At 37.5% G+C, this 144,179-nt stretch overlaps 1 protein-coding gene across 1 annotated transcript; it reads left to right on the top strand.

The window, feature by feature from the left end:
• The first annotated feature begins 7,144 nt into the window (after positions 1 to 7,144).
• On the top strand, positions 7,145 to 94,038 carry IBTK (inhibitor of Bruton tyrosine kinase). The gene is made up of 29 exons (XM_037143777.2): positions 7,145 to 7,351; positions 15,361 to 16,052; positions 21,528 to 21,624; positions 22,819 to 22,943; positions 25,419 to 25,529; positions 26,468 to 26,638; positions 27,827 to 27,944; positions 28,030 to 28,213; positions 28,599 to 28,722; positions 30,482 to 30,659; positions 33,846 to 34,020; positions 35,229 to 35,828; positions 36,638 to 36,724; positions 37,526 to 37,608; positions 37,689 to 37,726; positions 38,433 to 38,529; positions 46,764 to 46,865; positions 50,565 to 50,682; positions 53,180 to 53,240; positions 53,757 to 53,881; positions 58,230 to 58,342; positions 61,860 to 62,011; positions 65,596 to 65,759; positions 67,150 to 67,242; positions 67,770 to 67,913; positions 81,068 to 81,217; positions 90,851 to 90,922; positions 91,362 to 91,494; positions 92,769 to 94,038. The coding sequence occupies exons 2-29, from the start codon at positions 15,732 to 15,734 to the stop codon at positions 92,898 to 92,900; spliced, it is 4,068 nt and encodes a 1,355-aa protein (XP_036999672.2). The 5' UTR covers positions 7,145 to 7,351; positions 15,361 to 15,731; the 3' UTR covers positions 92,901 to 94,038.
• The last annotated feature ends 50,141 nt before the right edge of the window (positions 94,039 to 144,179 follow it).

Raw genomic sequence — 144,179 nt, forward strand, 5'->3', positions numbered from 1 at the left:
ATTACAGATTCCCAGGAAAACTAACTTAAAGCGGTCTCTTGTGCCCGCCACCCAGTTTCTCCTCATAGTTACATTTCACATCACCATAACTCAAATTCAAAACAAATTGGCATTGGTACAATCCATAGGCCCTACTGCAGATCCAGATTTTACCATTTCTATATGCAGTCATTTGTGTGTGTGTATTTGTGTACAGGTTTATGCAAATGTATAGATTCACATAACCACCACTCTAACTCAGATACAAAAATGGTTCATCACCACAAAGATCTTTGTTTTGCTACCATTTCATAGCTGTACCTGCTTCCTCCTGTCCCTGAACCCTCAGGACCATTACTCTCTCCCCACCTCCCTGCTTTTGTCATTTCAAGAATAGTATGTAAATAGAATAATAGATGATCTTTGAGGGTTTTTTTTTCACTCAGCATATTGTCCTTCAAATCAATATGGATAATTGTGTGAAACAACAGTTAGTTCTTTTTTTATTTATTGTGTAATAGTATTCCACAGTAAGACTATACCATGGCTTGTTTAACTGTTAGCCCATTGAAGGACGTTCTGGTTGTTTTTACTTTGGGTCTATTACAGATAAGGTTACTATGAATAATCATGCGCAGGTTCTCTGGTCAACTTTTGAACCAATGTCTTCCTCAAGCAAGTCTGCTTGCCTGAGGAGCAGAGCCCAGGCCAGGGTTTATGCTTAAGATCTGTTATCTTCATTGGCTCCTACCAGTCATTTTCAGTATAATTTTGAACATCTACAAAGTAGACAGAAGTGTATAATGAACACCCGTGTCCATCACTCAGCTTTAACAATTATCATTCTGTCATTTTTTTTTCATTTGTACCTGTACCTACTCTCCCACTAACACTTGATTATTTTGAAGCAGATCCCATACAGTACAGTTTTATCTGTGAATATTTCATTGTGTATCTCTGAAAATTAAGAACTCTTAAAAAAATAACTAAAATGCTAGTATCCCAACATCACCCTTATGGTTCCTCTAGAACCCGACCCTGAAAACAAACACTTGAATGCAAATAGTCTATTTGAGAGGAGGATGGGGGAATTGAGACAGAAAAGGAAAGGCTGTAAGTTAGACACTGGCAGAAAACTGCTGTAGCAAGCCTTAACTCCCAGCACTTGCAGGCAGCCACGGGAGCAGGCAGAGGATTTTGGCAGGCAGAGAAAGCCCTCTGGCAAAGAAATGCAGGTGCTGCCAACTGAGTTCTGGGTAACACGCAATGAAGTGGGAAGGGCAGCGACTATGGGCCCTGGGTAGTCAGTGATCCAATTTCCCCTAGTATATTCCCCCTAGTATATAATAATCTTTTTTTTACAGATTACATGTCCTAATCATGACCCAAATGAAATTCATGCATTATCGTTGATTTACATGCTTTTGAAATCTCTTTTCCTTCAACTTTCCATTTTGAAATTGTTAAACATACAACAAACATGGAAGAATTTTACTGTGAGCAACTATATGTCCGCTACGATTATACCATTACCATTTTTAATGTACATGCTTTATCACATGTCTATTATCTATCGATCCCTTTATTCAAATTTTATTTCTTGATGCATTTTATGGTATGCCAGCACCGTGAAACAATAGCAGGCTAATTCGTTAGCTTTGCAAGTACAATATAGTCTCAAACCCTGGAAATGATTCACAGTTCTCAATTTTTTTCCTGATAACTAATTATAGCAACGGGTTTATCAAATTTGATATTTTCAAAGAACGAACTTTGGCTTTGCTATAGTTCTCTATTGGTTTTCTATATTCAATTTAATTGACTTCTGCTCTCCTGAATATTATTTTCTTCTACCTACTTTGGACTTACTTTTCTTTTTCTAGCTTCTAAATGTAGAAAGATTAGATCAGCAATTTGACTACAGTGTTTCTTGGCATAGTTATCTTTGCATTTAGCATGCCTAAGTTTTGCTGAGCTTCTTGGATCTGTCATTTTATATCTCTCAGGATGTTGGCTTTTCTAAAACACTCGTTGATTCTCAGTTCTGTGATCATCTATCTGTGTTTTAGAGGTTCACTTTTTAAAAGAACTCATAGAGGGGGCTGTGGTGGCTGTATATTCTCCCCGAGAGGAGGGATAAGATCTGGGGCCACCCCCTGAAAAGCTGTCCCAAATAGAGGTATGGGGAAGGCTGGGCTGTGCTGCTGAACAGGAGGAGCTGGTGGCTAGGATTCTAAGTATCCTGTGTTTCCTGGTTATTCCAGGTGTCACCAGCCCCATGAGCACTGTCCTATATGCTACCTAGAGATACATTACAGGTATCTCTGTTGCTATCAAGGAATGGGGGATGAGGAAGCTTCAGCTGGCCCACTGCTTCTGCTATGATACTTCACTAAACTTCTTTGTGGTTTAGTGTACACTCCTTGCTTCTGATAGCCACCTGTAGATGTGAAACTTTTTTGGTGCTGCTACTACATTTCATAGTAGTCTTGTTTTCTTTTTGTTCAGAGCTGTCAATCTTTTCTTCTGTCCAATGAAGTCTTCTAGCCACCTCACAGGGAATCCCCATAGGTTCTGGACCACCAGTGGCTAACTTTCTTGTTTTCTGATGCACTTGTGAATTTATTTTTAATATGTCTGTTCTGCCAGGTCCAGGGATTTGTGGCATAAAGAAAAAGCTACAGTAGGTGTTTAGTCTGCCATTTTTAAATCAAACTTGTTTTTATTTTTTGTTTTTTTTAACCAAGCAGTGGTAATATTTTTGTTAAAGCCTGTTTATGCAGTTAGGAATAGGAGTTCAGAACTAGTCACCCTGAGATGTGTGTCTGTGGTATGTGGATTGTTTTGAGCTAAAGGCAACTTTAATTGCAGGCTCAAGAGAAACATCTTCCCCTCCTTTAACTATCTAGAAGAACTTGAATTAGGGGCGTTGCCCATAATAAGAGATTATCATCCATGATCTGCTTTGACCTATCTGTAGGGCAGGACAATCTTCTATGTACTAAACATCTGCTCTTCTTCGAAACCCCCAAGGTACCTGACCTCACCCCTAGCTCAGAATGTCTTATATATCCACTTTCCCTTTCTGTCTTTTAACCTTTTAATCTTCCCTGCAGGTGGGATCTCTGACTGTCATGTATTTGGGGTTCCCATACATATGTGTACATTAAACATGGTTATTTTCTTTTGCTACTTTGTCTCGTGTCTATTTGATTATTAGACAAGCCAAAAGAACCTTGAGGAGAGAGGAAAGTTTCTTTCTCCCCACACAGATAAAGAGGAACACAAGCAATTCTGGGTAAGATGGGATGAGAAAGCAATATTGTAAATTCCTAGTCATAGCAAAGGGGAAATTTTTTGTGTGTTCATATTGCTCTGATTATAAAAGAATACTAAGCTTACTGAATTCACTGGTTTGATTTCTCACAAGTTTTACTTGTTTCATGTAGGCTTTGAATTTGCCTTGAATTTCTCCAGTACTTGCCATGAGTTTTCAGCTTTGTTGAGGCTTTTAAGCTGATACAGTCCTAAAGCTATGTTCAGGTGCTGCCATCTTGTGGGCCACTTCTTGTAGAAGCATCCCACCTCTCAGTTGCTCTCGGGGAAAATACATCTGTCCAAAAGAGTTAAGGTGTGTCAACTTTTATTAAGTGCAAAGTATTCTATTAAGAGAGCTTTACAATTAATCATCTCACTTAAATCTCATAAGAACTTTATGAAGGAAGTACGATTAATCCCATGTGAGAGATGAAGAAACCAAGTTGAAGAGAGGTTATGTAACTTCCCTGGTTACATGAGGTTTCGCAGCTAGTAAGAAGAGAAGTAAATTTTATATCTAGGCAGTCTGCCTCCACAGCCCTTGCTTTTCCTGCATCCACATGTAAAAACCAATAAATCTAAAAACAATATAGTGTGCTATAATATGGGTAAGTTATAGATGAAGTAGAGAGGAGGGGACAACTATTAGGAAAGGGCATCAGGGAAAGCTTTACAGTTGGTGAGGAGGTGGTCTCCTATAAATGGGGATTTGAAGGATAATCATTACATAGGAAGAATGTGGCTGGGACCATATCTCTCAGATCTAATAATAAACCCAATAGTTGCCTGTCATTTCATCTGCCCAAACCCTGCCTTCTGTGGAGGAACTACTCTTTGCTCTGCTTCAGCCATATGACTCTAATAGAGGTTGTCAATCAGGATATTCTTGACTCCTTGCCTAATCTGAGCCAGTATGAGCTCATCAGGAGACCCTGGAATTGTGCCTGAGGTAGAGGGTTCAGTGCTCTCTTCTCTAGTGGAAAAGTTGAGGTGTGTGTCTAAAAGCTTGAACCAGCCACGGATTTTTATATGGAAAACAGTCTGGAATAGAAGAGAATAAAGCCAAACAATAAGGCTTTAGTCATCTCTGGGCCAGCTCTTTTGCTGAGCTTCCTGTAGTGATAACCATTCTTGCAGAACCTAATCAGGCTTGGGTTTTGATATATTGAAACCATACAAATTCTAATATTCTTTCTTCTGTCACCAGCTGAAGTAGGTGCTACCCTGGCATTTCTTTCCTCTATACAGCTTAAACGACAGCAAAATACACTTTGATTATAGACAGCCCTATTCATTTATTTTGAAAAAAATGTGTTTAGGGAGTTTATTACAAATGCCATGTGGCTTAAAAACATTTCTGCAGTGCTCTACGCTGGCCTCATCTCCAATTCCATTCCTGCTATCTGGACTATTCTTTTTCCGTTTCTACCTATCTAAATCACTGCAATCTTTTAAAGCCATCTCTAGATTTCTTTCTTTCTTTCTTTAGGTCTGCTTTAGTGTGCTGAAGGCCAGGGGAACAGGGAAGTGGGAGCTGGGTGGAGGTGGGCAAAGGGTGAGAAAATGGGGGACATCTGTAATAGTGTCAATAATTAAACATTTTTAAAAGAAAGAAATTTCTTCCCTGGCTGGTGTGGTTCAGTGGATTGAGTATCAGTCTATGAACCAGATGGTTGCTGGTTCAATTCTCAGTCAGGGAACATGCCTGGGTTGCAGGCCAGGTCCACAGTGGGCGGTATGTGAGAGGCAAGTGATGGATGTTTCTCTCATACATCAATGTTTCTCTCCCTCTCTTGCTCCCTTCCCCCCTCTCTAAAAATAAATATTAAAATCGAAAAAAAAATTAAAAAGAAAATTTAGTCAACTATTTTCCAAATTCTGATTGTTTAAAATCAATCAACATTTAATTATTGCAAATAAAAATAAATTACAAAATTCAAAATGATAGAAAATAAGAATTATTGGCAATTTCACAGAGATAATCATTGTGATTGGTCAATTTCTTTTTCTTCTATGTGTAAACTCAAAAAAAGTTTTAAAAGTCAAGCAAAAATGACTAATTTTGATCTCTTCCTTCTCTAACCACAACTACAATGCATTTTTCATTTAATTGTATTTTGTTTATACTATTTCTTAATCATTTCAATATTCTATCCTAAAAATAACCAGTATCTTCGAAGGCACCTAACTTTCCAGGGAAATGGAGAGTAATTACACACCCATTAGTCCATAAAGTTATTTTCTTTTTTGCTTCATCTGGATATCTCCTACTCATTCTTCAGATCTTAGTTCAAGTGTCACTTCTTTGGGAAGTCAGATTAAATTTATCATAATATTCTTTGCGGTACTTGTAAAAGTTACAATCAATTTTTACATTTGGGATTATCTGGGTCTGTACATATTTTTGTTCACTATGGGATCCCCGGTGTTTACCACAGGTGCCTGGCATTTGGCAATTGTTAAAATGAATGAATGACTGTTTTGAATAACTCCACTGCTAAGGAAATACTTTTTTACTTATAAAAAGTAACATTTGCTATTTATGATGTGTCATTGTGTGGTAGGCATTCTACTACATGCTATACATCTCTATCCATATAATTGCCTTTTCATGGACCTAAAACTCATTATTGCCCCTATTTTACAAATGAGGAAACTGAGGCTTCACAAAACCAAATTACCTTGCCCGGATCCAAATAGGAGACAGATAAAAGATGTAAACTTAGGTCAATGCATTTATCTACCTTATTAGATTTACTTGACACTACTGGCTTCTTTGTTCATGAATATACTAGTCATCATATATATAGCTTATTTTCAAAATCACTCATTAAAGTAGGAAGTAAGGCACTTACTCAGAATAAGGGGCAAAGAGACAGAATATTGTATTGAAAAGGGTAAAAGGAGAGTTAGTTATTCTCCCTAACCAGCCCTATGACTTTGGGATTCCACAAGGAATAGAGAGTAAAGCCTTCGTTTTATACATGAGAACTACAGGTTTTGCGTCATTGACAGCGTGGCAGAGCTGTATGCTCAACCCCTAACTTGTAGTGTTCTTTGTTCTTGGTCACACTGCCCTCTTTGAACAAATACTGAGTGCATACTGTATGAGGCATTCTGCAGGTATTACGTTTCCCATTTGGCAATACCGACTATGGACTATCTTTCCTTCCAGCCCCCTGCTTTTTTTTTTATATGATCACTTATAAAACGCTCCATTGGATGCAGAGTTAAAGAGGAATGCAAGCCTTAGCATCAGCGCTGAGTCGCGTGTCCTGGTGGGTGGCTTGACCCAGGTCTGCTGCTGGTCACAGCAGACCTAAGGAGACAGTGACACATTCTGACCAAGGGAGTACCTCCCAGATAATCTAGGTGTATGTGCAAGCCATGGAGGGTCAAGGCTGTGTCCCTTCTGGACAGCGCCTTTGGCATTCCGTTGACCCCCCTAATTGGGCAACAGGAGGAAACAATTCTGTGCCAGATCCCTAGCTTTTGGCTTCTGCTGTGTGGCGACCGGCTGCCAGAGCTCTGTCTCTCTACCCAAGTTTATCTGAATTCTGAGTCTCTAGCTTGTCGAGAGCACAACGTTCCTGCTTCTACTACAACAGATTCCAAAAGGGTTATTTCCAGCGGAGCTGTTGGCCCCACGTCCCTAGCCACTTCCTTTCCTGCCCCCTGGCGGCTCACACGGCCCCAGGTCCCGTGGGGTCGTGCTCCCTCCCAGCTCTAGGGAAAAGCCACAGTTTAGCAGCTGCCACGCGTTGCCTCCTGGACAGACAGCAACCAATCTTCATGAGGCATATACGAGCCCCAGCCAATCAACGCCCGTCTTATTGCTGAGCACAGCCCTCCCCGGCCTTTCCTCCCTGGGCCCCATCCTGGTACCTGTAGGTTTGGCTGTAGCTGCAACCAGCAGCAGATCCCCTCCGGGTCTGGGGTCCAGTTCCCCGCTGGCGCCCTTCGGTTGTTCCCGTTCGCTTCACTGAGAATGAGTCCTTGCGTGGCCGTGTGCCCAACCCACGGAGACTGCCAGCGCACTTTCATCTAGCGACTGGTAGGGAGGGCTTGGCACTGCCCGACGGTGTGGGAGGGGCCGAGGGGAAGGTGCCCCTTCACCCAGGGGGCAGCGGGACAGTATTCCCTTTCCAGAGGGTGCAGGTGGGCAGCGGTGAGGGGACCGAGCATCACTGATACCCGGCCTCTCGCCAGACAACCGGGGCGGGCGCTGTGTCCGGGATCTGCAGCCTGAATCCCACCTACTCCCTCAGCTAAGGAATGGTCTTCAGGCCACGAGCTAGTTGTGAACCTGCCTGACACGCCCTCCAACGCTGTGACTTTGCTAGTTTCAGAGAGTTTTCCTCAATCACCTCCCTTAGAGCCCTGAGCCTTAAATGTGAAGCCATCCCTCGAGACGTTTTCCCCTGCGTGGGGTCACACAATTTTAGTCCACTCTGTGAATTCTACTCTTAAATTTAGCGTGAATTGACTGTGTGGAAAGGGACTGGTTCTTTGGGGAAGGATAGGGGACAGAGGATAGAGGACTGTTGGATCACGTTGTCGGGTTCTAAAGAAGTTTTAAGTAGTAGAAACCCAATTCTGTGACTATAAATAAGGGTGATTTTTTTTTCAACAATATTCTACTTATTGAAGGTTTTATACCTGCATTTTAAGGGAGTATTTTGGATAGAGTAGAATAGGTAATCGAGAGCCTTCCTTTCTATCTGTGATTTTGAATGGGCTACTTAAACTTCTACACCAATTTCCTCATTGTAAAATGGAGCCAATCATATATATACAGGAGCAATAATGAGGCTGAAAAGAGCATTGAGTTAGTTAATTTATGTAAAACAATCTGCTTGTACATACAAAGTTTGAAAGGTGGTCGATGTTTGTAAGCCGTGGTCAGATTTGCAGCCCTGTAAAGGTTTGGGTGAAAAACATTCCAAGCAGAATGCTTATAGTTTTCCGTATAGTTTGTCATACAGTTTTGCCATTTTCTAACCTGCATACCAATATGTCTCCTTTTCCCTCTTTTTTTTTTTTTTAATATTTGTTAGGTGCTTATGTATCAATGAATTGTCTCATTATTTTTTTCAGAACAACTCAGAAGATAAGTAGTTGTTACCAGCTTTTCACAAGTGAGGGATGTGAAGCTTAGGAAATTGCGCCCAGGGTCATTTAGCTAGTTAGTTGTGTACCTGGGTTACTAGCCTAGGTGTTCAGTGCTCAGAGTCTGAATGTTGTGTGCTACAGTGGTCACCAGACCTAATTGGCATCCTCTTCCTGAAGTCACAAGACTATTTTTAGTACATGAAATACAAGTCATACTTTGTTTTATTGCACTTTACACATGTTGTGATTTTTACTAACAAAAAGATTACAACTCATTTTATTGTGGTCTTGGAAAATAGCATAATCAGGTTGGTGCTTTAAGAAGAACTGAACTCTTAACCAAGCATTAGTAGGATTGTTAGCCATTGTCGAGGGCTCAGCCTCCACTGGCTAACACCTTTGTGGTAGACCAGCCTTCAAGGTTGAGTAATTGCCTGTAGTTAGCTATACTCCTCCAACTCAGTTTCTCAGAAACACTTCATCTTCATATAAAGCACATATAAAGCACATTTTTAAAAAGATTTTATTTATTTATTTTTAGAGAGAGAAGGGAGTGAGAAAGAGAGGGAGAGAAACAATGACGTGTGAGAGATACTTCAAATCGGTTGCCTCTTGCACGCACCAGCCAAGGACCTGGCCCAAAACCCAGGCATGTGCTGTGACTGGAGATTGAACTGGTGACCTTTCAGTTTGTAGGCTAACACTCAGTCCACTGAGCCACACCAGCCAGGACTAAAGCACATTTTTAACTTTAATTTTTATTTGTTCCTTTGTTTAAGTTTGTTTTTCTAATTTCCAAGGTATATACTTCTTACTTTCCTTCCTGGTTGCTTAATCTGTAATCAGCCAGAAACCTGGGAGTTATCACATCTTTGAAGGTCCTAAATTTGTTTCAGAATTGCTTATTTTCTTTATCCCTAAAAAAGGCAGATAAGGCTGTCCATAATCTTGTCCATCTTTGTGTATATATTAGGCCTCACTCATTTCTGTCTTCTGAATTACTTGTAATTTTCAGAATGGACCAGGGTGATCCTAGAGCTTTTTATATTTACTGTCTTCTCTGCCTGAATTTACCCAGCAAATGTTCTCATTTTAAGTCTTAGTTTAAATATCTCCTGTGGTACATGCTTCCCAGACACCTTTTGTCCACTCCCTATTTCTACAAGTCTTGTTTTATCTTAAACATACTATGTTTGTAATCATGATATATTTTAAGTACTTGCTTAAATAAAATCAGTCTCCTCTACCAAACTGCTACCCTTTGATGGTAGAGAATGGGTAATAGATAATAAATTGTATTGAATCACTGCAGTTGTTAAATGAGCTAAACGTCTGCCCTGACTGGTGTGGCTCAGTTGGTTGGGCATCATCCCGCAAAATAAAAGGTTTGATTCCTGATCAGGGCACATACCTGGCCTGAAGGCTTTGTGTGCGGTTGGGGAGTTTACAAGAGGCAACTGATCAATTCTCTCTTCCTCTCTCTCTCCCTCCCCCTCCCTAAAAGTAAATAAAATTTTAAAAAGACTTGTTGTCATATTTAAAAATAAAAATAAATGAGCTATACTTTCACCCAAGTATTATTTATGAACCTGTATTTATCATCTTACTTTTATATTCCCAGTACTTGGTGCCCTACTATGTGGATGCACCGTGAAACAGTGTCATGTAGAAATAGCTGGACTTTACTGTTAAACAGACTAACTCCTCTTTTACTGGTGGGATGATTTGGATGGTTTGCTTAACTTCTCTGTGATGTAAAATATGGTGGGGGGCTCTGCCCACAGGGCCCTCCCCCCGCCCCATCCCATCCACCATGGATGAGAATAAGTCTACCAAGACATGATCTGCTTGGGGAGGAAAGGTGGACCATCTCTCAAAGGAGGGCCAAGACCCTTTTCCTCAATGGGCTTTTATTGGGTTCAGTTTGCACAGGAAAACAGGTAAAGCTCATCAATCATTGTCAGGCAGTGAGGATCAAACAATAGAGAACATACAAAAAAAACTACGGGGCTTATTCTGAGTCAGGGTCTGTTAGCTAAAGGACTATAAAACTTTGGGAACCAAACTCATTTCCTGCTTGAACCTTATTCAGAAAATTGAGAGCATTCTTAGCAAAGCAGGTTCCACAGGATTTTATGCATTCTTTCTTAGGCCCCTGGGGAACCTGCCCTTTCCAGCACAGAGCTACACCCACCTCCAGCATAGTTTTAGGCCTAAATTAGGCAGGGGAAGTAAGGCAGTCAAGAGATTAGGAGACTTCTTGCAGACAGAATGAGGACTCAGGCTACATCAAAGCTGAAGAGTGAGAGTCCATCACCCCTTTTTTCTAACGCCCCCCCAAAGTCCTTCCCTGAGGGCCTCCCATGACCATACCTGTCTTAGGTTGCTCCTCCCTTGAGGAATCTTACCTGTCATTGGCTAACTGGTCATGCACTGGGGGCCAGGCGGGGTGAAGAAAAGTGGGCAGAGGTGGTGCTCCTGCCAGGGAGATAAGCTTTGTCTCCTTAGTGGCTTAAGGTCTCTCCACTCAGCCTTAGCCATGGAGAGGTACAGCTTCTGAAACCAGGCAGGGTGATTCCCAACAAAATATGCAGTATGTATTAGATGTTTCATATGTGTTTCTTTTATTTTATTTGTTCTCAATAACCATTTGTTGAATGCATAAATAAGATTTACACTAGGTATTGGAAATGTACAAGCCTGGAATTTAGGAGAGACATGAGGGCAGGAAACAGATTTGGGGATTATGAACGTGTAGGTTAAAGTTAATATGAGAGATTGAAATTATCCAGGGGGAATATCAAATAGAGAGGAAAAGAAGACTGAAGATGGAACATTGAGAGAATCCCAGCATTTAAAGATCAGGGGAAGGGGTAATAATGCCTTTGTAAGAAGTGATAGGAGAGAAAGATCTCTTGCTTAAATGCTTCACTGGTTCCCTGTGCTTTCAGCATCCCTTTAGATTTCTTTAGGAGAGTGTGCTGTTGATGAATCAACAGGACAGTCAAGTAAGATAAGAACTGAAAATACCCAAAAGTATTTGGCAGTTTTGAGGTCATCGGTTTCATGGTTTCATTGGAGAAGTGTACAAGAAAACTAGGTAGTGGAGGTGGTGAAGCTCAGCTGCGAACTTTGGAATTAAAAAAGGTGTTACCTTTTCATTGCTGAAGAAATAATAGTAATAAAAACTACTATTGTCTTGAATCCATATTTGGTGCCAGGCACCATGCTTAGCAGTTTTATTTATCATTATAGTGACTCTGAGGTTGGTGGTATTGTCTCTATTTTCAGATGAGGACATGAGGGCTTGGAGAGATTATGTAATTTTTATAGTTACATAATTGATAACAGCTGGCGTTGCTATCTTTGAATAGAAATATGTAGGACTCTAATAAATGCTAGTTCTTAGTCACTTCTATATTAATGTATTAATGTTCATAGTATTTGTTCTCTGTGTTCTCTCTATATGTAGATACATACTTTAGATGACACTACTTTTATATTTAATATATTTTATTTTCCCTTTAAATGTTTAAATTGCATATAGTAATAAATTAGGAATTCTTTTCTGCTGTATCTTAAATTCTTTTATGCAGGGTTTGAGTGGTTCACCAGTAAGTAGTTTGTTTCAGGTACTTCGAAGACACATAAAACACAATGATGGCAAAATTTTGGAGCCTCAACAGAATAAAATTAACTAAATTGAATTTTGCCATAAACCATGTTCCATGTTTATCATGTTCCATGTTTAACATTTTAAACTGTTCAAGACTGTGGTACCATTTTCTTTATGTCACTTTGTGGTTCAAATTAGTATTCTAAGGGGGAATGTTTTTTTATAATACTATATTAAATTATAAAACTTACAGAATTGAAATGGAACTGGAGCTATAAAGATGAGGGATCTTCTAGTTCTGTGCTGTCATTTCCCAATGGGGAATCAGAATAGTTAACTAGTTAAATTTAGGCGTTCTGACTCTTAGTGTAGTTTGAAATCAAGGAGTGGACATCGCAGATTTGGTTTCATATTTGTCTGGGAAAAAATTTTCCCTATACATATAGAAAACTCATGTATGTCCCTCCACATAGTCTTTTAATAACTTTTTCCTTGTCATTCAAAGTGTGTGTGTATTTTAAGATTTTGTTTACTTATAGAGAGGGTGAGGGGAGGGAGAAAAAGGGAGAGAAACATCAATGTGTGAGAGATACATCAATGATCAGTGGCCTTTCACACTTCTCAACTAGGGACCTGGGCTGCAATCCAGGCATGGGCCCTGACTGGGAATCAAACCAGTGACCTTTTTGGTTTGTAGGCTGGCGCTCAATCCACTGAGCCATACCAGCCAGGGCCAAGGTATATATTTTAAAAACAAAATTAATAAAGCATTTTGAAGAATATAAGTATTTATAATAGTTTGATACCTTGTAGAAGAGAAGTAACGTACAATTTCTACTATAAAAGCTTAAAATATCTAGGCAGTATGAATGAATTGACTACTCATTTAAAATCCAGAGGACAAAAATACCTTCTGGAGAAGACAGATAATTAGAAGACACTAAATAAAAAGATGATGAGAGATACTTAGGATAAAGTAGTACACTCTAGACATATAAAATAATATATTGGTGGTAAGATTTCTAACAGGAAGTGAAGAAACTGAAAAATAGTAGGTTATCAAATAGTTGACAAGTGATATTGTATTTTTCCATATCTGAATAAAGCAAAACAGGGTAGCATATTGGAAAAAAGGAAGCTAGAGGCTCATATATGTTGATTGAGTTTTCTGTACTTCCCTGTGACCTCTCCAATCAATATATTAGCATATATTTCTATTTTTTAGACATTTGTTTTTGGATAGGTATATATGCACATGGTAAAGCATTGACAAGGGGTTCATAGTAAAGAGTAAATCTGCCTTCCATATTTGTTACCAACCATTGGTGCCTTTCCTCAGAGCAACCACTATTAACCATTTTCTTGTGTATTCTTCTGGATATCTTTGATAGGTATGTACCAATGATGTTACAAATGCATCTCATCTTAAAAGACATTTTACAATATATCCTTTAGATTATTTGATAGAAATTATAAAATTGGTTCATTCTTTTTGATACATGAATAATATTCTATTGCATGGACAAACCATAATTTCTTTTAACTATTTAGGTTTTTTTCTATGCTTTACTGTTCTAAACAATGATACAATGAATGTCCTTATACTTATGCCATTTCACACACAGGTATATTTTTATGGGATAAATTCCTAGGAGTAAAATTGTCTGGGTCAGAAGGAATGTATATTTTACATCTTGATAAATAATGGGTTGACCAGAAAGTTTGTTTTTGTCTGTACAGTGGCTGTAGTAGTGGTTAGTTGTCTTTAACTTCATTTGAAACAATTTTGTTAGATTGTATTGTGACAGCTGTCATATCAGTGTACATTTAAAAAACTTACAGAATTGGTGAGATTTTGTGCAGCTGTTTTAATATTAGAGGGAAGGCAATACACAACATTACTGGCACATTATGCTTTATTATTTCAAGAAGGTAAAGATGCAACTGAAATGCAAAAAAAAAGATTTGTTCAGTGTGTGGAAAAGGTGCTGTGACAAGATTGAACGTGTCAAAGTAGTTTGTGAAGTTTCTTGGTACTGTTGACATTTGGTCAAACAATTCTTTGCTATGGGGCTGTGTTATGCCTGGAAGATGTTTTAGCAGCACTTCTGGCCTCTATCCGCTAGAAGCCAATCATGGGAGGTAGCTGATACACTCTAAATACCCAAATCAATAAAGTTATTAGTGAAAATGAAAAGTGTATCTTTTATTTTACAGAAAAAACTAAGTGGACTTTTGGCCAACCCAATACTACTAAATTGCTCTCCATAGAAGTGTTTCTAATTTATACTCTCACCAACCATGGTGTAGAGTTCATATTTCTCCACAGCTTTATCAATACATAGTAGTATCAACCTTTTTAATTTTTGCCATTCTGATAGGTGAAAAGTGCACTTATCATAGTTTTAATTTGCATTTCTTATGTATGAAGTAATCCTCTTTTCTTTTTAAAAGTCCATTTAAATTTCTTTTTTTTTTTTTTTTTGTGAGAATGTGGTTATGTTCTTTGATTTTTATTCTTTTGGCTTCCCAATGATTCGTAGAGAATATAAAGGATGATTTTTCTTCTTTTTTGTCTTTAAAATTTTTTTCATCTACGTTTTTAAGTAATTGAATTTGTTAATTTTTTGCTTTTAACTTTTGGATTTTGGGTCATTCTAAGGAAGTCCTTTTTTTGCTTTGAGATTGTAAAAAAAAAAGGTTGTATTTTCATCTAGTGCTTTTATGTCATTTTTTTATGTTTGTCTCTGAGCCATCTAGAATTTATATGGGTTGAAGGTATAAAGTAAGTATTTAAAGTTATTTTTCCCATGTAGCTCTCTAGTTGTTTTGATACTTGTTCTTTAATTATCATCTCCTATGATGAAGGACTTTCTAGGTAGAACTCAGTTAGCACAATATCTGGGACTTAGTAAAAACTAAATGATGAGAGTGTTGGTTATTGTGGTGGTGGTGTTTTTAGTTTTAAGGGGTAAAGTTTTGAGATGAGAGTCCTATAAAGATGGTGGAATCAAGTGTGTTTATAACTTGTGGGGACATAGCCAGAAGAGTAAAAAATACAGGAGAGAGAAGTGAAAGTTTTGAAAGAAGAGAGTTGAACTCCAGAGTATAGACTGGCGGTTGCCTTAAACATGAGACTGGAGAAAAGCAGGTGAGGATGACTGATATTGACATATCAGTAGAATACACTAGATGTGAAGGTGAAAGTTGTTAGACTTCTTTTCGAAATAGGAATTAAAGGCAGTTAAATATAGAGGTAGTTTTATTGTGAAGTACTTAAAGAGAGTGAGAGATTTTGAATTTTTACTTTCTCTTTGTTTCCTCTTCTCTTACAGGTCACCCTTGCAATTATGGATATTTAAAAGGGTCAGACAGTGTGGAGGGGGACCTCCCCTCCTCACTCCCCCTTGGTGCTTGACTCCAGGAATAATTTATAAACTGTGGAAAACTTTTTTAAAAAAAGAACTTGTATTTGATATAAACTTTATAGTGCTATTTATAATTTTTGACTTAAGTGCCAAAATCAATTATACAAAGATTTGTAGTTTTATACTCTTGCTATGAGGGTTTAAATTATAATCCCAAGTGGGTCATTTATTCTCTATACATTTTTCTGAAAAGCACCTTTGTGTCCTGGCTTTTTCATTTTGTAAAATTAGTCTCATCTGACTATTCTGAAGAAGTAAGCAGTATAAAAACAATTAGGATGAGTTCTTCCATCCCTGACTGCACATCAAAGTGTCGATCCCTGAAGCATGCTTTGGATGTCCTTTCTGTGGTAACCAAGGGGAGTGAAAGCCAGATTAAGGCCTTTCTCTCCAGTCACTGTTACAATGCTGCAACTATCACAGATGCCTTTGGCAGAAATGTCCTCCACCTTGTTTCCTCCTGTGGGAAGAAAGGAGTGTTGGAATGGCTTCTTGAGAAAGGAGTGGATCCACTGGTGAAAGACAAGGAGTCGGGATGGACAGCTTTGCACAGAAGCATATTTTATGGACATATTGATTGTGTTTGGTCTCTACTGAAGGTAAGTGTAATTTATTTATTTAAAACTATTATGTTTTTTTTTTGAAAGAAGGGGAGTAGACTAGATCCATATTTTACCCCACCAGAAATTATGTTACCTCAAGATATTTTGATCCTGATGTTTTTGGTAATATATGGTGGGTCGCAGTAGCCAGAGAGCCATATTAAACTAACTCAGTTTAGCTTCATAACCAGTTTGGAAAGATTAATGCATCAGATGCTTCTGTTGAACCATTTATGTCATCTTGGCCTCCTCATCTCTTATTCCAGCTATAGCTGTGTGGTGACCAGTTGTACACAGGCTTCCAGCAGTTTCTGTAGCTTTAATCTGCATTTTGTTCCTTGTGTGTACTGCATGCCTCTTATTTTATTCCTTAGAGCTTAGCAAATGAATGACCAGTCAAAAGTTCAGGAGCATTAAAGCCTCTGTAGAGCAACTCTTCATTAATGAAGAATGAGAACTTGTAAATACTTCCTCCTTTTGTCCCTTGATTGGACAGTTATTCTCTGATATACTTTATAAGGTCCCCAGAATGTCCTGGTCAGATCATGTACTAGCCTCCTTAATAGTGGCCTACTTGATAACACATCCTTATATTGGTTTTTCTTGCTTCCTTGATTTATTCTTTTGGTTTCTTACTACTGCATTCTCGGCTGTCTTCCCATGGAAATTACCTGCCAGTCTGTCTTATGCTTTGCTTTTTTGGAATACAGTCAAAACAACCAAAACCTGTTTTCTGTATTTGCAGTCAGACATCTCCAATAGTATTAACAGTGGAATAGATATGTCTGAAGTCCATGTGCTCCTCGTTGTAGGGCACTGACATGAAATTCTCAGGCTTATAAACCTGGTATGTGCATAGATGCTTTTTAATAAGCTAATGAATTTATCTACTATTTTGCGGCTATGTGAAGAGTTGATTTTTAAAGAAATGAGATAGACTACGAACTGGTTCTCCTACTACCTTTAGAGTTTAAGATGTGCACATCAAAGTGTTAGAGCCCACCATTTCTAGGGAGCTCTAAAAAATAAATCCCTAGCTCTTTATTCAGGTTGTAGCTACTTAGGGTAATGCAAATGTACATAGTTTAATAAGTTTAGTATAAACTTATTAATGGACATGTTGGCATGAACTTACAAAATAAATGGACATGTTCACAGACCTTACAAAATAAATGGACATGTTGACAGTACTTACAAAATAAACTCTCCAGGGATCTAAGTATCTGGGATCCATTCGTCATTCATAGCTTGGAGCACTCTGCCCTGGAACCTGAACTTCATATCCTGAAAAAGGCCAAGCTCAGGTCTTCCCACATGAATTCGTGTGTTTGTTTGTTTTGCTTTAATCTTTATTGTAATTTTTTCCCTTCGACACTTGGTTCTCTTATACCCCCTTCTCCCCAGCAATCACCACACCGTTGTCAATGTCCGTGAGTCCTTTTTCCTTTTTAGTCAATTCCTCCACACCCTCATCTCTCCCTCCCCCTCAAATAGCAATGATCCTGCTCTCCCTCTATGAACTTGTCTCCATGTTCCTTGTTAGTTCAGTTTGTTCATTAGATTACACATATGAGTGAAATCATATGGTATTTGTCTTTCTCTGACTGGTTTATTTCACTTAGCATATGTTCTCCAGGTCCATCCATACTGTTACAAAGGGTAAAATTTTCTTCTTTTTTATGGCCAAGTAGTATTCCATTGTGTAAATGTCCCATAGTTGTTTTATCCGCTCATCTACTATAGACACTTGGGCTGCTTCCATTTATTAGCAATTATAAATAACACTGCAGTGAACATAGGGATGCTTAGGTTTTTGTAAATTAGTGGTTTGCGTTCCTTCGACCATATTCCCAGAAGTGGGATTTTTGGGTCAAAACACAGATCCATTTTTAATTTTTTGAGGTAGTTTGATACTGCTTTCCACAGTGGCTGTGCCAGTCTGCATTCCCACCAATAAAACAAAAGGGTTCTCGTTTCTCCACATGATCACCAGTACTTGTTGTTTATTGATTTATTGATGATAGCGATTCTGACAGGTGTGAGAGGATATCTCATTGTGGTTTTAATTTGCATTTTTCTGATGATTAGTGGCATTGATCATCTGTTCATATGTCTGTTGGCCATCTGTATGTCCTCTTTGAAGAAGTGTATATTCAAGTTTTTTGCCCATTTTTTAATAAGGTTTGTTGTTTGCCGTTGAGTTTTGCAAGTTCTTTATACATTTTGAATATTAACCCCGTAGATATATTGGCAAATGTGTTCTTCCATTTTGTGTGTTGTCTTTTTATTTTGTTGATTATTTCCTTTGCTGTGCAAAAACTTTTTAGTTTGCTGTAGTCCCATTTATTTACTTTTTTCTTTTGGTCCCCTTCCTAGGGAGATATATCTGATAAAATATTTCTATGAGCAATGTCCAAAATTTTGCTGCTTGTGTTTTCTTTTTTTTTTTAATTTAAATTTCCTGAGGTATGTTTGTGGCTACTTTTGTAAATAATATCTGTGTCAATGTACTTCCAAAATGTACTTGTAGTGACATTGTACATATGTGTTTTTGAAACTGGAAAGGTTGGTGTTTATATTGCCTGTCGCTACCAGAACCTATAAGTAGAGTCAAAGATTGAATCTTTATGAGTACTTTATTCATATGGCTGGGGAACTAAGAAGACAGTGTGTTATATACCCTTGAAAACCATATTAACTGCTGCTTATGTTTTATTCTATGATTTTTATGGTTTCAGGTCTAATGTTTAAGTCTTCAATCCATTTTGAATTTATTCTTGTGTGTGGTATAAGAAGGTGGTCTAGTTTAATTTTTCTGCACATAGCTAGCCAATTTTCCCATTACCATTTATTGAATACACTATCTTTAGACTATTGTATATGCTTGCTTCTTCTGTCAAATATTGATGACAAATGTATGGGTTTATTTCTGGGCTCTCCTGTTCCATTGATATGTGTGTCTCTGTTTATGCCCATACCAGGCTGTTTTGATTACTATGGTCTTGTAGTATATTTTGATATTAAGTAGTGTGATTTCCTTCAACTTTGTTCTTCTTTCTAAGGATTGCAGTTGCTCTGTGGGCCCTTTTGTGGTTCCATACAAATTTTTGAAATATTTGTTCTAGTTCTGTAAAATACGTCATTGGAATCTTGATAGGAATTGCATTGAATCTATAGATTGCTTTGGGTAGTATGGACATTTTATTGTTAATTCTTTCTATCCATGAACACAGTATGCACTTCCACTTATTTATGTTGTCTTCAGTTTCTTCAGTGTCTTACAGTTTTTTTAAGTACAGGTCTTTTATATCCTTGGTTAGGTTAATTTGTAGGTATTTTATTCTTTTTGTAGCAATCCCACATGAATTTATTATGCCTAACTTTTAAAATCAGTAGTCAACATACAATTTTAAATTTATTAAAATCTTAGATCACTTCTGATTTTTATTTTACTTATTTATTCACTCACTTAAGTATTTAATGTTTATTGACAATCCTTGTGAAATCAGGTATTGTAACTATCTGGAACAAAGAAAATTTAAAATTGGTTTGAGTTTATTAGAATCCATTGTTACAGGGTAAGAGGGGATTTCTCTTTCCTGAGTAGCCCAAAACAGGGTATACCAGCATGTCACAGTTAAGAGTTTAAACACTGTGTGGTTCATCTCACCCTCTAACTGTCCAGGCTGCCAGGCTGTCTTTGTGTGTGGACAGACAGTGAGGACTCTCACCAGCTAAGATAGAGATGAGTCTTAGTAATTGTTGAATGTCTTATTAAACTATCAGGAAACATAGGAAGTTATTTCTGAAAAGGAGTACATTTTACATTTAAAAAGCTCTAATGAAGTAACAGTGATATGAAGTGAACATAGCTCTCCTTTCCCACATTATAATTTAAAAGACAGAAAATGTGATAGGGAAAGGGTGTGCTGACTGCCTTAAATACGTGGGGCGGGATATTCTATTTCATGTTTGAATTTTAATTGTAGAGATATAAAACTATAGATTACTTTAAATTCATCCTTAAAACACACACACGAGACCAAAATTAAGCAATTCTATAAAAATTTTAAGGAAACACGTGAAAATATGTATCATACAAATAGGAATTAAAAGAATAGAATTGTCTTAATGTCAGTAATTGATGCAGTAGAATGCAAGGCAAAAAGATATGGAGCGTAATTGATCCCATTGTGTTTAGGAAGAGTAAATCCTCATTGTAAGTAGTTTTCTGCCATTGCCTTGAAATCTTTACAGCCATTACCTGGCCACAGAATGTTGCTCTTTATATACCAAACAGCATGCGTATGTGTGTGTGCACACTGACACAGACCCTGAGCTAGGGCCTACTAGGCAACCCTGTGGCCTTTAGGGCCCTCCTGTCCACCACAGAAGAAGTCTACCAAGACATGATCTGCTTGGGGAGGAAAGGTGGCCTATCTCTGTAAGGAGAAGGGTCAGGAGCCTTTTCCTCAATGGGCATTTACTGGGTTCAGTTTGCACTGGAATTACAGGTAAAGCTCATCATCAATCATTGTCAGGAAGTAAGGATCAAATAGTAGATAGCATACAAAGAACTCTGAGGGCTTATTCTGAGTCAGGGTCAGTTAGCTAAAGGGCTACAAAACTCTGGGAAACAAAGTCATTTCCTTTCCTGCTTGGACTCTTATCAGAAAACTGAGGACATTCTTAGCAAAGCAGGTTTCACAGGATTTTATGCATTCTTTCTTAGGCCCCTGGGGAACCTGCCCTTTCCAGCACAGAGCTGCACCCACCTCTGGCATTGTTTTAGGCCTAAATCAGGCAGGGGAAGTAAGGCAGCCAAGAGATTAGGAGACTTCTTGCAGACAGAATGAGGACTCAGGCTACATCAAAGCTGAAGAGTGAGAGTCCATCACCCCTTTTTCTTGTAGCTCCCCAGGTCCTCCCTGGGGAACCCCCATGAGCATGCCCCTCTCAGGTTCTTCCTCCCTTGAGGAATCTTACTTGTTATTGGCTAATCAGCCAGGCGTGGGGCCAAGCAGGGTGAAGTAAAGAGGCAGTGCCCCTGCCCAGGGGCATAAGCTTTGTCTCCTTAGTGGCTTAGGGACTCAAGGTCTCTCACTCAGCCTTAGCCATGGCGATTACAGTTTCAGAAACCAGGCAGGGCAGTTCCCAACACAACCCAAACTGCCTTGCCGTGGAAAACTTTCACATCTAGTTCATTTTGATTTTAAAAGTTATTTATTCATGTTTTCGAGTCCTTCCTTAGTCCACCAAAAATTGGATACTTGATAATTCTTAGGTCTCTTGTGTGTGAAAAAAAATGTTTGTGGTCATAGGAGATAATGGTTATTAAATGTTTATTTTAAAAATATATTTATGATCTTAATCATCTGGATTTTTAATTAAGAGTTAGAGATTACTGATTATAGGTAAATGGTTATAATACATACATATATATACACATATATATATTTTTTTCATTTTTAGCATGGTGTTAGTCTGTATATTCAAGATAAGGAAGGCTTGTCAGCTTTGGATCTTGTAATGAAGGATAGACCAACTCATGTAGTATTCAAAAGTACTGGTAAGAAAATTATATGTGTGTGTGTGTGTGTGTGTGTGTGTGTAAAATTATGCATATATGTATGGAATGGGTATATACACATATACACATGCATATGTATGTATATATGTGTGTACATATATTCCATTAAGGTACAGCTTAGACACTTTTAATGAAATTTAATTTTTATTAAAATTCCTGAGGAAATTTGTGTATGTATATCTATCTGCAAACAACTTTTACTTTGGTATATGGTAGTTGATAATTTTGATTCTATTCAGAACATTTCTATTTATTTCACATTTTTCAGTTTTAATGTATGTTATGTCCATAAGAATAAAGACGCAGCCTAAAGAGGGGAGGCATTTAGAACTGTAATTACTATAAAGTCATTAATGTGCATCCAGAAAGTAACATCAACGTTTAAGATACAGGGAAAAAGGAAGTGATTTTTTTACCTACACATTCTTCTAATTTTTCTTATCCCTCCAGTTTGTTTACCCCTTGAGCTCTGGAAAGGGAAATTGGCTTTAGAAGAGAAAAAGATTTAAATGGGATATTCTATAATTGAAATTTAACTAATGATCAAGCTAAATAAGGACTCATTTTTTTATTTCTATCTTGTATACAGTATTGCAGGTTATAGTCATAAAGGAATTACACAGCCTTCCAAAATAAAAATGAAGATGTATGTCAGAAACTTAGCTGTGATTAAGTTTTATCCCAGTTTGATGGGTACCCTAATCAGTAGTATTATTTTGCATCTGTCAAAAGCATGCTATTGCTTTTTTGAAAGTTAGTGTTTCTATAAGAACAGTAATATCACATTTGCTTACTTTATAACCTTATGTGTATATGTTTTAATAATATTTTATGTCTAAATAACTATATTCTTCATGGACAGTAAGTGGATATGGCAGGTGTTTTTTACTCATTGGCAGTTAAGCTTTAGCCGCTAAGGAAACAACAAACATTAGACTGCTTACATTGAGACTGGTCTGTGCTGATTTGGATTTTCTGATTTCTATTCCTAGAATTATATAATGAATTAGTAGATGAATTATTTGAAAGAGAGTGTTGGCAATAGCTTTCTAAATATGGTAGTTAAATTAGTTCCTGTAAAGAGTCCTAAGGTAAAATTATTAGTGGGATATAACTATAATTGAACTATACTAATGTTTATTTTAAAATATGAAAAACTGATTTTCATTTTAGACCCTACAGATGTCTACACTTGGGGAGATAATACAAATTTCACCCTGGGTCATGGAAGCCAGAATAGCAAATATCATCCAGAGTTGGTGGATCTGTTTTCCAGGAGTGGGATTTGTATCAAGCAGGTATTTTGAAGCACAATGTAAATACCTTTAGAGATTGAAAAGAACTTTTGTATTTGGAAGCTCATCTTTTTATTTAGATTATGTTAACTTTGTTGAAGGTATGATAACATGTTTGAAAGAAGAAATTAATAAAAGAACTTTACTAATTTATTTTATATTTTGTTAGCCTTAATCATGTTTATACTGTGTACAGTACCATAAAACTATGAGATATTTGTTAAGCACTGTTAGAAATTAGAAGGCATTATGCAGATATTGATTTTATTTAAAAAAGTAGAGCTTCTGTTATTTTCTAGTTTTTGTTTCTGTTCAACAAAAATTAGAGTTTTTCAAGTTTTTCTCAAGTGAATTCATTGTTAAAACTCAGTGTTACCAGTTCTGGGTAAGTGAACCTGAGTTCTTAAATATAAGTAATTGTAAAATTAATTGACATAATTGTAAAGTTTTGGTCTTTTGTCTTCTGTCATTATGCTCTATGTTATCTTCCACTTCTGTGGATGAGTATATTGACATAAGTCATCTTCCTCTTTACCCCTTTGTATGTGTGTGCACGTGCATGTTAAACTGAGCTTGAACAGGTCTTCAGAATCCTTAAAATGGTATTCCACCCTTCAGTAGCCACTAACAATTGAGCAGAGTTGGGGCACTTTAGAAGGATAACCTGTTTTCCTTTTCAGTTTTCATGAATCGAGATTTTTTTCAGGAGCAGGGACTTGTACACAAGAGGGAAGGAATAATGGTAATATTGAGAAAGCAGAGGCTGATTGTGCCTTCAGACCCTAAGATATATGTGCTATATAAAAATTGAGCATATTCCATTTGGAAGGGTTGTAGATGAAACAGTACTTCCAGAGAGAATGCTGTATTTCAGTTAGGGTAAAGGAGTGAGAGTATTTTGTGAAGAGATTAAGGATGTAAGATGTTTTATTTATCACTGAATGAGGGTTGAAGCAGACATTATGGACAGATTTGAAAGGAAGGAAAACAGTCTAAATTTCAGTCAGAAAAGAGGAAGCAAATTTATGGGAATATTTACTGAGCATGGGCAAAAGTAGGTTTACAGTTGTGAGTATGCGAAAGTTTATTCTTGTATTATTATTTATTTGTATTACAACTGTAAACTTACTTTTTTCCACTGCTGTATATAGAAAGCCCTATTACTGAAAAGGGCTGATTCTGAAGTATAGTATCAAATGAATTAGCTACCATGGGGCAGAGATTGTTAATATTAGCATAATATATTCCTGCAGATAAGGATGAAAAGCTGTGATCAGTTATCTCCTTAAGAAGGTTGAAGGTCTTGAATTCTGGTTGTGGTTGATATAGTAGAAGTCAGAAATTGTAGAATGGCATTCTAATATCGAATATAAAGTTGAACAATATTATTTCTGATTTTAGAAAATGATCATTTTCTTTCAGATTTAACTTTGTATTATAAAAATAAATGTAATTTTGAGTTTCATTTTTAGACTTTTAAGGTATGGTGGTATAGCTCAATGAGAGAATGACTTTTTGCATTATTTGTAATAGGCACATATTTTTCTAGAACTTGCCAACTAGTATGTATAAATAGAGCTTGCAATTCAGTTCATAATTTTCTTATTTTCTAAAGGAACTTGAGTTTCCAAAAAATAATTCTAGGATTTTATTATTTCTTAACATTTTTTAATATCCTAAGTTAGAAATATTTATAGATGGCATAAGAAATATAAATGCAAATAATTTTTCAAAATAAGAAAACAACATTGTTAAGTGGTATTAGCGTAAAGTGAATACACTGCACATTAGATGCATTGAAAAACAGCACACTGTGGCCTGGCGGTTAAGTACGTGAATATTTGAAACTTCTCTTGGTTTCCAGTTATTGCCTTCTGCTAATGCGGTTCAACCATTTTAGTACCCGTGTGTTCTGGTAAGAATATGTAAATATGTAAGTGTGGTTTTAAAGATATATTAGAAAAAATTAGAAGTATATAAAGGACATATTGTTTAACCCTCATTCCCCATGTATAGGTAGTGTTTTTAAAAAATACTTTTAACCTTAATACATTTCCGTTATTTTCTTCAATAACATTATCACTATTTGGTAATCTTTACATCTCATTTTGCAGTTGGCTCAGCTCTTGCTATTGGGGATTTTATGAAATTGGAAAACAACTGGCTACTGCTTTTTGTAGCTGAAGACTTAAGATTTGCATTTTTCTTTGTTAAATCTCTTCTGTGGGTAACACATGCTCAATTCCTTCTTTGTTCTTTTTTCTATATGTCTGTTTTTAGACATAGTTTAAAAATGTGTATATTTTTAATTTTTATCACAGAAAACTTTAAATATATACGAAGTAGAGAGAATAGTATGAGTCCCCTTGTACCTATCATCCAGCTTAAACAATTAGCAATACTTTATTATTTCTTTTTTATAAATTCAAGAATATTTTATTCAGAGAATTTGAATAATACTCTCTTTTTTCCCTGTAGGTGGTGCTTTGTAAATTTCACTCAGTGTTTCTGTCTCAGAAAGGGCAGGTCTATACCTGTGGTCATGGTCCTGGAGGACGTTTAGGCCATGCAGATGAACAGACATGCTTGGTAATTGAAATGTTTAGGTAACTTTAGTAAAATTTTGATAAACTGGAAGCTTTAATTCACTAAAAAAAATGTATTTGACCAACTAGAAGAAGAAAATAATGTACCAATTGATCATGGTTTTTTAAAAATCAATGATTTTTCTGGTGTATTATGTTCAAATTAAAGATTTAGATATGATGCTATATTCTAGAGCATTAAGGAAAAATTTTCTTATAGCAAATATTGAGAAGGGAGTACTGGTATGTTTACTCTTGATGAAGTGTTCTTTAAAAAGGAGAGAGAGGTATTGTCATAGCTTCCATTTTTTGAGGGTTTATTATATTCTAGGCATCGTTCATAAAGCTATAACAGCCCTGTGAGGTTATAGGCATTATCATCCTCTTTTTATACACAATGACAGTAACAACAATCATTTATGGATTGCTTACTCTGTGCCAGAGACTGTTGTGTTTTGTACTTACTGACTCATTACTCCTAACACCAATCCAATTATCATCTAAAATAATATTATTTTATATTCAGGTGAAGAAATGGAACTACTGAGAGGTTAAAAGACCTGATTGAGGTCAAATACCTAGTAAATGTGTTGTTGAAGGAATGCTTTGTTTCCTGTGTTTTTATTTATTTCTTTAATACAACAGTAAATTCTTTGGCTGAAGAGCTCCCTCTATTCATACCAAACAAATTTGCACTTGGTGTATAATAAGGACTCAAAAACCATTTGTTGAGTCAAATTATGTTATTGAAATGTCTTACTGGGGTTTCGTGTTTTACAAGTAAACCAGTGTCTTGTTAAACTCATCTGTTCCTTGCTGAATTGTAAAACTTAACCATTATAGACCATATACCAATCATGTCATTTGAGACATAGTATCATCAGATTCTGTTTATATTTGTATATAAATGGTTAATATACTAAGGTTAATTTTATTGTGCAGGTCCCTAGGCTTGTGGAAGGACTGAGTGGTCATAATTGTTCCCAAGTGGCAGCTGCTGAGGATCATACTGTTGCATTAACTGAAGATGGATGTGTATATACATTTGGTGTCAATACTTTTCATCAATTAGGAATTATTCCTCCACCTTCCAGTTGTAATGTACCTAGACAGGTAAACTTCTCTCTTTAAAACAATAAGGTGATTATTTGCTATAAAACCTACATGGACCAAAAGATGGAAGGTATTGACAGAGCAACTTACTTTATCTTCATTGCTTATATATATTTCACAGGAGAAATCAAGCGCAGTGCAAGTTAGCATTTGCTTGGAGCAAGGAAGAAAGCATTTGGGATATTAGACACCAAACTGCCTTAGATTAATTCCTAAGTATTCATAGCTGAGGGGGACCCAGCTTTTTGGGGTTTAAGTCCTCCTTAATAAAAAAACACCGAGTTTGTAAATACAAAATGGGTTATGTAAATGAGGCACCTAGAAGCCTTAAGTTTATTGGCTTCATAGTAAAGCAGCCTTTAGGGAGAAATCGCACCTGGTTGGTAGGTTGGTGTGAAGGAATATAGGCCCAAAAGCCACTGCTCGTTCTTCCACTTTCCCCCTCACATTTGTACACCCACCACCAGAAGGTTCCCTTTCCTCAGCTTCAGGAACCTAGTACACCGAGCTGGGACTGGTGCTCTAAATTAATGTTTTGAGAATCATCGCCCATAATAAATGTGTTTTCAGCTCATGAAATTTGTATTTTAGATGTTAAATTTCTTCTCTGGATTTAATCCTCTGGATTAAAAACCATTATTAGATTCATATTTTATATTAATAAGCTTTGAAATCCAATGATTTTCCATTTGGGATGACTAATAAATTAATAGAAATTACCCCCAAATAATTGGAGGTAGTCTCCAATCTGTTGTACTTTTTTTCTTCCACTGTGGAATTTGTGGATATTTAATCATTTGGTAGATTTCTTTAGGAATGGTAGATTACTACTCCCATTTTTATTCTCATTGTGTAGCTACCTCAGAGCTTTGGGTTGATAGGGACACATGTAGTATTCTCAGCTGGGAGTGGTTTTGCTCACCAGGAGCCATTTGGCCATATCTAGATATAATTTTAGTTGTCACTACTTGGGGCAGCGGTGGGAGTGGTGCTACTGGCATCCAGCCGGTGGAGTCTAGGGATGTCGTAAACCTGCAGCTAGGCAGTCCCCCACAGCAAAGAATCATCTGGCCCAAAATGCTATTAGTGCCACTCTTGAGAGACCCTGGGTATGTTACACGTAAAGCACTGTATTTTCTAATAAGACCGAGAATGCTAAACTGCAGTCTTATTTGTCTTTTGGAATAGATGCAGGCAAAATACCTGAAAGGAAGAACAATCATTGGAGTAGCAGCAGGCAGGTTTCATACAGTGCTGTGGACTAGAGAAGCTGTTTACACCATGGGACTAAATGGTGGACAACTGGGTAGGAAATCTTTGATGACACTATCTGAAAAACAAATAGGATTTTTAAAATGGATATTTTATGATTTATTTGTGTAACTTTTTAGGTTATTTACTAGATCCCAATGGAGAAAAGTGTGTAACTGCTCCTCGTCAAGTCTCTGCCCTTCATCATAAGGACATCATCACCCTGTCTTTGGTTGCTGCAAGTGATGGGGCCACAGTCTGTGTGACCACAAGTGGAGATATTTACTTACTTACAGACTATCAGTGCAAGAAGATGGCTTCTAAGTATGTGTATTTCTGTGAAAGAAGCTTAACTTTAGTCTTAGTTCAACTCTCCCAGCAAATATCAGTATCAGCTTTATGCTACATTCTGAAATGCCAAATGGAAAAAAACAAGGATTTCTCTATTTTTGTTTTGAGGTTAAAAACTTTTATTTGCTGTTAAAATGTAAATAGATGTAGGGTCTTTTAGCCTTATCAGTTATTTAAACTGGAGTGACTGCATGCATTAGAAAGGGAGGGACCAAGGATACCAAAGGCTAAATCATCTTACTTCACCTTTCACAATAATCGCACTAGCTTGTTGTTTGAAGAGTAATTTCTTTCAAATTGAGCATGTGTATTTGAGAGAACATACTGATCTAGAATTTTTTTTTTTTTTTTTACCTAGACAGCTAAACTTGAAAAAGGTTCTTGTATCTGGGGGGCGTATGGAATACAAGGTTGATCCTGAACATTTCAAAGAAAATGAGGGTGAAAAAATTTGTATTCTTGCATTGGATGAAGCTGGAAGGGTGAGTATATGTTTATGCAAAAGTGTAGTGGACTTATTATCAGCTGGTAGGCGTGTGCAAATGTATTTCTGTGATAACGATGACTCCTGTTGACTTTGTTTCTCAGCTTACTCTGACCTCCTGTACTAATTTGTGTGGAGCTGGTATTTCACAGAAATTATGACGACATTGAACTAATGTTGCATAGTACTACTTTGTTAAACTGTAGTGTAAAGTATCATTTACTGTGTTTAAAATGGAAATAAGTGATGGATTGTTTTATAGGTATAGAGTATTGATAAATGATACTGAATTGCATAGACATGAACTACGTTATATAACTATTCTTTAAAAAAACTAGTCAGCCAATATTAAAAATTTGATGTGTAATTGGAAAATTTTCCCCAGATTTAGTTTTAAACAAATGTACATAAAGTATATGTAAGCAGAGATTATAACTATTGTTCTAGATCACTATATAAAGAATTTTACCTTTTTTATTTAAGTAAATACTATAGAGTTTTCATTTTAGTTCCATGTGTAAACATACCAGTATATTTCTTAATAAAATTGGTAATTTAAAAATACATATTATACATTAATATACATTGAAAAAATTTTACACTTTGACTAGAATAAAACAGATTTTCTGGTTTTTCCTTATAAAATATATATCATACAGTAAGAATGATTTTTCTGAGGTTTATAAAGTTTTGACATTTTAGAAATTGAAGAATTAGAATCATAAAGCTTCACCTATCAGTACATTACAAGTATAAGTCTACTGTAGTTGATCATTTTAATAGAAGGAAATATATTTAAGAACTAAAGCTCTAATTTGTACTAATGGAAGCTGAGGCATGAGATTACATAAAAACTTGAGTATTAAAAACTTACATTTGACTTTGGGGTGTGTTTAATTTATATTAATACAGACCTAGCTTATATCTCTGGATATTTACTTTCTGCAAAATTAGTCTTTCTATAAAAACCAAGCTGTGAAGGAATCCTTCAGTCAATAGAGGGTTGTTTTGGGGGGTTTTTGTGCGTAACTTTTGATTGACTGTCGCAGATACCATTTTGTGCTTCACTTTTCTTAGTTATGAGGGGGTTGAACTTTTAAAATCAGCAGTGTTAGTTTTTCAGATGAATTATTATTTGGAATGCCGATTTCTAGAGCAGATGAAAGGGTTGCTGCTCTGAGTAAAACTGGGTGGGAAGCCCAGCACTCCATGGCATCATTGTTCAGTGTCCTTGAACAGCAGCCCAAAGCCATCTCTCAGAAACACTGGTCACCATCGAGCTCTATCATGTTGTGTTCCGTTTCTAGAATTTTATTTTAGTTATATAGTTGAGTTATATATACATCTTTTTTTTTCTTGAGAGTCAAATTTGGATTTTCATAGGATGATTTTCATTCTTCTTGTAAATAGATGAGATGGTACTATAGCAAACTTGATATCTAAGTTTTACCTTTAAACTTTTTATTTTTCTTTACCATTGTAGCAGATCTATATATCCAAAAGAAGCAATACTAAAAACTACTTCTTAAGAGTGTCTTTGAAGCATATTTCATGCTTCCTGTTTGCTTAATGTACTTTTTCTGAAAGACAGTTTAAAACCATCTTAATTTTTATAGTATCTATGTTCTTCTGCAGAAGAATGAACATTGAAACATAAATCAGAGCTTTTATTTTAGAACTGTCACCTCTTGATTTCAGTTTTTGGTTGATCAGATGTTACTTTGCTTTACATTCCAATGTAATTTGGTTTATTTTAGGTGTTTTGCTGGAGATCAGTCAGCAGTTCCCTGAAGCAGTGTCGATGGGCTTATCCACGCCAAGTCTTCGTTTCTGATATTGCTTTAAATAGGAATGAAATTCTACTTGTCACACAGGATGGAGAAGGATTTAGAGGGAAATGGTTTGAAGAAAAAAAAAAGAATTCTGAAAAGAAAGGTCAGTTTGTGTATACGAATGGGATGTGAAAGTTCCTTTCAGTTAACCTTTAACTTCACAAGTATTTATTGTTAGGCTTAATTAACAAGTGTGAGTAGATTTTACCTTACATCTCTTGAGTCTTTTGATTTTGGTTTGCTTGCGTACAGTTAAACAGGGAATTTGATCTACTGATCTATTTAAACCTGGGGTTTTTTATTTTTATCTGTCTCCACATACCCTGAAGTCATGATACATTCTTTTTAAAAAAAATATTTTATTTATTTAATTTTAGAGAGGGGAAGGGAGGGAGAAAGAGAGGGGGAGAGTATAAATGTGTGGTTATGTCTCTTGCACCCCCTAGTAGGAATAGGGGACCTGGCCTGCAACCCAGGCATGTGCCTTGACTAGGAATTGAACCAACGATCCTTTGGTTCTCAGGCCGGCACTCAGTCCACTGAGCCTCACCAGCCAGGGTTCACGGTACATTCTTATCAGTAATAGTGCCTTACTCTTGCTAATTGCTAGCCTTTACTTTAGGGGTAGGGAAATGTAAAGTTAAAAATCAAATGAACAAAAAAAAAAACAATTCCCCAGACATTTGTGAACCATCTTCTAAGTCCCCTTTTTTATCTTTTGCCCCAAATTGAGAATTTAGTAACTATATTTTTGTTTTATTTTTTAATATATCTGTATATATAAAATAAAATTTAAAGGTATATCTTGTGACTTAGATGAAAATTTCAGGAAAAATAAAGCTTTTGTGTTCATTGAGAATTTTAAAAAGTGCAAGTTTCTCAAACAACATTGAAGGCAAATTTTATTCATTCCTTGATGAATATAAAGGATACCTTTAAGATGCTACCAATGAAAATAGAAATTATTCATTATGTAGTTCATTCTTAATTATCTGATTATAAATTTATAAACTTGTGGATTACTTTGTTTTTTAACTTAGGTTAGTGACTTTTTTCTTTCATCTATCATTAATAATTAGTTGATTTTTTTTCCTCTCAGAAAAACCAGAATTTATTTACCTATCTATATATCTCATTGCTCCTACCCTAGCCTAAGTCAGATAAACTACTGAAAACATAATTGTTCTTATTTCCATTCTTGTTTCTTTTTATCTATTCTCAAGTCATTACCACAGTGGACTTTTGAGATCTGATCCTTAAACATATTACTATGTTTAAAAACTCCTTAACGGTTTTAGTTTTCTCTTTATTAACACGTGGCCTATAAGGTCCCTGCTCTGACTCTCGTTCATGTCTCTGAACTCATCTGAGTTTTCTCTCTTTCCCTTACTACTCTCAAGTCACATTGACCTTCAGGGTCAGTCTTGTTTAGTGGCGATTAGTGCCAGGACCTTTCTAATTTTTCACGTCTTAATTTATACTTGATCAGTGATGTTTTTCACTTATTCCTCAATCTAAACTGCGTAAACCTGTTTCACTTTTAATATTCCCTTTGTATTTTCATCCTGAGACTTGTTTTTACTTGTTTTTATGTATTTATCTTTGTGATTAATTTTTTATTTTATCTATCTATGTATTTATCCTTACTTGAGGATGTGCTTCTTGATTTTAGAGAGAGGCGATGGGAGGGAGAAAGGAGAAAGAGAGGGAGAGATATCCATGTGAGAGAAGAACATCAATTGGCCACCCCTTGTATGTACCCCATCTGGGGACTGAACCCACAGCCTTTTGGTTTGCCAGATGGTGCCCAGGCAACTGGGCCACACTGGCCCGGGCTATGATTAAGTTTTTAAATGTTTGTCTCCATGTTTGTCTCCTGTCAGACTATAAAAGGGCAAGGACCATGTCTGTCCTGCTATATCCTTAGCATTCCTGGCACATAGTAGTCATCTGCTGAATGAACAGATCACTTATGGTATGCATAAAGAGTATTTATAATTATTCAGATAATTAACAAACACTCATCAAAATCATAAAAGTACAAAGGAATGTTTTTGTGTAATTAGTTTAATTTCTTTTATTTATAAATTAGTCAAGTTTGTAAACATTCAAGGTACATTTACTATATGCCAGGTGTAGGGCTAGGTTTTCATAATACGAAAATATGTAAGATGGGCCCCTGTTCAGAGACACTCATAAATTCGTAGGGGCATAGATATGTATGTAACTATTTGCAGTTCATGGACATGCCTAAGTTTTTTTTTTGAGATTATCAAAACTGGAATAGCTGAGTATTAGGGGGAGATTATTAAACGTTCTGAGATGGAAATAGAGTGAATTTAAGAGTAAATAGAATGCAGGTTATAAATGTTGGAAGTCCTTAGAATTGTGTCTTCATTATATTTAGTGGTCTAGCATTGAACTCATATATCCACATCTGCTTTTCAGTGCTTCAATCAAAAATAAATGGCTGTCTTTGACACCCCATATTACCTTACCCTCTATATCCAATTAATCACCAAACTTTGTCACTTTTGTCTCACATATTTCTGAAATCTTTCCATTTGCTGTAGCTTTATTACTATAACTTCAATCTAGATCGTTTATTTTTTTCTGCACTCTGAGTTTCCTAAATAATCTCTTCGGTTTTATTTACTTTAAACATTTTCATACTGCAAGCAGAATAGTTTTTTTGCATGCAAATTTTGTACTTTTCTTTCATAGCTTTGATATGACTTGTTTTGAGATTATCGTTGTTTAATGTCTGTCTTTTTTGCTAGAACTGTAGGGACATGCCTGTCTTTTTCACTCCTGTATCACTAGAGATAAACTGGTGATAACTGTATTACAGTAGCATAGCGTAGTCACTCAGATATTTACTGAATAAATAAGAAAAGGAAGAAGAGGAAGGGAGGGAACAAATAAAGAATCAATTATGAAGATGCAAAGTTTATATATTTTTAATGTCTGCTGAGGAATTTTAAAAGCCAGTTTAACACTAGATTTGCATTTTGGAAAGATAACTTTGGTTGCCTGAGAGGATTTTTGTTGAAAGAGATAAATTCATGGACATTTGAGAATTGATTCACCAAAATCTCCTGTACAATACAACCAACATATAGGGTACAAATTGTGTTAAAGAGAAAGAGGATATAGTTTTTCAAAAGTACTTAATGCATATAAAAGATGTTCCCATATTCTCTTAACTGTTTTTCTATTCTGTTTACTCCTGAATAATTTTAATAGTTTTAATGAAGTCTTGACTAATGGAAATTTATTTTTTTTGCAGAAATTTTATCAAACCTTCATAATTCCTCATCAGATGTGTCTTGTGTCTCTGATATAAATAGTATGTATGAAAGAATTCGACTTGAGAAACTTACTTTTGCCCATAGAGCTGTTAGTGTCAGCACAGATCCAAATGGATGCAACTTTGCAATCCTGCAGTCAGACCCTAAAACAAGGTATACTTGTATATATTACATTTCCTTTTTTAGAAGGAACAGTCACCGGGTTTTCTTTTGTTTTCCATAGCTCCTGGGCCAAATTTAATTGAAGAGCTGTTGCCATGTCCTGTAGAGACTTGAGACATATTATCATGTTACCAGGATAACTCAAAGATGGAATATATTATACAGGAAATGATGAGTGTTCCTTGTAGTTTGTAAATTGATATTTATTGAAAATATTGAAGATGTGTGTGTGTGTCTCTCTCTCTATATATATGTTTATTATATATAGACACGATTTCTATCTTTAGTACTTTATGATTTACTCTGAGTTCTCAGATTCTGAGAAATATAATATTTGTTATGTAGTTTGCAGTAATTTTTGTCCTTTGAATATGATGAGACTTGGTAAAAGAAGAACTAGAATGATCTGTAGGGCAGTGTGAATCTGTATATAAATCTTCTAAGTCATTAGTAGAAAGATGGCATGTTAAGATAAAAATATAGGGTACTACTGAAAAGTAAAGAAGTTCTGGAAATAGGATAAGCATTTGTCCTGTTTTGCCCAGGTCTTTCCTGTATTTAGTGCTGAAAGTCTCATTTCCTAGGAAACCTCTTTGTTGCAGGCACACTAGGAGGGTTGGTCCCCCATACCTGGAACGGTAAAAAGTAGATTGGGCAGGTGCGATCTTATGGTACTGAAAAAGTCAGGGTTACAGACCAGCTGTATGTCTATGTGTATATTTATCTTTACTTCCTTGGGTTTCTGACCTATTCTGGGACCTGAAGTATTTACTCAGTTCTTTGTATATTTACTTTTCTTCACTTGTGAAGTAAGCAGACATAAAAGAAGAAAAGTTTGAGAATTGTGCTCTTTGTTGAATGGTTTTTTAAAATAATTTTTATCATTTAAAAATTTCTATGAAATAGGCACTTGAAACTTATATTCTAGTGTTTTTTGTAGAAAAAGAAAACAATACTTTTAGAGGAGACCTTAATTCTAATAATTTCAGTCTAGAAGAAAATAACAGAGAAAAGGGAATAGAAAAAATTTAAAGGGTGATACAGCATCTAAGACTATACAATTATATTTTAGGAAATGCCAAATTAAAAATTTTCCAAGTAGTAAATAAAAAAGAAATTGCACTTTAAAATAAGAATTTAATAGGGATGCTTTAAATTTTTTTTCTTGAAAGTAAAAGTGATTTTTGTTTCCTTTCTAGCCTTTATGAAATTCCAGCTGTGTCTTCATCATCCTTTTTTGAAGAGTTTGGCCAACTGTTGAAGGAAACAGATGAAATGGACAGCATTCATGATGTGACATTTCAAGTTGGCAACAGAATCTTCCCTGCTCATAAATATATTTTGGCATTGCGTTCTGACTTTTTTCAGAAATTGTTCCTTTCAGATGGTACTTCTTTAGACTTTACAGATGTTTATCGGAAAGACGAAGATGCTGTAGGATGCCCTCTCTTTGTGGTAGAAAAGGTTCATCCTGACTTGTTTGAATACCTTTTGCAATTTATGTACACAGACACCTGTGACTTTTTAACTCATGGCTTCAAGCCAAGAATAAATTTAAACAAAAAACCAGAAGAATATCAGGGCACTCCGAATTCTCATTTGAATAAAGTGAATTCTCATGAAGATAATCAGAAGTCAGCATTTGAAGTTTATAAAAGTAATCAAGCACATACAATTAGTGAAAAGCTGAAAAGCAAACCCAAATCTTCCAAAAAAGTAAAAAGTGTTGGGAAAGATGATCCTGTAGGAATGTTGCAAAATGTTGCAAAGAAATTTGGTTTCAGTACTTTGAGTAGTAGGTATGGATGCCTCCTGCTTAATATCTATTCTTGTATCTTATGTCCTCTTTTAAAAATTATCTTTACCTTTGTTTTGCTGATCTTCTCTTTCTCCCTCCCTACCCCCTTTTGTGGGGGGGTACATTTTTTCTCCCTCCATTTTCTGCTAAAGCTGTCTCTGTGGGACTCTGAATTATAACATGGAAGTGTGGGAAGGCTGGTACTGGGTTTGAACCCCCTGTCATGTTTGTGTAACAACAGATCTGGGCTGGCAGGCAGTGTGGTTTCTGCAAAGAGTACTGTCTTTGGAGTTGGAGAGACTGTGTATGTCTCTGAGCTTTACTATAACTAGTTGGGGCAAATTTCTTAGTTTCTTTGAACTTTAGTTTCTCAATATACAAAATGGGAGGGATAGCAATAACCTCATACTGTTGGTGTAGTTTTGTGTAAAGTGGCTAAGATAGCATTTGTCATATTACAAACCAGACTTGGGAATTCTCTGTTTTAAGGTATTTACGTTGCCTATGGCAGTGTAACCTTAGTTGTGGGGTGGAAGCAGGTAAACAGTGCGCATTCTCTATTTAAAAACAATAGAAAGCTTTGTGCTACAGCTTTTTATCAGTAATTATATTGAATATACTTTGAATCCTAAGTAAAATTGAAGGAGAATGTATGATTCTTTATCACAGAGTGGGAGTTCTTTGAGATATTTTTCTAGATGATATATAATCATGTTCAAATGTAAGTTAATTGTTGGATTTTTGTTTTGTTTGTTTTGCTAGAGGAATATATACACCAGTTGTTAATTTTTTATCTATTCTTGTTGTTAGGTTAGAAGGAGTCAGATTTGAAAATGAAAAAATTAATGTTATTGCCAAGAAAACTGGTAACAAACCAAAGCTAAATCAGGAAAAATGGTAAGTTAGAAAATGAAGGTAATTTTTAATCTCTAGATTTGGGGACCTAAGTGTAGAAATAGAACTCTTCTTACATATGAAACAAAATGTTTATGTAGATATATTTTCTCCTTCACTAGTATTCTTTACTTTTGGAAATGTTGGAGGGTTGTTGAGGTAAATGGGTAAAATATTAACTATTTAATAGACGTCGGTATAATTGGTGTTTCTGATTACTTTCTAATGAAGAAAGGAACTTTTAGTTATTATTTTTTCTTGCCTGGATTTTGTATTTTTTTGATCAGTAGGAAATGAAAAACTAAACCGATTATGCCTTTCATTATTATGATGATCCTTTGTAAATTTCTTCAGTAATAAATATACTATACTAAATACATTTGTTAATAAATGCTTTGTTTCTAGTGAAAATTTTAGAGAAGGAGAAACTGGAGTTATCAGGATTAAGCTTAGCACAGAATTGGTTGTACAAATAAGTGAACTAAAGCTCTTTGACTATGATGTCACTTACCATTATATCATTATCCTTTGGCTTGTAATAAAAAAACAAAATTAGAAGAATGAATTGTTTGAATATTTATCTGAATCTAATTTTCTTTTCAAGTATTATCATTATCGTAAGGCCCTTATCTTCCTTAAAGTGGAAGGAGATGAGCTACTTTGTGTGGACATACCCTCAAGTGATTCTCATCTACCTTTCCTGAAGAGCAAGTCAAAAACTAAGCCAGATCTTATCATGAATTTTTTTATTTGCTCCACATGTAAAGAAATTGCTCTTGCTTTAATTAAACATTTTTCTGGCAGCTCATTTCTGTGTGATGTGACCATGAAATCGGTGGATGGAAAGGAATTCCCTTGTCATAAATGTGTTCTTTGTGCTAGACTTGGTAGGTACACTTTTTCTTAGTCGCTGATTTATTTGTTCAGTATTTCACTGTTCTTACTGAACTAAATTTTTTTCTTTCAGAATATTTTCGTAGTATGCTGAGTAGCTCATGGATTGAGGTAAGATTTAAGTAGAAACCAGGTAGGCCTGAAACAATGCTTATGTAGATTGGGGGCAGATTGTATACTAAAGAAAGTCGAAATGGGAACCTGTATTTTAACTGTTTTTCTTTTGTATTGAACTTTGTTTATGCTTAATCCTATCGGAAAATAACAACTTTAGAACTGAAAATATTGCAAAAAGGCTACTTAAATCAATATTTTTCCATTATTTAGAAATTTGGAATACAGTATATTTCTTTTTTCTCAATTTGTGTTGATCCTTTTTCATGTTATAAGGCAATTTAAAATTAAATGTGTTTTAATTTTAACATTGTGTTTTATAAATGTTTCATTCTTTTGCATTTGATGTGATTCCTCTTCAAAGTTTTTTGTACCAGTCTCAGTCAGAATATAGTAGTATTTTGTAGTTTAAAATTAAATGTTTTAGCCCTGACCTGTATGGTTCAGTTGGTTGGGTATTATCCTGCAAAGTAAAAAATCGCGAATTCAAGTCCAGTCAGGGTACCTGCCTGGGTTGGGTTGCAGGTTAGGTCACGATCAGGGGATGTACAAGAGGCAAGCAGTTTATGTTTCTCTCTCACATTGATGTTTATCTCCCTCTCTTTCTCCCTCCTTAACCCTCTCTCTAAAAATAAGTAAATAAAATCTTTAAAAAATATAAATGTATGTTTTACTTTATCTTTTTAAATTTTACTTTATTTAGGCTTCCAGTTGTGCAGCTCTGGAAATGCCAATACGTTCTGACATACTGAAAGTTACTTTGGACTACCTCTATACTGATGAAGCTGTGGTAATAAAAGGTATTAATAAGAGTTAGGATATTTTAGGTCTTTAAGCTATAATTCGATAATGGTAAAATCAACATGAATCTTCTACTCTTAATAGAAGTAAGTCATTGACAGAAACTTAATCTAGAATTAGCGATAGGGATGATTACCAACAGTAAAGAAGTGGAAAAAGGAAGTTTTCATTATCCATGTGAAAATGAACTCTGTAAGAATTATAGTGAATGGTTGAGATTAGATTGAAAGTTTCATACACAACTGATTCTATGACTAAGATGAGGAATTGACCATAGGGAGTATAGTTTTGGCCAATTAGTCTATAAAAGGGATTTTTTTTTAACCTACTGTAGTGATGTGAGTGTAGTGAAGATTTTTACCTTGTGATGTGTCTGAAGTGCAGGTTTGCCTTCAAGATCCTGATTTCAATTGGAGAATTGCTGTATCATATGGTGTTTCTATTTTTAGTTTACGGAGGAACCTTCATATGTTTTTCATAGTGGCTGTACCAGTTTAATTTGCAACGGTGCACCAGTGATACCTCCACATCTTCCTCAATATTTTTGTTTTTTGATACTAGCTATTCTAACAGGTGTCAGGTGACATCTCCTTGTGGTTTCGATTTGCATTTCCCTGATGATTATATATTATATACGTTGAGCACTTTTTCATATACCTTGTTGGCCACTGGTATGTCCTCCTTAAAGAAGTATCTATTGAGGTCTTCTACCCATTTTTCAATTGAGTTATTGTTTTTTTGCTATTGAGTTGTAGGAGTTCTTATGTATTTTGCATATTAACCCCTTATCAGATATTTTCCCCCATTCCAAAGGGGTGTCTCTTCATGTCCTTGCTTGTGGTTTCTTTGTTTCTTTTCCTGTGTAGAGCTTTTTAGTTTCATGTAATCCTGCCTGTTTATTTTTGCTTTTGTTTGTGGTTTTGGTGTCCTATCTGAAAAATTATTGCCAGGATCAATATTGAGGAGCTTTTCCCTCTAACAGTTTTGTGGTTTCAGTCTTACGTTTAAGCCTTTAATCCATTTTGAGTTGATTTTTGTGTATGGTTTAAGATGTGGGTACACTTTCATTCTTTTCCATATACTCAATTTTCCGAATATTGTATTGAAGAGACTGCCCTTTCCCCATTTTGTAATCTTGACACTTTAGTCAAAAATTAGTTGACTGTATATATATATGAAGGTTCATTTCTGGGCTGTATTTTGTTGCACGGGTCTGTGTGTCTGTGTTTATACTAAGATATTAACTGTAGCGTTGTAATAGAGTTTAAAATTGGGAAGTGCCCCACCTCCAGTTTTGTGCTTTTTTCTCAAGCTTGCTATTCACGGTTTTTTTGTGCGTGTGGTTTCATATGAATTTTAGGATTGCTTTTTTCATTTTTGTGAAAAATACCATTGGAATTTTGATAGGATTTAATTGAATCTGTAGATTACTTTGGTTAGAATGGGCCTTTTAACAATATATTGCAGTAAGTTCTTCCAGTCATGAACATAGTTGATCTTTCCATTTATTTGCGTCTTTTCTTTATACCTTTCCTTGGTATTTTATAGATTCAAGCATACAGATCATTTGTCTCCTTGGTTAATTATATTCTTGTGTTTTATATTGATGTAATTGTAGATGGGAGTTTTTTTCTTAGAAACTTTTAGGGATAGTTCATTGGGCTTAGAAAAGCAACTGATTTTTTTTGTTGGTTTTGATCTGTGTCCTTCAACTTGACCGAATTTATTCTAATAGCATTTTGTTGGAATCTTTAGGGTTTCTGTATATAAGATCTTGTCATCTGCAAACAGGACAGTTCAACTTTTTGCTTTCCAAATTGGATGCCATTTATTTATTTTTCTTGCACAATTGCTCTGGCTAGGACTTCCAGTACTGTGGTGTATGGATCTCCTTGATTTTAGGGTGATCAGCTTTGATATTTTTACTGTAGAATATTATGTTAGCTGCGGGATTGTCATATATGACCTTTATTGTGTTGAGGTACATTCTATCATACCTAATTTTTAAAATATATATTATTGACTATGCTATTACAGTTATCCCATACCCCCCCTTTATTCCCCTCTTCCCTGCCCACCCCCTCCCACCCACATTCCCTCCCACCCACATTCCCTACCTTTAGTTCATGTCCAAGGGTTGTACATACAAGTTCTTTGGCTTCTATATTTCCTATACTATTCTTAACCTCCCCCTCTCTATTTTTGATCTACCATTTATGCTATTTATTCTCCGTACGTTTTCCCCCCTCTCTCCCTGTCCCACTCCCCACTGGATCATCCATGTGATCTCCATTTCTGTGATTCTGTTCCCATTCTAGTTTGCTTAGTTTGTTTTTGTTTTTGCTTTTTTTTAGGTTCTGTTAATAACTGTTTGTTGTCAGTTACAACAGTAACTGTTGAACTGTTACTGTTCATAGTTTTGATCTTCTTCTTTTTCTTTGATAAGTCCCTTTAACATTTCATATAATAAGGGCTGGGTGATGATGAACTCCTTTAATTTTACCTTATATGGGAAGCACTTTATCTGCCCTTTCATTCTAAGTGATAGCTTTGCTGGATGGAGTAATCTTGGATATAGGCCCTTGTCTTTCATGACTTTGAATACTTCTTTCTAGCCCTTCTTGTCTGCAAGGTGTCTTTTGAGAAATAAGCTGACATTCTTACGGGAACTCCTTTGTGGGTAACTGTCTCCTTTTCTCTTGCTGCTTTTAAGATTCTCTCCTTCTCTTTAATTTTGGCTAATGTAATTATGATGTGCCTTGGTGTGTTCCTCCTTGGGATTTTCTGAGCTTCCTGGACTTCCTGAAAGTCTATTTCCTTTTTTAGATTGGAGAAGTTCTCCTTCATTATTTTTTTCAAATAAGGTTTCAGTTTCTTGCTCTCCCTCTTCTCCTCTGGTACCCCAATGATTCAGATGTTCTAATATTTGAAAATGTCCTGGAGGTTCCTAAGCCTCTCCTCCTTTTTTCGAATTCTTGTTTCTTCATTCTGTTCTGGTTGAATGTTTCTTTCTTCCTTCTGCTCCAAAGTGTTGATTTGAGTCCCGGTTTTCTTCCCATCACTATTGATTCCTTGTATATTTTGCTTTATTTCACTTCAGGTAGCCTTCATTTGTTCCTTCATTTTGTGACCGAGCTGAATCAGTTCTGTGAGCATCCTAATTACCAGTGTTTTGAACTGTGCATCTGATAGGTTGGCTATCTCTTCATTGTTAGTTGTATTTTTTCTGGAGATTTGATCTGTTCTTTCATTTGGGCCATTTTTTTTTTTTCTCTCAGCTGGCCTGTTACATAGTAAGAGGCAGAGCCTTAGGTGTTCACCAGGGCAGGGCAACCCAGGTCATTTTATTGTGGCACTGTATGTGGGGGAGGAGTCTGAGAGGGAACAGTGCTGCTTGCTCTGCTCTCTGCCAGTTTTCAGTCACTTCTGCCACTACCCACAGTCATACTGGGCCCTTCTAGTGCTGATTCCTGGGTGGGTGGGCTTGTGTATTTGGACCCTGTGTGTCTCTCCAATGAACTCTCCTGTGAGGCTGGGAGTTTTTCCCGCTGCCTCAGCCCCCACTGGTGTTTTCAATCAGAGGCTTTAAGGCTTTATTTCCCCCGCACTGGAACCCTGGTTTGTGTGGTCTCTCTTGTTCCCCAGTTCCTCCCAGTTTATCTGCACACAAATGTGGGACTGCCCAGGTCCTCCAGTCGCTGCCTTACTGCTAGTCCTCACTGCCTAGCTGTCCGACTCCACCCCTCCTACTGGTCTGGATGAATGTTTCTTGTTTAACTCCTTGGTTGTCAGACTTCCATACAATTCAATTTTCTGTCAGTTCCGGGTTTTTTTGTGTGTGTTTAAATTTGTTGTTATCCTCTTTTTGGTTGTGTGAGGAGACACAGTGTGTCTGCCTACACTTCCATCTTGGCCAGAAGTTTATCATACCTAATTTTGTTGACAGGTTTGATCATGAATGGATATCAAATTTTGTTATATGCACTTTCTGCATCTATCAAGGTCTTATAATTTTTATCTTTCATTTGGTTAATCTGGTGTATCACATTTATTGATTTGGATATGTTGAACCATCATTGCATCCCAGACATAAATTCTACTTGGTCATGGTGTATGATTCTTTTATATGCTGTTGAATTTGGATTGCTAGTACTTTATTGAGGACTTTTTCTTTGTATGTAAATCAGGGATGTTGTTCTATAATTTTCTTGTAGAGTCTGCATCTGCTTTTGATATCAGGATAATGCTGGTCTCATAAAAGGAGTTTGAAAATGTTCCTTCCTCTTAATTTTTTTAGATGATTTTAGATGAGAAGGGTTGGTATTTATTTTTCTTTAAATGTTTGGTGAAATTCACTTATGAAGCCATGTAGTCTTTTGGGGGAGATTTTTGATTACTGATTCAATCTTTTTACTCTGTTACTGGTCTGTTTAGATTTCCTATTTCTTTATGATTTAATCATGGTATGTCGTACATTTGTAGAAATTTATTCATTTGTTAGATTGTCCAGTTCATGAGCATATCATTGTTTATAGTAGTCTCTTGTGACCTTGTGTATTTCTGTGATATTACTTGTAATTTATCCTCTTTCATTTATAATTTTATGTGAGTTCTCTTTTCTTAGTCTACCTAAGAGTTTGTTAATTTTGTTTATCTTATCAAACAACTGACTTTTAAAAAATTACATTTTATTCATTATGGTGTTATAATAGTCCCAATTTTTTCCCCTTTGCTCTCCTCTATCCAGCAACCTCCATTGCCTCAGGCAATCCCCACACCATTGTTCATGTCCATGGGCCATGTGTATAAGTTCTTCTACATCATTTCCTATACTGTACTTTACATCCACATGGCTATTCTGTAACTACCTATTTGTATTCTTAATCCCCTCACCTCTTCATTCATTTGCCCACGCCTCCCTCCCATCTAGCAACCAGCAAAGCCCTCTCTGTATCCATGATTCTGTCTCTCTTCTTCTTAACTTAGTTTGTGTTTCAGACTCATTGTCAATAGGTATGTATTTATTGCCATTTTATTGTTCAGAGTTGATCTTCTTTTGCTTAAATAAGTCCCTTTAACATTTCATATACTAATGATTTGGTGATGATGAACTCCTTTAATTTTTTCTTGTCTGGGAAACTCTTTATCTGCCCTTTGATTCTAAATGATAGCTTTGCTGGGTAGAGCCTGTTCTTCATGACTTTGAATATTTCTGCCAGTCCCTTCTAGCCTGCAAAGTTTCTTTTGAGAAATCAGCTGACAGTCTTATGGGAACTCCCCTGTAACTAAATAACTTCTTTTCTCTTGCTGCTTTTAAGATTCTTGCTCTATTTTTAACCTTTGCATTTTAATTACGATATGTCTTGGAGTGAGCCTCTTTGCATGCATCTTGTTTTGGACTCTCTGTGCTTCCTGGACTCGCATGTTTATTTCATTCACTGAATTAGGGAAGTTTTTATTATTATTATTATTATTTTTGAAATAAATTTTCAATTTCTTGCTCTTTCTCTTCTTCTTCCAGTACCATCATGATGTAAATATTGATGAGCTTGAAGTTGTCCCAGGGCTCCTTATACCGTCTCATTTCTCTGGATTCTATTTTCTTCCTGTTCTGATTGGTCGTTTTTTTGCTTATGTTCCAAATCCTTGATTTGACTCTCAGCTTCATCCACTCTATCATTGTTTCCCTGTAAATTGTTCTTTATTTCAATTAGCGTATCCTTAATTTCTAACTGTATCTTTTTATGCTTTTGAGGTCCTACTGAGTTCCTTGAGCATCCTTATAACCAGTGTTTTGAACTCTGCATTTGGTAGATTGCTTATCTTCATTTTGTGTAGCCCTTTCTCTGGAGTTTTGATCTGTTCTTTTATTTGAGCCTTTTTTTTTTTTTTTTTGTCTCATTGTTTTGGCAGCCTCCCTGTGTTTGTTTCTATGTATTAGGTAGAGCTGCTTTGACTCCCTGTCTTGGTAGTGTGGCCTAATGTAGTAGTTGTCCTGTAGGATCCAGTGCACAGCCTCTCCTGTCACTCTAGCTTGGTACTTGAGGAGTGCCCTCCATGTCGCTGAGTATACTCTCCTCTAATAGTTGAGTCCTTATTGCTATTGCCAGATAAATGAGAGGGATTTACCAGGCCAGTCAGCTCTAAGGACTGGCTCTGACCACTTACCACAAACCTCCACTGTCCATAGAGGATCTGTTCACGGGTAGGGTGGTGGTACTATAATGTGGTATGTAGCTGTGCACTGGATGCACTGGCTGTGGAGTTTCCTGGGGGTTGCAGGCCAAGGTCAGCCTCCACCTGTGTTTTGCCTGGGGCCACCCTGCCTGATTTGTAAAACAATCTGAGATGGCTGCTACTTGTGTTGGGCTTGGACATTCCTAGGCAAAGCCAAGGTGTGAAGCTAGGCTGGTTCCTGCTAGTGCCAGGCCTGGGACCACTTAGCAAGAGGTACAGTGCTAGGGAGCTCACTGAGGCTGGCTGTTGTTAATTTGAGAGGATTTAGGAAGTTTTGAAGCATGAGCCAAGACTAGCCATTCACATGGAAAAGCCACTGTTAACAGCCTTGGTGGGCCCATAAGTTGTGGGGTACTCCAGGGCAGGGCAAACAGTGTTACCCAGGTTGATGGAGTTTCAGATATGGTTCCTGCCTGCTGGCTCTGTGGCTTTGTGTGGGCATAGTTCAAAAGGAACAATGGCCTGTGCCCACCTTTTTGTCTTGGAGAAAGCTGTCCCCCAGTTCTTGCCTCAATGCCAGACACTTCAGTTTCTCCCTGTATTCCACTGATGCCTTTCAAGCTGCTACCCTGGTGCTGCAGCTCAGAGGGAGTGAGTGTGAGTAGGTGAGTCAGTGTGTGGGTTCTTTAAGAGGAACCTCTTGGGGGCTCCAGAAGTTTCTTCCACCCACTGAATCCCTGCTTCTGTTTGCAGCCAGAAGTTATGGGGACTTATCTCCTGGGCATTGGTACCCTGGGCTGGTAGGCCCGGTGTGGGGCTGGGACTCTTTGCTCCTTAGATATCCCTCCTGAATTTTTATAGACGACAGAGGTGTGTGGGACCATTCTGTTCTGTGTCTCTACTCCTTGTACCAGTCTGGATGGATGTGGTTTCTTTACTTTGGTAGCTATTGTACTTCCATTCAACTTGTTTTCTGATGGTTCTGAGTGATGATGGTTGTTCTATATATAGTTTAGTTGTGATTTTTATTTGGTTGTGCAAGGACGCTGTGTTTGCCTACATGCGCATTTTGACCAGAAGTCCAAACGACCCTTAATTTTATTGATTTTTTCTATAGTTTTTCTTTTTACTCTTTTTTTTGTATGTAGTTTACTGATTTCTGCTGTAATTTTTCTTTCTTTTCTGCTTCTAACTTTGGGCTTCATTTGTGTTTTTCTAGGTCTTTGTTATATAAAAATATCAGTATAAACTTTTGTGTTAGAACTTTCTTTATTTACTTTATACCATCAGTTTTGGTATGTTGTATTTCCATTTTCATATGTCTCAAAAGGTATTTTTTTTGCTTTCTTTTTGATTCTTTTTTTGACTTACTGGTTGTTTAGGACTGTGTTAGGTTGAGTAATTTCCATGTAGGTACATTTTCCAATTTTCCAATTTTTCTCTTGTTTACTTATTTAGATTTTTGCCTTTTTAGTGGCAGAAGATACTAGGTATTATTTCAGATCTTTTAAAATAGTTGCTCGTTTGGTGGACTCACATATGACCATTTGCGGAGAATGTTTTGTGTACACTTGAAAAGAATACATATTTGCTTCTGTTAAGTGGAATGCTCTGAATATGTCTAAAGAGGAAAAGTTGCAGTGTTCCAAGACTCTAACCAAGATTTATCTAAATTTCTTGAGTCAGCATTTCCCATATTATTGTCTGGCTAATTTTTTGAATTCTGAAAAAGTTGATTTTGATAATTTTTTTCATCTTCTCATTGCTTTTCTAGAGGAGAATAAATGTTTATTTAACAACATGGGAGATTTTAAATAAATCAGGCATTGTAGTGGCCCTCTCAACTAAAAATATCAACTCAGATTGCTCATTTTATGGTCCCAGTGTGAACCAGGGCATGTTTTGATATTACTATTCATGTTTGCCATTCTAACACTTAGAAAATAATCACTATAATTCTTTTACTATCTTAATTACTTGAATATGTTTTCCTAGGTGTAATGTTTATAAAGTAATAAAGAGTGATGCTTATTCTTCCTTTCTTTCTTTTTCTTAGAATCTCAAAATGTGGATTTTATTTGTAGTGTTCTTGTGGTGGCTGATCAGCTTCTCATAACTCGACTCAAAGAGATTTGTGAAGTAGCATTAACTGAAAACCGTGAGTATTTTTGAATTAGAATATAGCATATTTTTAGGTTGGTCCAGGATTATTGTATTGACTTTTGGTGCCATTTATGGTAAAATGCACCAATATTTTTTTGTGTCATGAAAAATAACAAAACACTTAAATTAATTGATGTCATCAGTTGAAAGAACATCCTTAATTCAGGGATTTTACTGTGTGAAAATATGTACACCTTAGAATTGAAATATGTTACTTTTAAAAAAATGTCACGAAACTTGAAATAATAAAGATGGTGTGATATTTATTTTGAAATTTCAAAGATGAGTTTGGAAGCAGAAGTTTTTTACCCCTGCGCTGGTCTTGACTATAAGTCAATGAGGTCTGTCCAGAAAAAGCCCAGCTGTTGTTAATATAATGAGAACAGTTTGTGCAACATTAATGCAACTTGGCAGCCAAGGAGAGTGGATTGGAATGCGTATGCATGAACAGGGATGACTTCACTGTACTAGTCAATGGGGATGGTAGACACCGTAGAGTGAGCATGTGTACTGTGAGGCCACTGCATTAAAAAAGACTGAGCAAGAAGAGCCAAAAATCTGCATCAGATTTTGTGTTAAGCTTGAACATGGTCCTCTGTGGAAATGGTTCAGATGATTCAAATGAAGGCCACCACTATGGGCAAATAGTGATTGGCAGCTTCATCAGGACACTGCATGTTCATTCATCATGTCTCATGCAGAGTTTTTTAGCAAAGCATCAAATCATCCAGGTAACTCAGCCCCCTTGAAGCCCAGATTTGGCACCTGTGACTTCTGTTTTTTCCCAATACTAAAATCACCTTTGAAGGAGGATTTCAGACCATTGATGAGATTCAGGAATCTCCTTTCCTTTGTAGGAAAGTGCTGTGGGACAACTTATGGCAATTGGGAGAACTGTGTGAGGGCCCGAGGTGCCTACTCTGCAGGGGACTGAGCATCATTGCCCTGTGCACAGTGTTTCTTGTCTCTTGTATCTTCTTCAGTGTCTCTATTTTTTATACTGCATGGCTGGATTCCTTCTGGACAGACCTCATTTGTTTAGCTACTCATTTCTTACTATTTGCTGGAATGTTTATGTACCCATCTCATTAATGTAATTGATCAAAATACATCTCTTTTCTCTTAAACTTTTATTTTTCTCTCTTCACCATTTCAGTTAATTGCATGGCATGTCTCCTGAAAACTTAACCTTGCTGGGGTTTTTTTGTTTGTTTGTTTTTGTTATTTTGTTTCTTATACTGAGGTTATTTCAGTTATGAAAACTAACGCACCTTAACTACATTGATCACGTTTCTCCCACCTTTTTACTGTGACCAAGATAGTTGAATTTACTGCTATCTGTGTCCTCTGTGTAATGTCACAGTAGTCTTTTAAGTTCTCTCTCTCTCACTCTCTCCTAACTTCTATCTTCCTGTGGAAGTAATTATTGCCTTCCCCTGTTCAAATATTTTAAATTGCTTATTCTACTATAAAGGTTAAATTTCCTTAGCCCGATACAAAAGTTCTGTGAGTTTCTGATTTTATCCTTGTTCTCATTCATTGCCACATTCCTAATTGAGGAAATGTGAAGGGATTTCCTGTCAAATTTTTCTAATTTGTACTTGCTAATATTGGGTTGGTCAAAAAGTCTGTTTTTTTCTGTACAATGTCTGAAGTAGTGTTTTAACTACTGGAATAAAGTCTTTATTTGGAGCAATTTTGTTTTATTGTATTGTAATAGTTGTCACAATTGATGAAGGTTTAAAAAAAATCTCATCAAAATCAGTGAATTTTTGTGCAGCCATTTTGACATTAAAGATGGGAGGAAACACATATTTGGTATATTATGCTTTATTATTTCAAGAAAGGTAAAAATGCAATTGAAATGCAAAAAATGATTTGTGCAGGGTATGCAGAAGGTGCTGTGATGGAACATGTCAAAAGTGATTTGCAAAGTTTCTTGGTACTGTTGACATTTTGACCATAATTATTTGTTGTGGGGGTGTCTTATACATTGGAATATGTCCAGCAGCACCCCCAGCTTCTACCCACTAAAAGTCAAGAGTGAGAGATAGTCGACATACTCCAAATATTCAAATCAATAAAATTACTGGTGAAAATGAAAAATGTGCCTGTTATTTTACGGAAACAAAACGTAATGGACTTTTTAGCCAACTCGGTAGTTTGTCTTAGCTCCAGTGTCCTATTTGTGCAATTTTTTAAAGCTCTATGGCGTATCTTCTGAGTTTTCAAAAAGAGTAATAGCTCTGACCTTTTAAGCAAGAGAAGGGAAACACATATATATATAAAACAAAGGACACAACATGCAATATTTATCAAGTGTCCATATAGGTGATATTTTTAGTTGTTCATTTCACTTTCCTGGCATCCCTTGAATATTATTTTCTTGGACCCTGCTACAGAGTTGTCTCTTTAATGAAATCCTTGATCTTCCTAGAATGTAGCAAGAGAATTGTTTGGTCTTTCATTATTGGGCAACCTTGTTCCCAACTGAACAATTCCAAAAATTTATATAATCCATTTTAATTTCTTTGAAATGGAAGACTTTGGGTTCATCATTCATTAGTTGAAATTTGAGGTTTGTCAGTGGTGAGACAGATGATTATTGGTTGCGGTTACAACTTTTTTGGGGGGGTGGAAATACTATTCTTTTTAAGATTTTGTTTATTTTTAGAGAGGGGAAGGGATGGAGAAAGAGAGGGAGAGAAACATCAATGTGTGGTTGCCTCTCGTGTGCCCCCAACTGGGGACTTATCTACCTGGCACTGGTACCCTGGCACAGGTACCCAACTGGGGACCTGGCCCACAACCTAGGCATGTGCCTTGATTGGGAATTGAAGCATTGACTCTTTGGTTCGCAGTTGGGTGCTCAGTCCACTGAGCCACACCAGCTAGGGCTGCAGTTACAACTTTTGACAGAGTCACTAAGGGGAAAGAAGAAAGAAATAGAGGGAGAAATCTGGCATAGAAGACAGTTGTATTTCTCCGTTGACTGGGACTCAGAGTAAATAAGAAAAAGAATGGGAAGCCAAAGTTATGTACTAGGTAGGTAGGATATTTTGTGACAATTTTCTAGTGAAATGTACTTTATAAAAAGTTACTAGCATTGTAATAAAATTCAGAATCTTTTATGCAGTATGTGAGATTCTACACTGGCATGAATAATATGGTAAAGATATACTTATTTTCTAAATATATAGTGTGTGGATATGTTTATATATGTAAATATACCCACATAAATTGATAGACTACTCAACATAGATATATTTTATAGAATGATTTTACAAGTTTCTATTAGTCTTAAGACTAGCTTTAGTTTTATAGAGGGAATGACTATTCTGTTCTATACAAATGAAAAGGAAAGCTCTGTTTGCCAATGAAAGTTAAAAATATTCAAAATATTAAGTGGAAGATTGCCGTTTCTTATGTGTTTGCTTTTAGGTGACACTCTATGCACCTCTATTTTCTCTGCTTACAACTTATATGTGCTTATTTTTTTCTAATAACCAGTCATTTAAAATTAGTTTGGTATATTAGAATGAAAAAAAATTGGTTCTATATTAGTTAATTTTGGCAAGAAGCTACTTTAAGTTTTCCTTGTTCCAAATTTAGACGACTTTAGAAATAAGTATATTTCATTTTCTGTAGTATCATGCCTTTCATCTAATTTTACATGTATTTTCTTCCTTTGTAGTTACCCTTAAGAATGCTGCTATGCTACTAGAATTTGCAGCAATGTATAATGCTGAGCAGTTGAAACTGTCTTGTTTACAGTTTGTAGGGCTGAATATGGCAGCTTTACTTGAAGCAAAGTAAGTTGGATGTATATGTTACATGGACATTGCAAAAGCAATTATTTATAAATAATAGTTATATTAGTAATTTTAAATGAACAATGATAAATTCTAGCTTTGTAGAAAAATATGAAATGTGTGAGGATTCCATGAACATTTGAGTGCCTATTATATGCTAGCTGTTAGTAAGATACAAAAATGAATAAAATGGACAAAATCCTTGTCCTCAGTGGAGCTTACGTTCTGGTTGGAAAGTTGTGGGACAGTATCACAAGTGTATTTATTATATGTATGCATATCTCTTGGCTTGTTTAGGTTGATTTGTAACTATATAATTGTGACTTTGACATTTGGAAACTATCTGTAATACTGGTGCTTAATTACTTTACATGTAAGCGTGCATAAAATTTGTTAATGGTTGATTTCTATTTTATTTTGTATTTCATCTCTTTAAGACTTTCCTTGTCAAACTTAGGCTTCAGGGAATGGTGTGAAAAATTCATTACCTATAGTTTGTAGAAAACTGATAATGTTGAATGAAGGCTTTATGTAGAAATCAATGACTAATGAAATGTTCCTTATGAAAAATGACACATTTTACATAAAAAATCAGATAAATATATATACCCTGTTTTGTAAGTTAATATTTCATATTATGAGGATTTGAGGATTACCCAGATGAAATTGATGTATGTTAATGATTTAGGAATCATAGACATTTCAGAATTAGAGGAATCTTGGAAATTTCATCCTGTTGTTTTCAGTAGTTTTAGCAGTAGAATTTTTAATGAAATGTATTTACATATTTTTAAGTAAAGTCAATATTTTATTGCATTTACTCAATATCCAGTCAGTGGTAAGCAAAATGAATGTTTTGGTGAACACAAATGTGAAATTAGAGATCTTGGTGTCAGTTTGCAATTTTAAAGCTTTATACAGTAAAATGCAAAATAGTGTAACAAAATACTTTTGTATTTTGTGTCAGTCATAATAATAATAATAATAATTAAAACTGCCATAATAATTATTAATGACAATAATAATAAATATATAAATGATAACTAATATTGATGTGGCAGGCAACATTCTAAAAGTTTTCATGAACCCTTATGAAGTAGATTCTGTTTATGTCTTCATATTAAAGATAGAAAAACCCAAGGATATTTTTATATGTAAATAATCAAGAAAATCTTGACTTACATAATTGATACAAAAACAGTTTTTAATAATTCACCTTTCAAAGTTATGATAATCTTTAATGGAACCAATTCCAAAACTGATTGAAATAAAAATGTTCTACTAACATTCTTAGTAATTGCATCTTAGGGTTCTATTTAGAGGATATGGTATTTTGGCAGCTGAATCATTTGTTATTTTGTAAAGAATGCTTTTCAAGTTCAAATTAATGTTATGGGATTTGAAAATGCCCCTGGTATTTTAGTATGAGAGCTTGGCTAGAGTTTCAGAATGAAGTTAATTTCTTTACTGCCATTACATTAGTAATTTTAATCATACTAACTTTTTAAACCAAATTAAGCTCATTCAGTTTGTCAGATAAGAGTCAACCAAAATGTAAAATAAGCACCAAACCTATCAAAAGTATGATATTAAAAATGATGTATGATACTACTATTGTTTAATTACTATATTGTGGAAAGTATGTCAGCTGAACTATTAATATTAAGGATGACACATGGATGATTATGTCTGTATTGATGTAATTTTGCAGGAATAGACAAATATACTGACATTAAAATGAAGATTTGTACAAATTTAACTATTCCTAATCAAATATGTGTTTGCTAGAAAAAGTGCAAGTAAACATGCACAGAAAAAGGAGGGGACACCAATATCGACATAGCATCACAAGTTAATTAATTTCAAAATGTTAAAACGGGTGTGCAAGTTGTTTTAGATTAGTTGTAAAAATAGTTAAAATATATTTCAGAATGTAAACTTTAATTTAAATTTTCACTGATGCTTTAAAGTACATCTTTGGAACCAGAGAGTTCCTTAAAATCTGCTTTGAATTCTGCTGATCTAACCTAAACGTTATTTTACACATGAATTGTTCAAGCCAAGAGAGGTACAGTGAGTTGCTCAAAGTCGTGCAGGTAATTGGTAGCAGTGATGATTCTAGATAAAATTTAGGTGTCCTGATAGTTAGGCGATTGTTCTTTCAATATAAACACTCCTTCTGTAGTTAAAGATTATAATTTGTGGAAAATTAAAGTTGAAAAAAGAATATGCACTTGCTATTTCATTATAATAAAGATTTTTCTATCACTTTTAAGAATTGCTTGAGTTTTATTTTAAGTATTTAAGTGTTTGTGATATTTATTTGAAATATACAACTGTGTACACTTTCTAAAAGGTTTTGTGACAGCTAGATATTAATGCTTTAAATATAACTGTTACTTATTCAGCAATATAAAATACCTCTACATGTTTGAAAATCTTGACAGGCATTAAGTTACTTGAGTATTAAGATAAAATTTTGTGTTTAACTTGTTAGGTCTCTTGATGTTTTAAGTGTTGGCGTTTTAAAGGATCTTTCTGTATTTTACCGAAAAATGGTAAGATTTATGTTTTTTCAATAATTAAACAGTAATTATTGAAAGTATTAAACAGTATATTAGGGCAGACTTCTTAATGGAATAAAGGGTCTTTCAGAAATAAGACTTCGTATTTCTTTTCAGATTGCATAGATAAGAATGACAATCAAAATTGAAGATATTAAATAAGATTAGTATCTTATCATTCCTTTATAAATGAAAGCTTCTGAGTCCTTTGTTATTTACTGTTTCCCAAAGGTCAGGACAGTGCAAAAGCACGGATTCACAGGAGCCTTAACAAATAGGTTAATTTGCATTTTTAATGAAGGGGAGCTTTTTAGTCAAGGTTTTTGTTTTATATAACTTAATGAAATTAATTTTAATCAACCACCCTTGATTTAAATTTGGGAGGTCATTAGGCATTCTAGACTTTTTCTAGTTAATGTCACCGCATATTTAAACAAATGGGGCATTATACCAATTTTTAAAAGTCTTTGTAAATTTTGTATGTAAAAGGTGACAACTTGTTTTCTGCAGATTCCAGCAATGGCTAGAAGAATCATTACACCCTACCAAGATGGACCAGATATTAGCTATCTGGAACTACTAGAAGATGGAGATGTTTTTTTGAAAGAAGAAATAAATAATGAACAAAATTATTCGTAAGCTGTTTTCTGTTTTCTTCTCCTTTCCTTCCTCTCTTCTTCCTCCCCACCTCGCTGGCCCATCCCAGATCCTGGACACTTTTATAATGATATTGAAAGAAAAGAATTGAGAAACATGACATAAAATATATGTATTTATGCTCATTCTTAGACTTGGTATAGAACAAAGTAAATTAATCATTTATCTTTGCAGAATATGGGAAAAGGTACAGGGAGTAAGAAGCATAATTGGAAGACAGGGAGTAAGAAGCAAAATAGACAGGGAGGACTTAATAGTACAGAAAATGGAGAAGCCAAAGAACTTGTATGTATGACCCATGGGTATGAACTAAGGGGGTGAATGCTGGAGGGAGGCAGGGTGCAGGGTAGAGGGGGATAAAGGAGAGGAAAAAAAATGGGACAACTGTAATAGCATAATCAATAAAATATACTAAACAAAACAAAATTACACATGAATATGAAAGGGATGTAGCCTTCAGACTATGCTTGTGTTGAATTAGTGCATTTATCTTTATTTTTTTTGTAATTTATTTTTAAAATTATATTTTATTGATTATGCTATTACAGTTGTACTGAATTTTCCCCCTTTGTGCCCTTCCACCCAGCAGCCCCCACTCCCTCAGGCAATCCCCTGCCAAAGTTCATGTCCATGGGTCCTGCTGTTTAAGCTCTTTGGCAACTCCACTTGCTATATTATACTTTACATCCCTGTGGCTATCCTGTAACTACCTATTTGTATTCTTAATCCACTCACATCCTCACCCATTCCGCCACACCCCTCTTCCATCTCACAGCCAGCAAACCGCTGTGTTTATACATGATTCTGTCTCTGTTCTTGTTTGCTTAGTTTGCGTTTCAGATTCAATTGTAGATAGATGTGTATTTTTTGCCACTTTGTTGTTCAGAGTTGATCTTCTTTTGCTTAAATAAGTCCCTTTAACATTTCATATGCTAATGGTTTAGTGATGATGAACTCCTTTAGTTTTTTTTCTTGTCTGGGAAACTCTTTATCTGCCCTTTAATTCTAAATTATAGCTTTGCTGGGTAGAGCAATCTTGGCTGTAGGTCCCTGTTCTTCATGACTTTGAATATTTCTGCCAGTCCTTTCTAGCCTGCAAAGTTTCTTTTGAGAAATCAGCTGATAGTCTTATGGGAACTCCCCTGTAACTAAATAACTTCTTTTCTCTTGCTGCTTTTAAGATTCTTGCTTTATTTTTAACCTTTGCATTTTAATTACGATATGTCTTGGAGTGAGCCTCTTTGCATGCATCTTGTTTTGGACTCTGTGCTTCTTGGACTCGCATGTCTTTTTCCTTTACCAAATTAGGGAATTTTTCTTTTTAAATAGATTTCCAATGTCTTGATCTTTCTCTTCTCCTTCTGGCACCCCTATGATGTGAATGCTGGATGTCTTGACGTTGTCCCAGAGGCTATTCATACTACCCTCATTTTTTTTGGATTTTTTTTCTTCCTGTTATTCTGATTGGTTGTTTTTTGCTTATGTTCCAAATCAGTGACTTGATTCTCAGCTTCATCCACTCTACTGTCATTCCCCTGTTAATTGTTCTTTATTTCAATTAGTGTATCCTTCATTTCTGACGACCTTTTTTACGCTGCTGAGGCCCTCACTCAATTTCTTGAGCATCCTTATAACCAGTGTTTTGAATTCTGCATCTGGTAGATTGCTTATCTCCATTTTGTTTAGCTCTTTTTCTGGGGTTTTGATCAGTTCTTTCATTTGAGCCATTTTTCTTTGTCTCATTTTGGTAGCCTTCCTGTGTTTGTTTCTATGTATTAGGTAGAGCTGCTTTGACTCCATGTCTTGGTAGTGTGCCCTAATGTAGTAGGTGTCCTGTAGGGTCCAGCAACATGGCCTGTCCTATCACCCAAGCTGGGTGTTTGAGGTGTACCCTTTGTGTGGGCTGAGTATACTCTTCTCTTGTAGTTGAGCTTTGGTTGCTGTTGGCAGATCAATGGGAGGGATTTACCCAGGCCAGTCAGCTCCAAGGGCTGGCTCTGACCAGTGACTGCCAAACTCTGTGCTCTGTTGAGGGTCAGTTGTTCAGGAGCAGGGTGGTGGTGCTCTGAAGTGGTCTGTAACTGTCCACTAGGTGCACTGGCTCTGGGGTTTTTGGGTGGTGCAGGCCACTGTCAGCCCCACCCTGTGTTTTCCCAGGGCCACTGTTTCTGAGCTGTAAGGTAATCTGATATGACTGCAGCTAGTGCTGGGCTTGGAGATTCCCAGGCAAAGCCAGGCTTTGAATCTAGGATGGTGGCTGCTAGTGCTGAGCTTCACTGAGGCCAGCTGTTGCTTGTTTCAGAGGATTTAGGAAGTGGTACATCATGAGCCAAGACTCAGCCATTTCATATGGAAAAGCAGCTTGGGTAGGCTTGTAAGTTGGGTAGGGCAGAGTCGCTGGGGATATCCAAGGCTGGCCAAACAGTGTTACCCAGGTTGACGGAGTTTCAGATATGGTAGCTGGCTCTGCTGGTTTGTGTGGGCATAGTTTAAAAGGAACAGTGTCCTGTGCCCACCTTTTTGTCTTGGAGAAAGCTATCCCCCAATTCTTGCCTCAATGCCGGACACTTCAGTTTTTCCCAGTGTGCCACTGATGCCTTTTAAGCTGCTACCCTGGTGCTGGAGTTCAGAGGGAGTGAGTGTGAGTAGGTGAGTCAATGTGTGGGTTCTTTAAGAGGAACCTCTTGGGGCTCCAGAATTTTCTTCCACCGACTGAATCCTGCTTCTGTTTGCAGCCAAAAGTTATGGGGGCTTACCTACCTGGCACTGGTACCCTGGGCTGGAGCCCTGGTGTGGGGCTTGGTTTCCTTGCCCCTGAGATATCCCCCCTGAATTTTTATCCACCACATGTGGGAATGGGACCAGTCCATTCCGTGTCTGCGTCCCTCCTACCAGTCCCAATGGATGTGATTTCTTTAATTCTATAGCTGTCACACTTTCTTTCAACTTGATCTCTGAAGGTTCTGAATAATCGTTCTATTTTTATTCGTAATTTTGTTTGGCTGTACGAAGAGGGGAACCACGTCTGTCTGTGCCACCATCTTGACCAGGAGTCCACATTTCTCTTAACCACCTGCCTAAACCCTGCCGAGGTTAAAGAAATAAAAAAAACAAAACAAAACATAGTGAGCTAAAGATCAAAGAAGAGGAGAGGGGAAGACAGCAGTCAGGAAATGCTGTTAATTTTGGAAACTGGAAAGAGGTTTCCTAACATTTAATGAGTTAGAATAGGAAAAAACTAAGAGAGAATTCTGGAAAGTCTTAAGAGGTAGAAGAATCAGGTGTAAGAAGACCAAAGTGGGTAGTTGGATTCGGAAAAGAGCATTTCTTTTTTCTGAACCCTATTCGACCAAGTGATTTGTCCTCCCCAACCTTGGTATAAAGATTAGAAATGTGCCCTCTGGAGAGGATGAGCGAGAGGAGAGCATCGAGCCACTTCTAGATTTTTCCATAGAGCACTTGACTGGTTTAAGAGAGGTGGCCTACCGTGACTAACTTTTGGGAGTTCTCCAGCAGTATCCCAGGTTCCAGGCATATCCTTGTAGTGGGGCCAACCATTTGACACGCCCTCTTAGATTCCACTTCATGGTTTAGTTGTTCCAGTTCTACTTGGTAAATGACCTGTTAAAATCTTTGGTTTGGTTGTTCAAGTCATTTACTATGTGTATGTGTTGTGCGCATTTGTGTAGTAGCATACTCTAGCTCCCTGAAAAACGTCTTGAGTTCCAGATAAGTTATTTTTTTAATTCCTTTTCTAGAGTTTGGTAGCATTTGGGATACTTGGAAGTTTATAGGTATCTGGCTTAGATGTATGCTATTATTATATTTAAAATTTATAATAAAATTTTTAGTGTTGACAAATGTTATCCTTTACAAAATAATAGTATTCACAGCTGACCTGTGTAACTGTTGATGAATTATATAAGGAATTTTTAGTAAAAAGGGGGTAGTTGTAGTTCTCATAGGTGATTTTATTTTCCTTTCCTGATTAATAATACTTAATTTAGTTAGTTAGGCATTCCCTGAAATGCTTTAAAAGTTATCAGCAAATACTTTTCATTCAAGATTACAGTTTATAATAACTTTTGTGTGAACATGTGCAGTATTTTACTTTTCAAAGGATTTTCTTATAACCGTCTTGTTTCTAACTTTTACCGAAATGCCACTGTCAGGACAGTTAGTAATAGCACGCTGTGAAGTTTAATAATTTGCTCCAGACCACAAAGATAAATGTGATTACAGCATGCATATCCATATCCACATGTTTTCTCAACACTCATAGTTGTTTTATTTTTTAAAATGACTTTTACGTGTGCTCTTTTCTAGGGAAAGTATGTTCAAGAAGGCAAGAACAAAAGCAAAAAAGAAGCCACGGAAGCGTTCAGACAGTTCTGGAGGTTATAACCTTTCAGATATTATTCAGAGCCTACCATCTACAGGTTAGTGGAAGGTGTTTTCGGGTAGATTTCTGGATCTAATCTTTCATGTCTTAATCATTATCTAATTCATTTAATATGTACTAAATACTGTTATATGCTATCCGCTGGGGCTGGTGAAAGAAAATTGTCTTGGGGGCTATAGAAAATGATCGTATTTGTAATAAGTACTCTGAAGTTTGCTGTGGAACTTGCAAACTAATCTGAGAAGCTACACAGGAAGTATCTCTTAGAGGAAAATGATTCCTGAGTTGGATCTTGAAGAATGAAGAGAAGTTAGCCAAAAAAAAAAAAAAGCAGGCAGTTAGACCTACTCAGAGAAGGGGGTAATTTGTTCCCAAGACTACAGGCAATATAAAGAACTGCACGTTTCTTTTGCATATAGTTGAGCATTGCCCAGCCATGTAGGGTGTGTGCAGATAGGAAGGAGATAGGTTAGAGGGGATCATATTTTGGAGGGTATGGCATATCAGACTGAGGTATTTGGATTTTATTCTGAAGGCCGTTGTTAGTTTTGGATGGGTTTTTAATCAGTTATGTGACTGGATAAGATTTATGTTTTTAGAGAGGCCACTCTGTCCAGTGGCATGCCAGGTTAGTGGAGGTAGGCAGCATATGGCAGAAAGAATGTTATCCTGTGGATTCAGATCGTATGTATCAGTGCTCTGAGGGAGATGTCAACTGAGATGCTATTCATGTGCACCAGGAGGTATATAATCCACAGGAGAAAACAACATATTTTCTATCTAGGCATTATGTTAGCCTGTTTGAAAGTACCAGTTATGTACTTTTTCTGCAATTTTTTTTGTTTTTTTTATTTTGAAAATATTTAACTCACTGAAAAGATGGAAGAAAAATGCCATGAACACCTTATACCCTTATAATTCATCCACACTTGTTTACCTCTTAGCACATTTACTTTTTCTTGCCGTATTTCTGTTTCATGCTCTCTTCCCTCATCCTCCAACACTCTGCACGCACACTTTAAAAAACTGACTCATTCTCTTGGAAGTAAACTGTACACGTGACATTTCCCCCAAACTTTTATGTGAATGTCCTGAGAATAAGGATATTCTGCACAACCATAATACCATGATCGCATCTAAGGCAATTACATTAACTCATTATTATTAGTGTCTAGTAATATTGATATCCAGATTTCCCTAATTGTCTAAAAATTTTTTTATAACGTTTTTGTTTTAGCTTTTTAAAAAATCTAGTATCCTATGAAGGTTGATTTTGCATTTTCCTATTAAAATCTCTTTACTATCTTTTTTAAATTATATTTTATTGTTTATACTATTACAGTTGTCTCAATTAATCCTCCTTGTCCCCTCCCCACTCCCACTCAGCCCCACCCCCCTCAGGCTCTCCCTACACCATTGTCCATGTCCATGGGTCATGCACGTATGTTCTTTGGCTACTCTATTCCCTATGCTGTACTTTACATCCTCATGACTGTTCTGTGACTGCCAATTTGTACTTCTTAATCCCTTCACCTTTTTAATGTTAATATCTGTTAACTTAGCTTAGCACTCAAGTCATTTTGTTTTGGAAAGATCAGGCAAAGGGAATTACAGTGTCCCACATTCTAGACTCATCTGATTAGATTCAGATTAAATTATCTAAATCTTTGATTTCTTTAGATAAAAATATGAACTGACTATAAAATAGTGACATTACAGTATGGCTTTCAGAAATGATAGGTGTGTCCATAGCAGTAAGATACAACCTGATAAAATTTGTATCAGCGTATTTTCAGTCAACCTTATACAGGTAACTTTGAAAAATACAACTGCACATTCTTTTGTGTTCCTGTGGGGAATAAATAGCTGCAATTCAGGGCAAGAAATAATATCTTTTATGTTTAATAAAATACTACAAATGAGGGACTTGACATGCTTGATAAAGCTCGAAGGAATAAATAATGTAAGAACAGTTATTTTAGATAACAAAAGATATAAAAAAGATAAGCACTGAAAAATGGTTTCCCAATTACCAAATTCCTCTCCTGATTCCTGTGTTAGGTCTTTAAAATTTTTTAAGTTTGTGATTCTTTGCACTCTGTGTTGTATGAATTACCTCTAGTCCTTAGAAGGAGGCGTGGGTGAATTGATGGAAGGATGAAAAAATGTATAGACAGACAATTCTGAGACTTGATTTTTTAGTCACCTTAAAAAACTTATGGAAAAGTAGATACTTGGTTTGTTTTAAGTAAAGTTATTGTTAGCACATGTGTTAGTCGTAGCATTTCAGAGCTGGAAGAAACATTAGTAATGAACTGATTTATATCCCTTTTTTTAAAGTTAAAGGAATGGGCTTAGAAAACTTATGTGATTTGAGTGACCAACAGAAATAGATTTACATTCTGATCACAGTTTTATATTATTCCTGTTGTACCACTCTTTACGTGGCTGAATCAGGTAATGATTGAAAGGTCAAATTTAATTGGGGACCTAAAAGGCGTATTCTGGAAGAAAATTTGAGTATGAGGCAAATTTCATCAAGATAATTTGTAAAGGTTTAATATTTATTTGAGTTTATCTTTAAAATTAGACAAAAGACATTCTGTGAAAAATACCTTTTTTTACTCAAAATAATTGTTGGCTACTTTAATCATTCTCTTTATTATATTTATTTCTGATCGACTTTTGGTAGCATTTCAGTATTAAATACGGTCTCATAGATAAAAGTTTGCCTCTCTTAAAAATATTTAAAGTATTATGGTGGGAAAAGTTTGAATGTTATTCCCAAACTCCATTTTAGTAATGATTGCCACAAAAGAGGTATATATCTTGTCAAGGTGATTTACTTTAAAAACAATACTTATTTGAATATATAAGAGATGGTATCTCTTACCTGTTTTTAAATCCATTGTACAGTTTTTAGTTACAGTCCATATAATATGTTTATTTTGCTACTTCATTTAGACTGAACTAAATTTGCAGCATGAGATAATAAGCACGTTTACTTTTTTTTTTAATTTGAAATTATTCTGATTTGCTAATGAATCTGAATACTAGGTGTGGCAGGGAGACAAGTATTTATCCTTCTTAAAAGAAGAAATGGTGTTTTCATAACTACTCTGTTGCTTTACGTGATGAACTAATAAAAATGGTTCTTAATCTACAATTTTTCCTGGCAGAAGGAAGCCTGATCTGGAACACAGCGGGCCAGGCTGCCAGCTGGATGAGAGGGGGAAAGGCTCCAGCGCTCTGCCCACACAGAATGGGCACCACAAGTCCCCCTGTCTGTGTGCGCGGAGACCTCTCTACAGAGGGACAGATGGGAAAGGGAAAGCGCCGGGGTCTAAAGTTTCTTTCGTTCTCCATTTCAGTTTCTGTTTCAGCTGATTTCTTCAGTTAGCTTAGATTATTAAGATTTTGGTATAGTGACTATAATTTAAATATTAAGTCTGGATAAATGGAAGTCTTTGGCTTTATTTGGTTTATTGAATGTGATGCATGTATGTTTAATGTACATAAATTTAACTACATATTTTTAAAAATTTACGTTTTAGGATTATTAAAGTCTGGTAAGACCAATTCCACGGAATCTGTTCTGGAACTAATGACATCTGAAGACTCTGAAGGAAGCTCTGCAGGAGTGGGTAGCCCTAGAGATTTATCATCCCCTGATTTCACAACGGGATTTCATTCAGATAGGATTGAGGTTTGTTTTTTCTCATCTGTTAATGTACTCTTTTCTTAACTTCAAAATTTAAGTTTATAGACAGTTTATCTTTCATTTTATGTTATTTTTACTTTAAAACACCGTCCTGGCTGGTTTATAATAAAATATAATTGACATAATGTACATAGTTGGTTTTTAAGAATTCATATGTTTCCAGTTTTAAAGATTTTTATTTTTTAGTATAATCATTGTAATGATTATGCTGTTATAGTTGTCCCAGTTTTCCTCCCGTGTCCCTTTCCGCCTAGTATGCCCTTACTTCCAGCAGTCCTCCCCACCCCTTACTTCATGTCCATGGGTTGTGTGTGTAACTCCTGTGGTTTCTCCATTTCCTATACTATTAATATCCCCCTACTTTGTACGTACCAATTATGTTTATTAACCCATGCACCTTTTTTGGTGAAGGCGGGGCACCTTTCCCCCATTTTCCCCCTTCCCCCTCCCAGCTGATAATCCTCCATGTGATCTCCATTTCTCCTCCTGTTCTGTTTGTTTGTTGTTTGCTTAGTTTGTTTTTAAGGTTCAGTTGTTGATAGTTGTGATTTTGTTGTCATTTTAATGTTCATAGTTTTGATCTTCTTTTTCTTAAATTAGTCTGTTTAATATTTCATGTAATAATGGTTTAGTGATGATGAATTTCTTTAGCTTTACATTGTCTGGGAAGCAGTTTATCTGCCCTTCCATTCTAAAGGAGAGGCTTTGCTGGATAGGATAATCTTGGCTGTAGGTCCTTGCTTTTCATCACTTTGAATTCTTCTTGTCAGTTCCTTCTTGCCTACAAAGTTCTTTTCGAGAAATCAGCTGGTAGTCTTATGGGAACTCTTTTGTAGGTAACTCTCTGCTTTTCTTGCGGATTTTAAGATTCTCTATCTTTAACCTTTGGCATTTTAATTGTGATGTGTCTTGTGGCCCTTTTTGGATCCAACTTGTTTGGGACTCTCTGCGCTTCCTGGACTTGTATGTCTATTTTCTTCATCAAATTAAGGAAGTTTTCTTCCATTATTTTTTCAAATAAGTTTTTAATTTCTTACTCTTCCTCTTCTCCTTCTGGCAGGGATTTGGATGTTGGAATGTTTAAAGTTGTCCTAGAGGTTCCCAAGCTTCTCCTCATTTTTTTGAATTCTTGTTTCTTCATTCTGTTCTGGTTAAATATTTATTTCTTTTGTTCCAAATTATTGTTTTGAGTCCTGGTTTCTTTCCATTCACTGTTGGTTTCCCGTACATTTTTATTTCACTTAGTGTATCCTTCATTTCTTTCTTTATTTTGTGGCCATACTCAATGAGTACTCTGAGCATTCTAATCACCAGTGTTTTGAACTTTGCATCTGACAGGCTGACTGTCTCTGTTTTACTTAGTTCTTTTTCTGGAGTTTTGTTCTGTTCTTCCATTTGGGCCATATTTCTTTGCCTTCTCAATTTGGCAGCCTCCCTGTGTTTGATTCTGTGTTAGGTAGAGCTGCTTTGACTCCCTAGCTTAGTAGTGTGGCCTGTGTAGAAAAGGTGCCTCTAAGTTATGTGCAGCTGATTTTGGGGTAATTGCCAGGGCGGGCAATCTGCTTCACCATCTGTTTTTCTCTGTTGGGGTTGGAGGGTGGGACTCAGAGACGGGACTGGGCTGCTGCCTTGCCTCTGGAGGCCTGCCCAGCACTCACCCTGCTTCCAGTCACCTCACCCCCCTACCATATGCGATCAGCTCTCCTCCAGCTGCTGCAGTAAGGTTTGCATACATTCTAAGCCTGTGTGGGCCCTTTAAGAGGCTAAAAGCCAGCAGTTTCTTCCACTGCCCCACCCCCTGCTGGTTTTTACAGCAAGAGGTAATAGGAGTTTATTTTCCCCGTGCTGGAACCCTATACAGTCTGCTTTAGGGCTGGATCACTTGCTAGCAAGGTATCCCTCCCGATTTTTATCCACCCCTTCTCCCGCCACCACCACCACTGCTTCTCCATGCCACTCTGCCTTTCCACCCCCTCTCTGTGACTCTGCCCCTCTCACCCTTCCGAATGAACGTGCTGCTTTAAATCATTGGTTGTCGGACTTCTGTGGAGCTCAATTTTCTGACGGTTCTGAGTGTTACTTGTTTTTGAGAGGGGGTTATAATTCTATCATTGTGCAAGGAGATGAAGCATGACTACCTACTTCTTCATCTTGACCCAAAGTTAGTTTTAAAGATTTTAATGGCAGTTTTGAACACTCTATGATGTTTTATTTCTAATCTTTCTACAAATAAAATTCATATTTATGTAAAATATAGGAACACTGTATAGATATATTGGAGAATATATTTATAGCTAAATTACTTGAAAATTATTTTGTGTAATTCGGTTAATACCAGCTACATATTGTCAAAGGAAAATTATTTTGATGGTAAGCCTAATTTCAAATTCTGCAGTCTCTTTCTCCATAGTGTTAATGGAAGCAATATAATATGGAATGGAGTTCTTATCTAGCACAGTTCACATTAAGATTCAGAATTCCTAGTCTGTTCAACTTTGAGAGGCCATTTTTTAAGGCATCTGTTGATTCCATGATTTTGAATCTATAGGAAAGGAAAATGTGTGACTTATTAGATATAAAGTCATTTTTTTCTAATCTCTATACATAGAGCATTAGAACTAGAAATTACTAAGACAATGGGAGATTTACCCTTTCCTAGGATCTTTTAGACCTCAAGGATTTTGTTTGTTTGTGTGTTTATTATTATTTTTTCCCCTGGCCTATGCGGCTCAGTCGGTTGAAGCCTCCTCCTGTAACTAAGGTTGTGGGCTGACTTTTCAGTCAGGGCACATACCTACTTTGCAGCTTCAGTCCCTCCTGTAAGGTCTGGGTGCATATGGGAGACAATCAATCAATGCTCATCTCTCACGTCGATGTTTCTTTCCTTTCCTTTCTCCCTGTGGAATAAAAAATGTCCTGGGGTGAGGATAAAAATAAATAAATGTTTTTTTAATGTAAGGTAGAAATTGTGGGGGTAATTCATATTTACCCTAGGATTGGTCTGGAATACAGTTGAGGTTTAAAGGAAGGTTGAAGTTATGCTGTGAATATCTGGCAAGAATAGAAGAATCTTATATGGCAGTGGAAATACTGTTTTAATAACTTCCTTCACCTTGGATAGTAGCAGTAGTTGTCTTTTTTAAAGTGTTAGTATTATGTGAGTTTAATTTTATCAGAGCATTTCAGTTACATTCAGAGTGAATTATACATTTTTAATAAACTTCCATTTTGTCTGATACTAAAATCTTGGACTTTCATTTTGAAGTTACTGCTTCATATGTTACTGAAACAACTTACATTTATTTACATTTTTGTTTAGTACTTGTGTAAATAGGGATTTAATATGCAAACTTATTTCCCTAAAAATTATTCCCAAAGCTCGGAATAATTGAGTTACAGTCACTGAACCAGTCTGAGAACTGGCTAAGGCACTAAACTCTAGAACTGAAGTGGAGATGCTAGACGGTCCTTGTCACGCGGCTTTACTCTTTAGCATTTCAGTGCGTTCGCTGCTCCTGGTGCTTCCTCTTTTGTTCACTTTTTAAATGTTATTTTTTTTTTACCCTCAGGGCAAAATGAAACCATGTGTTAATGGCACACCGCCTGCATATTTCAGAGAAGATTTAAAACTGTGGCAAAAACCACCAGTACTTAAAAGTTCTGCTGCACAGCCCATTCCAAGTAACAGAATCGATAATTCAAACTCTTGTAGTTGGGTTGCTGGCTCTTTCAGGTAGGATATTCATTTTGTGCCATACCTGTTAGTCTGAAGAAATATTATTCCTTTTTAGTCGAATGAATATTTTTAATGAAGCACATTTAAAAATTTTAGTATAGATTTATAATATGATACACAGGAAATTACCTAAAAGCACACAAATTACTAAATGGCTAAAATAAGTTCTTTTTTATTGCCGGACAAAATTTAATTGCCTTTGTATTGTCATCAGTGAATACTAGTAAATACTGCCACACAAATATAATGACTTTGTATCAGCTTTTTTTGGGGGGGGGGATAGTATATATTAGTTAAAAATATCACCCATGAAGACCATTTTGTCATTTTAAGGCTTACTTTATCTTTTTTTAGCACATTAAAGGGGAACTTAAGATTGCATAAAATGTATTGTTATTCACAGTTATTTAGCTAATGTTATAGTGTGCTTTTACCTTAAACTGTATTTTATCTATATTTTTCTTTTATTAGAAATCAGTTTTTAAAACTGAAGGAGTAGATAGATATAATTAAAATGCAGTATTTTCAGTATTTATTGAGCTTGCGTTTCATCTCTATGTACTTACTGTGGTTTATAATTTACTGTGGTTCTGAAACTTTTAATTGACTTACAATTATATTATTCGGGTGTGTGCCACTGTTTTGAAGTATACTGTGTTTTGCACAGTTGGAATGAAGATTTGTTTTGTCCCAGTGTTTGTTGCTTCATGTTCTAAAGGTAGTTTGAAATGTAGTCTCAATTTTTTTGTCTAAATAAATATATTTGTGAGAACGCCTAGTAGCATTTTCTAATCACTACTGTTAGACTATTTTAAAAACATATTTTAATAATACCTTGGGCTAGAGTCAGAAAAATAGATCGGCTGTTTCTAAAGATTGTAGGATTTTTTTTCTCATTATGGTGTAACTCTCACTACGGTGGGTCTCTAATGTTGTTGAGCATCCCCAAGTTTTCCATTAAATGTTTTTTCTTAACATTAGATAGCAGCAAGAATTTTGTTTGTTAAAAATAAAAGGAAAGTATATAATTTTTAAGTTCCATTGATCTTGAAGGATAAGAATTTAGGTAGAACTCTGAGTCCATCTGCCTGAGTTATATAAGTCATGAGTCTTTCTGTCTCTTGGCTTAGTTTTTTCTTTAAGAGTTTCAATTTTATTACTTAACCATTACGACTTTGGATGCATTTTAGTGGTTATTTATGTATGTACATATATATAATTAGCTGTTATTCAAAGTATCTTTTTTGAAGTTTGCCACAGCTGATGAACAGACCTAAATTGTCCTCTCATTGTAAACCTTGTATGTACTTTACAGTTTCAGTGGAGTTTCAACATAGGGCTTTATGGATAAATGGAGACGTTGTAAAGTAACTTTTGTGTCTTTTAGTCCTGTCAGCCCTCCTGTCGTGGATCTCAGAACCATCATGCAAATTGAAGAAAACAGACAAAAATGTGGAGCAACACCAAAGACAAATGTGGGGTTAGTTTAAAAAATGATAAAAAAGGAGAGACCATGTTGTATTGTAGTTCTGCCCTAAAAAATTGGAAATACCTACTGGACCTTTCCTGTTATTTTTCTGCATTTTATGTTCAGGTTAATTATAAGCCCTTTTCTAGGTAGTTCAGCCTCCATAACATATTTTCTAATAATGAGCTACAGACTTTGTTAGGTTGATAGTCCAGCTCTTGTTGAATACAATATTTAATGCCAGAAACTTGCCTTTAAAATGATCATTGTGGACTAGTTCTGATGCAGGTGTATTAATAAGTAGGAGACTCACTTGATTACTGATAGTATAAACTGATATTATCACTGTTGAAACTTTGTGGCCATTTTGATTCAGTAATAGTAAAACCATATCAAATAAGCAGAAAATTACCTGTAATCTCCATTAAGTAGAAATTAATGTTAATTGGTTTAATTTAATTTCTAACAATGATTTCTTATGGAATTAAACTTTCTCAGGGGTAATGAAACTAATTGGTTTAATTTAACTTAATTTCTAGCAAAATGATTTCTCCTGGAGTTAAACTTTCTCAGAAGCAACGGAAAATGATTGCAATGACTACCAAAGAAAATAATTCAGCAATGAACAACATGGAAACAGGTTTAACTGTTCTTCCCAAAACCTCAAAACCAGCACATGCATGGTATGGTCTGATTTTTAATAAAATAAGCATAGATCTGTGCCTTATTAGCTTTTAGTTCTTGGCTTTGGGATCTTATTTTTCCATCTTTTCAAATATTTCATTTTCTTCTATGTTTTTAGTTAAAAACTGTTCCATGGGAAGTAAATACCACTTTCTTTTTGTTTTGACAATTACATCATGGTTTTCAAGTTTTTCATACATAGATATATTACTTTTGGTATTTTAATTTGTTTTTATAGAGAAAGCATTTTAAAAGGGCATTTTTTTTCATTTTTTATAATATACAGGGGTGGGCAAAAGTAGGTTAAAAGTTGTAAGTACATGAAACGCAGTTTATACATATATTATTATTTACTTATTAATTATTGTATCGTTTGAGCCCTTATTGGATTGCACCTAAGTGCATTGTGCCACTGTGACATTCTTTTGAGTTAATAAAGAACTCAGTTAATAAAGAACTTTATTTTCCTAATAACCATGATTATGATAATAATCATAATCTGCATGTCTTTTTTCATATGAATAACTATAAGCCTACTTTTGCCAATGAATGCCTGTATATTATGGGAAAATATGGTAAAAGCAAACTGTTTTGACTGTCTTAATTTCTTTGTCTTTCTGTGTGCATCGTGGATATCTACAGTTTTATCATCAAAGATTGTCATTGTTTCTTTTTAAAGCGGAGCCATTTATATAATAGTGTATTATATAAATTTTGTCCATTGGAATTTACCCATAATGGCAGCATTAATAGAAATAATCTTCCAAATGGTAAAATAGCAATTTTAAGATGTGCAAAATATGTTGTACTTTCTGTTCCTCTCCAATTCTTCCTTTTCTTGTGACCGATATAATAATTGGCAATCAAAAGCAAAACTACCCGGGTACACAGGGCAGGAAGATCAGTAGAACCTTGTTTCTCACAAGCATTGACTAGAATCTAGGAGGCTGCCGTAGGATTTGGGAATCCCTTCACTGCTTCCACTGCCACATTTTTCTGTTTGTAAGGGGAAATATTTTTCCCCATTAAAGTGTAAATTGTTTTGAGAGAATGAGAATTCACTTTATTTTGAGTGCCACCAATGAGACTAAATCAGTGTCTTTTAGCCACTAGTAGATATAAATCATGATCACAGAGAAAGAAACAAGAGGTGGGGAAGCCCAAGTAAAAAAGAAAAGAATATGTAAGACTTTAGAGAATGGATTTAGTAGAATGTTTTAATTCATTTGTACTGGTTCTGTACCTTCTACATGGAAGGCATTGTTCTTGTTTTTGGTGATAAGGCAATGTGTAAGACTGATTTGGTCGCTGCTTCTTAGGGTTTATGGAGTAGCTCTTAAAACATTCAGTTGTGTTTTCCCTAGTCAAAAGAATGGAAAAGATAAAAAAAAGCAATTCTCAAGATACTAAATTTATGGTCATATGAGAGAATTAACTAAGCACATGAGAAAGCACTGGGCTTAGGGATATAGTTTTAGTCACGCCATCAATCAGTTTTCTTATTTAAAAACAAAAAGTGACCAAAAAAGGAACAAACAGTGATGATTCAAAGTAGGGAATCCATCCAATGGACATGGACATGTTGAATTTCTCGAGGTGGAATTTCATCCCCAATTAAAAATTTTAAGTCAAATTAAAGCACAGGCATAGTTAAAAATTTGATAATATGGTAGTGCTGCAAGGCTTATAAAGAAAGACAATGGCTCCCTGTCCCAAACTTTCCCTCTTATGTCTGGTTAATTAAGACTGATGTATGGATCATGAATGTGATTTTATTTCCTTGTTTTACACTTTTTTATTTTCTTTCCCCGGAATAACTAATTTCTTCAATTTTCCCCTTGCTTTTTGTGTACTCATCACTAATTTTCCCAAAACTCTAAAACATACCTCTTTCTAACGCAGTGAAACATAACAGGTAATCTATCAATTTCACTTGTTTCCATGGGGTTGTCTTTCTTAGAGCCCTGTGTTGCCTGGTCTGACCCGGGTCTTTTCCAGGCCTGCTGAGTATCTGTCATCTTGACTCCCCTTGCCTGCCATCCAGGGAATTGCCCTTATTTCCCTACAGTGTTTGATCCCCAGATTCCTAGATCCTGTGGGGTTTTGTTTGTTTGTTTGTTTCTTGGTTTCCTCCTTGTTTTGATACAGCACAGCTCCAGTAATTTTCTGACAAAGGATGTATAGGACATATATTTATGGAGCTGTCATATCTATGAAAATGTTTTTATTTTCTTCACTCTTGGCTGGTAGATTGAAGCAATTCTAAGTTGGAAATCATTTGTAGGGTTTGTTTTTTTATCTAATTGTTGGGAGATCTAATGCCATTTCAACTCCTAACTTTTTATATGTTACCAGTTTCTTCCCTGCCTGCCTTTTTTTCTAAAAGCAAAAAGTTTTTTGTTTGTTTGTTTTAATCCCTAGTGTTCTGAAATTTTCCAATAATGTGCCTTGGGTTTGTTTTTTTTGATATATTGTGCTGCCTACTTGATTGGCTCTTTTAATTAGGAATAGTATTTCTTTATGTTCTAGGAGCATATTACATACTGTTTGATACTTTTCACTATTTTCTTGAGAATTCATATTAGCTGGCCATTGCTCTTCCTAGATATCTCTAGTTTTCTTACTTTTGCTCTTCTCCTGGCCACATAATTGTCTTTGGTTCTACCTTCTAGGATATTTCTCATATTTTTCTTACAACCCTTCTACTGGGTGTTTTATTTCATCTATTAAAATCTTTATTTGGCAAGAGCTCTTTCTGTCTGCTGATAATGTCATTCTCTAGTATCCTATTCAACATACATACACTGTTAAAGATAACTGTGTGCTATAAATTTTTCACTCTTTAGTATGTACCAGGCAACATGTATCAGAATGTTCATATTATTGTTAGTAAAATCCAAGAACTGAAAACAACCTAAATGATCATAGCAGCAAATGAATAAAATATATGGGTTTTTATAGGATATATACCTAATAATGAAAAAATGAATTATGACTAAATTCAACTACATGGATGAATCTTATCAATATACAATTAAGCAAAAGAAGCTACTCAGCAGTTCTGGCCAAGATTGAGGTGTAGGTAGATATACTTTGCTTCCTTGCAAACCAAAAGAAGGATAACAATCAATTTAAAAACAAACAAACAAAAAAAGCAACTAGAACTGCCTGAAAATTGAACTGTATAAAGTCCAACAACGAAGGTGTTAAAGAAGAAACATTCATCCAGACTGGTAGGAGGGTGGAGACAGGCACCCGGGGCAGAAAGGACGTGCAGCAAGGTGGTGGCTGGAGGATAAGAGCCAGGAGGCAGCTGGCAGACTGGGCGGTTCTACATTTGCTTGCAGATGAACTGGGAGGAACAACTGGGGAGCAAGACAGACTATGCAATGCAGGGTTCCAGTGTCGGGAAAATAAAGTCTCAGAACCTCGAGCTTTAAAACCTATGGGTCTTACAGCAGTGGAAGAAACAGCCAGTCTCTCAGGAGAGCCCGTTGGAGGTACCCATAGGATCCTGGAACATACACAAGCCCACCCATGCAGGAATCAGCATTAGGAAGGGTGCAGTTCCCATCAACTCGGAATCAGCACCAGGGCAACAACTGGAAGGGCCACCAGTTGCTTGTGTAGGGAGGGAAGTAGGGAAGTGACTGAAAGTCACTTGTGACTGCTTGTGAGAGCTGAGCAAGTAGCATTCTTCCCTTTCTGACCCTTTCCCCGACATATAGCTCCACAAAATGGTGAAGTGGGTTGCCCTGCCCTGGTGATACCTAAGGCTCCGCCCCTTACAACATAATAGGTGTGTCAACACACAGAAATATGGCCCAAATGAAAGAGCAGATCAAAACTCCAGAAAAAGAACTAAATGACAAGGAGATAGCCGACCTATCTGAGGCAGATTTCAAAACACTGGTAATCAGGATGTTCAGAGAATTCACTGAGTGCAGCTGCAAAATAAAGGAGTGGAGGCTATACAAAGTGAGATAAAAATATACAGGGAACTAACAGTGAAGGGAACTAACAGTGAAGGGAAGGAAACCGAGACTCAAATCAACAATTTGGAACAGAAAAACATTCAACTGGAACACAATGAAGAAACAGGAATTCAAAAAAAAAAAAATGAGAGGCTTAGGAACCTCTGGGACAACATCTGAATTGTGGGGGTACCAAAAGGAGAAGAGGAAGAGCAAGAAATTGAAAACTTAATTTGAAAAAATAATGAAAGAAAACTTACTTAATTTGGTTGAGGAAATAGACATACAAGTCCAGGAAGCACAGGGAGTCCCAAACAAGTTGGATCCAAAGAGAACCACACCAAGGCACATCATAATTAAAATGCCAAAGGTTAAAGATAGAGAATCTTTAAAGCCGCAAGAGAAGAGGAGAGAGTTACCTACAAAGGAGTTCCCATAACACTATAAGATGATTTCTGAAAAGAAACCATGCAAGCAAGAAGGGGCTGGAAACAAGTATTCAAAGTGAGGAAAAGCAAAGACTCACATCCAAGATTACTCTATCCAGCAAACCTATCATTTAGAATGGAAGGGTAGTTAAAGTGCTTTCCAGATGAGGTTAACTTCAAAGCTATGAAGAGTAAAATTACAACAGATTCACAACTATCAACAACTGAACCTAAAAAAAGAAAAACAAGCAAACTAGAACAGTAACAGAATCACAGAAATGGAGATCACATGGAGGGTCATCAGTGGGGAGTGAGATGGGAGAGAATGGGGGAAAAGGTACAGGGAATAAGAAACATACTCGGTAACTACAAAATAAACAGGGGGAGGTTAAGAATAGTATAGGAAATGAAGAAGCCAAAGAACTTATATGTATGACCCATAGACATGAACCAAGTAGAAGACAATGCTGGAGGGAATGGGAGTACCAGGCTAGGGGGATAAAGGGAAAAAATGGGACAACTGTAACAGCATAATTGATAATATATACTTTTTAAAAAGGTCACTCAGCAAAAAAAAAAAATTACATAGTTAGAGAAGTGGGTCCAAGATGGTAGTAGCATCAATGGATGCTGAGTTCACCCCCTCCTCAAGAACACATCAAATGTACACCTGTATTTAGAGTAATTCCTCCTGAGAGACAGTAATGAGCCAATTGAATAGCGTCTGCACAAACAAGCAAGAGAGAGAGTGCCTAGAAAAGACTGGGAGGCACAAGAGTTCTCCAGGAGCTGAAGGATTAACCCAGGATTAGAGGAATCAGTGAATACTGTTTACATTTCCCCTGAATGTGGATAGCAGTTGGAAGCTCTGTCTGAGATCTCTGGCCAACTGGCCTATAGGGCACTGGCCTGCATTCATAGCCGTCCTTTCTGGAGGTAATTCTAGCAGAATCAAGGGGGCTCTATAGCTTTCATACAAGAGTCCACTTTAACCAGAGAGTGATCAAGCAGGTACCGCACTTGCTTTTCCAAGTATCTAGTGGGCTGCGTACACAAGAGACCAGCCTCGAGGCGGCACAGCTAACAAAATGCTACAATACCCACCTGGAGGACTACCCTGAGTAGAGGAAGTGCAGAGGTAGTGGGGCACTGCTCTGTGCCCATGTGGGGCTGCTGCTCCTGGAGAGAGAGTATGGAGCTAGCAAAATGCTGCAGTTCCCACACACTGGACTGCCCTACCGAGAAAGTTTGGAGGTAGCGGGGGCACTGCTGCACATGTATGCGCCTGTCCTGACTCCAACTGGCTTGGTAAATACACAATACTCATAGTGAGTCAACCACTAAAAAAAGTAATAGGAATGTTAAAGATAATAGTGGCAAAATTAACTATAACTACAATAAATTATTGTGTCCCCTGATAAAAATTATTATACACACATATACACAAAAAACCATGACATCAAAAACAAAAAAGTGGAGAGTAAAATACATGAATTCACTTTTAGAATGTGATTAAAGTTAAATGCCTCTTAGCTTAAAGTAGATGGCTATAGATATAGGTGGATATATATATGAACCTCACGATAACCATAAACCAAAATGTACAAAAATATACACACAAAAAAATAATGGAATCCAATCAGAACATGAAAGAAAACCAACAAATTGAAAGCAATCAAGAGAAGAAGAAAGGAACAGTGAAGAACAACTAAAATAGCAATAAACACATACCTATCATGAATTACTCTGTGAATGGACTAATTATTCCAGTTAAGGACATACAAGTGGTAATATGGGTAAAAAGACATGACCCAGTGATAAGCTGCTTACATGAGATCTAGAGATTGAAAGACAGATAGACACACAAACACACACACACACACACACACACACACACACTGAAAGTGAAGGGACAGAAAGTGATATTCCATGCAAGTAGAACTGAAAGGAAAGCTGGAGTAGCAACACTTATATCAGACAACATAGACATGTCATTTTCAAAGGGTCAATCCAAGATGAGGATGTAACAATTGTAAATACCTACACATCCAACACAGGAGCACCTAAGTATATAAAGCAAATATTAATGGACATTAAAGGCAGAAATTAACTGTAATTGTATAATAGTTGGGGACTTTAATACTCTAATTAGCCCAACGGATAGATCATTTAGACAGAAAATTAATAAAAAATAATGAACTTAAATGCTACATTAGACCAGTTTGACTTGATAGACATTAATAGATCATTTCATTTTAAAAACCCTTGTAGATTACATCTTTTTCTCAAGTACACATGGAACATTTTTCACGATCACATACTAGGCCAAAAAACAAGCCTCAGTGATTTAAAGAAGATTGAAATTATTTCAAGCATATATTCTGACCGCAGTAGGCTGAAACTAGAAATCAACTACAAGAAAAAATTGAGAAGAAAAACACAAGTATGTGGAGGTTAAATAGCAGCCTTTTAAACCACCAGTGGATCAAAGTGGAAATCAGAAACTACCTTGAGACAAATTAAAATTAAAAACACTTTATAAAATTTATGAGATGCAGCAAAAGCAGTTATAAGAGTAAAGTTTATAGCTATGCAGGAAAATTCTCAACTTAAATTTACACCTAAAGAATCTAGAAAGAGAAGAACAATAAAACCCAAAATAAGGGTAAGGAAGGAAATAATGAAGATCAGAGCAAAAATAAATAGGAAATAGAATATTTATATGGAACTGCAGAAGACCATGGAAAGCCAAAGCATTCTTGAGAAAGAAGAGAACGGTTGAAGGTATATAATGCTCTCTGAATTCAAACCATACTACAAAGCTATAATAATCAAAACAGTATGTTATGGGCACAAACCATGCAGATCAATGGAACTGAATTGAGAACTCAGAAAAAAACTTTGCTTACGTGGTCTATTACATATATGACAAATGAGGTAAGAATATATAAAGGAGTAATTACAGTATCTGCAATGAGTGGTGTTGGTAAAATTGAACAGTTACATGCAAAAACTGAAACTGGACCATTTTTATCATATACAAAAATAAATTCAAAATGGATAAAGACCAGAAAACACAGGTAATAAACTATGGACATTAATGTAAGTAAAATCATCTTTGATAATGTCTTTTCAAGCAAGGAAAACAAAAGAAAATAAATGGAACTTCATTAAATTAAAAATCTGCACAGAGAAGGAAACCATCAAGAAAACAAAAGGACAACCTACTTAATGGGGGAATATATTCAGATGATGTATGCAATAAGGGGTTGATTTCCAAAATGTGTAACAATCACATACAACTCAATAATGAAACAACTAACTGATTCCAAAGAAATAAAAAGTATTGTAAGAAAATATGAACAGTTATATACCAACAAATAGGACAATCTGGATGAAACGTACAAATGAACTTCTAGAAACATACAATTTTACAAAACTGAATCAGGAAGAATGAGAGAATCTGGACATCTGTCTGTTGTATTGTGTTCACCACCCCAAGTATTATATTGGGTTGGCCAAAAAGTGTGTTATGTTTTTCTGTAAAAGACACATTTTTTTCATTTTCACCAATGACTATTGATTTGGTATTAGGAGTATGTCGGCTTCTAGTGGGTAGAGGCCAGGAGTGCTGCTAAACATCTTCCAATGCATAAGACAGCCTCACAGCAAAGAATCATTTGGCTAAATGTCAATAGGACCAAGAAACTTCACAGATCACTTTTGACACGTTCAATCAGTCACAGCGCCTTCTCCATACACTGCACAAATCTTTTCTTTTTTGCATTTTAATTGCATTTCTACTTTTTTTGAAATAATAAAGAATAATAGGAAAAAAGTATGAAGATTCCTCACAAACCTAAAAATAGATCTACCATATGATCTACCCAGCAATTCTATTTCTGGGTATTAATCTGAAGAAAATGAAAATACTAAGTAGAAAAGGTATATGCACTGCTACATTCATTGCAGCATTGTTTACATTAGGCAAGATGTGGAAGCAGCCTAGGTGTCCACTGATACAGATGAATGCATAAAGAAGGTGTGATGTGTGTGCGTGATCACACAATAGAATCTTACACAATAATAAATAATGAAATCTTGCTATTTGTGATGCAGATAGATCTAGAGCATGTTATTCTAAGTGAAATAAGCCAGACAGTGAAAGATAGGTGGTTTCATTTATGGAGTGTAAAAAAATAGAAACAGATTCAAACAAATCAAAGGGATGGTTATAGAGGGAAGTGGTGAGGAGTTGGGTGAAAACATGAAGGGGAATGTAGTCACTAGTGTTGTGATAAGTTCACGTGGTGACAGATGATTACTTGAATTAGTGGGGTGATAACAATGTAAGGTATAAAAATGTCAAGTCACTATATTGTGTACCTGAAACTAATATAACTATTATATACCAATTATACTTAGATGAAAAAAATTAAAAAATAAAATTAACTGACTATAATCATTTAAAAACTTCTGTGATTACATTAATACAAGTTGAAAATACTCATTGATTCAAGATCTGATTGGAAGCTCTGTGTTCCCGTGTGAAACAAGTTGACTGGTGGTTGTGAAATGGGAGATGACTTGGTAGTCTAATCTCAGAGGAGCCCTAAGTATCAGTATCTCTGTGTCTTTCCTTTTGAATTGGCCAGTGTCTCTAAAGAAGAGCCTTTTACTTTTTTATATTTGTTTGCCAGCATCCTGTTAGCTGATCAGGGTAAAGAGGTTGAGTTCTCACCATTCAATGTACATTTTCTTATCTCATTAAGTGTTTGGACTCAGTCCTTCCTGCCTGCACTACTAGTGATTTTCAATCAAATTTTCCTTCTACCAAGATAAAGAGGTACAGTTTTCTGACCACATGGAGATAGGGAGAATATATGACATTCTCTATCACTCCATAAGTAAACTTTCAACTTTTTCATGTTTACATTCTCATGCCCATTTTAGGATATTATACATAAGATGGGTCCACTGTTGAGCCTTTTCAGGGTTCTGGGCTCTGTTACACTGTACCACCATCTCGCTTCACTTGAGTTCTTTTCCATCCTTCTAAAATATAGTACGTTCTCCCAAAGTTTAGTCTGCCATTGGCTTAATGCTTTATTCTTTTTGCTTTTCAGGTTTATGTATTTCGATGACCCCTTGTCCACCTAATAAGGGATTTCAGGGGAAAGAATTAATGCAGCCATTTATTTGAAACTTCAGACTTTGACTTTCAAATTTAGGAAAAATTTTCCCCCAGTGATTTGGTAACATGAGGTCAGACTTCTACACTGAAGAGACTGTCTAAATTTCAAAAGAATTCTGTTATGGAATGTTAAAGAGAATTCTAAAAACATGGGAAATAGATGCTAAAAAATTTGTTCAAAGTGTAGTCAGAATATTTTTCATTGAAAAATAACTTGGTAACTATGAGGTGTAAGAGATGTTTATTATACATTTATTTTATGGAAATGTGATTGGAAAAGTTAAATACAAACAAATGAATAATGGATTTTATAACACAAGGAAATGTGTTTTGGGATACCAAGAATATTGATCTTAATGGACCAGTTATAGATAATTTTTTTCTGATTTATCAAAGATGTGTCTGCATTGCCATAAAATTAATCATTTGTATACCTTTTATGATTTCTTGCAACTATAGTTTTGATATCTGAAGGATCTTTTAAAATTCATTTATCATAAATTCCTTTATAAAAATATTTTATTTATTATTTTTAGAGAAGGGAAGGGAGGGAGAAAGAGAAGGACATGAACATCCATGTGTGGTTGCTTTTCACTCAATGGGGAGTGGTTATTTTGTGTGTGTATATATATATATCTATATCTATCTATCTATATATATATATAGCACATTTATTCATATATATAGATAGATAGATATAGATATAGATATAGATATAATTTTTTAATGTTCTCTTGTATATATGTGTTTGAGGGGAAATTTTTTGATAAATTCAAAGTCAGGTAAGTTTCTTTCGAAGAAATATTTTTAACATGACTACTAGTAGGTCAAGTTTCTGATACAAATCTATAAAGAAAATTTCTTGAATAATGAGCTAAGGTTTTACTTAGAGTAAATGACTTAAATGTGGACACAGCAGTAGAGTATAGTGATTAAGCTAGACTTCTGAATTTAAATCATGGAAGGCTTACTTGGTAGCACTGTGAACTTAAATCAGTTACTTAACCTTTTTCTGTCTCTATTTTGTCTATAAATAGAGCTAAAAACAGTACTTACTTCACAAGGGTATTGTGAGTATTTCACAGTACCTATATCATAGGAGTTGATACATGGAATACATTTAGCACCACCAATATTGTATTAACAAATATATAAATGTTAGCTATTATCATTTACTTAAATAATTTTGTAATATAGCCACATGATTTTTTAAAGTAAATCACTGATTTCCTTAATACATATTAAGTTTTTAGTGTGATTGTTTTTAAAAGAAATCTTTATGTGAAGCAGTTCATGTTCATTTAACCTTTACTGAGTAAATAGAAATTTGGTAAAAATTTTTAGCTAATCTTGTTATGAATGAATGAATGGATGCATGCATAGCTCATATGTTAGCAAAGCAAAGTGTGAAACATCATCGTTTTCCTCCCATCTTTGTTATCTTTGGCATTTTATAAGGGGTGTTGTTTTGATTTCTTATGGAATACAGTGGTAGACCAGAAGGCAAATTATGAGATTTGTGACCTTAAGAATTGAGTTTGGATCCCAGTTCTGCCTTATCTCTGGTGACTTTATGGTTGTTGAGATCCATGAGCTTTGGTTGTACATTTTTCATGGTGATGAATGTACTCTGTCAAGATTGTTATTGTAAGGATTAAATGAGATGATACATGTAAAAATGTTTTTGAAAATATGGTTTGGCCAGAAGCAGGTACAAATGTGTTAATAAACAGGATATGGAAATTTAGAAAGCCTTGCTTTTTTTATGGGGTACCCTAAATATAGGTGAGGCAAAAATAGGTTTACAGTTGTGAGTATGCAAAACACAGAGTTTATTCTTATGTTGGTTATTTATTAATTATTGTATTATTTTCCATACGATCAACTGTAAGCCTGCTTTTGCCCTACCCTAGAGTTTATGAACTTAATCTAGGTGTGGATTTTATGGTGTCTTCAAACTATGAATTTAACTTTTGGGAGAAGTATCCAGTTAGCACTTTTATTCATTTACTAACATGGCCATTTTGTTTCCAAGTAAATAAAATGGAAAAAATTAAAATTAGACTAGGAAATAGTTTATATTATTGTTGTTCATAATTTTCACTAATGTTACAGATTCTGAAAATGATTCTAAGGGTACAGTATAGTTTGTACAGTGTATGAAATAATAAAAGTTTCTTTTAAAATTATTTTTCCAAGTTAGTCACTTGTTAGGAAGGAAAGACATGCTAAACCTATTCACTGATTTTATTGCTTCATGTCAGAACTTCTGTGTTCTCATTTTCTTCTTTTTCTCATAAATTACAATAGGTTAGTTTTGTTAAATGTGAAAATTGTGGATAATGACAGACTTACATAGCATTTCTCTGATCAAGTACTGCTTTAAATGCTTAAATTAACATTTGGTCCTCATAACTGTTAAGATGAAGAAGATGGTATTAGCATCTCCATGTTATTGATGAGGAAACTGAAGCACAGTGGTTAGGTAACTTCCCAAGGTCAAAGCTAATAAATGACAGAGCCAAGATTTGAACTCAGTCTAGCAACAGAGTATGTGTGCCTAATCCTGACTACTACCCTATGAATCTGTTTTACATTCTTCTTTTAAGATTTGATTTATTTATTATTAGAAAGAGGGGAAGGGAGATTGAAAGAGAGGGAGAGAAGCATCGATGTGCAATGAACCAGTTACCCCTCACACGTTCCCAACCAGGGACCTGTCTCCCAACCCAGGCATGTGCCCTGACCATGAATAGAACCTGGTCATTGCCTTTCTCTTTGTGAGATGATGCCCAACTCACTGAGTCACTCCAGTCAGGGCACTTTCTACATTCTTTATTTTAAAGTAAAACATTGATTGCCTAATAAAAAGATTCTGATACCATATAAATTTAAGTACAAAATCTTTGGAAGCTAAAATAATCTCTATAGGTAATTTTTAATGATTTGCCTATTTTTTCATGGATATTCTGAAATTCTAATCTTAACTAATACTCAGAGTATTACATCTGTGTTGTGTGTAATTGATTTTAGATTTTCTGTTATTTAGATCAACTTAAGTTTTATTTTCTCTATTCTATCCATGTAAAATCAGGTTTAAATATTAAATGACTTTTTGTTGAAACATATATGCATTTAGAAGTGTAGTTAAAAGTGTATAGGTTGATGAAGTTTCTCAAACCGAAAATCGTGTTCAAACAGAACTCAAATCAAGAAGTAAAATTACCAGCATTATTAAGAAGTAACATTTTATCTGCTGAGCTTAATTATTTAATTTATTAAGCACAGTTTTTGTTGTTACCTGAGATATACTTGTAATAGCTGTTACTAGTATCATTGCTATCATTCAATATCTTTGTTAACTTGCATTTATTATTTTATCACATAATTTTGATTGGTTAATCACAGTTAACAGCAAAAATCCAACATTGTGCTGAAAACTGTAATTACATAATATAAAATTTTTATGTACCCTCTCTCCTGTATGCCCTATGACTTCCAGCAATGACCTTTTTTCAAAAGGAATTTTCACATGCGATCCCTGTTGTCTTTCACAGGGCACCGTCTCCACATTCATTTTCATCCAAGTCCTTCTGGGATTTCTTAGTAGAAGGAAAAAAACCTATTACTGGGCACAGTTCAGGAGATCACGTCAAGAAAGTTTGTTTTAAAGGAATTGAAAATTCCCAGGCTCCAAAAGTTATAAGGTAATAAAATAAACTTATACATTTTCTACCTTAAAATGTTCTGTGGTGGTTTTATGTTCTAAAATAATCTTTAAATACTTATGAAGCAAATTTTTTTAATCTTCTCTTGAATATGTTTGGGGGGGGGCAGGGGGAGAGAAACAGTGATGTGAGACATTGATCAGTTGCCTCCTGTATGTGCCCCAAATGAGATTGGAACCTGCAACCTGGGCATGTGCCCTGAGGCCATCAAACCCACAACCTTTTGGTGTACGAGATGATGCTACACCCAACTGAGCCATGCAGCCAAGGCAGCAAGGCAGATTTTTATATTTTACATTCAGAATTAATGTATATCTTTGAAGCTTTATTTTCATATAATTGGCTTATAATAAACTGTATATATTTAAAATATATAATTTGAAGTTTTGGCATGGGCATATACCCATTAAACCATTGTCATCAACCACATTCAAGACAGTGAATATAACTGTCATTTTCAGAAGTTTCCCCATCCCCCTTGGTAAGCCCTTCCCCCCTTTCCCATCCTGCTGCCCATGCAGTTACTCACCTGCTTCTGTCCGCATAGACTACCTTGTGTATTCTAGAGTTTTGTATCATTGGATTCCTTCATTATGTACTTTAAAAAATACCTGGGTTTTTTATTCAGCATATATTTTGAGATTTATCCAAGTTATTGTGTGAATCATTAGTTCATTCTGTTTTATTGCTGAATAGCGTTATATTTATGGATATAAAGCAATCTATTTATCTGCATCTGGTGAGGGACGCTAGGGGTTTCCAGTTTTTTGTCTAGCAATTTTTGGTACTTGTTTTTAAAGTCCAGGTTTTATATTTTAAATTTACACATCTGATCTCTTAAATGTTGTTACACTTTGGCAGTAAAAATGTTTATGTCTAGCTACAGTTGAGTGCCACTTGTACATATACACATGCATGTGCATGTGTTTTGTATTTATTACATACGTAATTATAAACAAATGTTTTAAAATAAACCTGTACTCAGAAAAGTATAAGACATTGAAGAAAGGAATTGAAGAAGATACTAATAAATGGAAGCGTAGATTACGCTCATGGATAGGAAGAATTAACGTCATTAAAATTTCCATGCTGCCCAAAGCAATCTATAGATTCAACACAATTCCTATTTAATTACCAATGGCTTATCTCACAAAACAAGAACAAATAATCCAAAAATTTGTGTGGAAACACAAAAGACCCTGAAAATTTTTGAAAAAGAAGAACAAAGTGGGAGGTATCATACTACCTGATATTAAACTGTGCATTGCTGTAGAATCAAAAAAGCGAGGTACTGGCATAAAAACAGATACAGATCAGTGGAACTGAATAGAGAGCCCAGAAATAAACCCCTGCATATATAGTCAAGTAATTTATGATAAAGTGAGCAAGAACATGCAATGGTGTAAAAGAAAGTCTATTCAACAAATAGTGTTGGGAAAATTGGACAGATATATGCACAAAAATGAGGCTAAACCACCTTCTTATACCATATACAAGAATAAACTGAAAATGGATTAAAGACTTAAACCTGAAACCACAAAACTGCTAGAAGAAAATATAGGCATTAACAATCTCTGACACTTCTTTTAGCAATATTTTTTTCTGACATATCTTCTTAAGCAAGGGAAACAAAAGAAAAAAATAAATGGGACTCTATCAGAATAAAAATTTTTGCCTGGCAAGGGAAACCATTTACAAAATGAAAAGACAGGATAATGAATGGGAGAAGATATTCACCAATGAAACATCCAATAAGAGGTTAATATCCAAAATGTATAAAGAACTCAGGTAATCTAACACCGAAAAAATAACCCAGTCAAAAAAGTGGGCAAAGACTGAATGGACACTTCTGCAAAGAAGACATACAGATGGCCAATAGACATGTGAAAGGATGCTCAACATCATTAATCAGAGAAATGAAAATCAAAGCCACAATGAGATACAACTTTACATTTCTCAGAATGGCTATCATCAATAATTCAACCAAGAGCAAATGTTGGCATGTATGTGGAGTAAAGGGAAATCCAGTCTGCTGTTGATGGGAAAGCAGATTAGTGCAGCCACTATGGAAAACAGTGTGGAGGTTCTTCAAAAAAATAAATGGAATTGCCTAATGATACATCAGTTCTTCTTCTGGATATATATCTGAAGAAACCCCAAACATTACCTGAAAAGAACATGTGCACCTCTGTGTTCATTGAAGTGTTATTTGTAAAAGCCAAGCTATGAAAGCAACCAATGCAGATCAATAGATGAGTACATAGTAGAATACTACTCAGTTATAAAAAGAGTGATATTTTACCTACTGGACATTATGCTAAGTCAAATAAGTCAGAGAAAGACAAATACCATATTATTTCACTTATATGTGGAACCTAAAGAACAAATAAACAAAGTAGAAACAGACTCATAAATTACAGAGAACAGACTGACAGTTGACAGAGAGGAGGGGTTTGGGGAGCTGGATGAAGAAGGTGAAGGGCTTAATAAGTACATATTGGCAGTTACGGAATAGTCACAGATGTAAATTACAGCAGAGGAAATATAGTTAATATCGTAATAACTATGGATTGGGTCAGGTGTGTACTTGAAATACTGGGGGAACTACTCGGTAAAGACATGATTTTCTAACCACTTTGCTGTACATCTGGTACTAATATAGAATGACACTGAATGTAAACTGTAATTGAAAAATAAAAATAGTGATGTATACATCTCTCATTAAGTTTGTCTATTCCAGACAAACTTTTTTAATTAGAAAAACATTTTTAATTGTTTTTTTATTATCCTCTGTCATGACCCTACATCTATTATATTTTTATTTTATTTTTTAAAGATTTTTATTTATTTTTAGATAGAAGGGAAGGGAGGGAGAAGGACTGGGAGGGAAACATCAATTGGTTGCCTCTCACATGATCCCCAGCTGAGGACCGCATCTGCAACTCAGCGTGTGCCCTGACAGGGAATCAAACCAGCGACCTTTCAGTTCCTAGGCTGGCACTCAACCTACTGAGCCACACCAGCCAGGACTACCTCTGTTATATATTTTTTAAACTGAATATGGTACATAGTCTTTTTTTGAAATAAGAAAAACATAAGAATATCATTGGTTTTGTAAGTTACATGATAATGTCCTGTGGACTATGTTTTTAAATAGAAAGAAAAGTAAATTCTTTATTTTCCTACTGTGAGACACTATTCGCCTCTATCTGTATTCATCTTATCCTTTTTTGTTTTGCAGAAGAGTTTTCCTTCCAATCCAAGGCTAGTATTTTTACCTTTGCTTGTGTCTTAACTCTTTTATACTCCAGAAGCCTTAAACTATGGATTACTCCTCTCTTTTCTTGAAAATATTCAACCTTTTCCTTTTAAGTAGATTATTCCCATCTGGTTTTCAACATGCTCAGGTCTGTCATGTGGTCTGGGTAAGATAATCAGTCCCTCACTGGGCCCCCACACTCTGTTGGGCACTTGTCCTATCATTACCAACCTCCTACTCCCTTCCCAGCCAGACTCCTCGAAGAGCTGTCAGCTCCCACCCGTTCCATAACATGTTCTGGCTTCCAGTTTCATCGCACCGCTGAAATAGGCTAAGTTTATCGGTGCCCTCCATATTGCCAGCACTTTTTATATGGACTCAGTGTGCTTGAAGTTCAATTACAGGTCATCTCATTTGACTTTTTTTTCTATTCTATTTTATAAGCTTCTGTGTTCAGTTATCAGCAACACACTACAGACTCAGAATTTATATCACCTGCCCACAACTATCATCTGGGCTTCAGATTTCGTTATCCAACTACCTTTTTGATATTCTATCCTGTTTGGATGTTCAGAAACACCTTAAATCTTATGTCAAATCCAAACTTAATGTTTTCCTCATACCTCCCTCATAAAACCAAAATCAAACAAATACACAGATGAAACATTGAACAGCCCATTCTTCCTGCTTTTTCTTTCTTGATAAATGGCATTTGCAAGTCTTTAAATGTCCATCTTTCTCACTGATGTCCAGTCGGTCATCAGGGCATGGTGGTCTTATCTCTCCAATATTTCTCAAATCCATAGACTCAACTTTACCTCCACTGCTGTCATCCTCATTCAGACGCTTGTGATCTTTCACTCGGGCACATGAGTAAGCCTCCTAACTGGTCTTGCCACAGCCTTCTTTCCTTCAGTATACTGAGCCTCTTTAAAATGCAGATTTTAGTGCTCTTAGGATAAAAGCTGTAATTCTTCTGTGGTCTTCAAGGCCTCTGCCATTCTCGTTAGCTTCATCTTTTAACAATCTCTAGCCATTTTGGCCTTCTCGGTTTCTCAAGTGCCATTTACTTCTTTCTACCTACCTACCCTTTGACTAATTGACTATGAGTCTTTCAGCCTCCATTCAGTCATATTCTTTGGAGATGTCTGGCTTCCTTTTTTGGGTTTGTTTCCTGTTATGTCTGTTCTCAGTATACTTTTCACTCCTCACAGTTTTCATAGTTATACTTTTTATTAGTGGGATTCTTCGTTTGATGTTTTCTGCTACAGGTATTTTAATGTCGGTATATTCAACTACATAGTTCAATGGGAGCAAGAAAATTTGCTCTCTTTGCTTACCACCAAATGCTTAGAATGTTTCCGTGCATGTAGTAGGTGTTCAGTGAGCATTTGGTGAATAATGGGATAAATAAATGAAATAAAATTACAGCTCTGTCTCAAGTAACGTTTGTTTCTAATATAGCAAGTTATATTGTATTTCTTAGATGTGTAAATTTCAAAGTATGAAGTATTAAGTTTTTGTAATTTCTTAATATTTTAAATATTAAAACTATAATTTCTTTTCTTTGGATATTTTTGTTATAGACTCTTAAAATATTAAGGATCTGTGGTTTCATAGTTGATCACTAGAGTGTGCTGTAACATCAGGACTCTTAATTGTGGACAGTGGTGAACGCTATGATACTACTTTGGAAATTTTAGTTAAAGGAGTGTATGACAGTATCAGGTCATCCGCACAATGCGTGTTTGATGAGTGGAAGTTGATGTTTTAAATAGCTCTGTATTATCATCTGATCACTGAGAAAGAAAACAGCTTGAGGGTTTTTTTAATTTTATCATAGAAAATATGTAATCATAACTGAGTTTTAAAAGGAAATAATAAACCATAACAGATAAGTTATTAACTAATTCACTAAATTATGGGACACATGATATATGTACAACACTTTGCTGGCCTCTTGAGTGTATATAAAAGTATAATACATAGGCCCATCCTTAAGTGTATTTGAAACGTAGTTGATAAGTCTCCTTATGCACACATGGAAGTTGTATGACAGAATGAGAATGAAATTACAGTTCAGTTTCACCTAATTCATGTCCTGGTTCCAGCTCATTCTCTCAATATTTATCATCTTAGTTATAATAGTCACTTCTATTTCAGTGTCAGTGTAAATGTGGTAGGTATATGTAAAAAACTAAAATTAGCTGTAGACATGTACAACAAAACCTTTCTTTTAAAATAAAAAGTTCTTAAACAGTCAAAAGAAAAAAAAACAAATTACTGTACAATCTAACAGTATTGAAGAAGTCACAGAGCAACATTTGATTAAGTGCCAGATGCGTGGTTCAAAGAAGGAGAAAGTGGCTGGGCTAGAATTGTAAGGGGAAACTTCATTGAAGAAGAAGGGCTTGAGTGTAGTTCATAAACATTTTTTTATATTCAGTCCCAAATATCTGATCATTATTTTTATGGCCATATAAATAATACTAGAAAAAAACTATTGGTATATTTTATTGCCACAAGTTTTTGAAAATAGGATGGGATTTTTAAAAAAGGAGAAAGGACAGTGTAAACAGAGGAAATAGTGGGAATTAAAGCAGGAAGAGAGGACTGCTTGTGGTCCTTTAGGGAGTGGACAGGCGGTGCAGGGGTCAGGGAGCTCATCTCAGGAAGTGCCCTCAGTCACATGCAGGTTTTAATTGTGGAAAACTAGGGGAACCCAAGAATCGAAGTGTCATTTATTTGGGGATGCTAAAGTGTAGAAAAGAGGGATGTATGCAGTTTCTCTTTATTGTTACTTATGTGTTATTTGTGTTTTAAAATGTTTTCTTTCATTTTTCTTCCACTAAATACCTCCTTATGTGATTTTGAGCAAAAATGTGATCTTGTGTTTCTAACTAGTAAGAAAAACTACTTGTGAGACAAAAATTGTTATATCAGCTCTAATCTTATATAAAAAATCTTTGTAGTTAAGCCAGTATAAAATTCTTTTTGAAAAAGTCAACTGTATGAACAAAGAGTAATTTGGTTGTTTTCTTAAAGTCTAAATTCAGCAAAGTTAATGCTCTTCAGTTTGAAGAGAAATTTTGGAAGAAGATTTTTCTGGAGTATTTATGTTTTCATTTTTTAGAAGGCTAAATTTTAACCAAGGCGTCTGTTGGGATGCCTGTTTATGTGTTGCACATACTGTGGGCTCGATAGTGCTGTATTTATTATCTAAAAGCTCAGAATGGTTTTTATATTTGCTTAATCATAATGTAATAATTTTACTTCATTCTAAGATGAAATTTTGACAAACTTTAAGTTGTTTTAGTAAATTTATAATTAATGTGATTATCCAGGGAAATATCATTATTAGATTATAATTTTCTACTGTGATTATAATTTTATGAAACAGATTTGAGTTGCAGTCTAATGGTTACAAAAGGCCTCTGTGAACCTTTGTGAACCTGTTTCCTCATATATGAAATACAGTAATGCCTATACTATAGATTTATTATAAGGCTTAATGTATATGAAAGTACTTTATAAATGATAAAATATTTCATAAGTAAATTATAGTTAAGCTCTGATTGCTTAACTTTGATTTAACAGGGCCTATATAAGAAAGACACTTTAGTCTTAATATCAAATTCTGTTAGCCAGTGACATACCATTTTCTAACACAGAGCTTGTAGCTGCTACTTCTTAACAATTAAATAATGATTGGTTCTACATTTTTCTTTCATTTCTTAGAAACACTTTAGCTAATCTCTGGACACCAGGGTGATTTTTGAGCACCAGTTTAGTCATTATATGTTTGTTCTAAGTTAAACCTGTAATCTTCTGCCTTAGACTTACTTTAGGTCCTTTCAAGGAACTTGAGGGAGTTTGCACTCATTCTCTGTCTAATGTAGTTATCTGTTCTGTGAGAATGTAGGTTTTTCCATTTATTTTATAGCCATTTTAATCTAGAGTCTCGTCATCTCAATACATTTATCCCAACAGCTCACTAGTTCATCTTTTTGGCTTCATTTTTCTCTTGGTCATCTTTTATTTCATCCTGGAGACTAATTTTTGGATGTCATAGGTCAGGTATCCAGTAGGTTTCTGGTCATAGAACTTCATTAAAACTAAGAACCCTGTAACTTAATCTATTTTCATTTCATTTTGTACTTCATCATCTACATTACTGTTAAGAAAAAGTTACCAGTAATGAAAGGAATAGGGATATTTTCTAAAAAGGAAAATGACAACAACAAAAAACTTTGCTTTTATTTTTATCATGTTCTTAAAATCTTTTGGCTTCCTGCTCGGGTTGCTTTGTTTCAAGTGTTCTGCTAGACATTTGGATCTGCTAGATCCAAAGATGAATGAAACGCAGTCCTATACTGTCAGAAACCAGTTTAGTAGTTAAAACAGACATGTAAATAATACTAACACAGCGTGTGAAAGCTCTGTAATAGTGCTGTAGTACCAGAGAGAAGGCGATATTTGAACCAGTCCTTAAAGACTGATAAGACATTTGTAGTGGAATGTGTTCTAGACTAAGGGGAATACTAGAAATAAAGGTAACTTTGTGATAATGGAAAATACACTGAACTCTGAGTGAAAAAGGCCTGGATTTGAGTTCTCTTTCTGACACATACCCAATTTGTGAATCGGGCATGTTATATAATATTCTGAGCCTTAGTTTCCTAATCAGTACAAGGGGAAGAATACATGCTCTCTTTCACAAAGTATAGCAATGATTAAGTGAGGTAAGTATACAAAAGTATTCTCTGATTGTGCACACATCAAGTCTAAACATTTTAGCTTTCACTGCATTTGTATTCTGGTCCTTCTATTTCATTTTAACTTTATTTCCCTTTTACTCTCTTCCACATTCTTCTGTTTAGTGATGAGAACAGCCTACTTTTACTTAAGCCACCAAAATCTTTTACCAGTGCTTGTATTTGTACAATTAAAACCCTATCTCAATGTCACTGTCCTCAGTTTTAATGTCATTTCTTCAGTGATGCCCACAGCATATACCTACTTCCCTGTTATGTTAATTTCTTCTATGAATCCATAGCACTTTGTACATATTGGTATAGATATCAATTATAGTACTCTCATGCTGTTTTATCATAGCTTAAACCGATTTAAAAATCTTCCTACCAGTGTTTTTGAGGGGGACGACCTGAGTGTTAGTCAGCCTGAGTTTCTGCACCATAGTGCTGCCAGTAACTGTGCATAAGTGAATCCGGAAGTCAGTATTTTACACTGTTTGTGCACTCTCAGACTTTGTTGTTAAACCCGGCTAGGCCTGTATTTGCCCATTCCTGAGAGAGGGCATTTGATTAATTTTGATAATCTCTAAGTATCTTTCTAACTCTAAAACTCCATAATTTGGCCCATCTCTATAGTACGTTTGTTAGTTTTTTCCCTTACAGGAATGCTTTCTACGGTCCTCATCCTACACCCCTTTCTTAAAATCGTCTTCTGCTTGAGGCCCTCCCCAATAACCAGATCTTTATGGTTTTTATAATCTTTATGGTCAGTAGATCTCAGTTTGTTAGACACTGTGTTAAATCCTTTTCTGTTGTATTATTTATGTCATTTTATATGTTGTTTCCTCATCCGGTTTGTGAGTTCTTAGAAGATAGAGATTGTGTCATATGATTCTGCCTTATCCATAATCCCTAACTTATCAAAGAATTTACTGTATTTTAGTCACTCACAAAATTTAGACTATGTATCACTCACTTACAAAATCTGGTTGCAAATTATTTCTTTTGTGTGTGTGTGTATGTGTATATACACATACACACACACACACACACACATACACAATCAATTCTCATTTAATGCCATTGATGGGCTCTGCAACTTTAAGAGAAATGAAGTATAATGAAACTGATTTCACTATAGGCTGATTGATAAAAATAAGAGTTAAGTTCCTATAATATCTAATCAATGACATTATAATTAAATGACATTGAATAAAATGATGTTATTCTAGGCCCTGCTGTATTTTGAAACTTAGTGCTAATTGTCATTTTTTAGACATAAAATATCAATGTGAAAGATCTTCACAAAGTTGTCTGTATTTCTTAATGTATGTCTGATTACAAGAAATGGCTATATGAATATTAGTTTTAAAATTGGGCCATTTCTTGCAACATCTTCCCTTATGGTATTTTATATAGAAAATTGTTTAAGTACCTATAGATTTTTTCTTTGCTTATAATTTTAAAGGTAAGTCTGAACACATACATTAATTTGTCCCTGAGTCAGGGAATTACAATTCTTCTTCTGTATTTCTAAAAAAAGTAATTTTACTAATGTTTCTAGAAGCTTTAAACTTCAGTTTGGCATTTGTTTTGCAGATGCTCTACTCAAGGTACCCCCGGACCTGAGGGCAACCACGTTCCAGATGTGCCACTTCTAGACAGCCACAAGTAAGGCTGACTGATTAGCTTTGGGGCCTGCAAAGATAGGCTATTGCTTAGCATTGAAAGAGAATATTAAGAAGTTGGGAATAGTATGATACTGAATGGAATGTTTTATCTGAATACTCTCTGCTCCAAAGTTTGAGTACCTTTGTATAGACACAATATAACAACAATATTGCATCTGCCCCATCTCACTTTTTAGGTGTTTTCTGAAATTTTCTCTATTGCAAGTAAATGCAAGTAAAATGTTAGTAAATCCAAGTAAATGTTAGTTCTTTATTTCTGTTTCTCACTTTATTATTCTGTAAATGGAATGCAAACCTTTCAGGTTCTTTATGTTGTAGGTGAAAAATGTAACACTGTTAAAGAGTATTTCAGAGGGGATAATTGGATGAAAAATGGGGACGATGAATGAAAACTCATTATGTGTTTATTGTTCTCTCAGTCCCTGGTTATCTTCTTCATTGGCTGCTCCTCCTGGGGTAGCCCCAGTCACTTTCGCATCGATTGTAGAGGAGGAACTGCAGCAGGAAGCAGCACTTATCAGGAGTCGAGAAAAACCCTTGGCTTTGATCCAGGTAAAGACTGTGCCTATGCAGGTTTAATTTTGGGAAGACCTACACTATTTTTATCCTTACATCTTAAGAAAATTATGTTGGTTCGCTTTGTGTAGGTGCATATAATAATCAGATTAAAATATATAAGTAAACTGAAATTCAGCAATTTAAGTATAAATTGATGTATTCAAGATAACTAATTTAGAACTAATAAATTGTGGTAAAGCTAATATTTTTAGCACTGGTGATTCTTTGAGCTGTTTTAAAAGTGACCTGTAGAGAACTTGGCATTATCTAGTATATTGCACATTCCCCAGAAGTTCAGTGAGCATCATTAAGAGTTCTTAAAGCAACATACACCAATTCTGGCTTACTTAAGGAAAAATAAATTTATTTGAGGATAGTTTGTAGAAACTATTCAGCTTATAGAATCTATTTATTAAGATCCTACAGACTGCCCTGGCTGGTATAGCTCAGTGAATTGAGTGCGGGCCTGCAAACCAAAGGATCGCGGTTTGATTCCCAGTCAGGGCACATGCCTGGGTTGCAGGCCAGTTCCCAGCGTGGGACACATAAGAGGCAACCATACATTGATATTTCTCTTCATCTCTCCTTCCCTTCCCCTCTAAAGATAAATAAATAAAATCTTAAAAAAAAAAAAAAAAGATTCTACAGACTGCCCTGTTTGATGTGGCTCAATGGATTGATTGCTGGCCTGTGAACTAAAGGGTTGCTGTTTTGATTCCCGGTCAAGGCACATGCCTGGGTTGTGGCTGATCAATGTATCTCTTGCACATCTCCCTCACTTCCTTCCTCCCTTCCCCATCTACAAATAAATAAATCTTTAAATCTTAAAAAAAAAGAGTTGTTGGTTAAAAAAAGAAAAGATTTCACAGACTTAAGCTGAAAGACCAGAAAGCCAGGCTTGGAAACAAAGACTCATTTTTGCCCTAAAAACCTTACAAGCAAGAGTTTGAAGACCTGCATAGTAATAGAAATTAATCTCACAGAATGAAGGTATTAGAATGAATGGATTCCAGCTACTATTTTCAGTTTCTTTTTTTCTTCTACTCAAGATTAAAATTCAAGGGAAGGTGAGTATCTGATTATCCTAGCTCAGGCCTCAAGCCTTCTTGCCAAGGGAATAATAGGATACCTAATTTAATTCCACTATGTTGTATCCATGGAAAGTGGGAGTTCCACAGAAGGGAATTGGAAAGGTATTATAATCCTGCTTAGTTGATAATTAAAAGAGTAAAGCAAGTCTTCCTTTTTTCCCCCTTCCCTCTTTTCAGATTGAGGAGCATGCAATACAAGAGTTACTGGTTTTCTATGAGGCATTTGGCAACCCTGATGAGTTTGTCATTGTTGATAGGACACCTCAGGGACCACTGGCAGTACCTACGTGGAATAAGCATGGATACTAGTTTGCTGTGGAATTGAGATGCATTTTTCATAAACCGTGATTGTTACAAAGAAAAGCTATGGAAAAGAATTTTTTAAATTTAGTAACATCATTCTAGATAGACTAAGAAAGATCTAATTTCTGTATTGCAGTTTCAGCATATAACATTTGTATGATTAAAAAGAAATTACTTAGAATCGTGATTTAGTAATTTTATGTAAAAGTGTGTAAGAGGACAAACTAGATTAAGTTTAAATGAAATCATTTCTTCTGAATATGTCTGAAAAGAAGATGGGAGTGATTGAAGCATAGAACTTAAGAGTGGTACAAAAAAAACTTTCCATTTGAAAATTTGGGATAAATAATTTAGAAGATTATTGCCAAATATCTGTTGTCACTTTTTTTGATGTAACATTGATGAGCTTAAAGTAGTAGTATTAGCCATTACCTTTGATCCATTAATGGCCAAAGTTTTGTGTGTACTACGGTAGTTGTGTTTCATTCTTGTGTCTTTTTTAATCAAGCTATGAATGTCCTGGTCTGTTTAAAGCTCAAACTGCTCGAATGCTATATTATTTCAGCTGGGATGGTATATTCCCTATTTTGCATTTAATTGTTGAGTACAGTGCAAATGAAATATGAACACTTCTGAAAATCTCAGTCCAAGATAATAGTTTCTTTATAAGATTTGGAGTCATTGTAGATTGTTTCTTGGTGGGGAGAGGAGACCTTATAAAAGTCTAATTGTGACAGAATCTGTTTTCTAAAATGTTAAAATTTTCTGAAACAAATGCTTAATTATATATTGCAAAAACAAAATAATTTAGAAGAAGGTTGGTTTATAGTTAACAATATTATGTAATCAGAAATTCTCTGAGACTGGATTATATGAGTAGTCATAAACATTATTTGTTTTCTGTACAGTATGCTGTTTGGTTTATTTTTGAGTAGTTAATTTTTTTTTAAATGTCACATATATGCTCCAGTACCTAGACAAATTGAGATGTCAGTGTTCTAGTTTCTAGGACATCAGCCTAGGGAAATGTACAGGAAGTTCAGATGATGGGAATATGGCTGAAACTAACTCAATGATCGAGGTTTAGCTCTACCTGAAAGAAGCAAACTTGTAAGCAACTGTGCAATAAAAAATTTTGATCACTGCTGTGTGTTTGATATCTTGTACTTATGGACATCTATTATAGGAGGAATTACTAACTATTTTTATTAGTAATTAGCAAGAAAGGACACCTCTTAATTTTAGTATCTAGTAGTTAACTAATTATTAATGTTTTAAGTGAATGCTGTATCTATTCCTTGACCACTTAAAAGAGGGGAGTTGTTCTAAAATGCACCTGTGAAAGGTTTTATATTATGTGTTTGAGTAAATTGAGACGAAATTAATTTTGTTTTATTGGTGTTGCCGTAAAGGAGCCTTCTGAGTAATTTATTTGAAGCCTTGACTCTTACATGTATATTGGCATATCGGATACTTAGAGATGCAGTGAAGTGATGATGATTTCCATGGGGTGCTTCATGCTGCTTGTGAGCCACCCTGAAGGGCCTTTGTTGGATGCAGTCGGAGGGCGGGACAAGGGCCGCCTGAATCTATGGGGCCTCAGGCCTTAACAAACCTTAATCCACGGTTAAGGCCTATTTTATATAGTGAGGTATTCTATTACATTTCCTTTCAAAAGAGTTATTTTGCTAGTAAAATGAAAGATAAGCACTGCTAGAAAGTATGAATTTGTAAGCAGTTTCATGAAGATAGCAACCTGATGCATTGCCACTACAGAACCCAGGAAAGTGGTGGTGTTTTCCTCTGTGCCTTGATTCTGCCTGCAGTTATTGTGGTAGTTCACCTTTAATCCCATGACTCTACGAGAGACTTAATACAATTGAAGAAAACTAGCAATGGGCAACTTAGAGGGTCAGTGGGAAGGAGGCGGCAGGTCTTTAAGCAAAGCAATCATACAGTTCTTTAGCCTGGGATGATAGGTTGGGAGTGGGGGTAGGGAAGAGGTGTCGGATCAGAATATGCTTAAAATTTGCAAAACCAAGTCTATCAGTGAGGTAAATTCAAATTTGTTGACAAAATTCAAGATTCAGGACTTCTCTTAAAGTTCTAAAGAGGTGGCTTTTACTTTACATAGGAACAACAACGGATACAGTTAGTTGAGAAAGGTGTGGCTGGGTAATATTTGGGTTGGTTTCTGTAACTCTCGGAGGCTGGGGTAAGTGTGTTTGTTCATGATAAGGGAGTTGATAGCTGTTTTGTAAAATTTTAGATCTGAAGAAGCCTTACAGATTATCTTTGCGTATTCCCTTTCATTTTATAAATTGGAGAAAGGGACTAATGAGAATGAGGTCTTCTATCTTTTGTCTGGTTCCGCTACCACTACACCAGAATGCCTCTTAGAAATTGAATTGCCTATGGAAATTGAGCCAAGACTGAGAAAATATATTTTTTAAAAAGCTCTTAGTAAAAATAAATGTAACCCAGAAGCTTCCAGAATTAGCAGCATACTTTCAGAAGAAACTACAATAGTCTTCCACCAAGGAGTTGGGGGCAGGTGATTCAAGATGCCCTGACAACCTGGTCTTTTACCTGCACACATGACTGTCAAACTGTCTCAGCCCTTAATGTATTTCATTTTCATATATATGTCTATTTGGCTAGCATTTTATTTGTGTCAAAACTGAATTCTTGCCATCCTCAAACTCTGATTTTTTTAAATTTATTATCTCGATCTATTATTTTCCCAAATCATTCTGGCTGAACTTTTTGATTCTTTGTCTCTTTCCCCATTTTGTGTGTGTCTATATATATTCTTTGTCTGTAATATCTTTTAATCTTTTTCATTTCATTCTTATTACTACTACTGTGTTTTATGTCCTTCACTATTTTCAGAAGTTCTCAAATGTTTTGGTCTCAGTACCCCTTTATACTGATAAAAGTTATTGAGGTTTCTAAAGAACTTTATATGGATTACGTCCATCCATATTTAATGTACTCAAAATTAGAACTTTAAATATTTAATTCATATAAAAATCATAAACCACTGTATGCTAACATAAATTATACCATTTTAATGAAAATATAACTATTTTATAAAACATAATAGCAAGAAGAATGGGATTGTTTTATTATATAGAAAAATTACTTCAAGTTTAGGTCTTTACTGCCTGGTTTAATAGAGTACTCCTAGATTCTTGTATCTGCGTCTGCATTCATTCTCTTTTGATATCACATGTCTTACAGCATATGAAAACTTGAAAAACTGAGGTCAGAAAAGGCAAATAATATGTTATGAAAACAACTTTGATCTCACCACCTCATGAAAGGTCGACATGGCTGAGAATCATTGCACTAGTCCCTTCATTTCTGCCACCCTTTTCTCCATCTCCCGTCCCCTCCAACTGGTCCAGTCCATTAAGCTCATTACCTCCCCAAACTAATAAGCCCCAAAGTATATGGCTTGTCTTTTCCTTGCTTTGAAAATATAAATTACTTCTCTACACTTTTAAGTTCATATATCTTCAGCTTGGCCTTCAAGAGATTTTTTTTCATCTGTACATGTAGTAGTCAAGTTAAACCTGATGACCTCTTTCTCTGAAATAGGCTGCAAGCTTTCCTCACACAAATACCTACTTTTTTTTTCTCTTCACATATTGAAATTTTACTTATTCCTGATTAAGACAACCCAAATTCTATTTTCCTTTTCTCATATTCCTTCAAAAATAAAAAACATAGCTCAATGTTATTTCCTCTTAACACTTTATACCTTTTAGAGTCTTTGTCGAGTTCTGCCATTATTTTTACTTTTCTATTAGTCACAGAATTATATTTTGAAGGTATAGACTAAACATTCTTTTTTATTCTTGTATGTGTGTATTTAAATTTTTAAAATCTTGAGCCATAACAGATAAATGCACAAGAAAAAAATTCAACTCAGTGATTTATCAGTAGATCAGTAAGTGGACCATTCACAGCATTGCAAAAAAGATGCTCGATTTGATTTCCTAATATTTCATTGAAAATTTCTGCTGTAATTCATGAGGGAGACTGGTCTGTGGTTTGCTTTCTTTTTCTGACTTTGAAATCAACATAATAATGGCCACATACAGTGAGTTGAGAAATAGTCCCATCTGTACTTTCTGGAAGTGTTTATAAGTGATTGATATTATTTCTTATTTAGATATTTGATAGTGAAGCCATCTGGGTATATTATTTTTTAATTCTTCAATTACCACTGACATACAATATTAGTTTCAGAGGTACAACATAGTGATGAGATTATATAACTTTTGAAGTGACCACTCTGATAAATCTAGTACCCACCTAACACCTGTATGGGTTTTTCTTTATGGAAAGATTTTTAATTTCTGTTTCTTTACATGATACAGGTTTAGTGAGTTTTCTGTGTTCTGAATTTTTTTCTTTATATTCTTGAGTCAGTTTTAATAATTTGTCTCTAGGAATTTTTCCATTTCATTCAAGTTGTCTAATGTATTGGCATAAAATTGTTCATAGTATTTACTAATCCTTTTAATTTCTGTAAAGTTGGTAGTGAGATCCCCTTTTCACTCTTTATTTTGGTGATCTTTGTTTTCTCTTCTTTCCCCTGGATCTTATCAATTTTACTGAGCTATGCACAGCAGCAACTTTGGTGTTACCTTTGAATTTTCCCTGTTGTTTTTCCTGTTCTCTTTTTCACTGGTTTCAACCTTCATCTTTATTCCTTTTTTTCCTGCTTCCTTTAGCTTTAATATACTTTAAAGTATATTAATATACTTTAATATACTTTTTCTTTTTCTAGACGTTTTAGCTTAGGTTTTTGATTTAAGATCTTTTTTTATCCAGTTATAGGTATTTAAAGCTTTAAGTTTACCATTAAGCATTGCTTTGTCTGTATTCCATAAGTTTCTTACCTGTTCTGTTTTCATTTTCATTCAGTTGAAAATAGTTTCTAATTTCTTTTAGATTTCTTCTTTGAACCATGGATTATTTAAAAGTATATCACTTAATTTCAAAATATTTGGGAGTTTAGTCCCAAATTCTTGTGTTGATTTCTAATTTTGTTAAATTTGGAGAACTTATTTTGTGTTGCTTTAATCCATTAAAATTCATTGATACGGGTTTTATTACCTAACCATGGTCTATCCTGCAGAATGTTCCATGTGTTAGTGAGAAACATATGAATGTATTGACATCGGCCTCTTAAGAAATAGTAGCTTATAAGACTTTATATACAGATTTCTACATTGAAGACACCAATTTGTTACCTAAACAAAGGACAAGAATAGATGCTGAAGAACAAAAGAGGTAGGACTGTGTTGAATATCTTCTGTGCACCTCAGATCCATTCTCTGTTCTCCCCACTACTACGTCTCCTAGTTTGAACTTCAGGATGTAATCAACCAGCTTATTGTCCCTGTGGCTTCTTGTTCCTTTAGCCACAAGAAGGAGCACTAGCCTCACATTGGCATATTGACAGGAGGAAAGTGAAAGGAGCTTTTTTTTTTCCTTTCAATTCCTACCCCTCTATGTGTTGTTATGGGCTGCCCTCCACTCACAGGAGGGCTTTAGCTCCTCTCCACACGGCACTCTCTCCAGATTCTGGGCAATGTTTTCCCTCACCCACATCACATCTAGGAATGGCGGAAGCGTTCCCATTGTTTCTAGCCCAGGTTACTGTAATATCCATTACAGTTTTCCTAAACACTGCCCACACTTTCAAAAGAGTCCATTAATTATTTACCCAAGTTGAGAGCTGCCTTCTGGGATCTGATACAGAGATGATCCGACTAATGGAGAAAAAGTAGTGGAATGTAGAGGTCCTGGTTCAAGGATATTTTATCTACAAATTTGGCAGTAAACATGGAGATGCATGAGACAGAAAAAGGATAGTTAGATGGGGCACCTCTTTTGTGTTTGAAAAGTGAAGGGTTATGCATCAAGAAAGCAGATAATGAGAAGTCGATGCAAATAGAGACTAGAGATGCTGGGAATAGAGAGAATAATTGCAGAAGCAGGTGAAGATGGAGTCAGGAGTATGAAGTAAACCTTGGTAAGGAGGGAAGTGCCATTTCTTCCAGACTTCGGGAAAGACCCTGGAGATGTTACAGGTGTGTGGTTCTTAGTTTGGCTTCTAGATGATTGGCAACACCAATATCACTGAGAACTTGAGAAATGAAAATTATTGGCTCTGCTGTCTACTGAATCTGAAAATTCAGTGGGCCCCACAATCTGTTTTCTTTGTTGAAACAAGCCCTCCAGATGATTCTGACACATGCCTAAATTAGAAAACACCACAGTACTGAGGACAGATATTTTGAGGTAAAAGAAAAGGGAAGCTATTTGAGTCTTGATAATCTGGGTAGAGTAATTTTTTAACATTGTATTTACCTCCTTTTTAATGAATCAAATGTGAATCAAAAAGAATTTTCTTTAATAACAAGTAGTAAATACATTTTATTTTTTTCAAGTTTTTTTTATTGTTGTTCAAGTACAGGTGTCTCCATTTTCCCCCCTCTACACCCTCACCCCACCCATTCTCAACTAGTACGCTGTTGGTGGGAACGCAGACTGGTACAGCCACTGTGGAAAACAGTGTGGAATTTCCCCAGAAAACTAAAAATGGGCCTGCCCTTTGACCCAGCAGTTCCACTGCTGGGATTATACCCTAAGAATCCTGAAACGCCAATTAAAAAGAATCTATTCACCCCAAAGTTCATAGCAGCACAATTTTCAATAGCCAAGTGTTGGAAGCAACCTAAGTGCCCATTAGTAAATGACTGGATTAAAAAATTATGGTACATTTACACAGTATAATACTACACAGTAGAAAGAAAGAAGGAGCTCCTACCCTTTGCAACAGCATGGATGGATCTGGAGAGTATCATGCTAAGTGAAATAAGCCAGTCAGAGAAAGACTAGTACCATATGATGTCACCTATAAGTGGAACCTAATCAACAAAACAGGCAAGCAAAATATAACCAGAGGCATTGAAATAGAGAACAAACTAACAGTAACTGGGGGAGGGGAGGGATAATGGAAAATTGGGGAAGGGTCATCAAGGAACATGTGTAAAGGAAACAGTTATTTTCCACACCATAGAAATGGTAACTGGAAGAGAACGGAAAACATACTTGGTATAATTAAGTTTAAAAGACTTAGTGTTTGTTACCAAAACCAGGGACTTTTCATTAATTGATAGCAAAAGGGGGATATTTATAAATTGCTTAATTTTTAAATCTCAAATATTTAGTAAAGTTTAACATTTTTTTGAAGCTACATTATGTGCCCTAAAATTTGCTTGTTCTAATTAGAACTTGCTGTTAAGAAAATAAAGGTTTCTTCTTAGATCAACCAGACAGGAAATCAACATGGAAACACTGGCCTTAAAACACAAGTTTTATCAAAGAACCCCCCCCAAACGCGTGTTAGGTCAGATGGAATTAAAAGACTAATGTGGAACATTGCATCCAAGAGCAGTAGTACACATTTAAGTGTGCATGGAGCAGTCACTGGGACAGATCACACATTAGACCACAAAACAAGTCCTGATACATTTATGAATATTGAGACCATTTCATGCATTTTTCCAGCCATCATGGTGTGAATTAGAAATCAAATACAAGGAAAAAAACTGGAAAATTCATACATATGGAAAGATTAAAATGCTTTCAAACAACCAATGGGTCAAAGAACTCAAGAAAGACATTAAAATTAACCTTGAAACAAATTTGAATGCAAATACTAAGATTGATGGAGTGCAGCAAAAGCATTTCTATGAGGGACAAATGTCTACATCAAAAAATGAGAAAAATCTCAATCTAACTTTATAACTCAAGGAAATAGAAAAAGAACAGAAAACCTAAAATTAGTAGAAAGAAGGAAATAAACAAGTAAATGGAATAGAGATTAAAAATGCACTATAAAAGTTCAATGAAACTAAGCTGTTTTTTTAAAAAAATAAAAGTCAAATCTTTAGCTAGACTTCCCAAGAAAAAAAGAACTCAGAAATGAAGGATGTTAAACTGATAACACAAGGACAGAGGGTCCCAAGAGACTGCCGTGAGCCATCACACAGCAACAAATTGGATGACCTAGAAGAAATGGACAAATTCCTAGAAATATGTAGCTTATGAAGACTGAATGAGGAAGAGCTAGAAAATGTAAACAGATTCATCATGGGTAAGGAGAATGAATCAGACTCAGAAATCTTCCAACATACAAAAGTCCAGAACCAGAGATGACTCACTGGTGAACTCTATCAAATATTCAAAGGGAAATACCAATTCTTCTCAAGTTCTTCCAAAAAAACAGAAGGGGAGGGAACACTTCTAACTTGTTTTATGAGGCCAGCAGGACCCTGTTACCAAAACCAGACAAGTACATCACAAGAAATTTACAGAACAACATCCCTGATAAACATAGGTGCAAAAATTAACAAAATAGCAAACTGAATTCAACAATACATTAAAAGGACCATATTACACCATGATCAAGTGGGATTTGTTCTAGGGATGCAAGGATAGTTCAACAGATGCAAATCAGTCAATGTGATATGCCACAATAACAAAATGAAGAATAAACACCATGTGATAATTTTAACATGTGGAAGAAGCATTTGACAAATTCAACATTTGTGATAAAACTCAACAAAGTGGATATAGAGGGAACATACCTCAACGTAAAGGCCACATACGACAAGCCTGCAGCTAACATCATACTCAGTGGTGTGCCTTCCTGTTGCAGGTCGCAAAGCATGACCTCACTTTCCCTGTAGTCACTGTGTGTGCACTCCCCCTCCCCGGTTGGCTGGACTGGGCCAGAACTTACTTACCTTGCAGGAATAAGTTCTGGAGATCTCTGTTACAGCCTAGCAATAGCTGATAGTATAAATTTTGTGCTTAAAATTTACCAGGAGGGTAGCAGAAGAAAAGTTTGGTTCATCAAGTTGAATACATCAAATATATACAGCTTTATACATGTCAGTCGTAACTCTGAAGTGGTTTAAAAAATAAACTGAAATGAAAAAGAAGAAACAGTTAAAAGCTGAAAGCAACGTCTTAGCAACTATTTTGACACAACTGTTTACCAGAGTTTGACTTCTAAGCTCTCAAAATATTAGTTTTATAGTAACATAAAAAAATTTAAAACTAGCTAACTGTAAGTTTAAAATAATTAGATACACAGCTTTATAGAAAAGAGGACCAAAGATAATTTTTGCTCTGTTTATTAATTTAGCTTGTGTTTAATGTTAAGATTTGTGACAGTATAAAACAAGCACCCTGAACTTTGTAAACATGAAAGCTCTAGTGATTAAGCCCAGTTTTCTTCCCAAAATAAGCCTCAGTTTTTAAAAATGTGCAAGTATAAAGCCTCTATCCTGTAACTGTCAGATACTTTATGGCAAAATCTGTGGTGGAATGTAACAAACATGTTACATACATTATTTACATATATTAAATCTTGTTTCACAGCCTTGAAAACAAGTAGTTTTTAGACTTGTTAAAAGTAAACTTTTGAATTCTATAATTATGTATTATTGATAAGAAGAGACAAGTAAATTGTGTGTTCTGATAAATTACCAATGTATACAACATAGTTAGAGCAGTAGATGAACAGATTGGAATTAACCCTTTTCTAATAAACATATTAATTGCTGGCTCACTTTATATGGACTGTCAGTCAGTAAAGAACATAAATCCAAAGCTGGAAGTTAACAAAGTATATTAATATTTATGAAGGTCTGAGACTGATTTCTATTAAACATTTTTTAAATTAGTTTTAATTTTGTGTTTCATTTCAGCCTCAGGTTCTTCTTTGGAATCACTATTTTGAGGCTTGCATTTTAAGAACTTGTGAATTCTAAAGGTACTCCAGAATTAGAAATCAGAGGTTTTCTAATGGGAGTTCACAAATCCAAACTGCCATGATTTAATGTGATGAAAGTCTCCAAATGAAGTACTACCTTTCAGACTTATAAAAATAGCATATTAGTTTAGAATTTTAAGTTGTGAATTGTATCGCAGTTACTAGTTTAAGAATTGAAAATGTGCCCTGACTGGTAGCAAGTCATTTTATCTCTCTGAACTCTTGGTTCATATTTATACATTAAGAATAATAATTCCTTTCTAATGAGAATTCTAGAGATTGCTAGTTGAAGTAAGGGGCATAGCTTATTATAAGCATTAAAAAATGCTTAGCAAAACAGCATTAGCTGGAGAAGCAGAGAGCACAAACGCCGCCCCTGTGTCTCCCCAGAAGAACGTGAGGAACCCAGGAAAACTGAGCAGCCTGTCACCAGGACTGTGAATGAAGCAATAGGAAAAATGTGAACTGCTCTGGTTCATGATTCTAATTTAATCCTGTGGTTAACTGATTCACTATTTATTAAACTGAGTATTTTCACATATATCTTGTTTAATCTTCATAAAAATTACCGAGCTATTTTGTCTTTTTTTTTACATTTAATTTTATACATGAGAAAACTGGAGTGATAAAAACTTTCCCAACCCCACAACTTATCTGTGGGGCCTGTGTTGAAACTGGCCTGCCTCAAAGTCCACACTCTGTTTTTTCAGTTAATTTATTCAAATAGTTAAAAACTTCAGCAATATAAAAAGATGGAAAGTCACACCTCCTACCTCTCCCCCGAGTGGACCCTCCTGGTCCACTGCAGGTGTCCCGCACTTTAATTAGATGAGTAGCCTTTTACTTCTTTATGCAGATTCCAGCAAATACAAGTATGTTCTTTGACATGACATCAAAATCCATAAAAGAAAAAAATCAATAGATTTAAAAACTTAAGAGGATGGAAGACAAGCTACATACTATATCTAGAACATATAAAAATTTTAAAAGAATAATTATAAAATGAGCAAAAGACATAAACTGGTATTTCAGCCTAGAAGAAGTACGAATGGCAAGTAAGCACATTAAACCATGTTCAACATCATTAACCATTAGAATAATGCTGCTTAAAACCACAGTGAAATAATTTACAGCAACTAGAACAGCTAAAATGAAAAACAGTGATGATACTAAGCATTTGTGAAGAAGGCTATGGAGTAACTGGGTCTCTCATTTGCTGGTAGGAATAATGGTTTGGCCACTCTGGAAAACAGTTTGGCAGTTTCCCATTAAACTAAACATGCATTTACCATATCACCCAGCAATTGCACTCTTGGGCATTTATCCTAGAGAAATGAAAATTTAGTTTCACACAAGTTCATAGAGGCTAAGTGTAACAGCAAGATACTAGAAGCAACTGAAATCTCCTTTGCCCCAGATGTCCTACGTTATGGGTGAATACTTCTCTCTCTGTGCCACCATTTACTCATGTAGCTGGAGGACTGCGTAACTTGTCTCCGAGACGGGGCAACGATCCCTCGCATCCCACTTTCAGCGGGACAAATTGGTACATCCATTCACAGACAAGAATTGAAACAAGCAACAAGCTGGATTGACCTCAAGGGTCTTATTTAATGAAAAAAATCAATCTTGAAAGATTACATACTTATGATTTAATTTACATAAGATTCTGCAAGTGACAAAGTACAGAGATGGAGGACTGCGTGGGTCAGGGCACGGAGGGTGTGTTTGGGAGACGGTGACAGACACAAGGAGCAACGGGAAGGCACTAACTTTAGTGGTGGTGATGGAACAGTTCTGTGCTGTTACTGTAGTGCCTCTTACACACATTTATTCAGGGTATAAAACTGCAAAGAACTACATGCACACACATGAATAGAGGTTTAAAAACGGTGAAAACCAAATAAGGTCTGTAGTCCAGTTAACAGGAATATACTAATGTCAATTTCCTGGTTTTGACAGTGTACCGTGTCACTCTACGTTGTCCTATAATTGTGATATACTGTTGCTGTAGAAGTTGATCGAAGGCTACAAGAGATTCTGTACCATTTTCACAACTTCCTGTGAGTCTCTAATTTCAAAGTAAAAAGTTTAAAAAAGAAGTGCCTGTGGGATGGGTAGGATGATTGGCACAGTCCGTCGGCTAAGTGAGTAGATAGTGGCGCAGACAGAACCGGGCTCTTGGAGCCAGCAAGCAAAAGCCATGATCCGATGGTCTGCTCGTGTTTGGACGAGACGACAGGGCAGAACCATCAGGGCTCCATTTCTATTAACTCATGCTCAGGATGTAGCAGCCTGCCTTTGAGGGTGAAGAGTACTAGGCAGAGCAACTAACTGCAAAAATTAAAGAGAAACTTAAGCAAAGACCCAATCCTGAAAAAGGAGGCCAAAGTGGAGAAAGGACTGAGCAGCCTGGGGATCTGGCCCCAGGGGGAATCAGCCTGGGTCCCGGGCTGCCACTGTGACTCATCACCACATCCTAGAGCGTGGGGTTCAGAGGCAGGTAAAAGGCAGAGACTCGAAAGAGCTCTGGAAGTGGATGGACTGAGCTCACAGAGGATTTATGGGGGTGGGGAGCTGGAGACAGCAGACACTGGCACTCAAACAAGGGCCGAAGGACAGAGAGAAAACAAGAGCTTTCTTTTCTAAGGAATCCTAAATTTTACCTCCTTCCCTTTACCATTGCACTCCTTACATGTTTTCAATTATGAAGTGACTGCAAAATACTTCTTTTTATAGAATCAAATAATGATTTATAAGAATTATTAAAGTTATACTTAGATGGAATCAAACCACATACGATAACCAAAATCTCTATTTCTTTGTGTGTGGGGCCGGGGAGGTGGTTCTGAATAGCAATGTGCTTTATGGACATGGTCCTTCCTTTTTTCTTTGAACAAGAAAGACAAATTTTTAAAATAATCTCAGTGTAATCCCCCACAAAACTATGTCAATAGATTGAAGAATTTGGGCTCAAAATCCTCCCTGACCAAGTAGTTCTCCCATTCACTTTCCAAGATAGTAAAAAGGCAAGTTACGTTCTCTTTCACTCCATCCCTGCACCCCAGGGTGCTGAGATAGGCTGTGGGGGCAGTTCTGAGTTCCTGTTCATTGGGAATGGCCATGTGAGTCCATGCTGGGCATTGTGTTGCAAGCTCCTGCCTTTCCATCCCATCCTTGAGAAGAATGTTTTGTGTAGGACTCACTCCGTGGCCCTGCAGTGGCCCCAACTCCAGTCTCTTGATGTCCACGTATGGCTGTGACTCAGTTTCCACTTGAATGTTAGAACTGTCAGGTCCTGGCCACATATTTCCACTGCTTTCTTGGACCTAATTTGATTTCTAGAGGTATTCAGGATGCCTGGCTTTACACAGAGCACATTTTAAGAATCAATTTGATAGTCAATTATTCCACACAGAGGAGAGAGGCCTGTTTTCATTGGCTGCTGAATAAACAGTGCTTCAAAATCTTGGATTAGTGTGGGATACTATTTAAATATAGTTAGAATACTTAGAATAACAAAAACAGAAGATGTTGTGAATAGTAGTCTTAGTGATAAATGTACTTGTTCAATTGCCCTTATAACTTTTAAATCTGGCATTTATTTCATACAGATTTTTCCATTAAACTTAATTCCAAGAGCTACCAAACATCACAATGGCTATATTTTAACAGTGACAGTAGTGGCTATAAAGGCCAGAATTTCAACTGGCAGAAGTTTTAAGCACTAATTGAACAGGAAGATGACTCTGAATTTAGTTTCACATTTTGAATGAGTGTGTTGCATGAAAGCAGGAAGTGATGCTTCAGCAGGAAGCCAGGCTGCTGGCCCACAGACTGGGAGTGAGTTCAGAGATGCTGAGCCCCAGCCGTTGGGTGACACCGCTGTCAGCTTGCTGGTGCACCGTGCCCGCCCTGACTGCTATTGCAGCCTCCTGGTGAGAATCTGTTCACTCCTTTCCTATCTCAGCTGGCTGCCATCAAAGTCAGTTAAATACACATACTCACAAACACACAAAGCTGTTTGAGCCTCTCTGACATAAGTAGGACTTAACTTCATTTTGCATTCTAAAATGGGCTCTTCGTGTGAAAGTAGAACCTGGGCTTCGGGGCCCAGACCTCCAGGAACAGCCCTCCTCATACATTGTCGATGGCCACGAAGTTTCCCTGATTCCTCTAGAGAGCACAGCCCAGCCTGGACCAGGAGTCATGGAAACCCTGAGTGGATGGCCAATGTTGTCAACTGCTCTCATTGGGACCAAAACGATTTCCCGTCACAACAGGAGAGATCTGCAGATAATTTTTATTAGAAAAGGAATATGGCTAAGGGTCATGTCTAGTTTTATATTTCATTCTGAGTCTTGGTTTCATGACTCTTATCTACGAAGCATTTGTTATACTTCCAAAAAAGATTTGAGTGACTGAGTATGTATTGCCAAGTTCTGCTAATTGCTTCATGTTTTAGTCAAAGAGAAAACACGGATTCTGTGTGCATTCTGAACATCAGCAGGGAATCAATCACATTTTCTGAGCACTATGTAACCAAGCAGGGAGTGGACTGGCCTTCCTTAAGACACCTTTGACCAGATAACTTTTACTTTAGAGCAACTACCACCACCCACCATCCACAGTATGGTTGCCATCAATAGTCTCATTTGTAGGCTTGTCAAACATTTGGCTTGATAACATTGCAAAGTCATCTCTGTCACTGCAGAGGTCATTAAATTCTGTAGATGACTCTGCAATTGATTCACGAAGTAGTATGGTAAGTGATCCTAACAGCAATGAGCATTCACCAGTACCTACTGATACACACTAGGATACTTTTCAGCACACATCCTCCCAGTGGCAAATCCCAGATGAAAAAATGTGTGTGAGAATCAGGGGTTTTGCAGCAGCTGCGATGGATGAAACCTACGTAGAACCCCAACACGGTTAAGCTCTTAGCTGTGGCAGTGAGGATGGCAGGAGGTTTTCCTGGCCTTAATTGAGACCAGAAGCATTGATAATGTGGCTTAAGAAGATGCTCTGACACCTGAAGTGATGTATGATGTGGGGCTTTACAACTTCCCATGAAAAACCACTTTCTTCCCCAGTGGCTTAATGCCAATCCCTAACAATGCTAAGTGGAAACTTTCAGTTACATTATTTGTTAGAGCCCTGTAATCTCACAATGTGTGGTGGCCACAGCAGCTTTGGCAGAAGTCCTGGATAGAAAACCCTGGAAACAAGGGATCAAGCTACATGCATGGTTGGCTCTCTCTGATGGGGTATTCAGAAGATGCAATGCCTTGTGTGGAGAACAGCCAAAGACTTCCCAGTTCTCACGGAACCATCCTGCCAAGGGCTCCTGGTACTCTGCTTGTCTGCACACCTTAAGGCAAGGCCATAGAAACCTGTACTTAGATGCCCTTTCTGACCACGTTACAGAGATTAGGTGACTCAGACAAAACAAGGCTTGTGAAGCCTTCTAGCACTTGACAGTTATGAGCCCTGCCACAAATTGGGTAGAATCCTAGGCATCCGTCCTGGCCCTCTTGGCATAGCATCTGATTCTTTGGCTGAATCATCCCAGGCAAGGTGAAGCACCATGGTCAGAAGTAGCATCGTCATGGCGCAAAACTGAGAGAAATGAGATGAGCTAAAGGTGTGTCCTTGTGATGGGAGTATAATCATCAGAGCAAAACCCCATGAACCATAAAGGTATGAATGTCCACATATTGATAGTGCTTTTAAATTGCATCAGGAAACATCAGAAAGTTTTAAAATATTGATTTAATATTCAAGCATAGAATAGGATAGACTCAATCAGACTATGTAAACTTTCCCATGGGATCTTGAGTCTGTGTGTTGAATGTTTTCTGTTAGGTTTTTAGCTACGTAGGGCATGTGAGCTTATTTACACTCCAGCACAGTGAGTAGCAGGGTAAGCCTGCAGTTCTCTTGGATCCCGTAAGGCTGGGATTCTGTGGGAACATTTATAATATCCCATTTTTTGTCTCTGTTTTTTTAAAGGGTGACTAAGGGAGGCAATGGTCCCTCTGGGGCCTTCGCATGAGTCAGTGAGCTCCGCTGCTTGTGAGCTGTCAGTGGGCGCCCTCCCTCCCCTGCCCTGCCCTGGGAAGGTCACCTTTATCATGAATCCCTTCTTCCGCTCTGAAATGTCTTCCCTAAAAGAGGAAGAGTGTGTGTGTGTATGCAAAAGGAGGTGGAAGAACAGGGGATTTATATGCTTCACATTCTCTTCCGTTTTACAGGGCCGTCACATGCTCTTTCCTGGACTGAAACATCCCGTGAGAAACAGGTTTCCTTGGCGTCTGAAATGACAGGAGTTGTTTAAACTTAGCACCGGGGAGGGAATGCTGCTTCGAGGTAACACACATTTAAAATGATTCCAAATGTTTTACTGGATGCCAGCTGTGCAGCCTGCTGGATAAATCATCTCGCATCACACACTTGAGAGCATTTAGGACAGATGTATCCGCAGGCCACAGAGATCCTTAGCTGAATACAAGCAGCCGATGCAGAACTACCAGCCCAAAGGGAGCCCTCAGCAGACCTATCACAGCACTGCCGCCTGCGGCTCCTCATCCCTGCTGCGCAGTGGCGGCTCGGCGGGATGCAGACCCGCCGACTCTGCCCTGGGGACCGAGTTTCCCAGGGTACACTAGCTAGTCCCTTGCATATATTTTCCTGGGACCTGGTGAATCACCTTTTGTACTATCTTATATCGTGTGGCTCGTCTCAGGCTGCCTTCTGCCCACTCTCAGCCGAGTCGTTTACATGAATCACAACACTTTCTTCCTAGAAACGACACGCTGCTTCCCTGGAGTCTGATGCGTAAACCGCCAGAGCCAAACAAAGAAACTGCCTTCCTGTGGGTGAATCTGGGTGAATCTGCCCAGGCCTCTCCTGGGCTTATTTTAAGACCATCATTTGCATATGGTTTGCGCAGTGATGACAACATTGGCGTTTGTGATTTTGTTCTCTTTTATCAGGAGGCAGATGGGTATCAAACTCAGAATGTGAAATCAACATCTGCTTAAAGAAGTTTCAGAGCAAATGTGGCAGGTGGCCTGTCCCACTTCCTGGCAGCCCCTTCCTGACCCCGCTTCCCTTTCCCTTTTCTCCATGTGCATTTTAGAGGAAATACATATATATATATATAATATGTATGTATTTCTCCTGGCATGCCCTTTCTAATTTATGACGAAACAGTGTTTCCAGAGGAAGCATTATTAGTTTAGTCAGAAAAATAAGTCTGTCCAGTTTACCTATACTGGATAAACTTAATATCCTCTGGAGACTTGGAGTCTTTCTGAATATTAGAGAAGCTGATAGCAATCACCGCTTCCACGGAAGCACCAGGAAGACACCGCAGAAAGGGGGGCGTCCAGGTCAGGCGCTGGGGCGGGCTTGGCTGCCTCCCTGGGCCCAGTCAACTCCTCCGGGCCAGCCCACTGTGGCCCTGGGGCAAATGTTGAGTCTTCTTGGCAGAACAAAGGGAATCTTTTCCCAGTTGTTTTACTTAATTCCTTCTTTTTTTTTTTTTTTCAGGACACATTTTGAGTTTATCCAAGGGTAAGAGTCAGCTTTTTCTGGGTTAGGAAATGATTTTGTAAAATAATTTGCTGGGTTAGGACATGAACTACCTCACTCTGAGGTGAGCTCAGGACCTTGAGGTGTGCTCCAGGTTCAAATGCCTCGAAAGTTTGGGTTCTGAAGAAAATGTGACAGGAAACAGTTGTATCCACACTAGGCAGTGACCCATGTAATCTATGCGAGAGTCCCCAGGAACGGAGAAGGTTGCTTCTCACGGACTGCTCCTGACCCAGCGGCACTGGCTCCCAGCCGCACAGCCGCCCCACAGCTGCAGCCCGGAGCACGTTAGGCATGGCAGGTTTTTGCTATGTGTTTTGAATTAGCTTAGTCAAGCTATAAATATTTTTGGTAATTCTGAAAAACGAAGTATTTTTAAGGCAGAAGACTGGGTTATGCAATACAAATTAACTTCTCATGGAGGTGGGGTCTGGAAAACATGATGGAAATGTCCAACATGTATATATATTTGTCCAAATATATATATATATATATATATATATATATATTTATCTCCAAATTTGCTTGAGGATTTCTCACTTACCTCAGGTGGGAGATTCGCACTCCTGCCTGTGGATTCCAGTCACCTCCACTGAGAGCCAACACCAGCCCTGCATGAGTGTCCGCCCCTCCTGGTGCACGCCTCCTCATGTACCACTCCTGAACTGACTGGTTTGACCTCGCTTTCCCTGACTGGAATAATTTCTGTCTTCCTCTATGCCATGCCTTGTCTCTCCACTTCCCTTAATACCAATGGAGATGCTCTTATCCTAAGAAACTTCTCTAAAGAAATTTAAACAATTTCTAATCACTTATAATCACCTCTGCTTTTTTGATTCTATAAGCAACATTGTTTATATGAATATACACAGTAGATTCTGTCATTCACTGGTGATACATTCTGATGGTCCTTGGGACAGGAAAATGCTCCAAATACCATCGGGTGTTAGAATGAGGATAATGTTTGAGAGGGTAGAAACAAGAGGCCACATGCACAGCTTTTTCATCTTTTGATCATCCCTTGTCTCTTTCTTCTTCTTTCTCCTTCTTCTACTGCTTCATAGTGTGAAAGAGACAAGGGATACTCAAGGAAATGTTGGACAAAGCTGGAGTTCTTAAGCTAGACAGAACCTGGGTTGAAAACACTGGGTCGAACCAGGCATTCAACCTGTTGAACCGGGTGATGCCATGATTTTTCAGACCTTGGAACTAGTCTTCATGTCCTCGATGGAGCTTGGTACACCAGACTGCCGCTAGGACCCCATTGTCACCCCCTCCCCAATTTCCCAGGTTAGGAAACTAAATATCAGTGAGGCAGATGACCCTAATAACTATTGTAATATACAGAAAATAATGGTGGCACTAGGGCATGTAAGGAGGATGCAAAAAGGAAAGACTTAAACTTATAAAATGCCGCCATACTCCATGTTATCAAAGCTTTATCATCGATGGTTTGTGTCTTGTGCTACATGGGTACCACCCAGCAGCTGTTACACACCCACACTCTTCTTATCCTGATGACTGGAGGAGGCACAGGTGAGGGAATCGAATTGATGAAGTGGGTTTGCCATGAAATTCAGATCTAATAACAGGGTGATGAAATGTAGGGAGCTAGGGCTGATTGGAGGAGGGCTGGGTGGCACGGAAAAGGAAGCCTGGTTTGGGCTTCAGGCTTTTCCTTTGAGAGACAAGGAGGCAGTTATTCTGTCTGAGATGAGGAGTATGTCCGTCTAGGTGTGGTGCTGAAACATTTGGGGCCTACATTTACCTGGACTGCCAAAGTCATTGCAAACTCTTCACAGCCACGCAGAACTCTGAATTTCCAAACCTCAGCCTCAAACCTGTTTCTTAACCTTTTTGCTGAGTCTATAGCATCCACTATCCACTCAGTTACTCAAAGGAAAAACCTTAGGGAAATTCTCAGGGTTTTTTTTTCCCTTTATTTGCTATTGTCCCAACTGCCCACTTCCAAAATATATCCCAAAGACACTCTTTTCTCTCTCCATTGCTATCACTTGACTACCCAAACTAGGTTAACTCCATAGTGTTTAATGGTATAGTCATAATTCTCTCTTCTTTGAAAACAAAAATGGGAAACCAGCGTTGTCAAAGGGTGAGGTTGCGAGCTTTGAGGCTCCAGGCACATCACATTGTCTAGTACCACCCTCTTCTCCCATACCACACCTTTGCACACTCACCAGTGAACAACCAGTGCATGTAAGATCTCTCCCAGATAGGAGAGAAGGAAGGCACGAAAGGATGATGTGTAACTTTGGGTAGGGGGCATTTTTTCCATCTGATGTGCTAGGGCTTATGGGTTTATGCCTGGATTTTAGGAGCTTCTAGAGGAGCGTTCTCCTTCCTTCTTTCCCTCTGTCCATTCCAGTCTGCTCTCAGTGCAAGTTCTTCTTATAATTCCCCTTTCAGCCCTCAGTTAGGACTCCCTCAGTGTACAGATCCTATGGCATTTCTCTTCGCCGCAGGAAGATGTCCATCTGGGGGTAGCTCCATCAAAAGGAGACTGAATGACTACATTTCAGGGAGATTCAGAGTTAGACACGATGTGAAGTGTCAGAGACATGTATTCTCCTTCACTATTATAACATTTTGCTAAGATTTTGTTTATTTCAGGCTATCTGTAACTGTGACTCTTTAAAAAACCTCTAGATAAGAACTCAAAACATATTGAACCTATTTAATTTTAATTTCAACTAATGGACATGAAGAGAGTTTTCAGCAGTGACTCCACCTCGGGTAAAGGAAGTCAAAATGGTACCCGGTCGGTCATGCTATGAACTTTCACCAAGAAGATTAGCAATCAAGAATTTTAAAATAATATGACTGTAAATTACCTCATTCTTGAGCACTTAAGGCCTTTCAAGATATTTTAGAAACAAGTTAAATCTATGAAGTATTAAAGAAAAAAATTAATTGATGCAAAATTATAAAATTAACCTGGCTTCCACAAAAGTGCCTGGGATTCGCCTCTTGTACATTCACTTCTTGTACATCAGTACATTCATATTTCAGTTGTTTCTGAACCAAAATAATTTGAAGATAATAGTTTTCTATTTAATTAAGGCTGAATTTAATAACCATGTGATTTTGGTGTGTACTTTTTGAGAAAAAAATTACATAAAAGTTTATCACTTTATAGGCAGTTATGGTTTTGAGTCACTGTTAATATTTATACACCAAAAAATTCTGATTTTCGTTATAAAACTTATTCAGCCTTAAGTTCTTTAAAGGACACAAAGAGTGAAAAGTTTACATGATAGAAGAACAAACTTACCCACACTCAGTCATTTTCAAATTTGTTCAAGGACATCATTTACTATGGAAAGCAACAAAAATGGGCAAATTCAAACTCCAGACCTAAATCCTCTGGCCATCTGAACCAATGTTAGCCTTGCATCTAAAGTAGAATATAACCTAATAAAATTAACCATGTCTCTTTCCAAACCTGTTCTCTGATCTTTTGATTACAAACATCAAGGCACAATAATAGAGACTCAGCAGTCCCTTCAGGATAGAGGCTCAAAATGTAGAATATAACATTTTGTTCAGGAAAGTTGCAGAGGTACATAATAGATTAAGAATAAGAGATACAAATCCTAATGTAATTGGCCTAAGTTTGACAGGAGAGGAAATGGATTAATTAACTTCCAGAAGTTTTTTGCTATCATATTGGATTTTATCTCAAAACATGTGTTTTTATGTGGTGCCATTGTATATGATACTGTCCTAAGATCAATAGACCGTGCAGTTTATTTTTTGACACATTTATATTAATCTTATCATAGAGTTGGCAAAATGTTGCTGTCTGTCTATCTGACTGGTTGGCTGGCTAGGAGATGAGTAGAGTTATTTGATCTTTATAAGATTAGCATTCTTGGACTTCTGGCCAAGATGGCAGCATAAGCAGACATATGGCCTCTCTTCATACAACCACATCAAAATCACAACTAAAATATACAACAACTGTCACTCAGAACTGTCAGAAATTGAGTTGAATGGAAGTCTGGCAACTACAGAATTAAAGAAACCACATCTATCCAGATTGGTAGGAGGGACATAGACACAGAATGGGCTGGTCCCATATCCACATGTGGTAGATAAAACTTTGAGAGGGATGCCTCAGGAGTGAGGAGTCCCAGCCCCACGTTAGGCCCTTGAGCCCAGGGTTTTAGTGCCAGGAAGATAAGTCCCCACAACCTCTGGTTGCAAAAACCAGGGCTGGGGGTTGAGTCAGTAGAAGAAACTGCTAAAGCCCCAAGAGTTCATCTCGAAGAATTCCCACAAAGACTCACGCACTCAGACTCACTCTCTGCACTTCAGCACTGGGGTAGCAGCTCGAAAGACACAAATGGCCATACAGGGAGAAACTGAAGTGTCTGGCATCAAGGCAAGCAGAGGCCATTGTCCCTTCTCTAAGTAATTCCCCCACAGAGCTAGTAAGCTGGTACTAGCCATCAACCTGGCTAACACTGTTTGGCCAGCTTTGGAGATGCCCAGAGACTCTTCCCTACCCAACCTACTGGCTCACCCAAGCAGCTTTTCCATATGAATGGCTGGTCCTGGCTGATGCTTCACAACAGCCTAAATCCTCTTCAGTAAGCAATGGCTAATTTCAGTGAGCCCCAGGCACAGCATTATGAATCTAAGCATCTTCAGCCAGCTTAGATTCACAGCTTGGTTTTGCCTGGGACTCTTGAAGCCCAGCACAAGTAGCAGCTGTCTCAGACATTTTATAGCTCAAGCAGGGTAGTCCTGGGAAAAACACAGGTGGGGGCTGACCTTGGCCTGCACCACCTCTGGGCCAGCACATCCAGTAGACAGCTATAGACCACATCTGAGCACCACCACCCTCCCCCTGCACAGCTGATTCTCCATGGAAGGTAAAGGTTGGTGGTCACTGGTCAGTGCCAGTCCTTGCAGCTGATTGGCCTGGCCAATCCCCTCCATTGATCTGCCAACAGCAACCAAGTCTCAACTACAAGAGGAAGGTGTACTCAGCCCACATAGAAGGCACACCTTGAATACCTAACTTGGTTAATAGGGGAGGCTCTGCCACTGGACCCTATAGGACACTGACTACATTAGGCCACACCGCCAAGACACAGAGTCAAAGCAGCTCTACCTAATACATAGAAACAAACACAGGGAGACTGCCAAAATGAGGAGACAAAGAAACATGGCCCAAATGAAAGAACAGATCAAAATTCCAGAAAAGAGGTAAATGAAATGTAGATAAGTGATATTTCAGATGCAGAGTTCAAACACTGGTTATAAGGATGCTCAAGCAACTTAGTGAGGACCTCAGCAGCACCAAAGAATCCAGTCATACATGAAGGATACACAAATTGAAATAAAGAACAATTTACAGGGAAACAACAGTAGAGTGGATGAAACCAAGTATCAATCAAATCAATGATTGGGTACATAAAGAAGCAAAAAACAATCAATTAGAACAAGAAGAATTTAAAAGAATCCAAAAAAATGAGGATAGTGTAAGCAGCCTCTGGGACAACTTCAAGACATCCAACATTCACATCATGGGAATGCCAGGAGAAGAGAAAGAGCAAGAAATTGGAAATCTACTTGAAAAAATAGTGAAAGAAAACATCCCTGATTTAGTGAAGGAAACGGGCATGTAAGTCCAGGAAGCACAGAGAGTCCCAAACAAGATGGACACAAAGAGGAACACACCAAACACCTCATAATTAAAATGCCAAAGGTTAAAGATAAAGAGAGACTCTTAAAAACAAGAGAAAAGGAGTTAGTTACCTACAGAGGAGTTCCCATAAGACTATCAGCTGATTTCTCAAAAGAAACTTTGCAGGCTAAGAGGGATTGGCAGAAATATTCAAAGTCATGAAGAACAGGGACCTACAGCCAAGATTGCTCTACCCAGCAAAGCTGTCATTTAGTATCAAAGGGCAGATAAAGAGTTTCCAAGAAAAGAAAAGAAAAGAAAAAAACTAAAGGAGTTCATCACCAAACCATTATAATATGAAATATTAAAGGGACTTATTTAAAAAAAAGAAGATCAAAACTATGAACAATAAAATGGCAAAAATACATACCTATCAACAATTGAATTTAAAAAACAAACTAAGCAAACAAGAAGAACAGAGACAGAATCATGGATACAGAGAGTGTTTGATGGTTGCCAGATGGGAGGGCTATGTGGAGAATGGGTAAAGAGGTAAGGGTATTAAGAAGTACAAATTGGTAGTTACAAAATAGTCATGGGGATGTAAAATACAGTATAGGAAATGGAGTAGGCAAAGAACTTGCATTCATAACTCATGGACATGAATAAAGCTGTGGGGATTGCCTGAGGGAGTGGGGGCTGCTGGGTGGAGGGAGTGAAGGGGAGAAAAATTGGGGAAACTGTAATAGTGTAATCAATAAAATATAATATAAAAATTATAGCATTCTTGATCTGGTACTCATCATAGCACTGCTTTGTAAGCCAGTCTCTGTATTTTTTACAACAGCATCAATTATTATTCTAGGGAGTCAATATTAACATTTGGTCATTTTGTTATTCAGGAAGCATTTATTTAATGCTTATTCTGTGCTAGGTATGTGCTGTTCTGGGCACAGAGGATACACAGATGAAACTGCTTCTGCCACCAAGGAGCTTACGAAAAAGATTGATAATACAGTGAAAAGTTTCTGTTACGAAGATATATGCAAAGTGCGGTCAGAATACAGGAGAAGCCCCTAGTTTCCTGAGTTATTCAGAGAAGACTTCACAGTGGCAAAGATATTTACTGAGAGTGTTCTAAGCATATAAGTAGAGCAAGTACATTTGAGAGAGAGAGAACAGCATATGGATAGGACTGAAAGCATGAGAGACCATGGTGTGTTCTGTACAAATAATTCAATATGGTGAGAGAGTAACATTAGCCAATGCAAGAGGGAAGAAAGACAGAAAATGCAGATAGGCAGGTTTTTAGATTCTAGATCATGAAGGTCCATGCACAAATCAGAGGAGATTCCATCACCCTTTCATCAATTGAGAAGCACTAAAGAATCTGGAACCAACATGTATAACAGAAAGGTCTCTTCATGAAAAATTGGATAAAATAGATTAAATGTGTGAAGGATGATCTTGAAACACAAAGAACATTCAAGGCTACTGCAGTGTCCATAAAGGGGAGACAAGTTCCTGAATATGGACCCAGCACCTGAGAAAGGACTTGGGAAGTATTTAGGAGGAAGACTCACAATGGGCTTTCACTGGAATGAGGGTAGAGGAAATGCAAATCTCAATAATCTGGTCTGGATAACTGATGTCGGTCATTGACATCAGTAATGCAGTGGCAGTAGCTTTGGAGGAAATATAAAAAAAATAGTTTGGAGAGAGTTTGAAAATATTACTATGCACATGTATAGAGGACATAGATCAGGAATTAAAACAAAACAAAAAAAAGGTCTCAACTGCAGAAAAATTATTGGAAGTGATTTGCATTTTCATGGGGAGGTGATGCTTACACATTTTCCAGTACATAATACATGTGATCCAGTCCTGGTCATGGACCCTGGGTATAGTCTACATGCTTGCTCCTAGAGAAGATTTTCTGTCTGGTAAAAGAGATACACGAAAAGATATCACTACTAACCTTTCTGCCTTTGGATTATGTTGAGTGAGGACGTGATGCCTAATGGTGAAGGCCAATGAGAAGATCACAGAGTGCAAAGGGGGGAGGAGTTGGGTGCTTCTGACATTAGCTACTGCACCAACCCAGAAACTTCAGACTTCTTGTTTTGTGGAGGTTTTTATGTCCCTGCTGTTTAAATCACACTTATTTTAGTATTTTGGTACTTAGAACAGAAATCTGTGGTTTAAGAAGCTAGATAATGAGAGTGGAAATTGAGTTGAGAATTGATGACAGTTATAAAGGGAATAAGAGGGGATCTGTCTAGAGATGTGTATGATTGTCAAACAGTATGCTGGGCATAGTTAAGGCCAAAGATCATATCAGACAATGGCACTAGTAATCTGCATGGTTGTATAATTTTTTCTGTGTTGTCTTGGCTGGATGCAAAGGAACTTCAGGTGGGGTAGGAGTGACTAATATACTTATGGATCAGGAAAGTCAAGGGTCCAAAGAACATAATAAGGAGTGACTGTAGTAGGAAAGTGAGGGGACTCAAAGGTCAAAAAACTGGCAATTGGGATCTAAGAGTTCAACAGTGAGAGGCGATCCTAGCTGAGCACGTGTAGGATGTGAAGAAAGGCCTGTGTCTGGAATGTAGAGAATAAGGGGAAGTAGTATGAGATGATGATGAAGAGGAGGGCATGAGCCAGGTGTAGTAGGGCTTCTACTTGAGGAGCCTAGGTTCTTATCTAAATGGATTAAAAATCCATTGAAGGGATTTTTTAAACAAGCATTGACATTAAAGAGGCTTAAAAAAGGTAATGATCTGATATTTGAAAAGACCAGTCTGGAGGTAGCATAGATGGATCATGGAATGGAAAGAAAGGAATCAGATCAATGGCTGGTGGTTGCAGTCCAGATGGCCCCTGACTTACGATGGTTCCACTTAAAATTTTTTGACTTTACTATGGTGCAAGAGAAATACGCATTCAATAGAAATCATAGTTTGAATTTTAAATTTTGAGCATTTCCAGGGCTAGTGACACGTGGTTGACACTACCTTGTGGTGCTGGGCGGCATCAGCAAGATGACTTTGCCCAGCTGTAGGCTAATGGAAGTGTTCTGATCACATTTCATGTGGGGTAGGGTAAGCTATGATGTTTTGTAGGTTATATTAAATGCATTTTCAACTTACAATATTTTCAATTTATGACGGGTTTTTCATGAAATATCTCCATCATAAGTTGGGAGCATCTGTAGTTTAGGCAACAGGTAATGATGACTTGGATGCTAGAGGTGACAGTGGAGGGAAACAGAGGAATGAATAGCTCTAACTTATAATGGTGGTGAGAACCGGCAGGACTTGTTGGCAGATTAGATTGTAGGGCAAGGAAAAGTAAGAAGGCATAGGTAATATCTCAATTTTGGTCTTTTGCAAAGTGATAGATAGTGTTTCCATTTACGCTTACGGGCATATCGGAGCAGAAATCAAATTTAGTGGTGGGCAGATGGGAATGAGAGAGAGTCAAGAATGTTAGTTTGGTCATGTCTCAAGGAGATGTCAAGTAGGCGGCCAAATATTTAAGTCGGATTCAGAGAAGAGATCAGAAATAAAGCATAATTTTGGAAATGATGTCTGGGTGTTTCCCATCAGTCTTTCTTTCCCACAACCACTGTGTGTCACCCACATTATTTGGAGGGAATTGTCTCTTCCTGATAATCCTCCCTCTTCCAAATCATCTTTATTCATTCGGGTAACTTAGATTTAAGTCACTCTGTACATGGCATTACCTGATCCAAAGGAACTGAATCAGAAGTAGTTCTGTGAAAAATTTGGACATGTAGAGTCTCATTTTCTGGGATCTTCTAAGAAAAAATATTTCCTGAGAGCACTGAGAAATCTACTGTAAATCAATTTTTCTCATTTTGGACATCATGATTTGTAGCTGTCAAGTCTGGGATGTGGCTGCCGTTTTGTCAACATGAGGGACAATGGCTGAAGGAAGAAGCTAGCAATGTGGAAGGCAGAACAGAGACTTGGAAAGCAACTGGTCCCCTGATGACATCTTTGAGCCCTGAGGACAACCTTGCTTCTGGACTTGTCAGTTATGTAAGCCAGTGAACCCCCTTTAATTGCTTAAGACAGAATTTGACTTTTGGTTATTTGCAGTGTGAATCCTAACAGATCACTCCTGAGTCTCTAGCCCATTACTAGCCCATTGAATCCTGAGGCATCTAACATTAGAAACTGGACCAAGAAGAGTTGCATACGACAGAGAAAAGAAACTGACCGTAACACCAAAGGAGGATGAGGAAAGTGTGGAGTCATTGACTCCCAAAGAGAAAATGCTTGAAGAATGGGCCTGTGGTCACCTCTCTGAAAGTTCCTGGGAGTTAGGGTAACATGAGGGCAGATGCATGATCCCTGGGCAGCATGCAGCTTGTCAGTGACCCCAGCAAGAGCAGTCAGTGGAGGGTAGGATGAAAGACTGATGAGAGTAGAATGAACGAGAAGAAAGGGTTTAGGGAGTGGAGACAGTGAATGGATACACACTTTAAGAAGTGTTGCTGTGAAGCAGAGAGCAGGGAATCAGGGAGAGAGGGTTCTATGGGATTAGAAGCATTTGTTTTATTTGCTACTGTCACTCGTTTTTTGAACATAAAAACATGAGCATGTCCATCTGATGATAGAACCATCTAGGGAAAAAGAACACATAGAGGATGCAGGGGAAAAGAGGCAATGGCAGAAGTGTTGTCCTTGTGAAGGTTCAGAAGAATAAGAGGAGATACTCACAGGAGCAGGAACCTTTATTTCCTTGTCAAAGGCAAGAACAAAAAAGATGAGCACAGATAAGAGCAGGTTTGTGGATTTGTGGTAAATGTTGAAGAAGCTGCTGTTCTGTTTTCTAGTGGAGTGTGAGTGAGCCTCAACTGCCAAGGTGTGAGGAAAGGGTGAGATAGATTATGAGGTCATTATTTCCCAGCAGGACAGGTGTTTTCTTTGTTAGTCTCTTAGAAAATGACCTGTACATTTCTCTAGCTGCAGAACTCTTAAGAGTAGATTTTTGTCTATAAATTCTAAAAGAGATGCTTTATAAAATTTTAAAGTTTTTACTTTGCATAAATGGGTTTAGAGGGTGGTGGTAGAGGGTGGCATTTCCTTTACAATTAGTTTAAGATTTATGCAACTAGGCAACTAGATTCACATTCTCTTAAAGACCAGTTTTGTAAAAGGGAAATGTAAAACTTTCCATCTAAAATATTTATAAACCAATAACATTTAATGCTTTTCCTTTCAGCTGGAGTACCTGTCAAGTTTGCTCACATCTGTGTTTCTTCTTGACACAGCCCTGGCCTTTGTTCCTTCTTTAAATTTCCCTGTTTTTTGGTATCATGAAGAGCTGGAAAAATAATTTATAACACTGAGCCAAAGCTATAACTAAAATATATATTCTTAATGGCCTAGATGAAGAATAAAATATCATATTCTATTTCTCTGGACAGTTTTATAATAAGTGTCAAGTTGAGAAAGGGCTCGATGTTTCAAGATGATTAGCTGTGACTTTAAGTTATAAGTTAGTGGGAGGTTATTATTACATTTAATTATAGATTTAGCTAACAAAACCATTTAAGTTAATTAGATTATTATAAAGACCATGTGGAGGAGGAAAGAGGGTGAGTTATTGTTTTGTGAATCCTCCGCTGGGTTTTAAGAAGTGTAAAATAACATATTTTGCATAAATCTCCATAAGGGACTTGAAACACAACTTCTCTTGTATGCAACGTCTCTAGCTGCACACGTCTGAAGACCTAGCACATCCATCAATCCACCTGCTGTGTGGGCTACAAACCCTGGTGAGATGTGGCTAAGAACAAGGGCATTTTCATTCAGGCAAAGTCAAACCCAGGCCCATCCTGTTGTCTGTGAACAAAGGAACTTGGGGCAAAGATGAAAATACTTCTTAGTTATGTTGTTCAAAATACATGGCCGAGGAGAGAGTACACCCACATGTTCATAAAACAGTCCCTGGGCCAGTTACAGGCTCTTTGAAAGAGCATTAGTCAAAACCACCTTTAAATATTTTGTTACAATAGAGTATTTCAAACATGGTTTCTGTACAAATCAATTTATAACTATTTGAATTTAAAACTATTGATATAGATACAAGTATACCTATGTGTTTTAAATTAGATATAGAAGTGTATATGTTGTGTGTGTGTATTAAAAAAATCCCTTGAATGAAGGGACCTTAGTGAATAGTAGAAGAAATGACAAGTGAGAGTCCAATAGCTATAATCACATTTTTAAAGTTGCTTTCAAAAGTGGTTCTTGTATTGCACTGAGTGGGTCACAGCTTCGGGTCCTGAGTATGATGATATTTTGTAAAGAGTGGAGCTCTCTGAATGATCTTTACTTTGGAAATGTCAGATGTGGGTTTGTTGGGATGGAAGTGTTATTGGGATTGTCAGTAAAAATATCTGATGTGCATTTAGGCTGCAGCCAGGAGGGTGAAATTTGGGATCAGTTATCAGCCTGTCAATTTAGCTGATTGATAATTAGCACACTTATTGTTTTCATTTTTCAATTTAATTTTGTTTTTTTAATATATTTTATTGATTGTGCCATTACAGTTGTCCCATTCCCCGCCCCCCCTTATTCCTCTCCACCCTGCACACCCCTCCCACCAACATTCCCCCATTTTGGCTCATGTCCATGGATCATTCTTTGGTTTCTCCATTTCCTATACTATTCTTAACCTCCCTCTATTTTCTACCTACAATTTATGCTCCTTATTCTCTGTACCTTTTCCCCCTCTCTCCCCTCCCACTCTCCCACTGATAATGCTCCACATGATCTCCATTTTTGTGATTCTGTTCCTGTTCTGGCTGTTTACTTAGTTTGTTTTTATTTTTGTTTTGTTTTTTTAGGCTCAGTTGTTAATAGCTGTGAGTTTGTTGTCATTTTACTGTTCATATTTTTTATCTTCTTTTCTTAGATAAGTCCCTTTAACATTTCATATAATAAGGACTTGGTGATGATAAACTCCTTTAACTTGACCTTATCTGGGAAGCACTTTATCTGCCCTTCCATTCTAAATGATAGCTTTTCTGGATAGAGCAATCTTGGATGTAGGTCCTTGTCTTTCATGACTTGGAATACTTCTTTCCGGCCCCTTTTTGCCTGTAAGGTTTCTTTTGAGAAATCAGCTAATAGTCTTTTGGGAACTCTTTTTTGTGTAACTGTCCCCTTTTCTCCTGTTGCTTTTAAGATTCTCTTTTTAGCCTTATCTTTAATCTTGGCTAATGTAATTATGATGTGCCATGGTGTGTTCCTCCTTGGGACTCTCTGAGATTTCTGGACTTCCTGAAAGTCTATTTCCTTTGTCAGATTGGAGAAATTCTCCTTCGTTATGTTTTCAAATAAATTTTCAACTTCTTGCTTTTCCTCTTCTCCTTTTGGCACCCCCATGACTCAGACGTTAGAATGTTTAAAGATGTCCTGGAAGTTCCTAAACCTCTCCTCATTTTTTTGAATTCTTGTTTTTTCTTTCTGCTCTGGTTGAATATTTTTTTCTTCTTTCTGCTCCAAACTGTTGATTTGAGTCCTAGTTTCTGTCTTTTCACTCTTGGTTCTCTGTATATTTTCCTTTATTTCACTTTTCATAGCCTTCACTTATTCTTCTATTTTGCACCATATTCAACCAATTTTGTGAGCATCCTAATTACCATTGTTTTGAACTCTGCATCTGATAGGTTGGCTATCTTTTCATTACTTAGTTGTATTTTTTCTGGAGCTTTGATCTGTTCTTTCATTCGGGCCTTTTTTTTTTGGTCTCGGCCCACCTGTTTTGTAGTAAGGAGCAGGGCCTTAGGTGTTCACCAGGGTGGGGCAACCCACCTTGCTGCATTGTGGTGCTGTACATGAGGGGGGGCCTGAGAGGGAACAGTGCTGCTTGCTCCACTCTCTGCTGGCTTTCATTTACTTCCCCTGCTACCCACACGCAAAGTGGGCCCTTCTGGTGCTGATTCCGAGGTGGGTGGGCTTGTGTATGTTCTGGAATCCTGTGGGTCTCTCCAAAGAACTCTCCTGAGAGGCTGGAGAGTTTGTCCCGCCGCCTCAACCTCCACAGGTGTTTTCAGTCAGAGGTTTGAAGGCTTCATTTCTCTCGCTGGAACCCTGAGTTGTGCAGTCCCTCTTGCTCCCTGGGTGTTCCTCCTGGTTTATCTACACAGGAATGTGGGACCACCCGGTCCTCCAGCCAATGCCTTGCTTGCCCTGGTCCTACAGCCCTCGCTTTGCTGTGAGTCCTCTCCACCCAGCTGTCCGTCTCGACCCCTTCTACCGGTCTGGGTGAGTGTTTTTTCTTTAGCTCCTTGGTTGTCAGACTTCCATACAGTTCAATTTTCTGTCAGTTCTGGTTATTTTTTTATTTTAAATTTGTTGTTGTCCTTCTTTTGGTTGCGCATGGACGCACAATGTGTCTACCTATGCCTCCATCTTGGCCAGAAGTCCCACCTGTTTTTATTTTTTCTTAATTGGGGTAAGTTATCTCTATCTCATGTCCAGTTCAGAAGTACAGGAGGTAAGGACAAGAAATTCCTGATCAACTTAGATTCGTGCTTTTTTTCTCCTGAATCTTCTTGTTTTTAGCAAGAGAATGCCATGCTCTGTCACTGGATTTTGAAGACTTTCACCAGCTTTGTTACTGGTTCAGCTATAGCCAGAGTCAGGGAGTTATTTAGACAAAACTGTTTGCTTTTCATCAAGCTATCCAGACCTATCTGCTGTGACACAGAGGCAGGGCCAAGTGAGCACAGCCCTGTCAGAAAGGATGAGCCTCACGTGTGAAGAGACAGGGCATCTGGTGGCCAACATTACCTTGCGGCTCATGGAGCCACATCCCATTCTGAGCTTAAAAAAAAACAGCAACCATGATCCCTTCCAAGGAAAGCAGGCAGGTTTAGATTTGCTCTTGGGTATGTCTACACCAGAATTTTTAGGCAGCAGTTAGTGGAAGATTTAATGTTTTTCTTCTTTAAAAATATTTAGGCATATTAAGCTAAAGGAGTGAAATTTTGAATAATTATATTTTCTTTTGTTTACTGTTTTTGTCACATTGAAAGAAAAGTATTAACTACAAATATAACAGATTTGAGATGAAATGCGAGACTTGTATGTGGTCTAAAAAATTTTGCATTGCCCTGTGGTTCTGATTCCTTTCTGTCAGAAGAAATATAGGGTATTTGAAGCCTAGAGTGATTTCAAGGTATGTGCTCTTAAGGTGAGGTTTTTCAGAAGGTGTTCCACACCGGGCCAGAGTTGCTAAATGCTCCTTGTGCGAGGATGACCACCTTCTCCGTATTTACAGTATACTCGGCCAAATGACTTGCTTCAGCCAGTGAAATGGCAGATAGACCACTGTGGGCCACTTTTGGCAAAAGCCTTAAAACCATCACGAGGTCCTCCCATTTCCCTTTTATCTCCTCCATGAGCCCAGCAGTGGGAGCTGCCCTTTTAGCCTTCATCGAACAGTGAAAAAATGTTGATGAGAGCTATAGTAGCTGTCAAGTGAGCAAGAAATAAAGCAGTTTTTATAAATCACCGAGATTTTATTATTGCTGTATTACTTATCTTTACTGAGATACTTACAAAAAAAGGGGGTTCTTTGCATCAAATAAATTTTGGAAATACCGCATATGCTATCCCACTCAAAAAATTATGATGTCCATTGGCATTTAAAAAAAATCCTGCAGGAAAGAAACCAATTTACCACTAGTATCTAGCATATTTCCAATTATATTAAGAATTATTTAAAAAATAATACATAATAGCTTTTTATCAAGCATACTTTTCTAAAGAGCTGCCCTAATGTGTTTTTGTTTTGTTTTCATTTCCTGTTACCTGAAAGAAAGCTTGATTCAAGAAGCTGGTAGATTTTGTGAATACTTACAAATAATTAGCTTTATTCCTTTGTTCATTCATTCATTCATTGAGTAATGAAAAAATATATCAGGTACTATAGTTAGTGTTGGAGAAACTAAGGTCTCCCACTGCGATCTTGTGGAGGTGTAAGAAATATCACTGTCATTAGTTTTTATAACTCAATTTAATTTGTGACTGCAGTCTGAGCTTTGACACAGGACCAGGTTTTGAGAGTATGATTACAGCTGGTCACCTCTCAGATGTCTATTGTCCAGTTCCGTATGGTGGCTTCAGGACTGGGAATTTGACGTTGTCGCACTATGCCAAGTGTCTCACATGCCAAGCCCGGGGCACGTGAGAATCTCTGCTGGGCTCCCTAGAATCCTACGAGTGTCGGCACATCCCCCAGCTACTCCTCCCAAAAGCCTTAGTGGTGTTGCCCAAAGGAAGGGTTCAGCTCCTTGCTCTGGGACAACAGTAGAAAGAGTTCTGGAATGATCTCTGAGAACCTAGTCCCAGGAGTACACATACCCTTAGTTATTCAACAACAACAACAAAAATCTAGATACTGCTGTGCAGGGATTTTGCAGGTGTGATTGGAGTACCAAATCAGTTGATCTTAAATTCAGGAGAATATTCTGGTGGGCCTGACCTAATGATAGAAGTCCTTTAAGAGCAGTATGTTTTTCCCTGCTGGTGGCAGAAGAGAGAGTCAAAGATTCAAAGCATGAGAAGGATTCAGCATACTCTTGCTGGCTTGAAGACAGACTGAGAGTAGCCCTGATGGACAGCCAGCAGGACAATATGGGCTTCAGCCCCACAACTGCAAGAAACTGAGCTCTGCAAACCTCAGTGAGCTTGGAAGAAGATTTTTCTTTCTCCAGGCAGAAGTCAGCCTGGCTGACACCTCATTTTCAGCCTTGTGATACTCTGAGCAGAGACCAGCACATATGGAATGGTGAACTGTAGAACTAGAACATGCTGGATCTATAGAGCTGGGAGTTAAGGAATGTTTTCAGCTGCTGGTCTGTGGTAATGGCTTATACAGCAATAGGAAACTAAAACAGGTGCCAAAGGCCTTTGGTCTTTCTCCTCCCCCTGCCTGGGCCTCTATCTGCCGGTTTGGAGGAAAAGTCAGGAAGCAAGAGGGAAGCCTGTGCAACCCTTATTTCTTCAAGGCATTCCTTCTTCCTCTCACTGCTTTCAAATGCTGTATATGTTTTCTTAAAGGTTTAGCCTTAGAAAACAAAACCTGGAGAGACTTGCAGGCTACCTCTCCCTCCTCCATCTTTGAAACACACGCCAAGCCACCGTCTGCTACACCAAGACTGTAGGTTCAGAGCCTACTTCCTGGTAAAAAGTGGGGGAAGGAAAGAACAATACAGGGAGGGGAAAACAGGCCACAGAGTAGTCTCTTCACATGTTGTCCCAACCCCACGACTGCACCCCTCAGCTGTGTGGATTTAGATGTGGCAGTGGAAAGTTGTCCAGCAGGGACATCAGGAGCAGCGTTTGACTGAGAGACAGCCTGGCCTAGTGCACCCCTGTCCAGCCCTCCCCTTGCTACAGCCCTTCTGGTGCAGGATCAAACTCCAGAGCAGCCATGAGGAACAGAAAGGAAGGCCAAGCTGCAGGTGCACATGGCACCTGCAGGGAGCAGTACCCCAAGGTGGCAGCAGGTAGCAGTGAAGGTGGGTTAGATGTGGAAATCCTAGAGACTCCCAGGCAGAGGTAGAAACCATCTGGTGACGCCTCCTGGTATCAGGCTCTGGACAGTACTGAACAAGCCCTGATTGGTAATTTCATAAGCCCATGTCTCTCTGGGGCCCATAGAGGGGGGCAACTGCAGGCCTGGGACATGGGCTGTGAGAGATGGAGTTCCTGAGAATCACAGAGGAAGCCACTTTGAAATGTATTCCCCCAGGGGAGCCTCGAGGGAGAAGGGGCAAATAGAGCCAGCAGTTCCCAGTTACTCAGAGCCCATCTGTGCCTTGCATTACAGAGTACAGGACTCCTAACAGATGCGCAGGGTCAGTAAATTCCCATTTTAATTATGAGGCAGCTAAGCCACAAAAAGTTTAAAATAAGCTACCTGATTCTCACACCTCCTAAGTGCCAGTCGACACACCTCAGAATCAACCAGAAAAGAAAGCCCAGGGCAGAGATGTCAGGTGGAGCCCAGTAGATCTGGCTGTCACTGCTCTTGTCCTCCACTCTCCAAAACAGGTTTCCTGGCACATGGCGTCCCCAAGATGAGAGCACGGGCAGGCTGGACATGAGAAGGAAAACCACGTGGCTCAGAGGCAGTGTGAATGGGCATCTGGGGAAAATCTGTTCAAATTAGTTGGCAATGGGTCCAAACTGGATAGGGAATTGTGATGCCTTTGATCTTGGTGGCTGCAGAATAACCTAGACACACTCTCATGGTATCTCCATGACATGGTTCAATTTGTTTACACTCAACATGGCTTTAAATCATTTCCCCCCTGGTTTAGGTCTCTAACATACGTATGGGAAGAATTAGTTATTCCTTGTAGGAGACTGTTCTGCGTGGCATGGGCCCAGCTCCCACTGGGAGATGCACAGGACCCACGCCCATGGATAGGTTCTCCTGTGGGGAATCAGGCCTGCAATGTGCCTAGGCCGCTTTGAGTCTTGCTTTTTGCTAAAAACTCTCTCACCTGGATTTGTGGCAAACATTTACTGGGACATAACTTCCTAAAATCCATGCTAAAACTCCCAAGGACCAGTGTAACTGGTTCAACCACTTTTGCCTTTTCATTTGCAAATATCCCTCTTCTGTGATGTGATTAGCAGCATTGGCTCCTTTCTTTTCTGTAAAAGGTAAACCACCTGAAGCAAACTTGTGCTTAGTAAATGAGGACTATCCTGTAGTGTACTGAGAAACCCAATAAAGGCCGGTCAGGGCAAGCTTTTGCTCCCCTTGAGAGAAAAGCCATGCCTGCCCTTTTCCTCCACAGGACTTGGTAGTCCATGTGAATGTCTCATTTCATCTATTATGACATGGACACTGCAGGCCTGTGTCCACATCAATTCCCTCTTCTTGGTCCAATAGCATTTGACTCCAACTGCTTATATAACCATAATTACCACACTATATTAAAGTGTGGACTTCTCTTCACTGAGCAGTCCACCTGCCACCATTAGCAATTATTCTTGTTTCCCCAAGACCCTGGTAAGTCCAGTGTATAGTGGGTCTTTGGTATTAGAAAAAACAGAGAAATCTTTGCACTGTCCTGGCCACAGAAACATAGGGTTTGGTTGTAGGATAGGTTCTTACCAATTGACCAGGGGCCAGTTAGCTCTGAAAGCAGAAGCATCTCTGACCTGCTCCTCTGTTGCTTGAGCCAAAGAGTAAAAGCTGACAGTGTGCTGAGCTGGGACACCCTAGTCAAGGTACAGAAGGGGAAGGATATGGTTATCAGTAGAATCTGAGGTAGTACCTGGGGCCCAGGTGAACTGTGGGTCTGAACTGCAGATCAGCCATTCATTTAAAGGGGTGTCCACCAGTCACGACAGCAATGGAAAATCTTGAAGGCTGCTCCTATGCAGCACTGAGCTATGCTCAAGCATTTGGACCTGTGATATAGCTAGAGGAAGATTCTCCTTGGGCTTCTGAAGGAGGTGCTGCTGAAATTACTACCCCAAAATGTAACTGTTCTGAAACCCTCTGTTCCACTACATGCCTCTCTCTCCCTTCCCCATCTGATCTGACTACCTCCTTTCCCACCAAAGTCCCCCTCTAGCCTCCACCAAACCCAGTGTGGCTGTACCTATAGAACCCCAGTTGAAGCTTTCACTGGGGCTTGGCTCTGTGATTCTAGCTTCTGGAGGCTTTCACGTGCTTCCTCTTTGAAGGAGGCCTCTGCTCAGCAAGCTCTGTCCTGCAAATACTGATTGCTTCACAGGAGCCGAGTGCCACCTCCGCCCCACACCCTCATACCAGCCTTTGCCGGGACTGGTTTCCCATGCACTGGGGACAGTCCTTCTGTGGCTCAGCAGGATTAGAGTTGGAAGCTGGGAGATCATGCCACTGAACTGGGAAAGTGAGAAGGTTGTTGTTCTTGCAACTGCATTTGAGACTTGTGATGTGTCTTCTCAGAAGCAATGATGTTAAGTTCTAGAATGTTGTTAGGATAGCACTAGCATGGTTGTGTGATGGATGCCATTGGCTCTGTGGGCCTGTCTGCTCTGGCCCGCGGAGCAATCAACTGGGGCTCGACCACCTACCTAGAACAAATGGGTTGGGGGGACAAGAGGCGCAAAGAATGGCAGCAAGACAAAAGATTCTGATCAAGCTGCAAACTTTATTTTTCCAAACTGGGTATATATATGGGGGGAGGGAGAGGAAGGAGATTAGGTTGCTTGCTATTGGCTAGCTTGAGACAAAGAAGGGCCCGCTTATTGATTACTTGGGTGCAACTGGTACTCGTGGACACCTCATGTGCCTGTAGCCGATTGGCTTGTGGAGTGCATGCACACCTCATGTACCTGTAGCCGATTGGCTCGTGGAGCGCACAGGTTCCTGTAATCAATGCAATGTTTTTAGCTAGAAGCCAGGTGTAAGGTTCCCAACACCTGTCTAACATATTTCTGTGGGAGAAGGTATTCTGAGTTCCCAAGGATGTCTTACAAAAGAACTTTGATTCCCGAACTGGTGGGGAACTGCCTGTTTCTCACATTTATCCCAAGGAGCTTATGGTCTTTCTGTGCCATGATACTGAGCTAGTTCTGTTTCATGATGGGTATAAATCAGTCAAGTCTCAGGCTCTCAGAAGGGAGCGATACTGAGAAGAGAAAAAGTTTCCCTGAAAACATCTCCAAAGGCAGCAACACAGGAGCTGGGCTTCTCATTCGGAACAACACTCCTGACATTCTGACCTTGGATTTTATTTCTGTTTTGAATACTCAGGTGGAGGGCGGTCAGGTGGAGGGCGGTCAGGTGGAGGGCAGTCAAGCAGGGCGTCGGGGGGCAGCCTGCCTGCAGTGGCCGTGCACCTGAATCCTAGGTTTTGGCAAAGTTACTTCTTCCTGTGTATCTACCCTTTCATTTTTTCAACATATTATTATTAGAATACATGTCTAATATGATCTTAGGAACAAAGCCCTCAAAAATATTTATTGAAACTGATGACCTTCACTCTTCCTAGTTGGTTCTAAGCTATATGTTCTTTTCTGAGTGAAAGAGAGGTGATAATCCATTTCCTTAAATTGACTCAACTCTGGCAAACATAGTTTAAGATTTGGTCAGTTTGGAGGAATGATGAAACTCAGCTCATATTTTCTTATGATTTGTTCCCCTCTCTCGCCCACATCACCCCCTTAAGTGTCATTAAATGAACAGTAAAAATAATTCCTGTCTTTCTTTTGCGGCTCTTTGCTTTCCCTGGGCTTGCTGACATTGAACGGGGCCCGGGCAGTTCCACTGTGGGTTTGCAGCGTCCGGAAGCAGACTGGCTGCGTGTTCCTACTCTGAACTTAAGAGCGACAAGATTTTGAAATGCAAAGGAGCAGGAGACTATTGTACTATTATTTTCTTTCCTTCTTTCTTTTTTGAAAAAAAGCCTTTCTTTATTTTTTTAAAGAGTTGAGTTATTTATTTTTAGAGAGAGGGGAAGAGAAAGAGAAGCAGGAGGGAAGAACTATCACTGTGTGGTTGCCTCTTACACTCCCCACACTGGGGACCTGGCCCACAACCAGGTATTTGCCCTGACTGGGAATTGAACCGGTGACCGTCTGGTTCACGGTCCATGCTCAATCCACTGAGCTACGCCAGCCAGGGCGTGTACTATTATTTTCTTAACAAGGCAGCGTTGTTTCTTTTGTATCCTGGCAATGGAAGGTGAACTTTTCATTGTCTAAGAAAATTCAGAGGCGGGAGAATTGCCTTCCTTCCTGTTTTCACATCATGGTGACTACTTGGAATAGTAAACCTAGAACACAGGAGAACTAAAATGCAAACCAAAATAAAAGGGCCAAAAAACATCCCTAGAGGCTGCCTGGTGACAATGTGACAACGTTCCACATTGTGTGAGACACAATGTGTCCCACACACCCTCCTGCTGGGGTGGACTGGGTTAGAAAACTGTTAAATGAAAGTCAGAAGTTGAAGCGCAAGGGTTCTATTAAGATGAAGGCCTGGCTTTGATATTTTTGTTTTCCTCTGGAGACCTTTCACAGGATCTGTCACTGAAAAAATGACTCTGAATAAAAGCCAGTAATCAGCGTGGACATTTAATATTTAGCATGTTAAGGTCTTAATAATCTTTAGTGATCATTAATCATGAAAACTTACCAGGAAGCCCAGCAAATTCATGAGGAACCATTTCCTAGGGTGATTAATAAGACCAAAGAGACTATCAAATTTCAACATATCATTACTTGAAGTGAAGATAATTTAAAAATGAATATAAACCAAACCAAATTTGGTGTCTGATTATGAAATAAAGACCATATTAATGCAAGTTCTTAGATACTATTTGTTATGTCATGAAAAAAATAACTGTGACTTACTTATTAACAATTAAGCCATTTTACTCAAATATTCATGATTCGGAAAGGCTTGCAGAGGCTCAGTGGGCCTGTGGTCTGTGGTTCTGATGGCAGAAGAGCACTGCCTGTGGGAGTGAAGTTTTTGTTCACAGGCCACTTACACAGTAGAACAGTGACTGAATTTTAGGAATAAGTAGGATAAACGCAAGTTCAAACACAGGACTTGTTGGATCATATTAGGGAATTTGAATTCATGTATTTTTTCTACCTTGCATGCTTTGAAGACTAAGAACCCCTTGCTGGCTGAAGGACATGTGTGTTGGTGTGCATCCGCATTCTTCTGTCTGCCTGAAAAATAATTGACAGAGAAGAAAAAGTAAAACATACTGCAGTTTGCAAAATTGCCTCCCTTTTTATTGTTTGGTTGATCTAAGCAGGCTACCTATCTGCTCTGCTAGGGTAAACTGAGAGAATGGGCACTGACTTTCCCAGTGATTTTGATGTGGTATCTGATACTGGGAAATGGTGGAGTGTGAGTGTGTGCGCGAGTAGAGAAACCACACATCCGGGGCACTGATGGCTCCGGCAAGATCGAACGCCGAGGGAGCACAGCCCCTGGCATTTCTCTGCAGTGCCTAGGCACGGCAAGTTTGAACACTATTTAAGTCACTATTTTAATGAAGTGTGGAGTCATTTTTGAGGAAACAGTTGTGGTCAGGTTGGCTTCTATAATTTAAAGCAAGGAGTAGATTTCTAGGAAAGTGCTCAGTGCTTCTATTCTCCTTCTCAGAGCCTTCCCCAGGGACAGGTCAAGGGTAGGGGAATTGTATTGGCTCATGATGTTGGTAGGAAGTTCTTCCACTGTGATTAGAAGAGGGTTTGAAGCCTAACCCACCAGGGAGTGATCTCTCTTTGACCTTTCTGACTCCCTTGGACTTGCCACTCTTATTTGAGGTGCTAGCTCTGTTCTGGGCCTTGGGAAAAAGACTCTCCCATTGACTTCTCTTCTGGCCTTTAGCCTAATGAAAGGAACCTGTGCCAGCTCACTGTGGCTGGTCTTCAGGCAGATCTAAAGAATAACCAGATGCTTGTGAACCTTCCTTTAAAATATCATTGGTATAAGAGAGGGCCTAAAATTAAATGACTGAACTCTTTTCCCCATCTGCTGGACAACCTCAAGGTCATGTCTAATTAGAGAGACCTTTCTTCTCTCGAGGCAGGAATTCAAAAGAAGATTCCTTTTGGGTGGATCTCTTCAACTCTTCGCATCTGGCTAGGATCAGGGGTACGCCAGACACAGAACAAGTTGTTGGAGAGAAAACAATGCAAGTCTCAGTACTTGCCTTTATGGAGCTCATCTGGTAATGGAAACGGAGAAGAAAATATTACGGTGTGAGAAGTGTTATGGTAGGCTATGGCCATGGAGATGGAAAGCCTGGGATGGGGTGTGTGTTAGGAATGGTGTGAGGTAGAAATCATTCAAAACTTACTGGAAGAGGTGGCATTTAAATTGATCCTTGGAGACCTGCAAGAGTAGAAAAATCATGTCAGGAAGGACACCGACAATACAGAGATGGGGAGATGGCTGCACACTCAGGCACCTGCAGGTCAGCCTCTCTGGGTTCTGGAACAGGAGGGGAGAGACATGAACAGGACTCTAGGGGCAGGTGGGTTCAATCATGAAGGGCTTAGGTGTTTACTGACAGCCATGGCAAGACACTGAAGAGCTGTAGGAGAGTGTTATGACTGAACTTAACATTTAGAAAGACACCATTTTCAACAGCAAGGGTAAGTCATGGAAGTTGTCATAAACAGGGGCAAGAGGGTTAGAGGGAGTGAGAAGTGGACTAAAACAGTAATGACAGGGGCGGATACAAGTACTTCTGTCAGTAGAATGTAGGAGTGAACTACAAAGTGGGACAATGGGGTGAGCAAAGCAAGACAACTCTTCTCCCTAGTATCTAGGTTTTGGCATTGGATGGATAGTGATATTTGTTAAGAAAGAGAACACAGGAGGAGTGAAGTTTTTTATACTCTGAGTTTGAAGCTTGTGTGATATCCACATAAGTAAGTCCTTGAACATAAAGCAAGGTTTAGATTTATAGGTTTGGGAACCATCAACATTTACATGTATTGACCCTGGGACCTGTTGTAGTGTTTATGAGTCTTTGTAGTGGCAGGAACAGGTACTTTATTTGAATACTTTCTTATGTAATGCACTATAAAGAGTTATATTTATTTTTATAGATTGTTAAAGATGTTTATTTTCAAGATTTCATGGTCATCACAATAATTCTGAAAGATGAGAATGGTGCCATTAGCTGTATTTTACAGAAGAGGAAACTGAGACTCAGATTAAATGACTTTCCTGAGGTCATATAGCCAGTAAAGTTGCCCTGGTCTGTCTTCAACTCCAGAACTCACATGGGGCCTCTTACATGACAGTGAACCATGTGTAACTGACCGCATCTTCCTTCCTGCAGCAAGCAAATGTGGATCCCTTAAAGAGTTTTAAAGACCAAAGGTATAATATCCACCAAAGATTATACCACAGCACTCTTGGCATGCACAGCACCATCCTGAAGTCCTTATTTTGTTGCTAAATGTATTCTTTGTACATGCTTATTGGCTGGAATACAGTATGAAAAAGTACAGTTACATAAAGGATTCTAGTTCATCTAGTCCTAGTCAATCTTGTTTTCAGTGCCCTGGAAGGTAGAGTCTCTTGGCACAGGGTTGAGATACAGTTATGTTGTCTTCAGTATAATGCCTCTCTTGAAGTTCTGCTGTACTCTTTGTGCCTACTGGAACTGGATTGTATAGAAACACAAGAAAAGCATGTGAGTGTTTAGTGAAGTCCCTACCTTATTTCCTAGGTTGAGAAACTGTGATTGTACTTACCAGTTGGGTCCTTACCTCTGCCCTCCTCATCCATGAGTGAGACCACAGACCTACAGAACTCTTTAGTGGCTCTCTTCAGGGTCCACCTCCTACTCTATTTCCAAGATCAGTTGACCCGACATCCTCAGGCCCTGCCTCTCTCACCATGCCTGGCCTCCCTGGAGTGATACACTGGGTTGCATGCTCTCCTGGACCAGCATTTCAGATCACTCTTGGCCTGAACTCTCTAGCCAATGGCAAATCATGCCTCACCCTCACATCTGTCCCAGATTCCTGGAAACCCTGTCAGGTCTAGCAACCTTGGCTTCCACAATAACAGAGAGATGAAGGCAATCATGTGAACTCAGGAAGGGCATGGGCCTCAGGTTTTCCAGTGGAGTTTTTGGTTCCTAGGTCTAGTGTGTAGTCAGGTCATTAAACAATATTCTTCATTCCTACCACAGTTTACTTACCCATTTCCTTATCATTGAACATTTTCGTTATTTATAATTTCAGCTTATAGATAATAGCACAAATATATCTGTCTATAAAGCCCTTTATAGTGTTGAATTATTATGATTTATTTACCTCAATTGGTATGTCATGAATCCTGTGTATTTTTCTGATTCCTCCCCACTAAGATTCCTTCTAATGCTCAAACTAAGATCTCTATTTTATAGCTTTCCCACATTTGGTTTTACTCCATGGCCATAATTAGATTCCTTATTATTTTTCTTTTAACTATTGCAATAGCCCCCTATATAGTCTCTCTGTCTTAGGTTTTCCAATCAGACAGTCTTCCAAAGCAGGTCACTTCTCCTCACAGAAATACTTCACATCTCAAAGGACATGAGAGTCCTCATATCAGAATGACTAGCCTTGGTAATTCAGGAGATCTTGGAACTAATGTCCCATAGTCTTTAACAAACATAATCCCTGCAGCTGGCTGCTCTTCATTAACAACAGATAGCTGTTCTGTATGTTTGTTTGTTTATTTTTTCTGATGCTTTCCCTCCTGAACTGTGTCACAGGCTAGAATCTAAGAATACTAAAGTACTTGTGATTCCTTATTTTGGTTTGTACAGATGAACTCTGGTACATACCTGATTAAAAGTACTCTTTTCCTATCAGGATAGGGTAACTAAGAATGCTCCTTCAGGCAGGTCTTTTAAACTCTCAACCTCTGCTCAGGGCTGTGCGACTCCCAAAAGGACTTTAAAACAAGGGATTTGATTTCTCTCTTCTATGAGGATAAATTAATTCCATAGAATTGTTACCGAACAAGAGGAGGTCCGAGGGAGGGGCAATACAATATTTGGCCCACCTAGGGATGCCCAAAACTGCTATACAACAGGGGCCCCTCCCAAAAACAAAATACTAAAATCTACTGGGCCCTTCTGTCCTCCGTCAATTGGAAAGACATCTCTTAATGCCAGAGATTTGTGAAAAGGAAACAAAATGTTTATTTAATGCTGTTCAGGCCTAATGCCACCACTAAAATATCAAAGTCCTTTATGTATACACCTACACCCACACAGCACTCCCTTCTCCCACTGTCCCAACTCCAGGTACCGTAAATCAGGAAAAGAGCACACGTCTGTGTTGCAGGCCGCTGGCACCGTCAGCTGTGTCACTGTGCAGGATCTCGAGTTAATCCAAAGTACTGTGGTACCCTCTCATGGTCCACTGGCAAGAGTCCTTTGTACCCAGTTCCAGTCAAAGTCTCTCTTGCTTTTTCAGGCCACGCGGCCAAAGGGGGCACACCAAAGCTGCGTGGGCCTCTTCTGCCAAAGCTGCAGGAGTCCGCACTCCACCAAAAGCATGTGGCTTTCTTCTTCACCTGGCTGCAGGGATCTCCATTCTGGCAAAGCTGCGTGGTTCTTCCCTTTCAGCTGGGAAAGAGGGGGGTCCACACCCTGCCAAAACCACGTGGCTCCCTCTTTCACCTCACCAAGAGGGGGTCCTCACTCTGCTGAAACCGCGGGGCTCTCTTATCTGGCCAAGCGGGGACCCTTCATGTCTCGGAGCCAGTCTTTTCCAAGCTCCCACCCAGGCACTCCTCACTCCGGAGCGCAGCCCCTAGTTCCCATCATGAGTCCCTGCCACAACCTTCTCCCTTCTCAGGAGCGCCGACCCTAGTTACATCCTCCTGAGTCCCAGTCCACTCACTCAGGAGAGCAGCCCTTAGTTACCTTCTGAGTCTCCGCTAGTTCCTTCTCACTCAGGAGTGCAGCCCTTAGTTCCCATCTTGAGTCCCCCTAGTTCCATCCTCAGACCCTGCTAGTTCCTTCTCTCTGGCTCCAAACTTGGCCACTGCTATTTAACATATCTATGAAACCAGTTAAAGGTTATAGATATGTTAAATAACCATTCCTCCAGAGGTTAGCTCCAAAACTGTTGCTATGCAAAATAGCTCTCAATGGCCTGGCTCCATTCATCCCTTCCCCCCTGGGGGGGGGGCGGTGAGGACATCTTATATGTCTCTCCAATATTTCTATACACTTTGAATTCTGGACACCTTTCTAAATCTTTTTCTGTGGGGGGGCCCCCTGGCTGCACCCTGTATCAGAATCATCTATGAACCAGAAACTGAGTATAATTTCATTTAACCCGGAACTGCACTAATCCAGCTAAATACAAAACATACTGAGGGAGTTGATGCAGACCCCAGCCTGTGGGGCCCGTGTGTTGTCGATGCGACGAGCAGATTTGCATGGACTGCAGAAGTCCCGTGGAGAAAAAGGGATGGCCTGGCCACTCTCTGAGTGGGAGAGAACCCCGACTCCTGCCCGGACAGGCTTTTATTGCTTTTCTGGGCACATTACATGGAGAATGGTCCTCATTTACTATGCACAGGTTTGCTTTAGGTGATTACCTTTTACAGAAAACAAAGGGGAGGAAGTTGCTAGTTACTACAAAGAAAAAGGATATTTGCAAATGCAAATGAAAAAGTGCTTGAATTAGTTACACTGGTCCTTGGGAGGTTTAGCATAGATGTTAGGAAGGTACTTTAAAGATATGCAGTAAACATATGCTCCCTTAATTCTGCTTTTGCTTTAAGTCATAGCAGTCTAGGTGCAAAATAGGCCTGATTCCCCACAGGAAAACCGATCCATGGGCTTGGCTTCCTGTGTGCCAACTCGTGCCTGTCGGTTTTCCAACAGGGCTGGGCTGCATTCTCTATGCCACGTGGAATGGTTTTCTATAGGGAGGCTTGGTGGAGGAGCATAATTATTAGTACAGGCCTCAAGATGGCCAGGCCCACTTCGTTCTTTCCATGCACTGTGACTCAGAACCTTGGAAAACGAACTGAGTTATGCACAAGATTTGGACCTGTGATATAGCTAAAAGACAAGTCAGATTCTCTGATTCGTACCATAAAATGTCAACCTTGCTTTCTATAGGCCTCGATTCTTTAGCATATGGAATTACTTGAAATCAACTACAGAAGCCCTTCTTCTGCATCCTCCTAGTGATTCTAATTTTGAATTTTTACTCTTCATATTCTAAAAAAAATCCATTACCCAAAAAAGAAAATTGACATGGATTCTAGGACATACCAACCATGTGCTTAGCTTGACCCCATATTGAGTCAGATTATCTGAGAATTACAACTTTAAGTCTCCAAATGAATGCTTTCAGAGATCTATAATTCAGCATTATGCCCCTGGGCTTCTCAGAGAAAGAATGTCCATATGAATAGAAAGGAATCTGCACTGTTCATGAAACTGGTTCTGGAGAGTAATCCCCATCCCCTTATAATCCTTCCTTCTGTGACGGTCTGCTTGGTATCACCTTGGCTCTCAGAGTCAGGAGAGCCTGGGCTTGGAGAGCAGTCTCATTCAGCACCATGGCTCCAAGCTGTGCCCTGGATCCCTGGGGCCTTCAACCTGGAGTCTCTGGGAACCTGCTACTCACGGAGAGGACCCTTCAGGAAAGAAACCAGACAAGGTGAGTGTGGACCCACCCGACTTCAGTCAGAGCAGCTCTGCTCTCACATGTTTTGTAGATGGTGCCTCTTTCAATGATTTTTCTTTAAGAAAAGGGTTTGATTGTTACCATTACATTTGAAAACCTCTGGTGTAGTAATGGAAAGAGAGTGTGTCATTGTATCAGAGGTTCTGAGATTAATTTTCAACTCCATTCCTTCGTAGCTCTGTCATTGCTCTGTGCCAGCTACCCGCTCGACACCTCAGTTTTCCTATTTGTAAAATGGGAATATCAATAATACTTGCTCTTGAGGGGGTTTACAGAGGATTTAGTAAGATTCTGTAAGATAAAAAAGTGCTCATTACATAGTTTGGTTTTCCGCTTTTGGTGTCCATTTTGTGCCACTGCTGGAACCCAGGACCCGTTTGCACTGAACAAATTCTCAGGCTTGTAATTCTGCACGTAGCTTAGGAACAGTCTACTGTGTAACTGATGTTCCATAACTGCTTTCAAACTGGACTCTTGGCAAACTGCTTCCATGTATGAACAGTGATCATAATATAATATATCAATGTTTGCTAGTGTTTCATGTTTTTGCTCATAGCAAATTCAAAATTTAGTTTTGGCCCTGGCTGATGTGGCTCAGTGGGTTGAGCACGGGCCTGCAAACTGAGAGTTCGCTGGTTTGATTCCCTGTCATGGCACATGCCTGGGTTGCAGGCCAGCTCCCCCACTGGGGTGAGCAAGAGGCAATTGATATTTTGCTCATGCATCGAAATTTCTCTCTTTCTCCCTTCCTTTTCCTCTCTCTAACAATAAATAAATAAAATCTTTTAAAACAATTTTAGTTTTGCACTCAATTGCCTCTTAGGTCTCCCTAGTTCAGATTCTCTGGTATTAGTGTTTATTACTAGATTTATTAGGTAGCACATTTAGAAATCTCAACTTTTTTTATTTTTTGGTTTTGTGGTTTTACTGAATGTTCATTTTTCACTGTGGGCCACCTCAAAAATGATTTTGGAAATATTTAGTACATAAATAATTTTTAAAAAGTAAATATAGCTACATTTACATAACAAATTTTTATCTGTGATATTGCAAAATAGACACACTAAATATTTGCCATAATAAAAGAAGGGGAAGGTCAACAAAAAGTCACAGGCCTTGAGTTTGCTTCCTTTAAACAAGGCTTCCAGGGACCCACTATCAACCTCCTCTTACATCTCCTTGCACAGAACCGTGTCGCATGGATCTTGAGCTACAGGAGAAGTTGCACACTATTGTGTGTGTGTGTGTGTTTAGTCTGGACACATTGTTTTCCCCAAATGATTAGTGAGCAAAATAGATGGGTACTGGGGAGCAGTGTCTCACCACAGTGGGAGTTCTTTGCTCCAGAGTGTGTGGACACCAGGAGCCTCTGATTTCTGTTCTTCAACCTCCAGGGTTGCTCTGTAACTCAGTTTTCTCCCATGTTTTAGCACTTATTTTATTACATTGATCTCATAAATGGAATGACCAGTCAACGTTTCTATTTCAAGTCATGTCCGCTTTCCTGTAAGAGGTGGTTACGAATTCACATTGAAATTCTCAAAGTGATATGTGGTAGAGCAATATCAGTTTACATTTTGTGTTTTATTATTTCACAAAATTCATTTTTCCCTTTAGTAAAATAAATTTATTTTAAGTAACAATGAAACAGTTGATTCATAAAGCTATACCAAACACTGTTTAGTTGTAAGCCTTAAGTGCCAGCCGGCACAGGCTGGAGTGAATTTTGCTCAGTGATGGTAGTATTTTCACATGGACAGTTTAGCCCAAAAGCAGATGAATGGCTCCATCTAACTTAAAGCTAGATTGCCCAAGGCCATGAGCCTAAACAAGTTTAGGCACCATTAGTAAGAGAAAATCCTATACGAAACCCAACCCTTACCCCTTTTTCCTGCTTCCTCCTGTCCTGACGTTCACTCCATCTTTTAGCCTCAACTGAAGAAGGTGCCAAATCAAGTACCCCAGGAAAAAGAACTTGAGGGAGTTTTGGGTGGGGGATGAGAAATGAAATAAGGAAAGAGGATCATGTTCAGCATCTGTGCTCTGCAAAGTGGGAGAAGGCTGGTCAGATACCAGAGTAGCTGACTTCATAGTGACCTCTGCCTCAAAACCTGCAATAAAGGAAGAGCTCTTGTCTGCACCACAGTCATCCACCCCCTTCAAATTGCGATGTGTTATTTTTAGTTTAACCACAGTCTTTGTGGCCATGGTTTCCCAAAGTTATTTCTAGCTCTAACTGATAGTGTTTATGGTTAGAAAAATCAGACCTACTCTATCTTCACTGATTTTCCTTCAGATATCATTATAGGATTAACAGTGAATTCCTCTAAAAAAATTACACCTACAAGAGAAAAGGGGGAAAAAAAAAAGAAAGAATCACATCACAGTTCTGCAGATGACAAGGGGCCACATACTAAACCTGACAACTCAGGGGAGGTCTGCAGGACAGGCCTTACAAACCCAGAGACCTCAAGTAACCACATAGGATGTTCTGAAATTAAAACCTTCTAACTAAAAGTAGTTCATGACGGATAGTCATGTCCTAGGGCAGTATTTTTCCCTAGCGAAGGTCAGCCTGCACCTTGACGGAGCCTGTCTGGTCTTTTTGCAGCTAAGATAGCCCACCTGATGACATGCCTTTGGAATAGCATGCCTTTCCCTTTCTCTGGACCCCTCAAAGCACAACCAAAGGGGAGACCACAAATCCCCTCATTATTATCGTTCTTATTATGTTAATTGCTATTCACTATCCTGTACCCATCTCCTAAAATAGTATGTGTCTACTCATTTTACTTTTTACCCAGGTGCAGAGGTACTACCCCTCAGCTTTGCTTTGTCCCCATCCCCGATCTATTACCAGTGACTATCATGTAACCCCCTTATGTCTTGCCTTTCGATTCTAATGTATAAAATAAGTGGTAAAACTGCCATTTTTCTGGACCATCTCTCAATCCATTGAGGTTTTTCCTCCTGGCAATTGTCATCAATTTGGCTCAAATAAACTCATAAAAATTCTCTATGCGTGTGAACATTTCTTACTTTTAAAGCTCTATTCTAGATACTCTCCTCTGGGAAATTTTTAATTCTAATTTAAAATGCAACAGTGTGGCTCCCACACTCTGAAAAAAAATCAGTTGTTTGATATGAAGTTAATTAGAATTTGAAAACTAGAAAGAGACTATATTTTCATATGAGGTCAACTTCGACTAGGTATTAATGTCAAACAAGCCATTAAAAATGTTTTTCTGGCCATAGTTTATGTTGAAACCTGAGCAGGAGGTAAATGAAATCAAAGTGGAGGACAGTTCCACTTGGTACAATTTCTGAGCTCCCTGTTCGCTCACTCACATGCTTCATTCCACCCACATTCTTGAGTGTCAGCTGTTAAGGTGACAATCCCCTTGCTGGTTCTTCTAGAATTCTGAGAGGGAAGGTGGAGGGCCTCAGGGGTGTCCGTTTTCATCACTGCAGAGTGGCTGAGGGGTAGGGTGGCAGCAGGGTGGCCTGAGGTCTTCCTCATGAGTCTAGCACATCATGTCCATGTCACTTCTCAACGTCAGTTCACATGAGTGTTATATTACGTCTTCTCTCTGAAGGCTGCTGCCAGGTTCCATGAAACTCAAAGTGAGGAAATTGCAGAAAACCATGTTTTATCACGGCTCCAAACTTTCACATCTAATCATTAAATACTGGGGTTTTTTTTTGCGATGTGAAATTTACATGTCACTTCAAGAATGTCTGGCCCTCAAACCAGCAAAACAAAGTCTTCCTTTTATTTCATTAAAAAATATAGTATGGAGCCCTGGCTGGTGTAGCTCAGTGGATTGAGCATGGGCTGTGAAACAAAGGGCCACGGTTTGATTCCTGGTCAGGACACATGCCTGGGTTGCAGGCCGGGCCCCCAGTGGGGCCCATGTGAGAGGCAACCACACAATGATGTTTCTCTCCCTCTCTTTCTCCTTCCCTTCCCCTCTCTCTCAAAATAAAAAAAAAAAAAGAAATAAAATATTTTTTAAAATACAGTATGGAGAGTGGGAGTGTTCAGTCTTGTGAATGGTTTTGCTTAATATTTCTGAGTTGATGGCATTATTGGTTTGCCCATCAATGACTTAAGTGCTAGCATTTTTGCTTTAAACGTTTTAATTTTGGAAATGGGGAGGACAGGTCATAAACTCATAATGAACAATTTACATAAGTGGTTATAGAGCGAATGTTGGCAAAATGCAGTCCATGGGACCAAATCTAGCTTGTCACCTGTTTTTGTAAACTAAGCTAAGTTCTCAAGCTAAGAATGGTTCCTACTTAAGAAAACAATGTGCAGGACACTCATTAGGGAGTGCTGTTGGGCTGTCGGAGGGACAGGCAGGAAACAGGACCGGGCAGAGGGAGCTGAGCTCAGCAGCCTCAGCTGACCCCAGGGGGAGCTCTGGGGCTGGCACCTTCCTTCAGAGTCGGCAGGGGTGAGTTGCTATGAACATGAGTTGTTCCTGGATGGAGGTGTAATTTTGAGCAAGGCAGCTTTCTTAGCTAAGGCAATCCTCATAGAGAGGTGAGTGAAGAGGATTAACATTTTCAGCAACTGGCAAAACAAGTTTTTCTCTCCAGAAGAAGCTCCAGACTGGTTTATGGCCTTTCTCAGGATTAGGCCCACCCCACTTTTGGTCCCTTTTTTCTAAGCTCTGCCTGGGTTCCTGGGTTACGTGACATGGAGCAGCACAGAAAGAAGAAACCAGGGAAGAAAGCTCTTCAGAAGAAAAGGAAAGGACATTTTTCTCTGAGAACTGGAGTTAAATCTAAGTTACTCACCCCAAATCCCCTCAAGAGAGACAGAAGAAATAATAAAAAGTAAAATTGTCAGTCTCAAGAGTGGAAGAATCAAAAAGAGAACAGACCCTCAGCGGGCACAGGGT

Source organism: Artibeus jamaicensis, unplaced genomic scaffold, assembly GCF_021234435.1.
Source record: "Artibeus jamaicensis isolate MK-2021 breed Jamaican fruit bat unplaced genomic scaffold, CSHL_Jam_final contig_387, whole genome shotgun sequence".
NCBI lineage: Eukaryota > Metazoa > Chordata > Mammalia > Chiroptera > Phyllostomidae > Artibeus > Artibeus jamaicensis.

Coding starts and splice junctions, on each gene's coding strand:
- IBTK (XM_037143777.2), top strand. CDS start 15,732: ATGAGTTCTTCCATCCCTGACTGCACATCAAAGTGTCGATCCCTGAAG. Junction 46,866..50,564: donor AGTAGCATTAACTGAAAACC/GTGAGTATTTTT, acceptor CTTCCTTTGTAG/TTACCCTTAAGAATGCTGCT. Junction 90,923..91,361: donor CCACTTCTAGACAGCCACAA/GTAAGGCTGACT, acceptor TTGTTCTCTCAG/TCCCTGGTTATCTTCTTCAT.